At 44.4% G+C, this 142157-nt stretch overlaps 8 protein-coding genes across 15 annotated transcripts; 4 read left to right on the top strand and 4 right to left on the bottom strand.

Moving 5' to 3' along the window:
- Positions 1-9187: 9187 nt before the first annotated feature.
- LOC133117110 (succinate--CoA ligase [ADP-forming] subunit beta, mitochondrial) lies at positions 9188-19084 on the bottom strand. The gene is made up of 11 exons (XM_061227240.1): positions 18967-19084; positions 17042-17231; positions 15215-15314; positions 14674-14836; positions 14068-14196; positions 13324-13462; positions 13043-13204; positions 12316-12458; positions 11970-12090; positions 11302-11390; positions 9188-10824 (listed from the first exon to the last, which is right to left on the bottom strand). Exons 1-11 carry the CDS (start codon positions 19048-19050, stop codon positions 10750-10752), a joined length of 1395 nt encoding a protein of 464 aa, XP_061083224.1. The 5' UTR covers positions 19051-19084; the 3' UTR covers positions 9188-10749.
- A 3111-nt stretch (positions 19085-22195) lies between these two features.
- med4 (mediator complex subunit 4) lies at positions 22196-25620 on the bottom strand. The gene is made up of 7 exons (XM_061226810.1): positions 25512-25620; positions 25173-25239; positions 24867-25037; positions 24275-24332; positions 24096-24182; positions 23545-23676; positions 22196-23164 (listed from the first exon to the last, which is right to left on the bottom strand). The coding sequence occupies exons 1-7, from the start codon at positions 25580-25582 to the stop codon at positions 22992-22994; spliced, it is 759 nt and encodes a 252-aa protein (XP_061082794.1). The 5' UTR covers positions 25583-25620; the 3' UTR covers positions 22196-22991.
- Positions 25621-27287: 1667 nt separating this feature from the next.
- Positions 27288-41030, top strand: LOC133116680 (integral membrane protein 2B-like). 2 transcript variants are annotated; one of them, XM_061226526.1, is made up of 6 exons: positions 27288-27562; positions 36325-36453; positions 36640-36855; positions 37343-37453; positions 38334-38484; positions 39851-41030. In XM_061226526.1, exons 1-6 carry the CDS (start codon positions 27476-27478, stop codon positions 39937-39939), a joined length of 783 nt encoding a protein of 260 aa, XP_061082510.1. In that variant the 5' UTR covers positions 27288-27475; the 3' UTR covers positions 39940-41030. The 2 variants fall into 2 exon arrangements, with proteins under 2 accessions (XP_061082510.1, XP_061082511.1); XM_061226527.1 differs by having other exon boundaries at positions 27289-27562; positions 36652-36855.
- A 3417-nt stretch (positions 41031-44447) lies between these two features.
- On the top strand, positions 44448-60106 carry LOC133116303 (serine/threonine-protein kinase Nek5-like). Its single transcript, XM_061225741.1, has 21 exons — positions 44448-44574; positions 44794-44890; positions 45199-45296; positions 45991-46074; positions 46588-46658; positions 47671-47757; positions 50691-50745; positions 51290-51490; positions 52430-52499; positions 53302-53420; positions 53933-54231; positions 55085-55163; positions 55572-55694; positions 55854-55934; positions 56268-56378; positions 57241-57321; positions 57435-57548; positions 58066-58282; positions 58563-58688; positions 59380-59497; positions 59743-60106. Exons 1-21 carry the CDS (start codon positions 44455-44457, stop codon positions 60104-60106), a joined length of 2715 nt encoding a protein of 904 aa, XP_061081725.1. The 5' UTR covers positions 44448-44454.
- Positions 60107-62540: 2434 nt separating this feature from the next.
- Positions 62541-79864, top strand: LOC133116343 (ETS-related transcription factor Elf-1-like). Of its 6 annotated transcripts, none has more exons than XM_061225788.1 (9): positions 62541-62677; positions 68803-69153; positions 71704-71875; positions 74532-74630; positions 76021-76137; positions 76442-76519; positions 76833-77025; positions 77251-77766; positions 78577-79864. In XM_061225788.1, the coding sequence occupies exons 2-9, from the start codon at positions 69082-69084 to the stop codon at positions 79073-79075; spliced, it is 1746 nt and encodes a 581-aa protein (XP_061081772.1). In that variant the 5' UTR covers positions 62541-62677; positions 68803-69081; the 3' UTR covers positions 79076-79864. The 6 variants fall into 6 exon arrangements, with proteins under 6 accessions (XP_061081772.1, XP_061081773.1, XP_061081774.1 ...); XM_061225789.1 differs by lacking the exon at positions 62541-62677 and adding an exon at positions 67376-67488; XM_061225790.1 differs by lacking the exon at positions 62541-62677 and adding an exon at positions 67504-67803.
- Positions 79865-81550: 1686 nt separating this feature from the next.
- On the top strand, positions 81551-106684 carry sugt1 (SGT1 homolog, MIS12 kinetochore complex assembly cochaperone). 2 transcript variants are annotated; one of them, XM_061225795.1, is made up of 13 exons: positions 81551-81738; positions 81862-81910; positions 82806-82896; positions 84117-84186; positions 86470-86540; positions 86732-86785; positions 91420-91448; positions 93460-93479; positions 94006-94102; positions 96225-96332; positions 102707-102797; positions 104662-104834; positions 106143-106684. In XM_061225795.1, exons 1-13 carry the CDS (start codon positions 81725-81727, stop codon positions 106242-106244), a joined length of 969 nt encoding a protein of 322 aa, XP_061081779.1. In that variant the 5' UTR covers positions 81551-81724; the 3' UTR covers positions 106245-106684. The 2 variants fall into 2 exon arrangements, with proteins under 2 accessions (XP_061081779.1, XP_061081778.1); XM_061225794.1 differs by having other exon boundaries at positions 93457-93479.
- Positions 106685-108029: 1345 nt separating this feature from the next.
- Positions 108030-117586, bottom strand: LOC133117087 (leukocyte cell-derived chemotaxin 1-like). Its single transcript, XM_061227204.1, has 8 exons — positions 117515-117586; positions 116968-117108; positions 113665-113805; positions 113060-113173; positions 111772-111925; positions 111323-111366; positions 110618-110680; positions 108030-108251 (listed from the first exon to the last, which is right to left on the bottom strand). Exons 1-8 carry the CDS (start codon positions 117584-117586, stop codon positions 108030-108032), a joined length of 951 nt encoding a protein of 316 aa, XP_061083188.1.
- Positions 117587-122940: 5354 nt separating this feature from the next.
- On the bottom strand, positions 122941-126963 carry si:ch211-199f5.1 (protocadherin-8). The gene is made up of 3 exons (XM_061226811.1): positions 124362-126963; positions 124049-124250; positions 122941-123751 (listed from the first exon to the last, which is right to left on the bottom strand). Exons 1-3 carry the CDS (start codon positions 126801-126803, stop codon positions 123411-123413), a joined length of 2985 nt encoding a protein of 994 aa, XP_061082795.1. The 5' UTR covers positions 126804-126963; the 3' UTR covers positions 122941-123410.
- Between the last annotated feature and the right edge of the window lie 15194 nt (positions 126964-142157).

Below are 142157 nucleotides of genomic sequence, written 5' to 3'. Positions count from 1 at the left end.
AATCATATTATATTCTAATACCCTCTTAGCGGTGATCTTTTATTTTGATTGGCACCAGCAATCTAAAACCAGAAACCATTGTGGTTTCTGCCAGTCACATGCTTGTGTCAATGTGCACATGCTCCAAAGACTTATTTTCAGTTTATTATTTTTTAATTATTATATTTCACTCTTGCTAGTTTTACTCCCCTACAATGTATTATTTTTACAGTTCCTGACGGAAAACTAACATCTGAGATAGCTGTGCTGTGCACAGTAATTTTACATTTGTTGCAGTTGATTGTCCACACCATCTGGAGGAGGGTAAGGCACACATGCAAAGATAAACACGTGCATGCACATGCACGCACACACATAGACACACAAAAACACACACATGGACACAAACACACAGATACACACACAGCACACACACATGCCTCCAGTAGACACTGTATAACTGACTATAGTAGGAGCAGAGATTAGATTGAATGGATTCCTTCACAGGGATTCAGACCTGAGATTCTGAGATTAAATTGATCGTTGCCAGATCATTTAACCCATGCATTCATTTTAGCTTTCAGAAATGGGACATACAGTATATAATATGGGTTTCCACAAGCACATGATGCTGTCATTCACACATTCATACCTTGGGCATTCACTGTCACTCACAGGAGTTATTATGAGCACATATCTGTGTGAGTTTCAGCCTCCCCTGTGATAACACCACATTAGATCAGTAGGGGACGTGGCACTAAGGAACCAGGCATTAGGGGACGTCGCATTAAGGGACCAGGCGTTAGGGGATGTGGTCTGCCTCCGGAGGCTTCATGCCTTTATCACGACACACAAGGCCAAATCCCTCAGCTCCCGAAATGCCAATGGCTGATGGTGAATGCAAAAACACACTGTGATGGAGGAAGACAAGAAACTGCCACATTTCTAGGGCTAGGTGGAAGGAAAGGAAGAGCAAGAGACACTATTGATTTAATGCTTTGGTTTCTTGGTAAAAAATTTAATAGGAGAATTCCCAGAATCTTTTGTTTGTTCCTCCTGGAGTCCTGTATGTTTTTATACTGGTGTTCTGGTAAGCTCAATACAAATATGCAACTAACACAGTGTATTAAGGAGGAGTTAAGTAAAACTGATACATCAAATGAAAATGGCTTCCTTCCCTGGTCAGATAACATTCTTCATCTCCCTCTTAATATTGTATCTCCTTCAAATGAGAGATAACACTTTAAAATTTGAATAATGACACAAAGACGGTTTACTGATAACTGCATAATTTTACCATTTGTTATATGACTCCTACCCCACCTCAGAACAAGGTGGTCTTATTTAGTTTGTGGGAAATAGCCTGGCACCCAGGTGTACCAGGAATTGAGTGGTGACATGCCTAAGTGGCACACTGTCGAGATCATACCCTGGCTCGAAGAGAAGATTTAGGCCCAGGGACAACTATGTGCAAATCACATCAAACCAACTCCCAGCAGAGATGTGGTATCATCGGAGTCCCCAGGAGAGAGAGTCATTTGCCTGACAGGAGACGCTCCTCTCCCGCTGAGAGGTATGCCACAGGACAAATTCAATGTCAGGAGGTCTGGAAAGTTCTAAATACTGATAGGCCAAGAATGTGAATGTGGGTCATTTCAAATGTCAAGGTTTTAGTGGAGACCATCAGGCTAAAAGGCAATATGTCATAATCACATTTTACCCATGATTTTGGAACGTAGCATCTGTGTTTCTTCTCAGTTGCTATAAAAAAAAATATATATATATATATATATATATTTATATATATATATTTTGCTTCCAGTTTTATCTTTCCAGGCATTAGTAGATCTAACTGAGTGTCAGATAAGCAACCTTAGCCAGCAAGGAGGGCAGTATTTGAGGAGCAATTCGATGTTTATATATTAGCCTGCATAATTAGCAGGCTGGGATGAAATGATTATGGAAATCAGAGTCTGGAGATTAAGCTCTGTTAAGAATCACGATGCTCTGGCTAAATGACCGTGGAAATTAGAGTGTGTTTTTCAAAATGTCCAGGTGCTCAAACTGTCAATGATGATTAATGAAAAATGGACTTGGACTGTTGATGTGTTGGCTAGCCTGGCTACCTGTGCAGACAAAAAATATTTAAACCCACTTTGAACATTTCTGTCCCTTTTAGCTCTGAACACTGGACTGCTTTCCCTGGCTTCTGAGTACTTCTGGCATCAAATGCAACACCCTGGTGTTAGCATACCCTCTCCACTGAGAACACGACGTCAAACTGCACACCTCTGAGGAAACATGCTTATCAACTTCTGCTCCTTTGGAGTTGCTCTCTTCCAGGCCTGCACATTCCAAAGGTGTTTACACTCCAGGTTGAAATGACCCACCTACTAGAACTACAGAATCCCTGTCCATAAAGCTTCCACAGTCTATCTTCCCATTAAAAACTAGTCTACCCAGAAATCACCTTGGTTCACAATATCTCTAATTCTTGGGCCAGATCCTTTATATCTGTAATGTAGCTTATTATGTTTGCCAATAATATAGTCAATCCAGTGAGGTGTATTTAATTCATTTCCATGATAGTACAGTATGTTTCTTTGCAAAATAGTTTCTGACAAATAATTCAATAAATAACATTCATCAAGAAATGTGGGAAACTACCATACTTATGGAATATTTTTGGAGTTATCGTTAATGTAATGACTTGAGATCCAATAAGAAGAGCGTGTGAATTCTGTATATGCCAGATTCTCACAATTCCCCCAGCTCACTGAGGATGCTGCCCGTGGCCTAATGCAGAAAGTACATTTGCATATTACCTTCAGAAGCACAGAATGCATATTATGCATGGTGATTTTTCAATCTTTGAACCACTGCTACATCTTCACATCCGAAGCCTCCAAACTTCAATCAAAATACCCACTGCTGTGCTCCTTGCATCTTTGCCTGCAGACTTTCCAACACTTAAATTATACATCATTTTAGTGCAAACCTGCTTTTGTGATTTCATCCCTTGATATGACTGACTCAAAGGACCAGTGATCATTTTGGAATGCAGTGCAGTGTTTGGAAAGGACCAGAGACAGCAGCAGCCTTACGTTCACGCAAGCACAGCTGAGGATGATGGGTAATCATCCCAGGAGTTTCTAACTGCTTTCATTAGGCTCCACTTGGCAAAACTGATATGTTTGCAGGACTTGGTGTTTGCCCAGTCATTAAATATTTTTTTTGTGTTTTTCTGCTGTAGCTTTTTTATTTTCTGTTTTATCACATAAGGTAAAATAACATCAATTTATTTCCATTGAAAGGGCCCCTTCTGATTTTTATATTGTTTACATCCCAAGACTGTAGAGCAGTGGTATCCAATCTTATCCTAAAAGGGCCGGCGTGGGTGCAGGTTTTTGTTTTAACCCAGCAGTAACACACCTGATTATACTAATGAACTAATTGTGGTCTTTAATCAGGACCTTGATGAGTAGAATCAGCTGTCTCAGTCCTGTGCTAAAACAACAACCTGCACACACACCGGCCCTTTCTGGATAAGATTGGACACCCCTGCTGTAGAGGCAACTGCTTCTTTATAGACAGATATTTACATTGTTTTTCATTTGAAAATTTGTAACTAGTTGTCAGTTTTTATGGGGCCTTTTAAAAAGTTTATTTTGTTGAAGCGTTAACTGGTGGCTGTTCATCAGAGTGAGCCCTTTCCCCCCTGGCGAATAGTGTCCAAAATGGAGGACAATCCTCATTCAGAATAGAGCATGCTATTCTGTTCTTTTTTTTTTAAAACATATACTTTTGGAGAACAACTTTAAGAAATGTTTTGCACCTTTATTTTTCTGATAACTAAAACAGTATTCGGAATATACTCTCAATAAGCACAGAGATGGAAAGGAACATTTTGGTTAAATGCGGATGAGATTACCGCTATCCTTCGTAGTTCTGGGTCAAATACATATGTATTTGAAATGCCTGAACTCTTTAGTAGTTTAAAACACTCCAAAATCACTGCAGATTTTTTAATGAAACCTAAACAAAAGTACAGAATGTTACATTACATTACATTACGTGGCATTTAGCAGACGCTCTTATCCAGAGCGACGTACAACAAAGTGCAAATGTGTTCTGAATATTGGTGAAAATGGATTCTCTTAAAATGATCTTCCATAATTTTACCAGTGTCTCAAATGTTTCCAATAATTATTTGGAATTATATATTAGGTTGTTGTTGTTGTTTGTTCATTTACACTTGTTGTACAAGTATGCGTTTTGTGCAAGATTAGTGTCGATGCGGTGAGTCTGTTATGGACTGTTAATGAGGGAACAAACCGTCTGTCTGCCCCATTGCAAACTATTCTATTTGCCAAATTAAGCACGGGGATAGACAGGATGTGCTTCCTGAGAGATTCATTTGGATATTTTCAAACTCAGGAAGAGAAGGCACCTGCGGCGGGGACATCGCTGTTATTCAATTATCTTGGAGAGGTGATGTGATTAGTGAGTTTCTGTGATTACACTATCGGAGCCTGAATCAGCTTATGGGGGTTTATGTAAATCCAATTATTCTTAAATGCTTCTTCAAATGACTGCATCTCTGGTCTGGGTAATCTAGTGATAACTGCTACCATCTGGTCTCCTCGTCGAAAATGTAACATTTCCAGTATCAGGCAATGTACCTATGATGATGATGGGAACTGCCTTACGCAAATGAATCATAATCGTTTCTCTTTATTTGTTTATAGAGGAATTCCCCATTGCGTTGCAGACAGTTGTTTCGAGCACGCCAATATTGTGTACTATCAGTTATGAGCTAATCAGAATAATATGCAGTAATATTGTGTGTTGCAAATTAAAACCGTTCACGAGTTACAAATGAACCTCAGACTTCCTTGGTAATTATGAGCTAAGAGATTGACCGTGAGTGAGCATGAAAATGCAGCTCTGACGTTCTGGACTCCTCATTACCTGGGCAACAAAGGGCTAATAAACACGTCTGTCAGAAAGAAACTGACCGAGACCCTGAAACCAAAGCTGTCATCCAGCCAGAATGTGTATTACTCTCACCCCTGTCTGTTCTTCATCCCTGTGAAAATTAGCATAATTTAGATTGACACCCACTGAGGCCAGTGTGCAGATTTCATTTGCGATGGGAAATTAGATGACTATCTTAGTAAACACTCAAACACCATGAGAATGCTAAGTTTCCAGGCGGCCCAGTTCTCTGCCCCATGATGCTGGTTTTAAACGTAGTGACGCACCCGCTCCGGTATTGAACACTGACGGTGCCGCTCCGGTATAGCCACTGTGGATAGCAGCCATGCAGGATGCTATGCTGTACAATGGGACTGCAGTTCAGCATTCCATTTCCATTTATGGGAAAATAATTTTGGATAAAAACGTTCATCGTCAACATCACCAAATAAATCCTTTTGCTGAATCATCGTTATCATCGTGCAGCTTATTTCCAGCATTTTCCATAGGAAAGACCTTGCATGACAAGAGGGCGAGAGCTAAAGGAGATAAACACAGTCATTTGTGCTGAAGGCTGAGTCACCAATTTCCCTCAGTTTCACAGTGCTCCATAGCAGTTAGCAGGCCGACAGGCGTGAATTAAAAACGTAATGCATTTGGCTCAGCGTAGAAAGAAGCACACAAGCCTGCCTCCCTCTGTCAGTCTGGGGGCGGGGGGGTCTTTGTGCACACGGTTTGTAATGAAAAAAACAAAAAAACATTGATGGGAAATTCTGGTTAGATTTTCCATTTTGAAATGAAAGAACATGACAATGGATAAGTATTCAAAACCGTCAATGTATTTGCTCTTCCAATGTTGTCTGTCGTCATTGGGTTGCACTCTGAGATGTATATTCTGAGTGCATTTTGTCTATCTGGGGAGTGACTAATCACGGTTTATAGATATTATTTGCATGGTGACTTAATTCGCAGGCGAAGCTTGGGGCATCCTGGTCTAGTCCACGGTCTCATCCAGCTGGTACAGAGGCCGCTGAAGTCTCTACCATTGGTTACTGAGTTCATGGTCTCCATCTGCTGGTGCAATGGTCACTGCATTCATGACCGTTGAAGATGCAGGGTTACTAAGTTCCTGTTGTATTTGATGGATGTATATAGAAGAGCAAAGATGATGCATCAATGAAGATGTGAAAGGTCCAAATCTTGATAAAGAACTTCTTCTTGATAATGCCTGAAATACAATGCTGATTTGACCTAACAATAGCCTATAACCTGTTTTCCTTTAAGCATTATTCTATTCGTGTAGAAAACCCTTTTCAAGTACATTTCAAAACACAATTTCAACAGCTTTGACAACAGACACTCCCATCTATAAAAAGTAAACAGTACACAATGCAAACAATACTGGATACAGGACATTAATGTCATATGTGCCATGTTTCTGAAAGCATGTCTCCACAGGCCTATTGGCAAATACAGGTACATACAGGTACACTTTGTTTCGTATTAAAGGGGAAAAAACAGTTGTTAAGCTGCCAAGGTCTGAAGCAAGATCCTCAGCAATTCATGTCTCAAAGATGGTGTGTGCTTTAATCATAAATAAAGAGCTCTTTTTTATTTAGTGTGGCTACATGCACTTACAGTACGTTCACAGTTCAAACAAGTGTATCCAGGTCCATTCATCTACAGTGGGAGCAATAATTATTTGATCCCTTGTTGATTTTGTAGGTTTGCCCACTTACAAACAATGGAACTGTGTAGAATTTTAATCATAGGTACATTTTAACATTGAGAGACAGAATATCACAATAACAACATCATATACATTTTATAAATTTATTTTTGTATTTTTGCATGAAATAAGTATTTGATCCCCTACCAATCAGCAATAATTCTGGCTCCCACAGACCAGTTAGTTTTCCATTAAGAAGCACTCAATCTCTAATCACTAATCTAATCACTAATCTCAACTCATTACCCAAAACACCTGTGTCAACTTGTTACATCGTTATGTAGCTGTATAAAAGACACCTGTCCACACAATCAATCAGATTCCAACGTTTCCACCATGGGCAAGACAAAGGAGCTGTCTAAGGACATCAGGAACAAAATTGTAGACCTGCACAAGGCTGGGATGGGCTACAAGAAAATAAGCAAGCAGCTTGGTGAGAAGTTAACAACTGTTGGAGCAATTATTAGAAAATGGAAGAAGCACAAAGTCATCGCCAATCTCCCTCGGTCTGAGGCTCCACGCAAGATCTCGCCTAGTGGGATATCAATGATCATGAGAAAGGTCAGGGATCAACCCAGTACTACACAGGAGGAGCTTGTTAATGACCTGAAGGCAGTTGGGACCACATTCACGAAGAGAACCATCAGTAACACACTACACCGTGAAGGATTAAAATCCTGCTGCGAGCGCAAGGTTCCTCTGCTGAAGAAGGCACATGTACAGGCCTGTCTGAAGTTTGCCAAAGAACACCTGGATGATCCAGAGGAGGCTTGGGAGAAGGTGATGTGGTCAGATAAGACCAAAATAGAGCTATTTGGCATCAACTCGACTCGCCGTGTTTGGAGGAAGAGAAATGCTGAGTACAACCCCAAGAACACCATCCCCACTGTGAAGCATGGAGGTGGAAACCTTATGCTTTAGGGGTGTTTCTCAGCTAAGGGGACAGGATGACTTCACCGTATCGAGTGGAGGATGAATGGGGCCATGTACCAGGAAAGCTTGGGTGACAACCTCCTTCCCTCAGTGAGAGCACTGAAAATGGGTCGTGGATGGGTCTTCCAACATGACAATGACCCAAAACATATGGCCAAGGCAACAAAGGAGTGGCTGAAAAAGAAGCATATTAAGGTCCTGGAGTGGCCTAGCCAGTCTCCAGACCTAAATCCCATCGAAAATCTGTGGAGGGAGCTGAAGCTTCGAGTTGCCAAGCGACAGCCACGGAACCTTAAGGATTTGGAGAGGATCTGCAAAGAGGAGTGGACCAAAATCCCTCCCAAGATCAGTGCAAACCTGGTGAAAAACTACAACAAAAGTCTGACCTCTGTGCTTGCCAACAAAGGTTTCTCCACCAAGTATTAAGTCCTATTGTTGTATGGATCAAATACTTATTTCATGGGAAAATATACATTTTTATTAATTTAATATCATATGTTGTTATTGTGGATTATTTTGTGATATTGTCTCTCAATGTTAAAATGTACCTATGATTAAAATTCTACACAGTTCCATTCTTCGTAAGTGGGAAAACCTACAAAATCAGCAAGGGATCAAATACTTATTGCTCCCACTGTATATAGCCTACTGTAAGGGTAAAAATATGACCCAGAGAAGACATGCAAGACTTGAGTCACTAGATTAAAAAATATTCTCCAAATAAGAATGGGCAAGTATATTGTTCCAAAATATGACAGAATTCTGGATTGGGTTCTGATTTGGTGACTTGAGCAGACCATGACAAATAGATAACACCAGGCTCCTGTAAACACTGGGCGAGTACTTGTGGTTGGGGGCATTTTCATCTCTAAAGACACCTGTCTGCAGGAAAGAATGTGTCAAATTCAAAACCTATTTATTTCCTTTACCTTCACTACTGCCTATCAAGGTCCCCTTCAGGGCTCTTAATGTTTGTAGCAGAGCAGGGATTCTGGGAATGAGGTAAACGGTGGGCTCAAATGTGTCATTTCAACATGAGGAGTCACATCTGTCACACTGCTGCCTCGCCCAGTGTGTCTTCAAACCTTTATCTTCAACAAATATTTTACTTATGTGTGTATGTATTTTACTCATATTGCTTTAACACAGAAGGGTAATGAAGCCATTTTGAGGAGGGACAAAAAGTATTGTTTTTCAGAATAAAGGTGAAATTTTGACAGCATTTTAATAGTCCGGTACACTGTTAACTGCAGATTATGATTCTGTGCTCATGGGCTAAAAGATAAATGATTTCATGATCGTTGAACTCAAGGACAATTCACCTACCCCTGGACAGAAGGTGTATCTACAGTGGTGTATCTACAGTGCTAGTGCTGACAGAGATTAAACTGCTGACAAATTAGACATTAGCCTCGCTATCTCCAAATGTTTGACCATAAATTTCCATTTAAATCAAATTTTTCTTTACACTTGTGCTTTAATGTACTGCATTCACACTCGATCTGTGGATCGTTTCACAAGCACAGAGGAAAGTCCGGGATTGTTCTTCTGAAGAAAAGGCGCAGGCCATTTTTGGTGTTCAATGCATTTAATATTTTCTTTTATCCCCACGCCCCTGAGCCTCTTAAATATCATACAGAAGAGGTCTTGTTATTTACAAAACAAATTAAAACATTTTGTGAAGTGTTTCGTCTGGAGGGCCAGGGGATCCAAGGACCGGTCCAGAATGTGCGTTCTTCTCCCTGGTTACAGCAGCTAATGGGGAGGGACGGGGTTCTGTCGACACGGTGGCCAGACCAGCACACGACAGGCTGTCACTGGGAGGGGGGCAGCACTGCCAGGAAACCACAGTCTCTCAGTTACACCTCTATTCGGAGTGATTTCATCTACTGGAGTCTCCACAAGGTCCTCTTGCTGCTCAGGAAACCTTGCCATTCAAATGAAAATGTAAAAGTATTCACCATATATTTACTGTACCAGATCCTTAAGCTGACTACACATGCAAGGTGAGTGAAAACAGCTGCTGCTGAGAAAAAAACCCAAAAAACTTTTATATCACCAGTAGTACTTGTAATTTATGGTACCTTCTTTAAAAATAATTTGAAGGGTAACGTCAGATAATCGTAAAGATGAGACTGAATGAAAGGGCCTTGAAATACTTTCAATTAAACCGTCGCAATTATGAATACCGCATCTATGCACAGCAGGAGAACCCTCTCCCTTTCGGGCTGAAAACACACATCCTGTCGCTAGGTGCGGCTGCTGGATGAGTCTCCGTTACAATCAATAGTCCTGTCTGCTCTCAAAGGCTAATGCTGCCACCTCAACAGTTGCGATTAATCCAAAATGGCTCCCACCCCTCCTCCATATCTTACTCATCTGTCAATACCGATCCTCAAAGGCACACCTTAAAAACGGGAGGAGTGAGAAACAGTAATGCTGCCCCTGCTGACAGATTAAAACTCAAAACCCGCCGGGGTTCGCTGGAGCCTAACTGCCACGCTCCCAACAAGTACAAGCAGCCCGTGGAGTGTGCGTGTGCGACTGTGTGTGCGTGTACTACATAGCACTACTCTACAGAGGAACAGAGCAGGGTGACCGATGTAGAGGACACAGATACAAGGATTACACAAACATATCAGTCAACGTCATACGGAGAACCAGCAACAACGACATACTTTGGCAATAATTTAAGCCGGTGTAAATATCCCCAGTTCCTCGTTTTTCGGTCTTATTTTTTCACGGAGCCAAAATAACGTGAAGGAATGAGCAACAGCGCGGCGCACCTGGGAGCAGGAGATGAGGCACGCGGATTAACTTTAAACGGAACGCCATGGAACGGAGTGACGGCAAGCTAATGGAAGCTACAATCTTGGACGCTACAGTCGTGGAAGTACCGACTCCAACGCCCACGGGCGGAAACGGCCGTGGACGTGTGAGCTGGGCAGTCTGGGTTTCTGCTGAGATGAAGCCTGTCGCACAGAGCCGATGTAACAGAGGTTTGAGACCATACCACCAAAACAGAATGGGAAACGAAACGAGATACGGAAGGGTAGGGTTGAAAATGCCTGGAAGGATGATTCTCGACAACGAGGTCTTCCCGCTGCTCGAGGAGGGGGGGGGGGGGGTTCCTAGATTGGGAGCTGAAATTTCACGTCCACCTGGGCCTCCATCGCTAGCGAGACGATCTCAGAAAGCTTTACAACCTGCAGACACAGAGGTACAGAAAGCTTTACAACCTGCAGACACACAGGTACAGAAAGCTTTACAACCTGCAGACACAGAGGTACAGAAAGCTTTACAACCTGCAGACACACAGGTACAGAAAGCTTTACAACCTGCAGACACACAGGTACAGAAAGCTTTACAACCTGCAGACACACAGGTACAGAAAGCTTTACAGATTTCAAACTCAGAGGTGCAGAAAGCTTTACAAATGACCAACATAGAGGTACACAGTGCTTCACAAATAACAAACATAAAGGTACAGAGTGCTTCACAGATTACAAACACAGAGGTACAGAGTGCTTTACAGATTACAAACACAGAGGTACAGATTGCTTTACAGATTACAAACACAGAAGTACAGAGTGTTTCATAGATTACAAACACACAACTACACAGTGGGCGTGGCTATGATGAGGCCATGAGGTCATTGGCTCACAGCGGTAAGGGGGACGTACCATTTTTGCAGCTTCGTCCAGGTCATCGCAGGCCAGGATCTTCAGGGGACTGGCAGCAATGAGGGCCTTTGCATCATCCACCCGCGTTCCTGAGATACAGCAGGGCGGGGAGTCATACACACGAAAGAGTGGGCGGGGTTCATGTAGTTACACACAAAAGGGTTAATGTTTGTAACTCCCATCTTAACGGGGACTAAACCATAATGCTGTTATAATGTGATGGAAGCACGGGTTTGTGTGTTGGGCGTGCAGCCTGTAATCAGAGTGATCGCCTGCTGAATCCACACACACACACAACACACACACACACACACACACACACACACACACACACACACACACGAGGGGGGCAGAAAGACCCAGAGCACAATCAGCCAGGAGGAAGAGGGCAGTGGACACACGTGGGGATAATGGGGTCATCAGTAACCCTTCCCCCTGGATCTTATCACGCTCATCACCATCATCATCCTCAGAGTCCCACAAACACACTCTTCTGCTGCACAATAATGTTCAATCACAACGTAACAGTGACCTGTCCTTTCAAATGGCTTCATTTAAAAAAAAATGTTTTGTGGTGATGTGAGTATTGTACAGCATAGTAGCTGAAGGTAATAAATTAAACAGTTTTCAGGCACTTTGAGTCGTCAGAAAAGGAAGAGAAGGCTCACCTTGCAGCCGAACAACGATGGGAATTCTCAGGTCCAGATCCGTGACAGCCATAATGATGCCTTGGGCGATGACATCACATCTCATAATGCCTCCAAAAATATTTACCAGGATGGCCAGCACCTGCACAGGGAAAGAGAACACAGCACTGAGACCACAAGCCCCAGCCCTCTCACCTGTGCAGGTACCTCACACCTGTAGCACACAAGCTGTGAAAATGACATGCACTCTGAGGGTCTTACAACTCACACCTCCATGACTACATCACACCTGCACTACAGCTTAAAGTGGCTAACCCCCGTTCACTCATTCCTATATCAGTGTGAGGACCGTTTCAGGGCACCTCACCTTTTTGTCCGAGGTGATGAGTTTGAATGCTTCCGTCACCTGGTGGGCAGTGGCTCCGCCCCCTACGTCCAGGAAGTTGGCGGGAGTGCCGCCGTGGAGCTTGATGATGTCCATTGTGGCCATGGCCAACCCTGCCCCATTGACTGCACACACACACAGACACACACACATACCACACACACACACAGACACACACACATACCACACACACACATAGACACATACCACACACACGCACACACACAAACACACACACAAACACATACACACACACATACCACACACACACACACATAGACACATACCACACACACACACACACACACACACACACATACACACACAAACACATACACACACACATACCACACACACACACATAGACACATACCACACACACACACACACACACACACACACAATTATAAATATGTTGACAAAATAACATGCACATGAGAAAAATTCCCTTTCTCTTTCAGTAATCCCCACCACAGTAACCCTCCCACACCCCATATGAGTAGCCACTGCATGTTTCCACGTGGCTGTAATGCTCAACTTGTGAGGTTCAAGTACAGGTCAGCCCACGTGTATGAAATCTCATTGATTTTATCTAAGCCTTCCCCCTACTCCCAGTTACAGACCGGCAGACGCCACGTTCTCTCAGCGTTTCTGCAGCGTTGCAGCAGTGTTGCGAGAGCCAGACAGGCCACAGAGATGCCAGGCTCACCCAGGCAGCCGATGGTGCCGTCCAGGCCGATGTAGTTGAGGTCGGCTTTAGCTGCCTGCCGGTCTCGAATGTCCTCCTGGGTCCAGTCCTGCATGTCGAACACCTTCTTCTGTCGGTACGCCGCGTTGGAGTCAAAGTTTATCTTAGCGTCCATGCACATCACTGTCCAGAGCCAAACACAAACACACACGGACAGGTCAAGAGCTCAAAGGTACATAAAGAGCTTAAGAAATTAGATGCGCTATTACTGTCTTCATTATTATCTGCTCTCTAATTCTCACCGATGCCAGATGAATCCTCCACCATGGGGTTTATCTCTAACATGGAGGCGTCGTACTGGATGAAGAGGTTGTACAGCTTGATCATGTTCTCAGCTGCCTCGTTTATCAGACCGGGGGGGAAACCCATTTCCTTTGCCACCTACAGAGGGAAAGAAATGGAGACAGAGGGAGGAGGAGAGAGGAGAGAGGAGAGAGGAGAGAAGAGGAGAGAAGAGGAGAGAAGAGGAGAGAAGAGGAGAGGAGAAGAGGAGAGAGGAGAGGAGAGGAGAGGAGAGAAGAGGAGAAGAGAGAGGAGAGGAGAAGAGGAGAGAGGAGAGGAGAGAAGAGAAGAGGAGAGAAGAGGAGAGAAGAGGAGAGAGGAGGAGAGAAGAGGAGAGAGGAGGAGAGGAGAAGAGAGAAGAGGAGAGAGGAGGAGAGGAGAGAAGAGAAGAGAAGCGGAGAGGAGAGAAGAGGAGAAGAGAGGAGAGAAGAGGAGAGAGGAGAGAGGAGGAGGAGAAGAGAGAAGAGGAGAGAAGAGGAGAGGAGAGAGGAGGAGAGAGGAGAGGAGAGAAGAGGAAAGAGGAGGAAAGGAGAGAAGAGAAGCGGAGAGGAGAGAAGAGGAGAGAGGAGGAGAGGAGAGAAGAGAAGAGGAGGAGAGGGAGAGAGTGGAGGAGGGCATCAGGTCATATCGCATCAGTCCTCAGGAATAAGACTGTTCCCCTGAGACTGTGGCCTTGGTCTCATCTCTCTCAGACTGCACCGCACCTTGACGGCCTGCTCCATTTTGATGCCCTCGACGATGTCGATGGGCTCCTTCACGATGGCGTCTGGATTCTCTGCTGCGACATCCTCGATGTTCACACCTCCCTGTGAGCTGCCAATCAACACCGGGCCCTTCAAGGAAGAGGGAGACAATATTACCCAATCAAAACTAGACTCTGATATAAAGAAATGTGACATATCACTACCCACAGCACAAGGTGATAGAGCTGTGGAACGCATTCCTAATTATAGAGCACAGGGAATCAACAGCTCTACAAACCAGAAAGCAAACATAATTAGTTGCTTCATAATCCGTAAACTACAGCCAATCAACTGCTTCGTAATCCTGAGAGTGCATTCAATAAGCTGATCTTAATACTGAGAACACAGCCAATTGGAAAGAGTCTTGAGAGTACAGCCAACCTGTGGGATGACAACGATTCTTCACTGCAAATCCACTAGGATGGGTAAAGAAAGCACTTTTATCAAACAGGCAATTCTGCCATCTGTTGGTGAAAGCCTGCTATGTCAGCAACCCTTATATTTCTCAACTTAAGAGCATGAAAATGGATCAGAATTCCAGTGATCATGTGACTAAGCAGAGCTCACCTGATAGGACCTCTCCATGGTGATTGCGAAGTAGTACTCCCTGCGAGGGTATCTGCGCTCGCAGATGAACACCTGGTTGCAGATGCGGCCCTTCTCTCCTGTCTGCTTCGTGTACAGCTTCTGGCCAATCATCTGAGAGGATATGTCCCGCGCTTCCTCTGGCCTGAGATCACAGCGCATGTTGCAGATGCAGATGCAGATGCACGCACGCACGCACGCACGCAGGCACGCACGCACGCACGCAGACAGACCCAAAACAAACACACACACACACACACACAGACAAGAGTCAACCATTGCTCGGTCTCTGTTGGCCCATTCCTGACCTTGTACACTCTGCATACTTTTCACTTTTCACAAAACTCAAACATAGGACAGAACACATATCGAGAAGCACAAGAACAGACACAATATGTGAAAGTGGACCGGGCATGTTGGCCTGTAGCAGTTGATGTTCCGAGAGAAAGCCTGTATGTGTGTGCGCAACCGTGTGTGTGTGTGTGTGTGTGTGTGTGTGTGTGTGTGTGTACAGAATACTCACGAGTAGACAATCTTGACTCCGCCCTTCAGGCCTCCCTCAAAGGTTCCCTTCCCCCTGCCTCCTGCCAGCACCTGAGCCTTCACCACCAGGTCCTTAGAGCCTGAGACCCAGAGCAGAGCCCTCAGTACACACGCGCACTACATACACACACACACTACATACATACACACACTACATACAGACAGACACTCTACATACACACATGCGCTCTACATACACACACACACACTACACACACAGACGCACACTACATACACACACACCACATACACATGCACTACATACACACACGCACACTACATACACACACACGCGCACTACATACACACACACACACACACACTACATACACACACACGCACACTACATACACACACACGCACTAAATTGTTTTTACCAGAATTAGTGGAAAATGCAGATTTTCATATTTCCTGCTTTCCAAAGATGCAGCATTCCATTGGCAAGCACGACCACAGTCTACACACAGTTCATAAACAAACACACATATGTACTTGCACACGCACACATCACAGTACATACAGGCACACACACACACACACCACAGTACATACAGGCGCACACACACAGCTCTGTCACCACTCTGTTACACAGCCCTACCACGAAACAAACGTTATCTGCACAGCGCGCTACGTCAATAAATCAATCAGTACTGTCGACCACCATCATCACATCGCATACATTACAACACAACACTGCCACATCACCACAAACATGATCATCAAACAAGTTTAAACCTGTCCTTTCTGAAATCCTACCAGGATTAGGAAACGTTTCATTCCCTGTCACTGTAAAGCTCCTACACAAACATTTTTCAACAATTGAAAAACACAATTTAGGCCTTCGCCTGCTTGTTCTATGAATGGATACCAAACATATCAATGGTAATTGCAGTAAGAAATAATGATAAATTGCAGTAACAAATAACAATACAACTTTTGGAGAGTAAAAAATATCCTCTGTACTCCATCGTGTAAAAGCGCATTGATAACTGCAGCTGCATTTGTTCTCGTGCTAAAAGCCTAGAGCTATCGGAGAGGTGACAATAACAGACAACAGGCTCCACGCGGGACGGCTGTGTGACAGCGCAACCAAGACAGTAACTACGATTAGCTGGCACAGAGAACAACACCAGAGCATACCGTTGCACGACAGCCAATATGAACAGGAAAATCTTGCTAACACTCTGTGCTTCTATACACACTGCAGCCAGTATGTTCCACCCAAATAACTGTCATAGCCTTGTGGGCATGTGCCAGTGTAACTATGTTACAGGCATGTGTAACAGTATTGCTAGATGGTTACCTTTCAGCTGTACACGTCCCAATTTTCTGTTTTACTTTTACATTTTGAAAACGAGCCAGAAGATAAATTCAATTTTAATAACGAAGAGCAAGATAAAACCGTGATCAGACAAGGCTCTTGGTTTGGTTTGAAGTCAAACCACCCACTCGGCCAGGTACAAAACAATTTCTGCAAAGGAAACATACACATCCTCTGATCTATGGCTGCATTTAATGCGCCAACACTCAGTTTGATATCGAGAGAGGTCATTTCTCAAACGCCGCTTCACCATAAAAGGCCAAAGAAATCCAAGGCAGGGTGAAATGGGAGCAATGACAGCACAGAGCATAGCTGCAAGCCAGTTAGCACTTCACTTTTCCATATTGCTTACACAACGCTGAAACACAGCACATATACAACGGGGGTGTGAGGTTAACCATGCCTAACATTTCTGTCCACTATCAGTGATCCTGCCTCCTGCAGTGCAGCTCCACTGGGGGAGGGCGGAGGGCGGGGGGGGCCTACCGATCTGCTTGGCCACGGAGTAGGCCTCCTCGGGCGTGTTGGCCACCAGGCCCGCCGGCACCGAGATGCCTGCCTCCTTCAGCAGGCCGATGCTCAGGTACTCGTGCAAGGAGAGGTTCCTCTGTTGCTGCTGCAGAGGAGACTGCTGTGCCCCATGGTTCCCAAACAGGCCGGACGTCCCTCCCAGTACCTGAGGGACAGCGGACATGCAAACCATCCTCAGCAACAAGTCCCAAAATTTGTGCCCAATTACAGACCGAATGCAAAACTGTCAGGACAGGACTAGCATTGTTTGCTATCGCTGCAAACACCAAGGGCATTGACAGTGAAGGCAATCTCAGGTAGAGATAAGATCCATAACTCAGTTATGTGTGGCTTAAGGCCAAGTGGCAGGAGGGGAAGGAAAACCCTGGGGAAATGGCAAATAACAGTTACAGCTACATTATGAAAAAGTTTGCGACATAGATTGCAGAAGATTTGGGCAAAGGACAGCAATTTGAGTGCCATTACCGTCCACTGGTTTTTACACAATGACAACAAAATTCATGCTCTGGACGACTTCATCTATTTGGATACACAGTTGAGCCTTAGAAGATTTGCAAACACAATTTCTTCAGTCATATGCAAGTATGCAGTGCATTGTCAGGCATGACAACAATGTGCATTGAAAGAATAAAAGAATTAGGATGCAAAGAGAAAGGATTCTTTTTCTTCTTTTTTTTTTTACATGCCGTTCCTGCATCTGTCTGAAAAAAAGAATTTCACACGGTCAGTAAGCATTTGCTCCCTTGACATGCTTTGAAACGTGACCCACACTCTGAGAATATAAGCAGGGGGGTCTCCTAACACAGAGAGGTCTAAAACCTGCCTTAAATGGGCCTCTGCCCCGTGAAAGGGCCACTGTACCTATATATGAGTCACAACAAACAGCGGGTTTTACCAACACTGTAGCACCGTACAGAAAAAGAACATTGCAGCCCCTCCCCTGCTCAGTTTTACCCTTTCACCCAAATACCAGCAAAATTGTTAGCTGCACTTACAATTACATTATCTCATTCTTCCCATCAACTGTTTTAAAGCAAAACATATTGTTTGACTGTAGGCGTCCTGTGACAGCGGTTGAAGTTGAAGAGGAAACATAGGCGAGCAAACAATTGAAATGTATTTTATTTATTCAAAATCAATTAGAATGACTGTTCACTAGCTGTCCTGAATAAGCATGTACCCATGTGAGAATGCAGAAGTGGATACTCTGGGTATACCAAGGCCAGGGATTCCACAGAATTGCAAAATACAAGTCCCTCGAATTGCACTGCATACTGAGATACATTTTTTAACATTTCGAGAAACATTATTAGAAGAGATAGCGAACAATAACGTCAACTGGTAGCTTTCCAGATTCTGACTTTACAGCTTAACTCTTCCGGGTGAAACAAACTGCAAAACGTTGGGGTCCGTCAACCACAAACGAAGTTAATGAACCCGAAAACTCTCGATTTAGAATGGCTAGCTGTCAGTCAGCTAACGTTAGCAAGCTACATTCCGGGACAGTACAGCTGGAGGTCAACCCATAAGATTTTGAGCAATGAATTATTTACAGAGATAGCTAACAATTAGTTAACTAACGTTAAGTGTATTTATACCAAATGTGTTTAGAGATGGTTGGGTTTAAATACGATCACAAAAGCACAGAAACGTTAGTATACGTTCGCTGGATAGCTAGCTAACAAGATAGCAACGTTAGCTATTATTGTCTACTGTACCTAACGACATCTAGCGAGCTGGCTAGCTAGCTGTATGGGTTAATGTCAAATGTGACCCTGTCACTTGCAACACATTTTCAGTTACCGGAATCGACTGTATGCTATTACTATTAGCCAGACCGACAGTCAGGAATGTGCAAATTAGGACTGATATGAATTCACCTTAGATGCATTACTGAGGGCCGCCCTACACCCGGAATTCCTCAGTCCAGTCGACAACCGGCCGCAGATCAGGGACGTCGCCATATTCCTCTCCGATCCCACTTTAGAAAAAAACAAAACACAAATCACTGGGTGCGCATGGGCAAATGAGTCAAGAAACTTGGTGTGCGCATGCGCATACTCTCAAACGCTGATGAAGTAACATTATCAGAGCTTGTCTGACGTTATCTAAGCATTATGTCCTGAATGTTTCTGAAACATGTTTTACATGCGTGGCCTTCCTCATTGTTTTGGATGGTTGACTGACCATTTCTGGCAGGCGACAATGAGTGAGTCAGATTTAACCAAAGTTATTGGGATTTGTGATAATGACAAAATCTTTGTTTTGTCCCTGTACTCCAGTGCATTGGAGAAAAAGCCCCATAGTCAAACATGGCAGGCTCCACGAACATGAGCAGCTCCCATAGGAATCAATGAAACTGGTAAGTGGAAGCCGTATCCTGCTTATAGTGCTTATAGCTATATCTCTATGGTATTTACATCCATGTCGGGTGATCACTGTTGGAATTACAGCCTGCACACTTTTACTTAGCCCACCCCTTCAAGGAGAGCAAAATTGGATAAATAAACATAATTTTTTATGAAGTAATCATAATTAGAACTATAGTATTTAGTTCACAAATCCTTTGTGTTTGATGGCAGCCTGAAGTTTGCAACCCATAGATATCACCAGATGCTGGGTTTCTTCCCTGGTCATGCTCTGCCAGGCCTGTAGTGTAGCAATCTTTAGTTCCCTTTGTTTCTTTGTTTCCTTCAGTCTTCCAAATGTTCACTTGGATTGAGGACAGATGATTGACTTGGCCAGTCAAGAAACTACCTTAGTTATTTTTTAAGGTTAGCCAAAAGGCTATTTTAAAGGTAAATTGCACAAGATGAAAAATGTAATCCCAAGAGTTTCCTTCAATACTGAAGTGGAAAAATGACAGTTAAAGAGGAGGTGCATTAAGAATAACAAAGGGGAACTGCTGTATAAGAATAAAGATATTGCTGATGCCATAAATGGCTACTTAGTTTTACCAAGGAGGAGGTTACTAATAGGCCAGAAGGCATATTCAATACTCAGAATGTCTTAGCCGATATTGAGATAGGGGATAAAGAAATACTAGATAAATTACATAAACTAAAGACGAATAAGGCAGCAGGGCCCGATGGCATATCAAGATTACTGAAAGAGTTAAATTAGATCATTTTTAAACCACTGGCAAGTATTCTTAGACAGTCTTTAGAAACTGGAGAAATACCGGATGACTGGAAACAAGGTAATATAATACCAATATATAAGAAAGGGGACCATACCAATCCAGAAAACTACAGGCCTGTCAGTCTACCTTGCATCACATGTGCAATACAGGAATCTATCATTGAAGACTGGCATTATATTCTAATAACATTCTAAGGGATAGCCAACATGGTTATCGTAAAGTGTTTGATGTTAGCAATGCATATGATATTGTATATTTAGATTTCCAAAAAGCATTTGATAAGGTCCTGCATTACAAACTCATTATCAATGAGGACAGAATAAATTACAGGAGCCCACTCAGAGTGGGTTAGGAACTAGTTACACAAGGAGTAGTGGTCGGAGCGATCTTATCTGAGCAGGGTTTGGTGCTGGGACCACTGCTCTTCCTCATTTACCTAAATTACCTTGACAGAGGCATGTATAGTACTTTAGTTAAATTTGCAGATGATACAAAACTAGGAGGTTTAGATAACAGTTTGGAATCTACTAAAGTTATCCAGGAATATTTAAATAGAATCCAGAAGTGGGCAGAAACCTGGCAAATTAAATTCAATATAACTAAATGTGAAGTCCTACATGTGGGAAATAGCAGGATTACTTCATGAGTGGTACAAAATTGGAAAGTGCTCAAGTTGAAAAAGGCTTGGGGGCAATAGTTGATCAATGCCTTCAGGTTCTAGTCAATGTGTGGTAGCAGTAAAAAAGGCCAACTGTGTGCAGTTCTGGGGACTGCACTATAAGAAGGATATAGAGGCACTGGAAAAGCTTCAGAGAAGGGCAACCAGATTGGTTCCATGTATAAAAGATAAGAGTTATGAGGATAGACTTAAGATGCTTAATCTATTTAAGCTTAGTAAAAGGAGACTTAGGGGGGATTTGATTGAGGTATTTAAATTAATCAAAGGAATGAGCAGTGAATTCTTCAGGGTGAGTTCAGTTAGCAGAGCGAGAGGGGTCAAATGGAAATTGGCAAAAGATACATTCCGCACATATAATAGGAAGTATTTTTTCAGAGTGGTCAGTGTGGAATAGCTTGACTGTAATAGAGGCAGAAACACTAGGGGGTTTTCAAGACCAGGCTTGATTCGGTGCTCGATACTATTTAGCTTTTAGGCAAACTAAGCAGTAGGTAGATAGTGATAGGAAAAGGTGAGCATTGCTGGGCTGAATGGCCTGTTCTGTTAAGAACATTCAATGTTTTACCCCTGAAAAACTAGGTTGCTTTAGCAGTATGTCTGGGGTCATTGTCCTCCTGCAAGGCATGCATATTGAGGCATTTGGTTGGATCTGAGCAGATGGTTCCTCTCCACTTAAGAATTCATAAATTGTCAAATGACTTTTACTCTCCTAAAATGTGGGGACTATCTGTAAAAATGGCTGTAATTCCTACATGGATCACATGATGTGGAGGTAAAAAAAAAGCTGTCGGATTTCATTCCAAAGTACTGGAGTACAGAGCCAAAATGTGTCACTGTCCCAATACTCTAATTTATCTGGGATTCATTTTGGCCTTATATCAGTGGCTTTGGTTTCTTTGGATGACAAGCGGAGGTCACACTGGAATTTGGACTTGCATGTCATAGGGCAGCCTGTAGTGTAGTGGTTAAGGTAAATGACTGGGACACGCAAGGTCAGTGGTTCTAATCCCGGTGTAGCCACAATAAGATCTGCACAGACGTTGGGCCCTTGAGCTAGGCCCTTAACCCTGCATTGCTCCAGGGGAGGATTGTCTCCTGCTTAGTCTAATCAACTGTACGTTGCTCTGGATAAGAGCATCTGCCAAATGCCAATAATCTCTATGTGTTTGCATATTGGTTGTTTTACCATCTTAAAGCCTAAAATTCACTGCTCAAAACGAGTGAACTCACAGCCAACCTTACAATTAAGTGGTTTAGAATAGCAACCAGAAGTTGACAGAAGGAAAGCTTAGTCAAGACTGTTCTTTATTTACAAGGTAGGAAAACATATACAGTATTTACAATTCAGACAATCAAAACAGAATACCTGCACTGATGCACATAATTTATTTTTTTATTAACCTGATGGTTCTTTGGATTAAAATAAATTAATAAACCAAAGTATTTATTAAAGTAGTTTGCATGTTTGTTGTTTTTGTTTTGAGAAACAAGCAGTCTGTCCTCGTCAGAGTACTTAATGCCAGATCGCTCACAACCGGGGTGCAGTTTTGCACAGTGACCGAGACAGGAGTAGGCTGGATAAGATGCATAAGGAGCCAGAGCGTGATTCACACCTCTGCTTTTCGCTTGTATCATCCCTACCAAATTCATAATCCCTATCTACTATCCACCCCACTTACAAAGATCAGAAAAATATAACATACAGCTTTGTTTTCCACCATGAGAACATGTGCTAATGTTAACAGGAACTGTAAGTTCATTCCTATAATAATCCCAGCTACTGTGGTGTGGCACAATACATAGCCAGCTCCATATTTAAAAAGGAGATTGTGCAACAAGACGGATGCATTGTGTTACTAATCTGATTACCCAATATATATCACTTTGAAGATATACCTTACAAACATTCATGATGTATGCAGACTACACCCACGACTTTCCCACAGTATCTCAAGTTACAGACCAGCTTTTTTGGGGTTGGTGCTGCTGTGTTTGTGTGTATGCAGCAGTGGTACAGGGCTGTGTGCATGTGTGTGTGTACAGGGTGGGCTGCATGTGTTTGCACAAGTGCCTCCGGGCATGCCTCAGTCCGAGTCACTGCTGCTGCTAGACGAGTCCGTAGACATGGCCTCCACATCGTCCTCGTTCTCCTTGTTGTGGCCGGGGGGCTCAAGTGTGAAGTCATTGCTGTGGTGGGGGGGCAGCATTCCCACAGACACGTCACTGGACTGCCAGGGGTACTGTGGCGTGAGAACATCTGGGGGGGGGGGGGGGGATATGTCATCAATGATCAAATGCAAATCTTAACAACTTAACAAAAAAGAACAGGTTCACACTCTGAAATCCATGGCCCACTTCTACCAGCAAATGACAGCTGAAGACTGTTTTTGTGTCTATACAAGACATTTGGTCTGATCAAGCGTACTGGTGCATACAGTGATCTTGCTAAATCGGCCAGGGTAGTTTGTGAAAACAAAGATGTATACAGACTGGCCCTTCAACTTTCTGCTGTCTAGTTTGGACATATATTCACCAATTCATCATTTTCCAGGGTACAGTAGCAACACAATTTTGCCTGACTTGTAGGCAGTGGGGATTCAGGCTAAACCAAGAACCTGACAGCATCACGAAAATCACCTGGAAGTCTTCCAGCTGCCAGGGCGTCGCCTGGCAGGTGCCCGTTCACTCCATTGGTGGGCAGGTTGCTCATGTGACCCAGCATTCCGCTGCGCATTTCCAGGTCGGTAGGATAGGGTCTGCGTGGATCACCTGCCAACAGCATATTCAAATAAACGCTGTGGTGATGTGGTGATCAGCTGGCTGGCAGGGTGACAACCCCCAAAACAACTTCAAAACAAGATATCCCATATCACCAAGATATGGCAATTGCTGCGTTGTAAGGAGCAAGACACAGGTTTCTTTCCAACATGTTTAGCATGTTCTCTCTTCAAAAAACCAGGTTTGCATCAGTAAGGAGTGAGACAATTACACACCTCACAAAACCAAATGAAAAGGTGCATTTGTTGAAACGAGATGCAAATGAATGAAGAGAGAGGCATTGGGACAATGCATGGCTGGGACAAGGCATGTTGCGTGTTATACCTAGCAATGACATCAGATTGGAAAAGCAGAACCAGCCGGTTCACAAGGGAGGACAGACTAAATAAGGGGGGGGGGGGTGCTCATACCTGGAACCCAGTTAAGAGGCGCGCACACAGCATTGCTGGCGCTGATCCTGTGCGCGTACTTTATGATCTCCTCAGAAGATATGCTCCCTGAAACAAAGCAATCACATTTAAACCCAATGCTGACACCAATTCAAAATAATGGGTTGGCTGATCATAACATGGTAATATATATTTCAGACCTTTGCGAGCCTTTTCAATGGTCTTCAACTTTTCTTTAGCTTGATACACAGCAGTTGCCTGGGGGGGGAAATGACAACAAACATTAACAGAGTCAACATATCCAGTCTAAGCACACTGAATTACCAGAGCAATAATATGAACAATTCACATAGGGTGAAGCTTGATTTATTAATGCAGTAGACTTAAACACCACTCCAGACCTCTGTCCTTCAAGAAATTCACTCACAAAAAGTATGACTCGTCATAAACAAAGCCGCCTGTAAAACATGACTTGTTCACTCGGGTTGGAGTGTACAACTTCCTGGAGGCCTGCTGTGTTTCTTTCCAACCAATTACCCAAGTATTCTGACAGTTCTATAAACTTTGCTGGTTCACTCTTGCACTTGAGCATAGTAACATCTACACTTACAGTCTACAGCTGTAGTTGGTGCCTACACAAATGTCAGACCAAGATATGATTGAGCTCATTAATTAATTAAGACCAGAAGTTTGCACGAAATCCTGAAACTGATTAGCCCTTATGCACCCCCATCCTCACAATTTCCTTTGCGTGAAAAGATGAGAATCTATGTTGGGACAATGTACGCTCACCAGTATGTGCTCGGCCTCCTTGAGCTGTTTTTGCAGCTGCTGGATGTCGCTGTCCCTTTTCTCTACCTCTTTCTCCAGCACTTGCATCTCCTGGTGTACTTTCCCCTGGTCCAGAGCTACCTTCATTAGCTCCTGGAACTCCCCGTCCCGCTGCACTAGAAGTTCAAGAATCTGTGGACACACCAGCGGGCACGAAAGACTGCAACTGAGGTCTAATTACTGACATTAGAAGAATTGCTGATGATTTCACTGGGATCGATCGTTTACCAGTTTCAGAGGCACTTACTCTAGCTCAAGTGAACTTACCTGAGTGTCTTCGCCGGGATGAGGAAGTTTTTGCGTCCTCGACAAAGCAAGCATCTCAATCAGTTCCCTGTAAGAAATATAATAATAAACAAGCTTGACCGATTAATAAAGGATCAGGAATTAAAAGAAAAACTATTTGTTTGCTGCCGACGATTCTTGCTAAAGTCAATATTACAATTACAATGCTTGTCATAACTACTGCGAGCTAGCTAACGTTAGCTAGCTACAATGCATGCACGTATGGCGTTGGAATGTGCAGTTACACCTTTCTACAAACTATTCCGATCACAGCCTAGTGCATGCCCATTGTGTCAGGCGTCCTTTTTGCGGAATACTCGCCTCGATAGCACCTCCAGATCGTCCAAAACAGATAATAAACGCTGTTTTGTCGATTTATCAGAAACCGCCATCCTGAGCTTTATGTAGCTCGCTATTTTTTACTGCGCATGAGTGGAAGGACCAGAAAATGTATCTAAATAAAGCACATTTGTCAAAAGAAAGATCTAGAAAAAATAATGGTAGCGACGCCTCGTGGATGGGAGTCTATTCCTTTTTCAAAGTAAATTTTTGTTATGGTCGAAGTTTGAGGTTGTAGGTGGGCATACATTTAATAATTCATGGTTTATTTAGGTGGAGGAAAGGTTATGTATTTTATTTAATATATTCTGTAAGTACGGTGCAAAACACAAAAACAAAAACGCATAAACAAACAGATCTGCAGATATGAAGTGCAGATACAGGCACCAAAGAGCAAAACACAAAACCTTGCATACGAAAAAAACCCTGACATGAACAAAAACATAAACCTTTAAGTGAAAATTGCAAACATAGGTGATACGACCGCATCTGAAGTGCAAGACACAAAAATGAAGTGCAGCAGCATACAGACATATAAAGGAAATGGCATCGTCATTTTTTGCCGCAGACTTGACTTGCACCGCTACTTTCCTGGTTCACCGTGTTTCGTGTAACCCTCATTTCCTGATTTTTAAACGTGAACTTACTTGGACATTAACATTTTAGTAAGAAAATAGTTTTACTTGTTCCATTGTAAATTGCTGAATAAACTAAATAGACTTTGTCATTTAACTTTCAGCGACATTACACCATATGTGTCCCCACACATTATGACCGCGTACAGTTTTTGCACTTCATAGTGCTCGTTTTATTTATGTTTGTAAATTGCACTTACTGTTTTTTTTTCTTCTTGTATATTTACGTTTTGCACTTCAGAGCTGCGCGTTTTCCTGTTTCGTTTTTCTCTTTGTGTTTTGCATTTTAGAACTACCATATGCACATTGTGGTAATTCATGCCATGTCACATACGGCATAGGAAATTTGGAGAACATTCATGTAGCCTAATAGCTTCTGTGTTACTATTATTTACATAGCTGATGCATTCCTAGCAAGGGGAATTTACTGTGCATTGATTTGTGCTATTACAAATTAGTAATATTGCACAACAGCAGTGTAACAGTAAGTGGATACTGTACATGACTCTCATATCTAATGCCCAGTAGTTCAACCGCCCTGTCCATGCTGCCAAACTGGGGCTGTGAGTATATGAATTCTAAAAGCAGGTGCCTGTTTGTGTGATGATGTCTGGCTGGTCAATAAACCAAGAAAACATGGGGCAGATATCTTTCAGTGCGACCCTACCACAGATTCTATGGACTCATCATGTACATTGAATTTTACCATCTGTTATAAACTTTTACAGTTTAATCTAATTTGGTTTAAATGTTAATTTCATGGATAAAATCTAAGAAACAGTTTTTTTGCAGGATGTTAACCAAGCTAATGCCCCTACCAAGTTTATGCTTAATGGTATTTAATTGTCTAAGTGCTTTATATGTTCAAATGACTGTATCCACTAACATACTTCATTTTATTTTTGACTGTAAACTTTTGCACATAAAAGCACACAATGTATTTACATATACACATACAAATAAATAATGAAATGAAATCCATTCTTACATTTTCATATAAATTAGTAGCTATATTGAAAGGAATTGGTGGGAAACAACTTTCAACAGGGAAAGCCCGCCCCTGCTGGTGACGATTTTGACGCCTCGTACATGTTCAGTTTTGCTCGCGAGCAGCTATATTCATCTGCGTCACTCCTTGGCAACGGAGTCTGTCAGTCGAAGGGAGAAGCTGCAGAACAAGAAATCCGACTTTCAAGGTTTCCTTGTTGGTAGCTACCTGTGAGGACAAAGACTCCTCGTCAAGCGTCTTTCGGTTACTTTTCGAAGAAAATATATAACGCAACAAGATAAAATACACGTACATTTTCCACAATGGTGAAGGTTTCTTTTAATTCTGCTTTGGGTCAGAAAGATGTGAAAAAGGAGGACGGTAATGAGGCTCTCATTCCTGAATACAAGGTGAGTTGAGACTAGCGTGCTCAAATGGAGCGTGACATTAGACATTAGACATTAGACATTAACATTAGCTAGATGTTTAGGTAATTTTATTTTGCTTGCGAATTACAGCTTCAGTGCAATTGAAAACGTATCCATTATTTCAACGTAGTCATTTATATATATTGCTCACTTTAAAAAAAGGTATTTCAGAAAAAGGTTGGTGGAGCTGTGTGAAGAAATGTCCTTGTTCAATCGAAAGCGTAAAATGAGGCCGCTCAGGGGGTGTAACTAGCCTGTCGGCTAACGCTCAACGGCATTCGCCTTTATCTGCGGATTAGAAACTAAACACCAACTGAAATTATATAAGGGGAACTGGGAAGTGGAAAATGCAGCGGAATTTGTTGACTTCGCCCCTATGATTGTTGTCATTGTTAGGCGATATGGCACGGTGATGGTTTTGGGCATTGGACGTCATTCACTAGTAACACTGGTTAACTCATATCGTTACTAGATTGGAGCCAGCAAGATAGCCCTTGTTAGCTTGTAAAATGGCTGACTCCGCGAAATGTAGTTCCCTTGCCTTATAATATTCCCAATGCAGTAAACTGCCGTTTTCTAACTTGGTCAGCTAGAATTATCATTCTGGCACTATGCTAACTCAACGACATTGAAAACGATACTCGAGTAAGCTTGATTTAACGTGGTTTAGGAAAATTCTCCTTTTTTTATGCTGCTTCGACCCCTGGCTTGGCTTGTTGAGAACCAGGAAATGTTATTTTCCCTTTTCCACAGGAATTTCCAGATGGTACCGTAAACGATAGTGTGTTCTAGTTCGTTATACTATTATGCTATATCGTAACGTAAGTTGCCAACTAACGTTAAGTTAGGTGTCTAACTAAATTACACTATCTAGCCAGCTTGCGCCTCGCCATTATTATTACAATTGTTTTAGGTCGACACCATAGCTGACGTTGCAAATAAAATACATTTAAAACCAAACTAGCAGATCTAACTAATGAGTTACACGCGGAGTTGTTGAGCGTCTACTGATATAAGGCCTTATCGTATGGATTGACAAACAGGCTGCAATGTGACGTTATTGCATTTGTTGAAGAAGCTAACGTTTAAAGTCCAAACCCGGTTATCTGTAACGTAACTATTTGCGTGGAGAAAGGTAAAGCTCGTTGCACATTGTGTAAATACTAGCTGGCTGGCAAGTAATATGGAGGCGTTACGTGGTGTGCTCTTGTGAAGTGAAATCACTGTATGCAATGTTTTGATCCTAGTAATTAATCTGAAGTGTCAGTAAGTCCCTGGCGCAGAAACGTGTGCCATCTGTTTCTGTTTCCTAGTCTTTGGCTCGTCTGCTACGTTGGAAATACGACTTTGGCACGGTGTCAGCTGCATTTCTTTCGGTTCAGATATGAGACTGTGATCTGTCACTGTCAGACCGAACCGTTTTTAGACTCGGAAGTATCTTCTGGATGTATCGACCCGTTGCCAAATTAAATATGTATACTGTGACCAAACATGATGCATTTTTTTGTTATTTTATTACATGTTTATTTCCATTCAGTGTATATTGAGTTTCCTGTCTTTACAGATTGCCACTCGCAGTCTAAAATGTGCAGTCAAGGATTTCTGACCAAATATTATCGCTGGTGATTCTATAGCCACAATCTGTGGGGGTCATTTTTTACTCTCTTGGGGTTTAAAAAGGTGCCGAAACGCATTGTTTAAAACTTCTATAAATTTTTCTCTTTTTAAACTTGTAACTTGGTTAAAAAGTAACTTTTATTTGCATGAGTTTTTCCAGCCCATGGCCATATGGTACTCTGTTTGGGGTTATGCATTCTGGACTGATCGATCTCCAAATGCTGAATTATGATTGGCAGTGTGACCCCCTTGACCACCGTGTTCCTCCTGTTATAAAAAATGGTAACTAAAATTTCATAAACTACTCTAATTTCATTATATTTCAGGCAAATAGGAAATTAACTTTAGCACCAATCCTCAGAATATCATCAAAAACATGAAGGTAATGTTATATTGGTCCCTGCAAGTGAACTTGCACAGAACACAAATACACAATATTGTGCTCTCTTTAAGCTCTGTTCTATGCCACGTATTCTATTTCTATATTACATAAATAATTTAAGCTGTTCACTAGTTGATTTTAGAGTGTAGAGGTGACATGCCAATATTGTTAACAGGGAGACGGGTCATCATAATTTGGCAGCAGTTGCATTTTAAGAACTTTTTTTGGTTCAAATTTTATGATGCTGCGAAATTGGAGCGGGGAGGAGATTCATACCTCTGCCAGCAAAAATTATCTTCTCTCTGCCATCTTACTTGGTTCATCATGGGATCTATGGCTGTGGTCAGCACATGCAATTCAGAGGAAGTACATGCAGTGCTTAAATCAACTGCACACATAGCTACATCCACAAAGATAAAAAATTTAACTTCTCCTTTTCAAGACTTAAAATGGGTGATGTAGCTATTATGCACAGCAATCGATTGCCTTTGTTACGAGTATTCAACATGTTCTTGCATTAATTTCAATAATTCTAATTAACTGTAATACCTTTCAAAAACTTTCAAAGCTCGGTTTCAGTGTTTCAAAACTTTTCAAATAGTGATGTAGATTCAATTTACGAGAACTCCAGAAACTGAATTGTCTCTAACCTGAACCAGATAAAACTACAGAAAGGGCAGTAAAACAAATCCTGGGCTTCAAACAGATGGCTTCTGGAAAGAAACGTACTGCGGAGTCTCTAATCTCTTTAGCCTTTGTTCGAAGAGGCTTAGAGCTGGTTTTACAAAAGTATTTTATATTTTAAGAGATTAATCAAGTGGATTAAAGAAGATGTATCACTTCTCTTCCTGGGCCTAGAGGATTTTAAATTCGATACGGTCTGACATGAGACCGCTTTACATTTGTTAAATGTGAATTTACACTACTGCTGGAAGTGAAGCAGGTCTCCATGCTGCATTAGAAGAGCACGCAGGACATTGTTGCTGTTGGTAGGGGACGAGATGCACAGCGGTACTTCAAGCGTAAACCTCATTTGAGTTTACAGTGAATGACTCCATATTAATTGCTGCCTTACAATACAATTTTTCAAGTCTAATTCTTCACTGTAGCATCTGTGCTCAGTTTGAGTACCCAGCCAAGCACAGTCACAGGCACACAGCCACACCTGAAAAAGGAGCTTGCGCAGGCAGGCGGGGTCACGCAGAGGGGTCACCATCTTGGCACCTCTGGTCTCCCAGCAACATCTGGCACTCCCATGGCGATGGTTCGGTTATGCAATGCACAGGGTCACCATGCCAAGGAATCATGCTGAAGCAGGACCTGCTCACCAGGAGACTGTCTCAGTGTGTTATGTTGTTATTGCTGCTGGCATGTATTCATTTCTTTCTTTAAAAAAAAATATATATAAAAAAACTTTTAAGTTTGCACACTCATACAGTTCTACGTCCATATTTTGTCCATATAAAGTGAGTGTGAGAATAGCATAGCTGATGCAGATCTTGGCTTGTGTGGCAGGTGTTGCATTCAGAGGCTGTGGGAAAGACATCTAACCGCAAGTGTTAAACCACTTGTCCCTAGAGCCTTTTTGCAATTTCATAGATATTTTTAAAATTGTTTTTAATCACCCATAGGTTTTTTTATGCCTTAAATTTTTGCCGGCTGTTTGACTCTGCCAATGACGAGTGTATTATTAAAGCTGACTTTTGTGTCACTTCAACGAGCAGGAGACCAGTGGCCAGGAGTTTAATGTGTAAAGGCTGTTTCATGTTCAAGCGCTGCTATCCTCTGGGCCAGGGGTCAGCAGCCCTGATCCTGGAGAGCCACGGGGTGTGCTAGCTTTTGTTGTTACTCAGCACTTAATTGATCAATTAAAGCAGTCGATTACTCAGTTAACTGGCCTCACCTGGTTTCTTGGGTATGAATCAGTTGCTGGTATTAAGGCGAAAACAAAAACCAGCCACACCCTGCGGCTCTCCAGGACCAGGGTTGCCGACCCCTGCTCTGGGCAGTTACTTTTCCCTAAAAAATATTTCCTTATTTAAGTACAGGATAAACAGATTTCCACATGCAATTTATGTAAGCCAAACTGCCATGAACACTGCTGTGACAGACCAGCACAAGCAGTGTGTGTGTGTGTTTTGGTGTAATGCAACAATAATGGTCAAAGGGCAGAAAGGCAGGGCTCTGTTTATACAAGGCAGTTAATGAAACATGGAGACTGATGTTTGGTTAATAATGTACAAGGCGGCTCATAAAACCTGGTCATTGATGGGGAGCTGGTTTATGTACAAGGCAGCTAATGAAATGTGGAGATTGACGGGCAGCTGCTTTATGTACGAGCTAGCTAATGAAACCGTGACTGACGGACAGCAACGTGCGGGCAACTGTGTATCCCGGGTGGAGCAAGGACATGAGTAACTTCAGCCGTCTCCACCTCCCCATCGCTCAGTCAGGGGGAGCGCAGCTGGTCTCTCACCATCATCTTCACTTCCACCTTCTGTAGAAGATATGCCACCACTTCCTCCCCCAATGTGTAATCAGAAACATCACTGTAACTTCATGCCAGTGCAATGAGGTTTCTGCTGGACCTGTGATATTGGGCTGTTATTGCAGGAATTTGCATTTTTTTTTTAGCAGAAGTGAAGTGCCACAGTGCAAGAAGAAGAAAAAAAAAAAGTTTGCTTCTGTAAACGCATCTTAAATAAAACTTTTTTTAAAATGATTTTTTAAAATTGAATAAAAAAAAAATATATTCTTTTTTAAAAGAGTACAACGGGCAGTGACCCAGACTTGAACCTCAACACAATGATTACACCGATTTACTTCATCCACAAAAAAAAAAAAAAATGGTTGGCATTTATATAGCGCCTTTATCCAAAGCCCTGTACAATTGATGCTTCTCATTCACCCATTCATACACACACTCACACTCGCACACCGACGGCGATTGGCTGCCATGCAAGGCGCCGACCAGCTCGTCAGGAGCATTTGGGGGTTAGGTGTCTTTGCTCAGGGACACTTCGACACAGCCCGGGCGGGGGATTGAACCGGCAACCCTCCGACTGCCAGACAACTGCTCTTACTGCCTGAGCCATGTCGCCATGCTGTTCGTAATATTTACACACTGATTGGTAGCATTGCAAGATTCAGAGTGAAAGCGCTTAATTTCACTGATAAGTAAATGTCACACTCAAGATGGCTAGAAATTGCTCTTAGGTTGTGCAAAACTGTGGACACCCCTGGTCAAAATACCTTTTACAATTAATATCTTCGAGTTTAAGCAAACCTGAAATGTTAGTGATTTAAACAAGACCATTCTGCAAATTTTCAAGCGAGATTGCTTAAATGATAAAAAAATAAAAGGGTCCTGTGTAAAGGTTTGGAGACCCTTTTGGATTATTCTTTGTTATTAATTCCAGGACTGAACTATTTATTCTGAAGTAACTCATCTCAACGCAAAATTAAGCACCTGAAGTATGTAAAAGAACCTTGAGAAGCCTGAAGCCTTTTGGAACAATGTTCTTTGGACTGACAAACCCACCAAAGAAAGTATCTTTTGGAAATATTGTTGGAGTAGAAGGACGAACGGATTGCCCCAAATATGAAGAAATTCTGGAGGCTAATATTCGAAGGTCAATCCAGACATTGAAGTTGAGAGGTTTGGTTTTCCAGCAAGACAATGATCTCAAGCATACCTTGAAATCAACTATGAAGTACCTCCAGGAAAGACGGATAAAGGTTTTGGAATGGTTACCATGGTCCCCAGAATTGAATATTATTCAAAATCCGTGGAGAGATCTCAAACATGTCATACATGCAAGGAGGCTGAAGAATATTTCTGAGCTGCAGGTGTTCTGCCAAGAAGAATGGGGGGGAAAATTCCAAAAGTGGGAATTGAAAGACTCTAGCTGGCTACAGGAAGGGTTTGCATATGCATATGCCTTTGTGTTTGTGGGGCCTGTTCCTATACAGCACAGAGGGTTCTGCCCTTTTCAGGGTGTTCCACTGAAGGACATCACTCCATAGTCTGGGGTTGGTTTCATTTCAGTTCAGTAAATGTGGATCAATTTGGTTAATTTCCTATCCATTGTGGATCCAGTTCCGAGTATTGAAATGGATTTGAGTTAATTCCCTTAACAGACGGAATGGAAAGTGAAATCTACCCAGCCCTATTACTCAGCCACCCCACGGGGAGGGTAGGCATGGAAACGCACCCAGGTACCCAGCTTCAGGTGGCTAATTTGCCATTTCCTGCCGTGCGGGTCGTGTGTGGGCGGCTGCTGCTGTAATTGCTCAGTCAGAATCCCAACCATCTTACGAGGTTTGATCCCTTTGGACGTCTCCGCTATGTACATCTGGCATTTTACGCTGCTTATTAGACTGTAAGCAGCAAGTGGCCGTGCTTTGAGGTCTACGCATGACTTTGGGAAGGACACGGCCATCACAGAAAGAAGGAAGTTGGGTGTGTTTTTTTGGGATGAAGTAGTTCATTCCGTGTTGGATTTGGATTTATAGGAAGAGGAAGAGACGTGGTAGAGGGGGAGTGTGGGGTTGTGGTTTGGCAGCTGGGGCCGTATCACGGAGGTCGATCTATCCATGGTCCAAGCTTATCCATATTAACAAATACCCAACTGTACAGGTTGGATAAATGTTGGATAAGGGCACGTGATGAAGTACATGAGCATGTAAGATGAGTGTGAGCTGTGGGTAAGGGGTGGTGTGAAGGGAGGACTCGTATTGCAGTCTCTGCGCTTTGAGCTGCTGAGGTGTTTGGCCGTGTTTAAGGGATGCCCCAACCTCCTCCTCACCCTCCAACCACCCGGAGAGGATGCAAATGGAGCCCCCCTGATTGGCTGCCTGTGCAGGTGGGTGTGTTGAGGGAGCTGTCTCTCGCAGCCGAGCTCTGAGGTTTTCAGCCTGCTGGAGTGAGAGGGATTTGCACTTAATCCCGGGGATACGGTTGCACCGGGCGGCTTTAGCTGTGCCACCGGCAGATTCCTTCCCCTAAATACAGAGAGATTAACAGACAGGAGCACTGCGAGGTTTCCCATGCCCTCCTGTTCCAGCTCTTGCATAAAACTCCTCCAGAAACAGACACCGGCAACCTTCACCTCACTGTGGAAAACCAACCTCTCCATTTCAGTATGGACCCCAAGTAATAATGATTATAATAATATCAATGGATGGCCTTTATATCGCGCCTTTTGTTTCATTATCTTGAACCAGTTCACTGTGAAAGGTGAAAGAAATTTGCATCAAGGAACACCTACCTGGGGGGGGGGGGGAAGTAAGGCAGCCATTTTACAGCAGAACAGATAACAAAAGATAACCGCGGAAAGCCTGCCCTTGCGTTCTCGGAGCGCTGTTTACTGGAAACCGCTCGGCACACCTGGCGGGGTGGTGGTGTGGGCGGGGCCAGCGCACCTGGCTGATGTAATGCGGACGGAGCGCTGGCGGGCCGCCAGGGGAGTGGCTGATGTAAGAGCTGAGCGAATGGGAGCCCGAGGGAGCAGAGCTCACTCACGGGAGAGGAAGGAGATGTCTCCACGCAAGCTCCCCACACTGCTGCAGTCACCAGACACTGCTGTCCATGTAACCTGTATTATTATCTACAGGGTTAGCGCTCCAATTTGGAATTGGGGGGGGGGGGGTAAAAGTTACAGTTTCCGGTAGCATTGGGTTTGGTGACAGTCAAGTATTCAGTGGTGGACTGTCTTTGTTTTTGTGCTTGGGTGTGTGTTTCTCGGAAGTCAACAACATCTTCTGATCAACAAGCATGAATAAAGTCCCTATGCATTGTTCAACTCACTTCAATGTACTACAAGTCTGCTAGATCTCCTTTGACAACCTGTTTGGACAACCTGAAATTTTGAAAAGTCTGTATGTGGCATTACTCCTGAGAATTGTATATAGTCACACTATATTTCTCGCATTCTGTCGCACAGACTTTCTGTCTCTCTTCTCTGGAATGATGGGAAGTTACCTTTCATTTGTTTTGGTTTCTTTTTGCATGTGTGCTTTTGGCTTCCATATCCAGAATGTGCATGACTTTGCATCTCGGGGAAGTTTGTCTTATTGAACCAGGAATTTCTCGGGACAGTGGTGAACTTGCAAACTTGCAGTGTCTCGTCGGTAAATAGTAAAACTGCCTCCCTCCCCCACCCAAAATATGGTTGCAGATGGGTAACAGAATGCAGAAGTGGATTGAGTGTGTGTTTATAAGGGGAACTGCTGCGGTATGCAGGGGCCATGAAATTGACTTTTCATTTAACTTGCTTCCATTTGATAAACTTGGTACTGCGTACAGGTGTGATATTGTGTAAGTTCATTGCTCTCCATAATAATGAACCCACAATGTTGCATAGGCTGGCAAAATATTGTTCAGTTTCCTCCACTATAAGCAGTTGCTGTATATGGAGGAGACTGTATTTTGTATTTGTAATATTTCCTGCTGGTACTAATGATAGAGATGCAAATGTTTCTCCAGCATTTTGTTATATCTCCACGGCCATTGCTTTCATATCTGTTGTACTGCTACTCAAGTGAAGGATCATCAGGCGGCAACTGGCATGTATTTAATGTAAACCCGCCCGCTTCCGCCAGAAGTTAACGTTCGTTCAGTGGTAGTTTTTCTCCTGAGGAATGTGGTTTATGATTATGGTCGCTTATTGACTATCTCAGGCACTGAAACACTTTGATTGACATTGGTCGATTGATTGATGGGTGTGTGTGTTTCTGTGCATAGGACCCGGAGGATGGCGTGCGGGTTCGGCAGCAGTCGAAGGCCTGGTGCTGGTGCATGTGCCTGGGCCTGGCCCTCATACTGTCGGGCGTGGTCGTGGGAGGAGTCTACCTGTACAGATACGTGCTAAATGTGAGTGTTTGGAGCAGTATATATCACTTATTATTATGTCAAATGTGTCCATATACATTTTAAGAAAAATACCTTTACTTTTCTGTAGTACACTCTAGCACACTTTAGCACACTCTTTTATGCAGATATCGTTCTGGAAATACTAATACCGGAATACCGGAAACACTAAGTACTAAACCAGTATAGGATCATTCCCAGGAGGGCCAGGTGTTCGTGTGCGGGGTGAACTACAGAGAGGAGGACTACATGGTTCCAGAGGAGGACGTGGATCTGCCACAGCAGCTGCGGAGTATCCAGGAGAAGGTCCACTTCTGGGAGGACGAGGAGGTGGAGCTCATCAACGTCCCCGTGCCAGAGTTCGAGGACAGCGACCCCGCCGACATCGTCCACGACTTCCCCAGGGTTAGATTCCCCATCATCACGCTCGTGCTCCTCCCCGGGTGCAATGCGTGAAAGTGCTTCAGCTGAGAGACCGCGTTCAAAGGCCTTCCCACTGAACGCAGAGGGTCAATTCCTGAGGCTCTGCATTTCCCCATTATGGAGCCATAGGAAAATGCACTATACAGTAATACATTGAAATAAAAATATCAAGGTATTATCTACACATGCAAGTTGACCACTTTCCCTTTGTCTGAATTACATACATTTGGTCACAGGATCGCAATCTGTCGTATTTTGTAAAGTATATGCATGTATAATACTTTGCAGTATATTTCATTTTTACAAGGGCAAACTTCTAGCCCCTCCCCCAGTTAACAAAATTCAAATCACAAATTTGTGACCTTGCACATTGAAGGCTTAAACGTCTTGAGTGCTGCCTTTGATTTGCGTTAGAGAGTAGATTGGCATGGTTGCTCCAAAGCTAACCCAACTGCGGCTTCTCCTTCAGAAACTGACTGCATACCTGGACCTCAGCCTGAACAAATGCTACATCATCCCCCTCAACACCTCCATCGTCATGCCCCCGAAGGACTTCATGGAGCTGCTGGTCAACATCAAGGTTGTGCAACATGTCTCTACTGAAGTTATTCCCCTGGCCTTTAGCACTAAAAACACCTCTCATCATTCTTTTGAGTCTAGAGTTGGGCACATCAAACAACCAGTTCAACGTCAAGGTTACCATCCCCCATAGCTCTCCGCAATGTTTCAAATATCCCTCCCAGTGCAGAGCAGTTTGCATGGTGGTGTATGTCACTTTAGGGGTTCTGTTGCTATCATAGGTTGTCTTGCCATCATTGGTTCATGTAAAGTGGGGTGGGTAGCTAGCTAGCAGAAATGTCTGAACATTACCAAAGTAAATAATAGCATTTTTATATTTCTCTCCTGCTTCATGGGGATTTTGGAGGATTTTTAAGTTGCCCACTAGGGGCTGCTGCTGAGCAAATGATTCTACAGAAAAAGAAGTTGCCCATCCATAAATATTACTCAACGCAGGACATTAAGAGGGCTTAAACGTTGTTCTTGTCACATCATGTGTAGGAAGTGCATGCAGCTGCTTTAGTTTAACTGTGTGTGTGTGTGTGTGTGTGTATGGTGTGTGTGTGTGTGTGTGTGCATGTGCGTCTGCGTGTCTGCGTGCGTGTGTCGGGCGGGGGCGACATAGCTCAGGCAGTAAGAGCAGTCGCCTGGCAGTCGGAGGGTTGCCGGTTCCATCCCCCGCCCAGGCTATGTCGAAGTGTCCCTGAGCAAAGGCACCTAACCCCCAAATGTTCCTGACGAGCTGGTCGGCGCCTTGCATGGCAGCCAATCATGTGTGAGTGTGAGTGTGAGTGTGAGTGTGAGTGTGAGTGTGAGTGTGAGTGTGAGTGTGAGAATGGAGAAGCATCAGTTGTACAGCGCTTTGGATAAAGGCGCTATATAAATGCCGACCATTTCCTCAGGCTGGGACCTACCTGCCACAGTCCTACCTGATTCACGAGCAGATGATCGTGACGGAGAGGATAGATGATGTGGACCAGCTGGGATTCTTCATCTACAACCTCTGCCGTGGCAAAGACACGTTCAGGCTGCAGCGCAGAGATACCATACTGGGTGAGTGATGCCTACACACAAACCACATACTGCACACTACAGACCGCAGCACAGAATCTGATTCTCCTCTGATGGACGCCTATTGTATAATGTTGTTCATATGTCTTTTCTAAGTGCCTCTCGTGAAAAAACACTACCTAGTAACCCTCTTTAAAGCCACTGACAAAAGCCTTTTGTTAGCATAATAGAAAACTATGCTGCTAATGTACAGTCATTTGCAAAAATGTGTGCACTCCTGGTCAAAAAGCCTTTTACAGTTAATGTCTTTGAACAGAAGCAAATCTGAACTGTAAATGTTAAACATGAGACCTTTCTGCACATTTTAAAGCATGACCGCTTTAAAGCCCACGCATCACTGCTTAAAGGGCTGTGCAAAAAGAGTCAGCGCAACAATACAATGTACTTAAACAACAAAGAGTTGCCAGAAAGAAGCCTTTCCTATGACTTCGACACAAAATGAAGCTTCTGAAGTCTGCAAAAGAAAACATTTGAGAAGCCTTTTGGAACAATCTGCTTTTGACTGACTGAACCGAAATTGAACTTTTTGGCCACCACAAAAGAGGGTATGTTTGGAGAGAAAAAAAGGGTGAAATCATAGTGGAAAAGAACACCTTGCCAACCGTTAAGCATGGAGGTGGATCCATTATCCTTTGGGGTTGTGTGGCAGCTGGGGGCACAGGAAATAATGTGTGAGTGGAAGAATGGATTCCACCAAATATCAAGACATTCCAGAGGCCAATGTTCAAATGTCAGTCCAGACATTGAAGTTGAAGAGAGGCTGGGTATTCCAGCAAGACAATGATCCAAAGCATACTTCGAAAATAAACCATGTATTACCTCCAGGAAAGACAGATGAAGGTTTTGGAATGGCCACCACTTTCCCCAGACTTGAATATTATTCAAAATCTGTGGAGAGACCTCAAACATGCTGTAAATGCAAGGAGGCTGAAGAATATTTCTGAGCTAGACGTGTTCTGCCAGGAAGAATGGGGAAAAGGTAAAGCAAAAGCAAGTATTAAAAGACTCTTAGCTGGCTCCAGGAAGCGTTTGCAAGCTGTTATAGTTGCCCAAGGAGGAGTTACAAAGTAACTGACAGGGTTCCCTATCCCCTTTTTCTTTTTTTGAAACTGTAAAAAAATTCATAACTTTTTAATTTAATTAATTAAAAAGTAATCTTGCTTTTTATAATTTGAAGAAATGTCACATTTGGCTTTGTACCATTTTAGAGGTCAGGTTCGCTTCTGTTCACCAAGCTATTAATTGTAAAAGTCTTTTTGACCAGGGGCGCCCGCATTTTCCCACACGACTGTGCATGTTTAAATGTGGTCTCTGAGCCAGAGTTTACATTGCATTCTCTCCTCTGCAGGCATGCAGAAGCGTGAGGTGCTGAACTGCGTGAAGATCCGCCACTTTGAGCACAGTTTTGTGGTGGAGACCATGATCTGTGAGGGCTAGAGTAATAGTTCTGTTTTTTTTAAAGAGCCTTTCAAGACATTTAAGGTCACTCTACAGGGAAATACAGACACAGTACAGAGGAAAAAATCTCCCCAGCTCTCAGTCCACCACTCTCAGTTCACAAATGTGAACATTTAAACATTTTTTACTTTTGTTTTCCAAGTGTGTTCATTTGAATGTGCTGAATGTTGTTGATTGTTCTTGTTTCTTAACTACAGGTAGCTTGGGTGAGGGTAGTGTATTTGTCTATAAGCAATATAATGCATCAGAAGACTACGAAAGTATTGTCACTGAAGTGTTTTTTGATATGCATTCATAAGGACAATACTCCTCAGGAGAAAAAGAGGGGCCCTCCCCCCTCTGTGTCTGTTTTTAGGGAGTTGCCTATACTCTTCTTACTCTTTCCAGGACTTAACTGCTAGTTTGATGAAAAAATAAAAGTAAACTTCAATGAAAACCAGGTGAATTAAATTCTATATATTTAGAATATTTAAATAAAAAGCAACCCGTAGCAGGAAGCTCTGAAAAATGACTGCAACTGCGTGATTAATCGATTGGAATATACATGTATAATCTGTATTTCTATTTTGAAAATTCACATAAATTAATGAAAATGTTACACATGGGATACTTTCATTTTTCTAAAATAAACCTAGCTATATGGCTGGATTAGTCCAGTTTGTCTTTAGTTTTTATATATTCATTGTCTGCTGTAGCAAACTAAATACTCTACAGAAATATTTTCCTAACATTTCTCGCAATATTGATCATCTTGAAATAATTGTGTATATGATTAATTTTCTTAATATGTAAGAAAAGCATTAATTACACCTTTGACACTTTTTATAATGCAAGGAAGAAATTGATTTGTAAGAACTAATAAATTGGAGGGGAAAAAGGTTTAGAATTAGGATTATTAGTATTGTTTTGTGTATTAAAAAATACACATTTTTGTTTTAAAGGTAATCTTTTCAGTAAAAATGATTTCTGTGATTGTTTGAATGTCTCACAGATCTTTGGACTGTACTAATTTGTGCTGTACATAACACATGTAAAAATGACCAATTCTGCAATAAATCCTCTGTAGGTCATTGGTTTGTCCTTCTTTTCTAACCTATTTTATCACAAGCATTCAAACCTTGTCTTATTTTCCTCGTGAAAGAGGTGTATACAATATTTAACCGTTTAGAGCAGCTTAAAAGAAAAGGTTTTCAGTTGTACACAAAAAGTGAAGTACTGGGTCTGTTTTTGGGTTCACTGAGCTCAGGGTTTTCTGTAGATGATGGTATTCATGTGCATTTCTGTTTTTGCTGTGGTCTGCCTCTGGGTTTGAAATCTAAGTAGGGATCAGCCTACATACAGATACTGTAACAGGAGCATCAAGCGCCCTTTGAAGTAGAAATCTCCATGATTAGTAGTTTGAAATGGCCTCACAGTTGCCAAGGGACATTTGGAGGGCACTTGAAAATGCTTGATGTTTGAAGTGGAAAGGCAGGGGGGGTCTTTCACAGTTTGGCTCTGTGCTGTGCATTAGTCACCTGGCCCATTTCCGTGTGTGTGTGTGTGTGTGTGTGTGTGTGTGTGCGTGCGTGTTACAAAGAGACACTTTCAAAGCATGTTCCCTACAGATAAGCTAATCTTGCAAAAGGCACATAGAAATAACTACCCACCCCCCTCAAACTCCTAGCCAACACATACCTGCATATAGATAAGCGTATAGGGCTGTGGTCTCAAACTCGTTACCGCAGATGGCCTTGTGCATGCAGGTTTTCATTCCGATTACTGCTAGAAGCAACAGTTGTTATACCGCTGATATAGAGATGGAGAGAGGGAGCTGGTGATGTGTATATCCATTCCCCTTATGTCCGTGTGGGCATACTCGGGGTGATAACGAGGGCAGCTCTTGGAAACGTTACTGACGGGAACCAGAAGAGCACAAGTTTGCAGAGCTCGGTACTGCTTGGATTACATGCATGCATTTAATTGGTGTGAGACTTGACTGCTGACATCTTTGCCGTGACCTACCTACCTGGATGATGGTGATTAAACAAGCAAGGCCGGCTGATTTAAATGTATTCAACAGTATTAAAGGGGCCGGGATTGAGTGTATTTATCTAGCCCTGTAGCATTCACTCTTGCCCATGGGAGAGCTACTGTGGGTGTAGGTTTCCATTGTTACTCAGCACTTACCTGACCAAATAAAGCAGCTGATTCCACAGTTCACTTATCTCACTTGGTTTCTTGTGTCTGAAATAAATTAATTAATTAATGATATTTAAAACAAGCCCTGTGTTTTTACAGGGGCAAAAGTGACTACCAAAGTGCTTAATCTTTTGAACTGCTAAATTCCATGTTCTGGAGTGGACTCGTGATTGTGCCAGTCCCAGCTGGACAGCAGCTCTGTGGGGTGGCACAGAACATAAGAGGTTGGCCTGGCTGCCCAGTTCACTCGGCACAAACACAATAAGGCACCTATATACTCTTAACCTGCTGTGCTTCACCCAGACCTGAGATCAAGCAGATATGACTGGTAGCTGAATGGATTTTGAGTTATTTGTGAGAATTTATTTTTATGTCAAAAAACTCAATATACTGGACTAATTTGTGGAAAATAATAAATAAACCTCTTGCTATTTCCCCTTTTTTCATTTGATAATGAAGTGTCCCAGACTCCAGCAGTGCAGTCAATTTCTTTTTTTCTTAATAGATAACAGTGCTTTATTCTTTTTTTCTGTAAATCAACAGGGGAGAAGATCTAAATCAGTGGTCTCAAACTCATTGCCCTGGAGGATAGTGAGTATGCAGGTTTGAATTCCAACCCATTGTTGCTGCGTTAATGGATTCGAATTACTCATGCAGCTGTATGCATTTAACTGTATTAAAACACAATTTAAAAAAATTTAAACACAGATTGCACATTTCGCTTTAAATACATTATGTGCGAACCTGCAGCCCTAATTCAGCAAATAATTGAACTAATTATATAATTAAGATACAGTTCAAGGCTGGAATAAAAACCAACATTCACAGGGCCCACCAAGGCACTGAGTTTGAGACCACTGATCTAAATTGGGGCGGGTCGTATCTGTTTCTGGATTTCAGACCAACTTCTGCTCTTAATTATTTCATTATCCCAGTCATTTACATGATTTGTCATTTATAGCCACATTCTGTGATATAAACAGCAGCAGATAAATGTTTTTGTCTTGTAGCATTGTGTCTATTGTGTCTAATTTATGAGCAAATCAATCATGGTGTTTAGCTTATTGAGCCAGGGTAACTGGTGGCAGCAAAATCCTGCATACGGACCAGCCCTCCAGGACTAGAGTTGCCCATCCCTGATATAAATTATATTCAGTTTACTTTATTTGCACAACAAAATGCGTTACAATGTACATATAAAAAGTATTTGCAAGGCATAACAAATAAATAGTATGCTGTGGTAATTTCAGTAACACATTTTCACACTTTCAATTATAGTTTACATTCTTTTACACAAATAATTTGTAGAGCAGTACATGCATTTGAAAAGACATTGCTTTTATACATTTCTGTGGCTGTTATATTGCAGTTCAATGGTTGCGACCCTGCGACCCTTCTTTTTTACTGTGTAAGGAAATACAAATCCCAGGGTACAATGCATATGAGTTCCCCTTCCACCACGCCACCGTCTGAGTTTGCTTGTTTTCGGCCAGTTAAAATTTGTTGACAGTACGAACTGGTATTACAAGCTAGCATAGTATTTTTATCCATCGCAGTATTACTGGACTATACGAGTCTCACTTCTTTGGTAGGTAGCTACGTATGTATCTATGTATCTTTTTTTTATCTGCGTAGAAATTAAATTCGGCTAAAATAGCTGTCAAGTTTTGTTCCGTTTACCTGTCGCCATGGTAACGGAGCTGCCACGGGTCATTTGCTAGCATGGCTAGCTTGCATGTCTTTATTTAATTTGATTTGCATGTTCGCTAAGTGTAAAAAACACAAGAATGCTATCTAACGTTACTTCGAATGCGTATTGTAAACTTTGCATTGTCTTGTTCATAAATTTTTGGGCAACCTAGAAAGCTAGCTAGATGTGCTATGATATATCATGAGGTACCTAGTTACCTAACCTCCTAGCAGGCAACATGGCTTGCCATGGAGATTGCATTACCTGCTAGTCCAATCGAGCAACTATTGCATTTCATTAGGTTTCAACATCCCCCATTATTGCGTGCCTTGCAAATACTGGCCGTGGCGGGCGGTGAGTTTGTTGCTAGTCAATCTTGTATGATTTTGAGTTTCTCAGCTGGAAGTGGTGGCTAAAGTTTCTTTTCTGAAACCATTTGTTTGTACGTGGCTACCCTGGTGTAGAATCCAGATATGATGACTAGCTTGAAATTACTATCAGCTGTTTCATAACATAACTTGTGGTGTTTTTGTTTCAGCAGGATGTTTCAAGTTCATGTGTTTTTTTGTCTTGTTTTTGAGACCACCGCTTTACCATTTTTATTCTGCAGATCTGCTGGTGTCATGGACAATTATGTAATTGTCCGAAAAATTGGAGAGGGCTCTTTTGGCAAAGCATTTTTGGTCACACCTAAAGACGGTAGCAGCAAGCAATGCGTGATAAAGGAGGTCAATTTAAGAAAGGTAACATCTCTAGACCCACCAATAAGTCTCTCTGTCTTTTTTTATAATGTATGACTGAGATATTTTCATAATGGCCACATTTTTAAACCATACCATTTCATGTGACTTGGCAAATGGCTTTGTTCTACCCTTGTCAGTTTTATATGGTTTTATAGTCCAACACAATGGCATACTGAAATTGTGTCTTTCATCATTTTTGCTCTTGTCCTTTCCCCCCAGATGTCTGCTAAGGAAAAAGAGATGTCTCAAAAAGAAGCAGCTCTTCTCTCCCGGATGAAACATCCAAATATTGTCATGTTTCTCAAATCATTTCTGGGTCCGTATTATAAAACTTCATATTCACTTGTCACTTTAATGTTACTTCGGCATCTTTCATCTCAGCAAAACTGGCACAGAGCTTTGAAAGTTTTCTGTGTGTGTGTAGAGAGAGAGAGAGAGAGAGAGAGAGAGAGAGAGAGAGAGAGAGAGAGAGAGAGAGAGAGAGAGAGAGAGAGAGAGAGAGAGAGAGAGAGAGAGAGAGAGAGAGAGAGAGAGAGAGAGAGAGAGAGAGAGAGAGAGAGAGAGAGAGAGAGAGAGAGAGAGAGAGAAACTGATTGAATATGATTGTGTGTTTATATGTTTCAGAGAGGTTAAATCTGTATATTGTGATGGAATATTGTGATGGAGGGGATTTGATGAAGAGGATAAACATGCAGAGGGGTGTTCTATTTATGGAGAATCAGGTACAGAGTCAGACACACACAGACATGTATACACACACACACACTTCTGCATACACACATACACTCAGTGAGCACTTTATTACGTATTTTCTATTGCTGTAGCCTATCCACTTCGAAGTTTGAAGTTTGTGTGTTCAGAGATGTATACCACTGTTCTGTCTACCACTGTTGTAATGCATGGCTATTTGCGTTACTGTCAACTTCCTGTCAGCTTTGACCAGTCTGGGCCTTGTCCTCTGATGTCTCTCATTAACAACGCATTTCTACCCGCAAACTAGTTTTGCACCATTCTCCGCAAACTCTAGAGACTGTTGTGGGCGAAAATCCCAGGAAATCAGCAGTTACTCAGATCAGAGATACTCAATCCAACCTGGCACCAACAATCATTCCACGAAGTCACTCTGATCACACCAAAAATGTGAAAGACAGCTGAACATCTTGACCACATCTGCATGCTTTCATTCATTTAGTTACTGCCACATGATTGGCTGATGAAATATTTGCATTAACAAGCTGGTGTACAGGTCTGCCTAATAACGTTATAGCCTATACGCATACATCCGTTCACACAAACACACATATTTATGCCCGTAATACACAGGCACTTCCTTCATTCTTGTATTAATAACCGTAATTAGTATGCCCAGACACAGAGGTAAATGATGTTGATCTTCCCTCCATATTGCTCTCTCAGGTAATGGACTGGTTTGTACAGATCTGCCTGGGACTCAAACACATCCATGACAGGAAGGTCCTGCACAGAGACATAAAATCACAGGCGAGTCCACACTTCTTAAAATGGCCCCTGAACCCTGGACCTGAGAAGCAGAAGAAACGTTGAGCTCAGGCTAGGGATGGATGTGTGTGTACTCTGGTTAAGTGCATATTGTTGTAAAGGTCTGAAGCATATACAGTTATCAGGAATGGATTGCACTATTAAATTAAGCCAAGAAGTATACAAAAGAAAAAAACTGATGTGACTGAGATTCACATAAGTCCAAAACTGAATAAGTGCTATTGTTGTCCTTGAAGCCAGAAAGCCCAAGTCGCATATGTTGTCACATTGGTTTGAATGTGCTTGTGGGAGAGTACTCTGGGTGTGTATGATAGCAAACTGTTGGGCCAAACCACATCTGAATGAAAGATTACCACTGAAAAGCAACGCAAAGGCTGAAAATGATAGGTTTCTTCACAAATTTCCATAGAAAGTTTGCTGTCACATTTTACCTTATCACATTTTTCCTTGTTCAAGCTCTTTTGTAGTATGTTCCAATGTGCTTTCCCTCTCCAGAACATTTTCCTTGCCAATAATGGGACAAAAGTAAAGCTTGGTGACTTTGGAACCGCAAGAATGTTAAACAAGTGAGTGGCTGTTATCCTCCATCTGACAAGTATTCATGATACAGAGTTGCTCAGCTGAAACAGAGGTGGCCCTGTAGTGCTCCCTGACTGAGAGGTAGCCCGCCATCACGCTGGCGGGGCTGCAGCAACATTCAATTCAAACGACAGGAGTTAACTATTTCTTTACACAGCATGACTTGTGAATATTTGTAGGTGGTGTTCTTGAGGTGTTATTGCATAGTCCACTAACGGCTCTACTTACTGGTATTTTAGAAATCAAAGGAGGAACTTAGTGCAGTACAAGCTGCAGGAGAGACAGGGGTGCTCTTACATAGACCCCAAGAAAAGACGTGAGAAAACAGAAGTCACACTTGCTAAAAATGATTGAACACATTTAGCCCAGCAGACACAATGCTCCACTCTATAAGCATGTGCAAAAGTACAAACAAAGTAACAGTAAAAGTCTATACTGTAGGCTGGTATTCAGGGTGTCTGCACTGGTGTATTGGATCTTTACATTGCTGTGTGAAGCCAGGACAGCTCTTTAAGTCCACAGTTCCCCAAGATCAGTTTCTGTGCAGATGGAATAGGGATATTTTAATATCCAGCGATGGCTAGGATGTTCAGTCTGGTCATCTTTTTCATATCTATATTTTGTACTGTTTGAATGGTAAATATTGCATTGGAGAACTTGCAACTAGTCTTGAAACCCGTCAGTAGCCAAGTCTTGGTCTGTGCCATTGCGGTTGGTGAACTAAAAATTGGTGGGGCAGAAAACTTCTCAACCTGTTTTTACTGTTTCTTTTTAGTTTTGAGTATTTTGTGAATTAGTAGTTGTTTTCATAATCAAGGAAAAAGACTGAAAACAGGCCAAGACCTGTAATCAGGGAACAAATGTAATGTATTGAATTGAATTCCCTGTATTGAATTGAATTCCCTGCATTGAATTCCCTGCTTTAAACCTGTGCTCACTGTTTGAAACCTGTCAAAATGTTTTTGCTGGTGTGATTAATGCTTTCTTGTGATTGGCTAGCACCATGGAGCTGGCCAGGACGTGTATTGGAACGCCATATTATCTGTCCCCGGAGATCTGCGAGAACAGACCGTACAACAATAAGACGTGTGTAGCCCTCCGATTCTCCACCGCGCTTCCTGCGCAGAGCAAACCTCTCTCTTTCTCTCTGCCCTCTCACCCCCTCCCTTTTCCTCTCCCTCTTCCTCCCCTGATTGGCCAGCACGGACCTGGCTAAGAGACTACTCATGGGAGCGAAAGATAATCGGCTGAATGAGAAATGGCTTCCTGTTTGTAACGGTTTCTCTTGAATTGTGTGGGAAACACATTTTTGTCCTTTTGTTTTGAGCTTCTCAGGATTGTTGACAGAAAAGGCTGCCCTGAGGTCACAGCTGCAGCCAATGGGAGCGCACGAGAAGGGCTTTGGGTGTTCACAGAAGTGCTTATTCAGTCTTCTTCAAAATAATACTCAACTCATGATGAGCATGTGTTGCCTCTTCCCAAAAATTCTAACTGCTCAGTCTTGTGACTTGTTTGCAGCCAATAGTGAGTTGGGATATTAGTTTGAAGCAGATGACGTTTGCGGTGTAATGAATCAGAATCAGAATCCACTTCATTCGCCATGTAGTTTTTACGTACAAGGAATTTGCTGTGCTATGTGGGTGCATGCAGACAACATAAAGAATAATACAAAAAATAGAAACATAGATATAAAAATGAGGTGGAATGTAATGTAGAATATAAATAAAAAATAAAAATTTACAATACAACATGATGCTGAAGCGGGGTGTGAGAAGTATTATTAAAGTGCAAAATATAAATTATAAAGTCTATGGGGGCGGGATAAGAGTCTGTGACAATGGGGGGTAATGGAGGGATAGCTCTTGTTTTTACGGGGAAAGGAAGTTAAGATGAATAATGAGTTTGCCAAGTGTGATGTTTAATGATTACTGGGTATCTCTGGATCTAGCTTTGATGAGGTTAGCCGCTCTTTATTTGCTTTAGTAAGAAAGGTTAGCTTTTTATTTGCTTTAGAAACCTTTGGGAAGGGAAAAATAATGCTGTCTTTATGGTGTTGTCTTTACTTTTAACAAAGAAAGCATATTTTTTTCAAGTAATGAATCCAAGGCTAATAGATACTCTTCCTGTCAATTGACATACTGCTTATTTGCAGTCCAGGTTGTGTTTAGCCCTGCCAGCGACTGACAATGATCAGTTCTACAGTCTTAAGTAGACCGCTTTGCCATGAAGCATCCGTTGTTTGACCTTGATGATACCAGGTGCAGGAATGCACACTGAAAACTCCCTGTACTCATATTCCCTTGATGATGAATGTCTAATCTTTCAAACACAGCTATAACCTGTTGTCGTTCTGTACCAGTGTTTACACCAATGGGAGGCTGCCAAGCTTTGCTTTGAGTTATTATAAAGCACGCCGGTTCTGACAGGGATATCCTGTTGTTCATAACACAAACCTATACGTCTGTGGGGAACACACTCCTTGCCCAGCCTTACTTTCTTGAAGTATAGAGATAAGAAACAGGCATTCAGATATTTGGTGGGGCTGGGATTGGAGGTCTCAGATCAGGGTGTAGGATCGAGTGGGTGGGATTTCGGTTCAAGGAGTGGGGGGTAGTCAGAAGAAGGGGGTAGGGTGTAGAATGGTAAGGGCTGGTTAGAAAGGGGATGGGTCAGTTGGTCAAAGATAGGGGATAGAGTATGGGGGTATGATGTAAGGGGTTAGGGTGTAGGGTAGGGGTAAGTGATAGGTGATAAGAGTTAGCAGGTCAGTGGTAGATGGTACGGTTTGGGGGGTAAGGCTTAGTGGTAGGTTGTCAGGGATAGTGGGTAAGGGGTAGGGAGTAGAATGTAGAGGATACATGGTAGGGTGTAAAGGGTAGGGTGTCAGGGTAAGGGATAGACATTAAGGAGTAAGGGTTAGCGGGTCAGCAGTAGGAGGTTGGGTGTAGAGGGTTGGATGTAGGCGTAAGGGATAAGGGTTAGCCAGTGAGAGATAGAGTGTAGGGGGTAGAGTGTGGATTGTAAGGGGTAGGGGGTAGAGTGTAGGGGGTAGGGGGTGGAGTGTAGGTCTGAGGGATAAGGAGTAAGGGTTAGAGGGTCAGAGGGTCTGAGTTGGAGGGTAATCCCTCGCTCTGGTGAGCTTGTGTGATCCCTACATTCATTCCTCTGCCTTTGCCGGGGTTCAGTTCAGGGCTGACCCAGGCCTGAGGCTTTGCAGGCTTTGCCGTTCTTACTGAGCGAACCTCAGGGTCATGTGACCGTGCTGCGAGGATGCAGCAGGGCCGCTTCAGCTGCTGCCTGCAGAATACAGAGGAGACTCCAGATGACCGCTATCGAGCCGCCCAGAATCTGCCTGCTCAGCAAGCACAAGATAACAAGCCTTCTTCCTCTCCGCCATTTTCTCCCCCCCCCCCCGCTGTGACTGTGCCATTGTTCCACAGTCCAAGAAGGAAGTGTGGACTCTTCGGGTCAGAGTGCGCTGACCGAGAGAGTTTATCAAACCCAGCAGCACTCAACAAGTGGCTATTCCTAGAGCTGTTTCTGCAGTTCGCAGCAGTCGGGTTCATGTGCCGCAGACGACAGGTTTTGACTGCCTACCATTTCGTCATGCATCATCGAGCTGTGCAGTTTATTTTTTGGATGATGGTGTATACACAAAATACACAACCCTTGCTGTGTCAGTCCTACTCTGACCCTCATTGTGAGTGTGTCCATTGTGCCTCTGATGTCCCTGACTGGTGTCTGTGTCCAATCACACCCCTGTATCCAAAGTCAGGAGTCCCAACCCTGGTCCTGGAGAGTTGCAAAGTCTGCTGGATTTTGTTTTTATTTTAAAATTGGCCGCATATTCAGACCCAAGAAGCCAGATGAGGTTACTTGTGTAAATGACTGCTTTATTTGAACTCTGCGGCTCTTCAGGACCAGGGTTGGCCTCCTCTGCTGTGTTAGAAAGGCTTGTGAGTGAGTGTTTGTATGTTGTGTGTTCTTCCCTTTGTGACTGTTTTCTTTTGAATTGTCAGGGATATCTGGTCTCTGGGCTGTGTTCTGTATGAACTCTGCACTCTGAAGCACCCTGTAAGTATGACCGCTTGACTTGTGACCTGCTGTGTTTGTGACAAACAGCAAATGCTCATGTTATGCTGCAGAGAGGCTCATGTCACATGGCAAAACCCAAAGAAACAGAAAAACGAAATAAAAAGCAACCTGGATTTGGTTTAACCTGTAAAAAAAAAAAAAGTATGGGTGTGTCTTTATCTGTCTGTGTGTGTCTACTTGTGTTTTGATTTGTGTGTAAGGTGTTGATGTAAAATTCATTCATGTACATATGAATGGCCCAGGAGTGACACACCTGTAGTGTAGTGCTTAAGGTACATGACTGGGACCTGCAAGGTCGGTGGTTCGATCCCTGGTGTAGCCACAATAAGATCCACGTAGCCGTTGGGCCCTTGAGCAAGGCCCTTAACCCTGCATTGCTCCAGGGGAGGATTGTCTCCTGCTTAGTCTAATCAACTGTACGTCACTCTGGTTAAGAGCATCTGCCAAATGCCATTAATGTAATGTAGTGTAACTAGAGTGCAGTGAGTCACTTTTCTCTAATGTGGAGCCGTGTTCTCTGCAGTTTGAGGGCAGCAGCCTCCGGCAGCTGGTTGTGAAGATCTGCAGGGGGCGCTATAACCCCGTCACTCCCCACTACTCCCCTGACCTCTGCGGCCTGGTCACCCAGCTGTTCAAGGTCACGCCGCGTGACCGGCCCTCTGTCAACTCCATCCTCAGCAAGCCCTTCCTGGAGAAGCGCATCGCCCAGCACCTGGACCCCCAGGTGAGCCCCCACACTGTCCCACCCACCACATTACTGATGGCCCGTTCTCTCTCTTCCACTTTCTCCCTCTCTCTCTCCTCTTCTACTGCCTGTCTCTCCCTCTAGACAAATATTTGAGTGAAGTGATTCACCTGTAGCGTAGTGGTTAAGGTACATGACTGGGACCTGCAAGATGGGTGGTTCAATTCCCCGGTGTAGCCACAATAAGATCCGCACAGCCGTTGGGCCCTTAACCCTGCACTGCTCCAGGAGAGGATTGTCTCTTGCTTAGTCTAATCAACTGTACGGTGCTCTGGATAAGAGCGTCTGCCAAATGCCATTAATGAAAAAATGCTCATCTTTCTTCCTGGGTCCTGTCACAAACTATGAGGTGTGGTCCCCGATCATCTCTGGATTCACCTCAGATAAATGTACTGTTGTGTGAACAGTCATAGACATGTGATATCTCATTCGGGTGGAGCAGCGATGACTCCTTCATGTCAAACTTGTTCATTAGCGTTTGAGTAAATGACTAATCTTCTTTTTGAAAAGCCATTTTGAGCGAGGTTCTCCGGGCATTATATGTAATGTGTGGGCTTTGTGGGTGCTGACTGGGACTGATAGTTCTGCAGGAAGCCCAGCTCAACCACAAGGCTGCTGCAGTGTTCACACGCAGACTGCAGACATACTGTGTGTGTGTGTGTGTGTACTGTGTGTGTGTGTGTGTGTGTGTACTGTGTGTGTGTGTGTGTGTGTGTGTACTGTATGTGTGTGTGTTGGTGTGTTTGTGTATGTATGTGTGTGTATGCATGTGTGTATATGTGTGTATATGCATGTGTGTATGTGTGTATATGTATGGATATGTGTGTGTGTGTGTGTGTGTGTGTATAGAGTACAGCAGCAGTACAGGCTGTGCAGTTTATGCTGTGCTCTGTATCTCATGCCGGTTTCCTGTGACAGATGATTAAAGAAGAGTTTAGTCACACTGTGCTCCACAGAGAGAGAGCTCCAAGACCCCAGTCTCATCCTGGTACGTACCTGTACTCCCTAAAACCCCTACACCCCTAAAACAGCGTTATATCCCTACACCCCAAAATCCCTACACCCCTAAAACAGCGTTATATCCCTACACCCCGAAATCCCTACACCCCTAAAACAGCATTATATCCCTACACCCCAAAATCCCTACACCCCTAAAACAGTGTTATATCCTGCTACACCCCAAAACCCTTACACCCCTATAAAAGAGGTGCTGAGGGAGATGGAGTCTTTACCTTCCAGGCATTGCTGTGTGTAGAGTTTTCACTGCAAGTTCCAGCATGCAGTGCTCTGCAGCCCAAATACAGCCGTGCTTCTGTTTATTATTCTCCACTTGTCTCCCAAATTCAAATAGAGAAACAAGCCTGACAAGCCTGAGAAGTTGTCGGAGCTGTTGTGGAGATGCTAGAGGGATTCATTTGGTAGTTTAATAGCTGCAGACATTTCCAGTGTTGTTTTTGTCTCACGGATTCCCTGTGGCTGTACGAAGTGAACTGAACTCTGCTCTCTGGTGGATGTTTCACGTCAAAACAGGCAGTAATGTTATCAGTGGGGTAAAGCATTAAGGGTTGATGTGCCTTGTTGATATCAGCTTTATAACCACTAAACACAAATTACAGACTATCACAGTTCAAAGGAAATAAAGAACTTGTATCAAAGCTCACATCTATGTGCCTCATGAAGAAAAGTCTTCCAGTGAGTCAGAGTGTGTTTGCAGTGCTCAGCCATGTGTGAATGTATAGGTTCTTAGCCACATGATGTTTTTTTCCTTTGCTGAAATCTCCCATGGGCAGCGGGGAGAGATGCAAAGCTCCGGGTTCGGCAGAGGCCCGCCCCGTCGAGCGCGGGGAGGAAAGCCCCTCCGAGACCAGCCTGGAAATCCCCCTCCAGTGCCTGCACCCCGGAGCGTCGGGTCAGTCTCAAACCCTGCCTCTTTTCAGCCCCCACAGCCAATGGGAGGGGGCCTCCTGCAGAGAAAGGCCTGCCCTGCACCAGCATCTGTCCTTATGAGGGCGGACCAGTCATACGCAGCTGTTACGTTTCTTTACAAATACAATTTGGCTTTTTAACTGTTCAGTTCTGAACTCACCGAACTGTGTTTGTGAACTGTGAACTGTTTTTCTTATTTTAAAAATAATGGATTGTGTTCTTAGTTCAGTCCTTTACGCTACACACAGAGGTGTGTACTAAATTAAGGCAGTGTGTACTTTACAGTACACACCTCAAAAAAGTACACTTCTCAATAAAGCCAATATATACTTTACAGTACTTGGTAAATGGTGCTATACGCTGATGGCAGTCATATACTGTACTGTACTGAAGCATTGCCGCTGATGTATCGGCTCATAAGAGAAGACCTGGCAGTCATGGTTTTTGTGGACATGGTGTTACCAGCGTCTCCCTCTCTCCTGGTCTGTTCTCCAGCCAGTGTACCACAGAGCAGCCGTGCTGGAGACGCCAGCGGTCAGGCCCCACGGTCAGTATGACCGCCGTCGCGGAAACGGGCCTCTGGCCAATCAGCGCAACCCATCGCACGGTCACTACCAACACTACCACGCCCAGCTGGAGGCGCTGCAGCGGAGGCCCCTGGAGGGGGCGCCCGCTCCTCCTGCTCCTCCTCCCGCTCCTCCTGCTCCTCCCCCTCCTCCACAACAGCCTCTAAATCAGCAGATGCCCTGGGATTGCCGCAGCGACAGGGAAAGTGTTCTGGAGCCCTACCAGCTGTAAGTCTCAATCCTCAGTTAATATTGAGATTAATAACACAGAAGGTTTCTGTATGTAAGAGGGTCTCCTCTGTCATTGGTCAGTCTCAGTTGAGTCTCCCGGTGAGACAGGCTGTGTGAGTGTCGTCGTATCGGTGACTCTCTGTGTGTCTCTGTGTCTCACGTACGTGTGACACAGTATCTGTCTTCAGACCCCTACAACTGATCCAGAATGCTGCAGCCCATCTGGTATTCAATGTTCCCAGACATTCACATGTCAGCCCCCTGCTCAGCAACCTCCACTGGCTGCCTGTTATGGCTCGCATCAAATTTAAAACTTTGGTGCTCGTGTACCAGGCAGTTAAAGGATCAGCCCCTGTATATATTCAATCACTCATCAAGACCTATACACTAGCAAGACCCCTCTGTTCTGCCACTTTGGCCGTCTGGCGCCTCCTCCTCGCCACACCTGCACTTCTCGCTCACGACTCTCTGACCTCCTTCAAGCGCAGACTGAAGACTCATCTCTTCAGGCTACACCTTTCCCTCCCTAACTCACCACCACAATTACCCTTATATATGCCATAGACTGTAATGGCACTTATATAGTTGTATAGATATTGTTTTTTTATTTTATTTTATTAGCTATTGTATTGTTGTACTCGGGGTATTCTAGCTGCCAACTGTGTCTCACGTCCGTGTGTCTCTGTCAAACGTCCGTGTGTCTGTGTCTCACGTCCGTGTGTCTCTGTGTCTAACGTCCGTGTGTCTATGTCTCACGTCCGTGTGTCTCTGTGTCTCACGTCCGTGTGTCTGTGTCTCACGTCCGTGTGTCTCTGTGTCTCACGTCCGTGTGTCTGTCTTGCCTCCCCAGGGTGGAGGCTGCCTGGGAGGAGTACCTGCAGAGAAAGCAGGAGGCCAACCAGTACAAACTGAGAGCTGAGAAACAACTGGTAGGTCTCTCTCACTCCAGGCCTCCTGATAGGAAAGAAACAGCCGGTGGGTCTCTCTAACTTTGCTGAAAAGCAGTTGTTATGTCTGTGATATTGTAGATGGAGAAAGAACAGAGAAACGACTGGTGGGTTTCCTTCTAATTGCACTGAGGCTGAGAAATGGCTGGTTGGTCTCTTTCTAGCGGTCCTGAGAGCTGGTCTCTCAGTGTAACATCACTGAGGGAGCACACTGGTGGACCTGGCCCTGTAGGCCCCCTCAGACCATGCAGCTAAGTCTATAATGACAGATGATAGCAAAGTCCAGGTTAGCCACTCAGTCTCCGAGCCTACAAGCAGTTCTGTACAAGCACCGTACCCTGTGCACTTTCCCCACTGCCTGCTGTTTGACCCCTGACCCCTGACCCTCAGGGCCTCCGTCCCTCCACGGCAGACGCTGAGCGCTACAGAGCCCCGGAGCGGGGGCGCGAAGAGGGCGGTCGCCATGGCGAGGCAGGAGGAGGTGCTCCCCACTTGAGGCAGGGAGCGCAGCAGGTGAGGGACACACAAAATCATGCACCCTCCTTTCCTCCACTCACCTCCCTCTCGTGTCTGAAAGTATGAGGGGAGGAGTAATGGAGGATGCACACAGTGACTCTATGAGTCAGAGCTGAGATGGAGGACTCACGGTGCGGCTTCGTTGTGTCTCTGCAGGAGTATCTCCGGCAGCTGCAGCTCATCCGTCAGCAGTACCAGCATGATCTCCAGGGCATGAAGATGAAGGCAGCAGCTGAGGTGAGAACGGGCGATGACCGCTGGCCATCGGCCAGTTAAACAACATCGGCCAATTAAGTCGAGGCCATCACCCAATCAAGAGGTGGAGGCCATCAGCCAGTGAAATAATAGAGGTGAAAGCCTTCGACCAAATAAACAACAGTGGAGGCCATCGGCCAAATAAACAACAGAGGCGCAGTCCATGGGCCGATTAAATTATAGGTAGGAGGCCCATGTCCACTTACAGGTAAATACAGAAGTCGAGGCCATCACCCAATCAAGAGGTGGAGGCCATCAGTCAGTGAATAATAGAGGTGAAAGCCTGGACGCTCAGTTTACTTCCTGTCTCTTTAGCCCCAGCCTCAGGACAAAGCCCAGACTTTCGTGGTGGATGTACCCCCTGAGCCCAAAGTGAGCGTGGCACGGCGCAGGTCTGAGGACAGCGAGAGGAGCACACCTGCACAGGTACGGCTGTGCCACACAGCGGGGGACTGAAACGCCGTCACTCACACAGAGAGAGGAGTTCAGCTGTCTGCTCTACCTCCAACAGTCAAACACACACCTACACTCAAAGGGCCACAGTGGAAATAAGCTCAAGGGCTTTATGGTGTTTTATCCTTTTGACAAATACTGTACAAAGATATGACGCCTCCTGGTTGAGGCTGCGCATATATTATTTATATTGTCAATAAAGAATTTCCGTTAATCAATCAATCAACCTCCTCCTCCCACACTAGTGCCGTATAGTCAGCCTGACCTCCCATTCTGTTACACAACTGCCTGGTTGCAGTTTTTTTCAGTTTTAGCAAATTTATGATATTTCAATTTTTCTGTAATGATTGAATTGAATTGGAATTGTCCCAGACTCTTTGACTGTCATTCACACAGCACAATGGAATGAAAAATAAATTGCATGGGGGAATTTTATTTATGTGAAATATACCTGAACTGAACAGATTTCACCTTCCTGTCAGCTTCGATCAGTCTGGCCCTTCTCCTCTGACCTCTCTCATTGACAACACTGCTGCTCATGGGATGTTTTTTGTTTTTTGCACCATTCTCTGCTAACTCTAGAGACTGTTGTGGGTGAAAAGGAGCTTAGTACACATTTCTTCCCCATTCTGATATTTGGTCTGAAAAACAGCTAAACCTCTTAACCACGTCTGCATGTTTTTTCACATTTAGTTGCTGACACACGATTGGCTGCTTAAATAGTTGCATTAACAAGGTGGTGTATAGGTTTACCTAATAAAGTGATCGCTCCTTTAGAAAAGTCAAGTATGCTAAAATGTGTCTTCGTTCGTGGGTGCATTCGGACTCTGTACAGGATGTGGACAGAGACCTCAGAAAATTCAGAGAACAGAACAGAAGAGAGCGGAAGGCCCTGGAGGAGAAGTATAAAGAAAAGGTGAAGTAACAGTTAAATTCTTTTTAAAACAGACTAGTTTTAAAAAGAATTTAAAGGCTGAAGGCTAAAGCAGTAACGCTCGGAACTCACCAGACTTTTATCTCTCTTCCCAGAAAGGAGTGATGTTTGAGGTTCTGCTCAATGATGAAAGGACACGGGACGAAGGAGAGAAAGGAGAGGAAGATGAGGGAGAGGAGGTGAAAGAGACAGTCGGACAGCAGGAGGAGGTACGGCACAACAGGGGCTGTAAGCCACCCCTGAATCTGCATTCATCATACATTACATTACATTATTGGCATTTTGGCAGACGCTCTCATCCAGAGCGATGTACAGTTGATTAGACTAAGCAGGAGACAATCCTCCCCTGGAGCAATGCAGGGTTAAGGGCCTTGCTCAAGGGCCCAACGACTGTGCGGATCTTATTGTGGCTACACCGGGATTAGAACCACCGACCTTGTGTGTCCCAGTCATTTACCTTAACCACTAGGCTACAGGCTTCCCTTTTGCTTTTTGTTTTACACATTTGCTTTCAGTTGCCAAGGACTCCGCACAGACTCTGTATCCCAATGTATGGTGAGAACAAAGAGGTGGAGGTCACCCTGTCTCCACCGCAGTCAGCGCTGAGTGTGGGGTGGGGGTGGAGTAGTGGTGTAATTACCGGAGAACGCTCAGCATGTTGCCATGTGCTCGTCTATCTGCTGAGGCTCTACTGTGATGCTGTACCGTGCCCGTTTGTGATGGCAGGGGGACGACCTGCTGAACCAGACCCTGACCTTTCAGGCCGGAGAGGAGCTGAGACAGAGGGGCCGGGCTGGGGCCGGGGCCGGGGCAGGGGGAGGGGGGACGGGTGGGGAGGGGGCCAGGAAGGGCTGGGGTCAGGGTGCACCCCAAACACTGCTCAACGCTCTCGCCGAAATGGAGGTGTCCTCTGTCTGCCCCACCATGCTGGAGCTCCATGTTGGTGAGTGTCTCTCTCTTCTCTTATTTTACATGTTCTGTTCATAGTAGGAGTAAAATAAAATAATTCAATCTTGTCAACCGTACAAATGAGTTTGCTTCAATGATGCATCCATCTTGAAAAATGTCCTAGTAGCCCTTGCTGGGCTCTGAAAGAACACATAACTGTAAGAGTGTATAGATAGTGTATGAGTTTTCAGTGCAGTGCTATACCTGTAACAGTGTGTAAGTAGTGTATGAGTGTTGAGCGCACTGCTGCGGGTCTGCTGTGCCCTGGTCTGCAGGAGTCGAGCAGGAGGACAGGGAGGTGAGGGGAGAGAGGAGACATTGGAGTAACGGCCCCCCAAACACCCTGCTGGAGGCCCTGGGACAGCGTGACCTCATCACCACCCTGGACCCTGAGCCCATAGGTGTGACTGCACCCAGACTGGACATCCACACACCTACCCCGATCTTCCCTGCATATGCACAGCCCCAAACTCCCGCACACACACCCCCAAACTCCCACACACACCCCCCAAACTCCCACACACACACCCCCCAAACTCCCACACACACCCCCCCAAACTCCCACACACACACCCCTAAACTCCCACACACACCCCCCAAACGTCCACACACACACCCCCCCAAACTCCCGCACACACACCCCTAAACTCCTGCACACACACCCCCAAACTCCCACCCACACACAGCCCCAAACTCCCACACACACACCCCCCAAACTCCCACACACACCCCCCCAAACTCCCACCCACACACAGCCCCAAACTCCCGCACACACACCCCCAAACTCCCACACACACCCCCCAAACTTCCACGCACACACAGCCCCAAACTCCCACACACACACCCCTAAACCCCTGCACACACACCCCCAAACTCCCACCCACACACAGCCCCAAACTCCCACACACACACCCCTAAACCCCTGCACACACACCCCAAAACTCCCACCCACACACAGCCCCAAACTCCCACACACACACCCCTAAACCCCTGCACACACACCCAAACTCCCACACAAGTATTTTTAAAAATGCCTTAAAATAAGAAAGATTTACTGAATTTCGGAGAACATAATCTCACCTCCTCTCTCAGAGGCCCCGACCCCACAGCCAGCCGAGAACCAGCCTCGGGAGGTGGAGGATGAGGAAGATGACCTTGATATAGACCTGGACGAAGAGCGGCTGGAGCCCAGGTCAGATGAAGACGACACGTGAGTTTGGCCCCGAGCCCGGTCAGTCTTCAGGGTTCTGTTTACCTCCCATTCCCCTATTCTATCATCACATTACTGTCTGGTCTTATCCAGAGTAACTTACAAAGCAAAGTACATAAGTGTATGCAAATAGGTTAACACGAGCAGCAGAGTGGTACAGTCTACCCCTCAGAGACGCAGTCTAATGAGTCCCTGAACAGTCTGCCGGGTAAAGTCTCATTCTGTATTCCGCTCTCTTTTTACAGAAACTTTGAGGAGTCGGAAGATGAGCTGAGAGAAGAGGTAGCAGAATCCATGATTAACCTCTTCTCCTGGGAGGAGGAGGAGGGAGAGAAGGATGGAGTGAAGGATGAAGCAGAAAGAGGAGAGGGGGAGGAAGGGGATAAGGTGGATGGGGAGGAGGATCCAGACATGCAGGCCGGGAACGCAGCAACGGGGGCTGAGGGAAACACCGTGGCGGACACCTCCACGCGGGGGCCCCAGACCGAAAGCCGCATCCAGGCCACGGAGCCTGAGGCTGGGGAGACGCAGGCAGGCGAGCCCCAGGCTGTGGAGGAAGACCAGGCCGAGGCTGGGAAATACCCAGGAGAGAGGCAGGACACAGAGTAGATCCGATATTCAACGTCTCCACGAAGTAGAAACTGTCTTGAGTTCTGTCAGCAGAGCGAGGGGGCGTAGATGGAAATGAGCTGACGGTAAATTCTGCACTGATATCAGGAAGTATTTTTACACAGAGTTGTTGATGTGTGGAACAGCTCATGAGGTCATATAGTAGAGGCAGAGTAGAGTAGTAGAGTCGAGGCAGAGACCCTCGTGCTGTTTAAGTCCAGGCTTGACGCAGTGCTGGATGCTCTCTGGTCTGCAGGTAAATGAGGAGCCTGGGTTGGCTGAATGGCCTGCTCTTGTTATTATGTTTTATGTTCTTATATGAAGGTGAGGTTTTGTCTGGCACAGACTGGACTAGACCTAAATGAGAGCTCAGGAATAGGACAAACTTAATTTTCTCTTTTTTTTCAAACCCATATAAAATGGTCATATTTTAGGTAACACTGAGCATTGTAAAGATATAATTTTTTATCATAATCTGAATTTAGGACGCTGTAAGTATTTTACTCTTGTAGAGAAGGTTTATTCATCTTCGCCACAAAGTGGCAGCACACACACACAAACCCATACGCGCCCAGTGTGTGTACAGACATACACACCCATACGTGCGCAGTGCATCCACACACACAAACCCATATGTGCCCAGTGTGTCCAGACACACACCCATACGTGCCCAGTGTGCACACGCGTGCACACACACACACACACACACACACACACACACTCTCACACTCACTGTCTTTTGTGAATAATGCATTATCCTTTTCTTTGTCTTTTAAACACGTCATGCTTGTCATATTGATCTTTCATTCATTCATACAAGATCAATTCATAGAGATTCACTTGGTAATCATAAGCCTATCATACAGTAATCAGAATCCTATTATGAGTTGTGTTAAGGCTTGGTGGTTCTGTACATGTGGTCCCCTGGTCCAGCTGTGACATTTCTACATCTGCTTTTGTTTTCCTAAGTATAAGGCCTGGCCAGACAGCAAACCCAGTGAACATTTTTCTGTGGTGAAAAGTTGGTGAAACACCGCCTAGGCATTCTGGTGAACACCTGGCTGCATTTGGCTGAAAAGTCAAAAATATTCTTGCAAACTAGGATGTGGGCAGACTGAGCTATATTAGGATTAAACTTGTCAGTTCATGCCAAAAACGTCTCTTGACCTAGATTTCCACCCCTCTAGACGTCTAGATTGTGGTTTTGCTCACTGGGAAGAGGATTCAGCCATCTTGTGTTCTTAACTGTGACTCACAAATCCAGCAGATACAAGAGGATCTGCTGTGACCCAGCCAGGAGATACAATCAGGGATTCCACATTAGAGAGGGAAGGGCGAGATGGTGTTTTAACCAGTAAAACACTTTTTATGTAAAGTATATGTATATGTGTGGAATTTGGAACATATGGAAAATGTATTGTAATGTATTGTATGTAAAATGTAATCTGTAAATTGCTACCAGAGATCATATTTTCTCCTTAAAGCAGAGGAAAGTTGACTGGACTACAGAACATTGGATTCCCACTCGCCATTCTCAAATCTCTAATCGTTAGCATCCTTTGTTGACACATACTGGATTTAGCACATATCAAAAAATACTCAGATGTCACTGGAAAAAGATAACCTCAAGCTCAGTGTGTATTACTGTCCATTTGGTGTAAAAATATGCTTCGTGTTTAAGTTGTAAATGTATTTATATTTTGCTGAATGAGTATCATATCATCATGCATGTTTTACCCCGTACGGGAACCCCATGAACACGGGATGGTGCTTTGATGCTCTTCTGTATGCAGCTGAAAGCTCATCACTTCTGACATTTTCAGAGCTGAACTACAGCTGGAAAAAACAAGTGGCATGCCTGGCGAAAGTCATTTCTCAGGATTCTTCAGAAGTAGTGCAATTCTGAGACTTAGCCACAAGGTTGTGCTAAGGATTAGAATTTGCTGCACTGGATTCTTGTTTAATACAAAAAATGCATTTCGTAATGGTGGTGGGCAACTTTATAAGCTAAGGTTCCTTTATTTTTTGTGGACAACAATCACATTAATTCAGCTGTTTTGCCCCCCAACCACTGAATTGTTAACCAGTCTGCAGCGACTCCACAATAACTACAAACTAAACAGTCTGAATTAAATGTAGTTTTCTTTGCCTGTGTTTTTGTTTTGGAATAGAAAATTAACATTAACAATTAAAAAATAATGCCCTGACAGTCCATGTTTATCAGACAAAAAGTAAGCAGGAGCTGAAAAAAGATTTCTGGTAATGGACAGACAGTTTTCATTTTAGGATAAACGTGTGTATCAGTCAGGTGTGGGCAGCTCTGTGACGCACACTGCAGTACGTGTGTGTTTGTGGAGATAAAAGCCGTACCTTTGTCCCTCATTGAAAGGCCAGCTCCCAGGTGTGCTGCACTGAGCTCTCACAGGCTGATGTACACACATGCACGGCAGATATGGGTGTGGCTTTACAGAATGCGCCCGTGACTTATAAAGACTTCCCCAAAGAGCCGAGGCCATTTTACCCCTCGTAACTGACACTTCCACACCGCCGCCAAACGCAGACGAGCTGAAGGTATGTTTCCGCTCAGTATCAACACAAGCCGAAGAAATATGTCTTCGATATTTCTTAAAAATATCAGAACCTACCCAGTCGCAGTCGGGTGAAAGTGAAAGTAGTTTGAGCCGTATGTACAGTAGTTTGAAAATGGCTGGTTTTGAATTTGCAGACGAGGCATTCGCTGTGTAAACGTTGAAAGGCTGGCGCTTCTTGCACCTTGTGTTGGGGCGGTGCTTCTCTCTCTGGTACAGATGTGAGCAGAGTCTGTGTGAAGAGGTAACTCCTGGCCTCAGAGGTCAAAGTACTGCCCTGCCGATCATGTAGTGATGAGGGCCATACAGTGTATGGAAGAGTGAGTGCAGTGCTTATAACATACTGTTTGTTGGATTTGTACCGTTTGCTGTGCCGAAGGAGACCGTGCCTTTACTCTGACAGTGAAGATTGTGATTACTATTCTTGATTCAACCTATTTATTATTAGTTATAATGAGTAGCCTACATTGCTATCACAGATGTGTAATTGTTTGAAGTGACTGACTCACCACCGTTATACGTAAACAATATGCATAGTAAACTAGATTAGTAGAGCATTTATAATTTCAGACGGCAAAATATGATAAATGCAAATGTTGATCATAACTGATATTTCAGCGAGAGCATCTGCAAAATGTGAATGTTATGCGCGGTGTAATTCAGAGTAATTCAGTGGGATATTGAAGCATCAGCAGCACGTAGACAGTGAATTGTCGCTGTATCTTATGGAGGTGAAATGCTTGGAGAGCTGGACTGTGCGCACTTCTTCAACATTTACATGAATGACTTTTTTTTCAGGCCAACCGACCAATAGAAACAAGCCGTTATCCCAGAAATACATGCACTGTATGCAAATTAACAAGACAGATAAACACACAGCAGGCACTCAAAGTCCAAATGCACACATGTATACACATTCCCGCTGAATTCAGGCTGGGTATTGGTGATGCTCCCTGGTTGTAAAATGTACTGACATGCAGTACTTTGAGGGCAGTGTGACTGAACACTTTTGACTATTTTATACAAAATTCTCACTAACAGTAAGTGGCCCAAAGTCACACTTTACTGAAATTTTCATGTGGTTTGTCCGTTGTGTTGGTTTATGATGGGCACTTTTGGATGAAAGGTAAGGCAGTGTTGGATGTAAATATACTGTATTTATATAGCGATTCACAATTTATGCCAATTATTTACTCATTCACACACACAGGCTGCCATGCAAGGCACAGGCCAGCTTGTCGGTAACAATTGGGGGCTTGGTGTCTTGCTCTACCTCCTGAGCTAATGTAGCTCGAAATCCATACTATGTTCTGCTGTGTACCTGAAGTGCTGTTTAACAGGCAGCCTGGAAGATAACTATTTTTTAGACTAGTTAAGTCTTCTGCTGCTGTAGCCTATCCACTTAGAGCTTTGCTGCGTTGTGTGTGCAGAGATGCTATTTGTGTTTCTGTCACCTTCCTGTCAGCTTCGACCAGTCTGGCCCTTCTCCTCTGACCTCTCTCATTAACAAGGCATTTCTGCCCATAGAACTGCTGCTCACTGGATATTTTTTGTTCTTCACACCATTCTCTGCAAACTCTAGAGACTGTGGTGCGTGAAAATCCCAGTAGATCCGCAGTTTCTGAGATACTCAAACCACCCTGTCTGGCAAAAAAATAATCATTCCACGGTCAAAGTCACTTAGATCGCATTTCTTCTCGTTTTGACATTTGTTCTGAAAAGCAGCTGAACTTCTTGACCAGGTCTGCATGCTTTTAAGCATTTAGTTGCTGCCACATGATTGGCTGATTAAATATTTGCATTAACGAATCTGGTGTACAGGTCAACCGAATAAAGTAGTAATCTATAGGTTGCAGATATGCAGACACCAGCAGTGTTTCTGTTTATGTCACTGAATACTGCGCTAATGAGGGGGGAGGGGAAGAGGAAGTTATCTTTCACTTCCTTACAGCCCACTCCAAAGCAAGCTTTCTCTCATGACACTATGGCAATAATTCAGTGCATCTACCGTGCGGGCTACCGTGCGGCTACCTCACACTATTAAACATTCACAATGTTATTGTGTCCTGGTAACTAGTTAAGCAACTTCACAACTAATACCAACAAATATCTAATGATTTTAACAATGATTATATGTTGGCTTATTGTAGTGAAATAAAATTCAGTTTTGATATCCAGTTCTTGGTCCATCTGATATGACTGAATAAATCTGCAGGAATAATAAACAGCCAATATTTTATATCGGAAGTTATGATAACAATATGGCATGATAAACAAAAAAACGTGTGTTCATTAATATAAACGGAGGAAGAAGACGAACCTTGTTCAGACAGTACCACTAAGGAATGGTGCTACTGTGAACCTTTTTTTGTTGTTGAAAAATTCACCACAGAGATGCAGCCTGATAGATCACTCCCCATGAATTTGGCTCTGCTTCCTCTCTGATTAAAAACAACTTACTTTTCTTGTCAGGGCAAAGCTCCACGCCCTGACAAAAATGATTTCAAGAATTCTTGGGCTCCATAATATTGACAGAAACAGCCTGTAGATTACTACAGGAAGTCAGATAAATGTTGAAACATTTAAAGAGCCTTTCCTGTTTAGGAAACCCGTTTGCCCTATTTTCGGGATGCTATTCACGACGGGCAGTTTTAATAAATAAATGATTAGCCTAGCCTGACTCTCAGTCACACTGAACTGTGTTTGGGTTGATATTGGCTAGAAACACTTGCTGGTAGCCAGACTAAATCTCACAGAATAACATTTCAGGTTACTGAGTCCTAACTCCACCTAACTCAAATCTGATCAAATGGAATTAATTAATTTATTTTCATCCCTATTTGAAGAAAATAGTCATTTGCAGCAGAAATATTACTGCGCAAAAATAATTAAACATTTCAGAACACATAGACATCAGACCATTGGGCCTGCCTTGGGACCACGTGTGTTCCAACTGTCCATTACTTAGCATGACATATGATATATTTTGACAGAATGATCGGAGTTGTGGATCGTGTTGTTGATATGTGTCACTGGTGTGCTAATGTTGCTTTTCAGAATGCTAACATGGTTAAAACCATTTTCATGTGTGCCTTCCGCTTTCTGTTGCAACACAGATACGAGGCAGGAAAATGCAGAAGCTTGAAGTGTGTGTGTGTGAATGGCTGGCATTTATATAGTACCTTTATCCAAAGCGCTGTACAATTGATGCTTCTTATTCACCCATTCATACACACACTCACACACCAACGGCAATTGGCTGCCATGCAAGGCACCAACCAGCTCGTCAGGAGCATTTAGGGGTTAGGTGTCTTGCTCAGGGACACTTCGACACAGCCCGGGCGGGGGATCGAACCGGCAACCCTCCGACTGCCAGACGACTGCTCTTACTGCCTGAGCCATGTCGCCCCCTCATGTGTGTGTATGTGTGCTGATTTATGAAAAAGCAGAAACCCTTGAGTAAAAACCTTGGCTTTCTGGGTACAATCTGTAATTTCCTGTGGGATACATAATATATCTGTCTGTCTGTCTGTCTGTCTAAGCTGGAAGGACCATTGTTTACTCTCTTCTCTCTTCTCCGTTAATGGAAAAAAAACTAAAATTCCACACGATTCAATTCTAAATAGCCTGCTTAAAAACGATGTAGAAGTAAAATTAGATTGAATCACATACATGTCAATAATATTGTTTGGATCTGGGATGTGGATGTACAGGGACAGACAGAATCTGATGTAAACAGCTGTGAAGAGTGTTCTGCAGGAGGAGAGAATTCACACAACATCACAGACAGGGAGGATCCACAGTGGGGACCAACAGTGGGGATCAACTGCACCAAAATCAACAGTGAGCTCATATAGACTGTGACAGTGAGCTCATATAGGCCAATACAGTGAGCTCATATAGACCAATGCAGTGAGCTCATATAGACTGTTGCAGTGAGCTCATATAGGCCAATGCAGTGAGCTCATATAGACTGTTGCAGTGAGCTCATATAGACTGTGACAGTGAGCTCATATAGGCCAATGCAGTGAGCTCATATAGACCATTGCAGTGAGCTCATGTAGACTGTTGCAGTGAGCTCATGTAACTGTTGCAGTGAGCTCATGTAACTGTTGCAGTGAGCTCATGTAGACCACTGCTGTTTGGGGAGAGCCCTGACAAAGTGATCTAGGATCAGCAAATCATGAACGGAATCCAGGTGTTTGACGAATGTGGCAATGTAAATTCATGTTTTAAACCCCGTCAGATACGTATCTGTTTGCCTTCCCAGCATGCACTGCCTCGCAGAGCCACCCTCACCGCGATTGTCACCAGGAAAAAAAAGGTTGCTTTTCTCCTTGTGCATAATGCAGCACTTGTTCTTTATTGGCTGAGATGCAACACGTGGGGAATTTACTCCAGTCAACTGAGAGTGTAGGCTGCATGCATGGAAGTAAAACGAAGCAACATGTTCTGGCTTGTTTACAGCCAATGAGGAGAGAAATGAGATGTCAGGGGTGGGGTGGGGTGTGATGTAGGCGAAAGGTGTGCAGAGGAGTCTCAGGTATGCTGTTGACTGTCAGGTTGGTTGGCAACCTGTGGTTGCCATGCGAATGCTGTGTAATTGGACACCGGGGCAGAAATGGTGAGGTAAGAGAGAGAGGGGCCGGGGAAAAGGGGAGGGATGTAAAGGCAGTATGTACAACAGGATTTTCTAGTTCTAACCAAAGCAGCTGTTCCTCAACTGCCCAAATGCTGCCTGCTGGGAGAGTAAGAACGGGCGCTAAATGAGCGATCGACCGAAGAAGGAGCCAGGTACAAGGGCTGCTCCCCACCGCAAACAGTGCTATTCCAAAGGGCAAACACCGGAGATAATCTCATCTGTTTACACAAGCCAGAGTCAGTGAACAGACTGCCTCCTTCACGCGGTTCAGCCTGCTTTGAGGAAGTGCGTGGAAGTGGTTCAGGCCTGCGGTCGAATGTCACGACAGCATTATTGACAGGGAATTTTACATCATCCTGAACCTGCTTTCAACTGGCTGGATTTAATCAAGGAACAACATCACTTGAACTGAAAATGAAACCTTTGTAATTGAAATTAACTAGGATACTCTTGCTCGTGTGTTTTAGGTATGCACTTAAAAGCACGGATTGAAATGTCGTGATGAAATTGCGTAGACACAGATGTGTTTTCGAGAAGAGGGAGTGAATGTAATGTGCTGTAAACTCTTTGATTCTCTGGTTGTTTGAGTAGTTACTGAGCAGGGGCAGTTATAAGGGACATCGAAGCAAGCTTTAAGAACTACATTTTATTGTTAAGTTGTTTTGTAGTATATAACAGGAAAAAAGGTTTTAATATGGACTTCTACAACTATCCCAGAAATGTTTCGTAATCATAAAATGTAATTTGGTTTGGTTAATTCCCGTTTCCATTCTCTCTTACAAGTCTTTACAAAAATATTTTTCCTGGCTCTCTTCGGTTTTTTGAACACCGACAACAGAAAGAATTCAAACAGTCCGACCTCGTCCAGCCAATGAGACGGCGTCTTGGCATGTAGAGAGTAAGAAGGCAGTTTTCGAGGCCGTTTCCGTTGCGAAAGCAGCCGTTTGGTCGGGCTGTGAGGCGCTGCTGCAGTCCGGAGCCGCAGCTGCGCTCTGCGCGCCCCTGTTTGTCGTGACGCGGTCGGCCTGCTTCCTTCCTCCCGAGCGCTCAGCTGCAGGCTGGAGATAAGGAGGGGGACAGGGCAGCCACAGATCCCCTCAGACCTCCGGAGCAGCTCGCACACCCGCAGAAGCGTAGGGAGAGAGGGGGAGAGTCCTCTTCCCAATCAGGCCCGTCGTGAAACAGGCTGGGCTCGCTCGCACAGAGGCCGTGTGGAACATCACCCTCAGCTCCAGGTCTCATGTGATCTCAGTTAGGCGGCAGCCTGTTGCTCTGCTCTTGGGGAGGGTTTCTGCTGGCAGAATGCCGCTGTTGTTTACAGGATAGTAGTGTGTGTGTGTGTGTGTGTGAGAGAGAGAGAGAAACAGAGAGGGAGAGAAACAGAGGGAGAGAGAAACAGCGGGAGAGCGAGGGAAACAGAAAGAGAAACAATGTTTTAGTTTTTCTTCCCTTTTTTACATTTTCAGGTCCGGATTAGCTCTTCCTCCTTCCTCTTCTCCATATCAGCACCCGTTTCTGGCTCAGTCTGTCGAAGATGGCACACAACAGTACCAACTCGCTGACCTGAAGGATTTCGTTTTTCTGGGGGTTTTTTGCCTGTGCTTTTCTGAGAGACCGGGGAACGCCGAATGTTCGGAAACTGAGCTCTCTGGGTGGCTGAACAGAAACTGAAAACACAAGAGTGAGACAGAAATCCGGAGAAGCATCCTGACATGAAACACTAACCCCTGAGAGGCAGCATCAGCATGGCGGCTGCAGTGGGCCAGGGGGAGATCCTCTTCGAGTTCGCCAGTACGTGCATGGACAGCGAGCAGCAGGTAGGTGACTGACCCGCACACAAACACCACCATTCCACAGCCAGTGGGTTCTGACAGCTATCACTCCTGAAAAGCACTTCACCGAAACACAAAAAGCCTGGGAAATTAAGTTTGTTGGAGCTGTTGGATTTTTTTTAAGACAACAGTGAAACGGCATATGTGGAAATTGATCAAAGATAAATTCTGTGCCGATATCACAACTTATTTGTGACAGTTTGTAATGCGTGGAGCAGCTTCACAAGCCATGCAGTGAAGGCAGAGATGCTAGGGATGTTCGAGTCAAAGTGCAGTGTTGAACACTTTCGAGTTTGTTGGTTAATGGCGAGCTTAGATGGACTGAATGGCCTGTTCATGCTATTCTGGGTTCTTGTGTTCTTTTGTTAACCCGCGCTGATAACGAAGAGCGCAGTAGCAGCAGTGCGTGCACACGCGGTTACTGGCATTCACAGTCGGCCCAGTGCCATAGAGACAAGCCCAGGGGGGATATCCTGGGTTTTCCAGTGTCATTCCCCATACCAGCCAGAGGCGTGGCTTGTTATTGCAGTCTGTCTGTTTTCATGCTCGCTCTCCAGAGGGAGGACATCGTCAGGGTATCCAATCATCTCTGTCCTGAGAATGACAACATGGACACACACAGTACCCAGCTCCAGCTGTAAGTCTTATTCTGTAGAGCTTTGTGCTACTGCACACCAGCACTTGGCAGGAGGGGAAGCCTCTAAAAGTTCTCCGTCCGTCCAAACGTAAACTAAGCCTCTTGAACTGGCATTAGGACGAGCCAAAAGTTAAGTTTGCGCATACAAACTGCAGCTGTCATTGGCTGTGTTTTCTTTTGTACATTTCTGCAACACACACCAGATCCAAAGCGAAGTTAGATTTGAAAGTGGAGCGGCGTCACTACACATGTTCTCTAAAGGTCACTTTAAGGGTGAAGTACTTTCACATACATAGTCAATACAGCAGCTTTAATGTCGCCTCTGGATTGCTTCATAGCATGATAATATCTTAAGTTCATCCAAGTATCTCTGAAGGAAATATAAGGCTTTTATTGTGCCGGAATAGTTTTAGTTTAGGTTGACACATATATAGCATTCACTACGGGAAGCCAACATGTGCCTGTGTTAGACTGTACTGCACTGTATATTTAATGACAGCAGCAATTCATTTTTGTAAAGTGTTTATTTTGGGGAAGAACAGGCATTTGTAACAATATGGATTTTTTTTTGTTGTTGTTAAAATGACAATGACAAATATTGGCAGCATTAGGGATATTGTTAACAAGCTTAAGGCTTCTTGAGTTCTTGACTTCTCATGTGGAAGAAAAGTGAATTTCCATCGATATGCAAACCTCAAACTGACCTGAAAAACCCCCCGCCTGCACTCTCAGTCATGTGATTGTTAACCTTCCATTTCGTAATCACTGGAAACAAAGTGAGACCAGCCTGAGCACAGGGTCCTGAAGTCACCTTATCTTCCAGACTTGTCTTCCATCGGATATGTGCTTGTGTTCACATACGCACACACAGCCACACACACACACACACACACAATCAGTTGTTTCTCTGCAAGTTAAAACTGAAAAATGACGAAATTAAATTTAGATACTGTACTGTATATATAAATTGTAAACAGTATCAGTCGTGATTGTGAGTGCAAAACATCCATGTGTCTTTGAGTGCATCAGTGGTGTAGGTATAAGAACAAAGTATGAATATCTAAATGTCATGTGTTGAAGTGTCTGGAAAGTGTTCGGTACACACTGTATATGCCAGTGTTTCTGCAGTGAATATCTGAACTTGCGGCATTGTATCTATGGACCACATGCATGTACATACAAACATTCCTTGGCAACCCATCTACACTCCACATAAGTCTTGCGCTGAACCAGCACAATGAATGAAAGTGAAGAGACAGTGAAGATATTGGGCTGTACACAAGCTGACAAAGAGACAGCGAGAGGAAGCATGAAGCCTGTTCTTCCACTTTCTGTCTGCCAAAACTGCCACTGTCAGTTCGCTCATTTTATAACTTTCCCATTGTCTCAAGTGTAAGGACTATTCTAAGGTTACCTTGCCTCAAGGCTGAATTCTACAACACTTCCCATATATCTTCCTAGACCAACAGTGCTGACCTGAGATCAGTGTTCTTATAGTCATTGCTTGAGGTCATGTGTGCTCTTTCGGCTTGAGTACTGATGGGAGGTCAGTTTGTTGTGCTTCCAGGGAGGGACAGAGTTTGACTGAAAATATGAAGTGAATCTAAACTCGACTGATTTAGCACACGAATAAAATGACATAAACGTCAATAAAATGACAAGCTTACATCTATGGCATGGCGTTGCAGCGTATAATATTTAAGAAGAGTGGGGGGGGGGCTAAAATGGTTGTACTTTGAGTTGTACTCAAAGCGGGACCACTTTCTGTTATATCAAGGCAAGAGCAGTCACCTCAAAGGTCAGAAATGAAACCACTTCAGTCCACATCACACCCACTTCAATCTGTTCTATTCACAAATGAATAAATAAATGACACAATATCCGTGACCCTCTTGTAGCTGGATGACTCCCTGGCGTTCCCAGCCGTGATTGTGGAGCAGGTGCCGGGTGCCCATGTTCTAGAATATTCCGGTCTTTCATGTGAGCAGACAGCGTCAGACGGTCTCCACCCTGTCACCATGGAGATGGCGAGGGAGCTGGGGTTGGCTGAGGAGGATGTCAGCATCACAGGTAACTCCACCTCAAAGGATACAATGTCTGCCGCCTTGGCATTTTACTCTGGATTCAAGATGTGCAGATGTCTTGATTCATCAGGTCTGTCTGTTAAGTTTTAATTTGCCATTTTTATTTCCTATTTTCTGTACTAGCCATCATCAATCTCAGTCTATTATGGCCATATATAACCAAGAATAATGAAATACAATTCAGTCTGCAAACCAACAACATACGGTAGTTGGATATACAATAGTAGAACATTGAAAAGTGGACATGGAAACCCCCTCCATAAAAACATTCCATATGTTCACATGGTGCATATTCTACTTTACTTTCCACCGTCAGATAAATTATCTGTACATTTCTCTGAAGTGGAAAGTTCAGTTTGTCACCACTATTGGCAGTAATATCAGTAGTATCTAATAAACTGTAATCTACACCTCACAGGCATAGGCTCAGAGAACACAAACCTGAAACTTAATTCAGAGCATGCTGAGACAGGAAGGTTCCATAGGTTATTTTTCTGTCATATCACTTCTCATCTCTCATTTAACATTTTTGAAATCCTGAACTAACATATTTCATGATCTCAGAATGACCATCCTCTTTACCATAAATATCAGTGTATGTGTTTGTAATAATTAGATAAACTTTTGGTCTTGTTAAAATCCTAAATACTAACCTGGATCTGAAGATAACTGTCCCCTCCCCAAAAATCCTCTTAACAAAGCCTTAACAGACCACACAGAAATACCGACTTTAATAAAATGAAGATACATATGTAAAGAGAAGTCCTTTGTGCCATGGTCTTATACGTGTGAATGACGTTATATGAATCTATTTGCACAATACCTGACATATTTCTGCAAGTGTTTAGCTAATATTGTTACCTACAATCTGCCACCAGTTTAATTTGAATGAAAATAATAACTATTAGATAAACTAGCCAGCTAGCCACCGCTCAGATTAATACAGTATTTGTGTAATTGAATGCATTTTATTCGAAGATATTCTCTACTGTAGAAGCGGATCTCTACAAGTCACGTCTGCTGCGGTCAATTGGAAATAGTTTTCCTCACGTCCAATGTGCGTCCAATCAAATGCCCCATAACGTGAGCACAATTTAACCACACCCCTGGACACAACCTCCTCAATTTCCCTTACTGCTGTGCACTTTGAGTTGTAAATAGCTGGGGTATTGTTTCGGTTTTCCTGACTCCGCCTCTTTAGCTTCAGTACTTCGACCAACCTTTTGGGAATAGGTTATACAGGAAATGAAAAACACCAACCACTTTTAACTGTACCGGAAGCTTTCAACCTAAACCTTACCTGAACTGAAATAATTAGCTTGACAGCATGCTAGATTTACTTCAGTGCAATTCTGTAAGTAACAGTTACACAGCTTGTGCATGAGTCGGCTAGCAAAATACTTTATAAGCGAACCATGTTATCTTACACTATGCCAGAATGTGAAAGCTTTATCTTTCGGAAGTGTCTTTCGTTTATATCAAGCAATAGTTAATGACCTGACTAAAGTGTTGTAGGAACTTGCAACAGCGGTAAATCAAGGAATTGGAATGGATCTACTAATTAAAGCAGGTAACTAACTAGCCTACTACTCACGGTTTATCTTGTTCTTGTAACTTATAATTAAGCTAGCATTTGCAAACTCAAAACAACATTATTGGCGTTAGCCACAGTGGAAAGAACGTAGCTAGCAAGCTATCGAACTAGGCAATCCCCTAATTTGACCTGATAAAAGTTATCGTTAGCCTAAAGTTTTATGAATTACAAAGTTGCATGAAAGTTTTAGCAAAATACCTATACCAAATGTGTAGGCTACTAATGTGTGTTTAAGTTCAGCGTCCGCAAACGTTAATTATTATGTTAGAAAAATGGCTATTTGGCGAGTGCGCATTGGGTTTTTGCAACAACAAAAAAATTCAATTTCTGCTGATGTCAGTTCTTGTTAGCCGATGGTTGAAGTGCACCTGAATTTTGCCTAAGAATTTAAGGTTAAACTGATATTTTAATCATAATATTAATGTTGATTTCGGAAAAAAAAAATTCTGTTGTCCTCCCTACTGTTAATTTTCCTGGTTGACTTCACGCCACGCATACATGGCAGTTCGAACTCTCAGAATTCTGACTGCAGCCAGGTCAATATTTTCGCTGGACACTTCTCATATCCCGCCTTAAAACTTGAAAGTCCCAGCTGATTGGTGAATAGTTTAAATGGATTTTGATAATAGATATGTCAGGCAAATTGTATGGGTTTGTGCAACTCGTTTATGCTAGCTACACCATACTAACCTCATACAGGGACCAGTAAAGTCGTAGAACACACTAGCACCTAGTTCTTGTAAGTTTTATCACCACTACTGTAAAGTCGAAAAGTGGACAAACATTAGAAATGTATTGGCGAGCACACAGCGGTCTACATTCTAAAGCTCCACTTTGCCCTCCCTACCTAAGTGTTCATAAATTGGCCCCCCCAAAGTGCAGTATTACCGCAGTGCTACTGGATGCCGACATTAACATGCAACAAACCGGATAATTTCACTGCACGAGATGAACCATGCAACGCTTTCCTTTGTATTACTGATAGCATAGTAGCCTATGTTTTATTCGAAACACAATTAGACCTTTTAATAACACTTGTTCGTTATAGTGGAGGCTTCCTATAAGGATGAGAATGAGGACACCATAGAAGTTGCAGAGGCGCTTTTGCACATGGATTCGCCGGGCGACTCTGACGAAAGGCGCATTCGTGAGTTGTTTGCAAATCATTTTCATATTGTGAATATTTATTGCATTGCCATTGTCTTGTGTCATTACATTACATCCATTCGTTTGGCTGACGCTTTCGACTCTCGTGGTGGCGTTATTATTGTTGTCAAATAATATGATAAATAATAACAATTATTCTTCTGTAAAACCATTGCAATCACAATGGAGGTAAATACAGTAACATCCAAAGCATTAAAGTGCAATACCAGCCAGTGGAATTGACAAAATCTGTGGATTTCCATCACCAATCAGAAGATACTCTTTTTGTTTCTTGTCCAAAAGCCTTTGTTGAAAACCCAGAGCTGGGAGCAGCAGTTTAAAGTTTAGTTTCAACTTCCTATATTTGATCTCACAGGCCATGAGTTCTCTTCTCCCTTTCGCTTCTAGGCTGTTATTTCATCAGCATTCTGTTGTGAATTTTCAAAACCTGTCCTGCAGTTCTATAAGACAATCAGCAGGGAGTTTGTTCCAAGCATGTTGGAAAACTTGCCACAGTTCTTCTGCAGACTTTGGTTGGCTCCTTGCTTCTGATCTCAGACAGCCTTGATCAAGTTTTTATGTCAAAAGTATTTTGCTTACAGTAATATGTTACTTTTTAAAATTAAATACAAAAATGTCTCTGTAAAATTAAATCTTTTGGAAAATGAATATTTGGAAATGTGTTCTTTTATACTAACACACACAAAAAAAATAAACATATATATATAATAAAGTCTAGAGTGCCTAAGACTTCTGCACAGTACTATACAAGCACACATTTCAAAGCTGATTGTGGTTTTTGAGAGTTAGAGTTACGAGTCTACACTACTTCTCTGCGTAGACTTGACGTAGAAGTATAAATCAGGCTTAAATGAGCACATACTCTCTAGCTTCAACCACCTGCCTCAATCAGCTATTTCATCATGTGCTACTGCTTGGTACATATTAAAATAAGCTGGTGGATGATTAAACAAAATAGAAAAACAAAGAGCATTGTAATTGTTAACTTGATGTCCAACAGTGCAATAAATTGGAATTGTCTTGAGGTCCAAGGGCCGAGAATCCATCTGGACTGGTGGTAGAGTACCCAGTCTCCAGATAGCATTAGCTAGAACTGTTGTTCTGTGGTCTTCCTAATTTTACCTTCTCAGCAAAAAAGTATGGCAGTAGGCAAATTAATATTAGTGCTGTTTTCATGGTGACTGGTATACCTTCATGAATTTTGCTGCTTGGGTGTTAGCAATCAGAAGAAAAATAATGTTCTGGTTCATAGTTTATTTTTCCATTCAGGATTTGAATGGAAGTTTCAGGAAGTCTACCTGCTTTCTCACACTCATTCCTGTTCCTTTGCCCCCATCACCCACCCACACGCTCGGTTTGTTTACCCACAGCTGATGTGTTCGAGCGCCCAGTGAGCTCCATGGCCCACTCTGCAAATGAATTTCTCCACGCCCGTATCCAGAGTGGTCCTAGGCCTGAGGGAGTGACCCACATACCCAATAAGAAAGGTAGTGTGCCCGGAGAGGTGGCATAAAGGCAGGGGAGACGCGGAGTAAACACTGGCTCTTTGTTACCAACTTGGTTTCAGCTGAACACCTATATTGTTAAACAGTCACCTAAAAACGTATCTTACTCTGAAAGAAAATGCCTGAAAAATTTGAATTTTATTACTCTACTTTATTGTTCTACTGCTCTGTAAAATCATATCTGTTATAGGAAGGTCATACACATGAGAGCACAGTTGCAGTGCGCTGAATTGTAATGACTGGAGTATGTTCTGTGTGTGGTCAAGTCTGTGTTCTTCTGTGACAGTGGCAGTGAGGAAGAGGCCTCGGTCTCAGTCCCCAGCTCCTGACTTCACTGTGAAGAGGAGATCTAGGGAGGGAAAAGGTACCGTGTGACTGTGCAGTTCTGTGGTCATAAATGAAGATGGACAGAACAAAATGTTTGCATGAACTTCCATGAATAAGGCTAGATGAACATCAGAACACATAGCAGAATCCAAATATCCTGCAGCCAGCTCACTTCCACACATTGATTGGCATGCAGAAGCATTAACGGGTAATCACAATATACTAATGATCAACATGATCTACTGCGATCGCACACCTTGCGAAACACAGATCAGCTGTACCTGTTGGAGTTGAATATCTGTCCAGCACATGCGGTGTCTGTGACTTCCTGCCTGGTCCCCTGCAAACAGGAAACCAGCTGTACCTGTGGGAGTTCCTGATGGCTATGCTGCAGGACGAGACCACCTGTCCGAGGTACATCAAATGGACCCACCAGGAGAAGGGCATCTTCAAGCTGGTGGACTCCAAGGCTGTGTCGCGCCTGTGGGGCAAACACAAAAACAAGCCTGACATGAACTATGAGACCATGGGCCGGGCGCTTAGGTGAGCCTCTAACCTCCTCTTCATCGTCATCATCATCTTAAAAATATCAAGATTAATCCCACATTTCTTTGATGTATCCCCAATTTGAAGCCCAGTTCCATTTGTAAGCCTTTCCCTCGTGTTTCAGTGGAGTTGATGTTCAGGTTTTAAGTGAGTCGTGTTTCACGCAGGAATTGGTCGTGTTGACCCTGTTTGTTTGTTTGTTTGTTTGTTTTGCCATGGCAGATACTACTACCAGCGTGGGATCCTGGCCAAAGTGGAAGGACAGAGGCTGGTGTACCAGTTCACAGAGATGGCCAAAAACCTGGTGGACACGGACGATCCGTCGGGCGACCGCGACCGCTCGTTTGAGGAGAAAGCGCTGTCGGAGAACCCCTCCCCGCCCCGCCCCGCCCAGAAAGCGTCTAACCGTGGGGCGGGAGGGGGGAGGCAGAAGGCCAAGCGGACTGAAGGACAGCCCAGCTCTGCGGCGGCCCAGCCCAGCGCAGTCCTCCAGCCACCGGGGGGCGACTCTGGCAGGACCACCAGAGCGGAGAAGCCCCTGGGCCTGATCCAGCAGCAGCACCTGCCCATCGTCTCAGCCGAGATGCTGCGGACCCTGCAGAACATCCAGACGCTGCAGGCGGGGCCGACCGGGTCCGTGTTCAGAACCGTGCAGCTGCTGGAGAACCTGCAGAGCGAGCAGCAGAGAGAGGCAGCGGCAGGGGACGACCAGCAGGGGGCGATGTTCCAGCCACTCAGGTACAGAAGTGGGGCGCAATATCTGTAATAGTACAGCTTTTTTAAAGGTATTTTGATATAACGCATCAATTCCCTGAAATTTGACAACAGAATGGCAATTTTCAGACAGCCATCATATCTCGGTCGAATGTTGGTGATGTGGATATGTTGAAACTCTTTTAGCCGCACACACAATCCAAGTAAAGGAACTTGTAAACTGCACAGATTCAGTTTCATATTCTAGACTGGGAAAATGAGGAAACGAGCACTGTTCTATTGTCTCAGGCCCTCGGGGGGAAAGTATTGAGTCACTGAGAAACAAGGGCTGGGTTCAAAAACGTACATGAAATATTTGAACTCTTTAGATGGTGGCAGAACTTGAAAACGTTACTGCAGATTTTTTTATATTCAGTTGCTTATTTTAACCAGAATGTGTAGTTGCGAATCAAGACCCGTATGGGATAGTTTCTGTTCCATTTGAAAGCAGAGGCAGTGTGTTGCTCTGTGTCCCTACTCACTTGCTAATCCTGGGCAACATTGTTGTAAGGTGATTGACGTGCATTGGCTTGCATGGAACTATTTTTAATTTTTACCTGAATGACCGCTTTTCCGCGGAGTGATAATTGACATAGAATGTAAACAATCATTAGAAGTCATAGCAGTGGTATATCATTATTTTGTAACTGCTATTAACCAATCAGATTGCCAAATTTGTCCTGCCCATTTTATGAAAAGGGTTAACATATTTAATGTAATTGTTTCACCCATGTCTTAATTCAGGACCAATGATGTTTTTTTCTTGACCTTTGGCTCACTTCCTGTTCTCTCCAGAGTTTCGGCAGTGGAAGTCTCGTCGCAGACGCTTGTCGACGACCAATCCCTACAGCCCATAATGCTCCAGGCCGTCCCTCTGACCACCGCCGTGGACGGCAAAGACGTTTCAGCCCAGCCCAAGTACTTCCTGCAAACTGATCCGTCCACCCAAATGGTGACCTTGGTGATGGAGACGGTGCCCTGCAGTGAGCTGGCCGGCCAGCAGGTGGCGTGTACGGACTCATCCCCTCTGAGCACGCTCCCTTCCCCCTCGGTGGCCAGGGCCACCTCCGTGGTGACGCTCCCAGGGGGCGGGCAGCAGCTGGTGACTCAGCCCCCCGGGACGGTCATAGCGTCGGTGGTCACGGCTCCAGAGAGCAAGCCGGCGGTGACGGAGGAAGTGGAGGAACTGGATCTGGAGAGCCACCCGGGGATGAAACTGGAGCACTTTAGCGTGGTGGTCCTCAACGACTCCTGGGTGGGCTACGACCCCGACCGCAAGGATCCCGAGTCCTGAGCCCCGCTGGCAACCAAAAAGCACTGCCCTCCAGATCTAACCAATGGGTGCTCATCTCTGGTCCTGTTAGAGACTTGCCACACGGCTGAGTCTGTGTGCTGGCAGATTGTACCACCCCCAGCTGAAGAGGGCTCAACTCATGCAGTAAACTCGGATCATTTGAATAATCTCATCCTCTGGCTCTCCAAAAGCCATGTTTAAGCTAGTTTTTCAGCTTAATGCAGCCGTATAACTGTATGTTGGCAAATGTCATTCAGAATCACATCACATACACAAACACTTTCTTCTCAATTTCATCATTGTTCAAGATATGTTCTTAAATTGACACACGCAACTGGGGGAGCCATTTCCTAGTGGTCAAATAACAGAACAGCAGGTCAGGAGTAGCATGTCAAGTGAATCTCTGGTGCCATCAGGCTATTGGGGAAAATTTTTGAATTTCATTTTCACAGGTGGCCTCATTTTAAGTAGGGTTCTTTTTCTTATATGCCAGAGGATAACTCCACATTACCAAACATTGCAAACATACCGTACTGTGACAATGCTTGTGATGCACAAAAACGCACTGTTAGATAATAATTTGTATGGAATATGTTCCAGTCCACTCGAGCGGTGGAAAAGGAAAATATGTACTGTGGTATGTTGCCTGACAGCAAAATTCACCCTTTACCCAATATCTTGTGAGCAGTTTTCAGTTTCTTGCCTTACACTTGAGATTACAGCATTTGTTTTTCCCTTTGTTTGCTTGACAATCTGATGAAATAAAAATGTGCTATTTTTCTACCAAAATATTTGTTCTCTTGCTTGTCGTATGACTGCCACACAACTTGATGCATTTTTTATGGCTTGCACCTTAGATGTTGCTACTCAACAACATTCATTTTTTTATTTTTATTTTCTGTTGGGAGTGTTGCATTTCACATGTGATGACATCAATCCATTGCTATTTGAAATTCATTCAAATTAATTTAGTGTCAATTCATCATTTTTCTATTTAAAAAAACATTTGATATCTTCTCACAATAGCATTTTTGTAGTGATGTCAATACTTCTCCTCTATATGCTGTTTTCCACTGGTGGTGTTAGGTTGACATTCCCAATGATGCTCCCACAGAACGTTGCATCCCAAATGCTTTTAAATTCCAAAAAGTAGCTTTAGAAAAAAATAGGTTTCAATTATTGTCTCAGAGCACATTTTTGGTTGCCTCAAGGCAGTCTTTCTTTCTTAAAATATGCTACTGCTGGTTTATTTTCGAAGAACAATAAGAACCCGGTGTTCTTTTTGATGGAACTTGTGTGACTACCAGTTACCACAGATCCACAGTCTCCACTGCTGTTCATCTTAAGTGCGGCAGTGTGAAGTTTCAGGGCAGCTCGCACTAATCAATTATGATGCAGAGATATACAGAGCAAATACAACTCGGATATGTGCATTTGGGAACATTATTGGGAAATGTCACAGTCTGCAGAATTTAAGGATAAGCCCCGCATGTGTCAGTGTTTGTACGTGATTTTGATTTAATGTGTTTTTGATAACCCTTCATGCTCAGATTGCAAGCCCACAAATTATTTTTTTTCTCATGGTTGATTCAATCATTCATTTTCATTGTTTATTTCTTATGTTTTTTATTTCCTTCCTGTTTTGCTTTTGAGATATGTGGATTATTTTGATATAGCTGAAGCAAAACACTTGATGTGACTTTGCCCTTTCTATGTAGAAGCAATGTAAATACTGTACAGTACATTTTTAATGGATATAGTTTGTTACAAATTGTGCTTTTGTTTTATACAGTTTTTTACAGCAATGATAAATGAGAAATTTCTGAAATGAATTTGTATTTATGAAATAAAAGGATAACTTGATAAAAATAATTGTTACATTTCTTTGCCTACACAGATTATTAGTTCAGTAATCAATTATTTTAGGAGCAATTTCGTAGTTGGAGTCCTTTGGAATTCATAAAATATTTTTTTCTAAAAATGACAAACTAGTACAACAGTAATATTTTTGGAAGTAAACCTGATCCACACCAGCTACGTGTAAAGAACTCTGCGGGGCACTTTTGCAAAACTTTAAATCACTTTTTAACATTTTATTAAAACAAATATCCCACTGATATTTGCTTTCTTCAGAACTTTCACAACACCGCAGAGATGAAAGTGGAATGATGCTTCAAGTAAGTTTGAATGTGGTGTGAAATATTTGTAAAAACTATTTACAAATGAATAATGATTCTAAGTGTGATTGACATATTTGGTAGACGAATGCTTAATTATAATGACTTTATCATAGTGTATAGCGATGAATAAGAATGTAAGAGAAACACGTTACGGAAATCAAATGTCATTATTGTGACAGATTGTTAAAAGGTAGTGTCAGTGAGTACTTTTTTTCATATCACCTTACAACTCCGAAACACAAGGTGGCATTACAGTTTCACAACTGTCAGACACAAATTTTACTCTGCATCCAATTTACTCTATGGCACTCGTGACTGCTGCTGTTTACAGGCCTGCTAAACGTGGTGGCAGTGTAGTTGACAGCAGCTAACCAAGAAGTCGAGAAATTTCTTTCCATATCGTTGCTAGGCGCCATAGCAGTTCATTTCATCCAGAACTTTCTGAACAATAAGTCCGCGGAAATTGCTCATGGCAAGCGAAAGGTATCTGTTCCAGGACGAAGTAAACATTGTTCAATAGCCTACAGTAATTTAACATTCTGGTTTATTAAACAGGCTCATCTTCATCGCTCGTTTATGTTAATGTTTTCTTTTCTTTTCTTTTAGGAGTTTCCCTGACAGCTTCATAGATGAGGACCCTAAGAAAGCTCTTGAGGTAACGTTAAACAAATCTAAATGTTATCTGTCTGATATTTACTGCCTTAGTCATCAGTTAGCGAGCTAATTTACCAAAATTAGATGGGCTATGTGAATTAGCGAACTCTAGCTTGCTACCTAGCTAATTCCGTGTTGGTTTCATTTCAGGAAATTGCCTTAGCTACTGAAAGCTAATGTTAGCCTAGTTAGTCTTGCTCTTAGGAGTCTTAGTCATGTGAACTATTACTGTTTATTTGGGAACTAAACAAGCTAGATAACTCAGCTAACTACGTGTTTTTGTAAGTTGATTTGGTTAGACAGCCACGTACTTGTTAGCTTTTAAAATGTAGTTTCATAGCTAGTCTGTTGGCGTAGCCTAACTGGGCTAGACTAGCTAAGTTAGCTAACTGGCTACCCAGCTAGCAAAACATTCGAACGGTTACTTCACGTTAGCTTGCAATGTGTTTTGTTAGCAAGTTTGCAATCAAAACATATTTAGTTAGCCAGTTAACTGGATAAATATGTAATTGATAATCCCACACTGTCTCGCCAAAAAGATGTGTCATGAAAAGGATGGTGTCCAGTCAGGTGTTACTTCTAGTTTCGTTTCATTAGCTAGCTAACGTTACCTTACTTAAGTTGTGGATTCGGCGTTACCTTTCACGAAGTCCGGTATTCTATCACAAACATTAACGTTAGATGGGTTGCTTGGCTAGCTGTTTTGCAAAGTAAGCGCAACTTAGTTTTTTTTTTTGTTGTAAAAACTGCTTTGTCAAATTTGTCGTATGTGATGGCAATCCTGTCTCCACTTTAGTAGACTATGCCATTGCCTTTTCTACGGTTTCATTATCTTGCGATTCCTACCAATGCTATTTTGCACAACAGTCCCAAATACATTCTGCTCTATATCCTAGGAGCTGAACGGGGCACTGGGACAGACGTCTGACAATGCGGAATGGCTGTGCCAGCGTGCATATGCGCATATTTTACTCAAGAACTACAGCAGTAAGTGCATTTTATCAGTAGACAGCAGTCTATTCACACTGTCCTTGGCTCTGCGGTCAGACCGAGTTTAGCCCTGGGATAAGTTAGTGTTCACACTTACACATTGTAAAGTGGACTAGCTGACCCTGCTTTGGTTGGCAGTAACTTTTCAAAGTTGACCCCAGAAATATCCCCAAGCACAGTGCTTGTGTGAACACAGGATGAGCTAGCATTTTGGCCAACCCTCCTTTTTTCATTCCTGCATAAATAATTTTAGTTCATGATTTTGTTCTTTTGTGTGTGGTCTTACTCAGTCATTAAATGATTATGGCCACAGTATTTCCCGGCTAGTATGTAAATGTACTGATCACTGTTTCATTACGATTAGTTAACCGGCCTATTAACGAGACTAGTCTGAGTCGAGGCAGGGTGATGGGGGCGGCCTGTAGCGGTTAGGGTAAATGACTGGGACACGCAAGGTTGGTGGCTCTAATCCCGGTGTAGCCACAATAAGATCTGCACAGCCGTTGGGCCCTTGAGTAAGGCCCTTAACCCTGCATTGCTCCAGGGGAGGATTGTCTCCTGCTTAGTCTAATCAACTGTACGTCGCTCTGGATAAGAGCATCTGCCAAATGCCAATAATGTAATGTTATGATGTTTAGTGAGAAGAGAAGCATTTCAATGTCAGGACTGTCAATGTCAGGGATGGCTACTCACTTCTTTATGCCATTTCTGGACTGTAGTTGCATTGTATTCAGAGAGGTTTGACTCCTACCCGACAACCTCCACAGAAGCCAATAGACTCTACCACCATTTGAGAGTTTCATGTCGAAGTATTGATATCCTCCTTAATCCCAAGAGCTGCAGAGACCCCTGTGGGATGCTTAAGCTCTAACGTAAAAATGTTATTTGTTTAATTGTATTGCTTTTCCAAATGGATATACAGCAGTTGTGACAACCATATGCCACCTGTTAATGAAACAGGCTTACACATTAAGAAAAATGTGGCATTTAATAGTTCTTAAATTGCTTCTGAACAGTAGTGTGTACATCGTAGCTGGTGTGGTGTTTGAAGTTCAATATACAGTACTGTTCAATGTCTTAATTCCCCTCCCGTACAATCCTTCCACCGGCCTTCTTGTTTTACTGCTGGACTGAAATGGCTTTACCCTCTGCATCCTGGTTCATTGTATCTGTATTACCGTGTCTGCATTATGTCTGTTTGGCTGGTTTTTGTGCAGGCGCTGTTGATGATGCTAAAAAAGCCCTGGTCCTCAGTCCCAGCTTTGCTCTTGCCTTCATGAGAACAGGGTGAGTAATGGCAGCTCCGGGCTCCTGTAGGGATTCCTATTAATTCGGCCTCAATGGTGCTGACTTTTTACATTATACTGACCGGTGTTAATATCTCGTGTGTGTGTGTGTGTGTGTGTGTGTGTGTGTGTGTGTGTGTGTGTGTGTGTGTGTGTGTGTGTGTGTGTGTGTGTGTGTGTGTGTGTGTGTGTGTGTGTGTGTGTGTGTGTGTGTGTGTGGGGTGGGGGCATATTAGACTTATTTGTTTATGTGCTTCCACCTCAAGCCATTTGTTTACATATTCTTCTGTCAGGTTGCCCTGGGCAACTGCAGTGTGGCAGTTCAGGGCTTTTGTGTCTAATCGGCTGCTGTCCTTTTGTCGAGCTGGTGCTTAGCAACCGTTCACTGGGCCGTAGTGGGACTGGACTGACTTCTGACCGGTAGAGGGGGATATTGGTGTAGTCTGCCTTTGTGCAGTTTTGAATTACATTATACCTAATTCAAATACGATAATTTACTGTAGCTAGTAAATAAATAATTTAAAAAGTTTCTGGAGTGTGCACTCACCCGTGAAGATGTGTGAACAGCCCCTGAGTGAATGCTGGCTCAGACGATAGCCACGGTGTCCTAGACTGTGTCCTACAGATGCCTTCTGCCTGCTGCTTTTTGTCACAGTCAAATTCTTAATTGATTAAAGCTTTTTGAAAGCAGGCGTTTAAGTGCTTCCACGAAATTGCCTTAAATTGGATTTGAACAAAACGGGTTTGGTTCACTAGGGGACTTGAGCACTGCAGGTACATGGGCGCACAAGTGTAATTGCATGAATTTTTATGATTATTTTCATTATTTTTCCCCGTCTATGAAAATCCGCAGGGATTATTGAATAGTCGGCAATTGTCATGCTTTTACAGGGCCCTTATAAGTGCGAGCTTTGCGAAGGAAAGTTGCCGGGCGAAGAGAAGGCTGGCAGTGGTGATTTGGCCAGTTTCGGCGTTGTGCGTGTAACGTGTAGAAAGGTGATCGGCGTTGGGGGGTACGGGCGTGCCTCCTGATGGATGATGGATGGAGCGGTCTAACGCGTGTCCCCGATACGTGGCGTGATGAGGAACGGATCCCTCCGCTCCTGTTTCCCCCCCAGACTGTGTGAGCGGGCACTCAGACGCCCCGTTCCTGCGGGAGTCCTCCGGCCTGTCGATATGTCTGTTTTAAGAGCCTTTCCCACCCAGCGCATTACAGAAACCTGAACGCATCGCTGCTCTTGATTGAGCCCATCGATCGGCGAGTCCATAAACGAGCGTTTGATTCTGCCGTTCGGACGCGGCGGCATTACGGTCCTTCTCTGCTCTGAGGTGGCGGGAACGCTCTGACGGTTCTGATTGGCTGAAGTGTTGGGGTCAGTGCAGGGGTCATGTATGAACTCGGTAGAGTAAAGGAACTGCAGCGTTGTCAGGGAAGAGCTCTTCACACACATCTCCCCACCCAGTCTGGAAAGCAGCTACAGAAGTAGTGCAGGAGTGTGCTTCATCAGCATTGAGAGTGCTGCAGCTGCATTGAGTTGAGAGTGCTGCAGCTGCATTGAGTTAAGTGCTGCAGCTGCATTGAGTTGAGAGTGCTGCAGCTGCATTGAGTTGAGAGTGCTGCAGCTGCATTGAGTTGAGAGTGCTGCAGCTGCATTGAGTTGAGAGTGCTGCAGCTGCATTGAGTTGAGAGTGCTGCAGCTGCATTGAGTTGAGAGTGCTGCAGCTGCATTGAGTTAAGTGCTGCAGTTTGCTGAGGCTAATGAATGAATCAGTTGGTTTTATATGAGATTGCTTCGGTAAGTGAGTTCAGAAGGAATTCAGAGCTAAAGACGAGTGTGTTGAGGATAGCATGCCTGGGGGTGTGCACAGGAAGTTGGGAAGGCCATGTCTGTACTGGTATAGGTACTATTTCACCCAATAATTACTTGTCAGCTGACAACGTATCGTTTCATAGTTGCAATCGCCTGCAGCACACTAGCCATGATTTGAGCTCTGGTGCCCTCCACATGATTGACCTGTGTTTGGCAGTGAAATGTTTTTGGATTTTTGTTGTGCGGAGTGTATCATACTGCGCGTGGTGTGGATGGCTGCTCTGAGAGATGGTGACGTGTGGATGGTGTCTCTTAATTGCTGGACCGAACTCTCCTTTTGACTGAGGGAGATGAGCTGCACAGACCGAGTGGCTGCCTTTGGGGAGGGTTTGGTGGCGATTCCATGGTCTCAACTTCAGGTCTCTCCCTCCTTCATTGTTAATTTAATATGCATATTGTCTGTTTTTGTGCAGAATTGCGGAGTACCATTTGGAAAACTTCCCATCGTCACACGAGGCCTTCGTCCAAGGGCAGAATGTGGACGGTAAGAGACGCAGGAAACAGGGTCCCTGTTTTGAGCTGCTGTGGTGAAGTTCTTCTGTGACCCGTTCCCCCTGTGACCCTGACCCGTCCTGTCCCCTGTGACCCCCCCCCCCCCCCCCCCCCGTGACCCATTCCCCCCCTCGACCCTGACCCGTTGCCCCCCATCACCCGTTCCCCTGTTCTTTCCTGCAGGAGCGGACGGAGCGTTTGCGGTCTGGATCAAGCGCTGTGAGGAGAGGATGGCATGTGAGTACCACTCTTCCCTTCCTCTGCCTGTCTGCTCTGTTACCCAGCATCCCCTGTGCTTACCCATCAGCACTGTGCACTGTCCCAGGAGAGCTCGGCCAGCCCTGACTGAAACGGAGAGTACTCGACTGTATTGGATTATATTGGAGTATAAAAATATGTTGAAAAATCTGGAAGCAGCAATTATTTATAATAAGGTATTGCAAAGAGTTTTTTTTCTGATCTTTATAATATATGTTATTCTACTATATAGCAGTGCAGTAGAGTTGAGTGCGCGTGTGTGTGTGTCTGTGTGTGTGTGTGTGTGTCTATGTGTGTGTGTGTGTGTGTCTGTGTGTCTGTGTCTGTGTCTGTGTGTCTGTGTGTCTGTGTGTCTGTGTGTGTGTGTGTGTGTGTGTGTGTGTGTGTGTGTGTGTGTGTGTGTGTGTGTGTGTGTCTGTGTGTCTGTGTGTCTGTGTGTGTGTGTGTGTGTGTGTGCAATCCTGGCAGCTCATATTCCCCGGTGAAATCTTTCACAAAAAGAAGAAAAACAATTCTGAATTTACATCAAAAAGGAAAAAAAAAACAACAACAATAAAATGCATTTAGGTCACTGTAGCAAACAATTTTTATCCTTCCTTTAAATTCTTTACCTTGCATTTTTCTTAGTTAAATACAATAACTATATTAAAAACATAGCTGTTACATTAGAAAGTTCTGGCAGAGTTTAAACGTAGTGCGTGGAACATTCCAGAATCCACCTCATTCTTATGGTTTATTGAGTACAATCCAACTGTGTTTCAGTGATAAAAAAACCAGACAATTTTATAAATTACCGCTCTGCGGATACTTCCTCCTGGGGGACAGATTGTTATTAAGTATGGTGCAGAAGGAGCAAACATTTCTCAACCGCCATTTATAAATCCTTGAGTGAGACATATTGTAAATGTGTGAAGCCTTTTCAAAACCTGCATAGCTTTTATTTATTGTGTTGTTCACTTATTATGCTGGAAATATGCAAATACAGATACGGACAGTCACATTTTGCATTATGAATAATGCTTTCTCCTCAATAATCCAAGGCCCAAGAGTCGTGATGTGGGCTGTGTTTGCCCCCGTGCTGCCAGTTGAATAGCCCCGATGTAAATAATGTACTTCAAATAATACCTACATGAGCAAGATGTGCATTCATGCAGTGTATACCCACTGTGTTATGATTTTCTCCATATATTCTTGGATGGCTGTCCATATTTCATTTCTGTAGACTAATGCCAGGTTGTGTTATTCACCATGGCCCCCTCTCAGTTTTCCGTGTCACCTCCTGATGCTTGTCCTGATTTCAAGGCTTTTATACACACGCAAACAAAAAGACACCCCCAAAATACTGTTATTAAATAAACATGCCGTTCATGTTTCATTCATAGGATACCGTTGTATGAATATGTTTATGTGGCCTGCTCAGGCTCAAAAGAGAAAAGTGAAAGCATTAGTCAAAGAACATTTTCGCTCGACGTCAAACGAATGCGAGACACTGCGAGTGATGAAGAATGCTTTTGTGGGCTCCGGTGCATATAACGTATATGCGCGTGGGAGTGGAAGGGCACGTGCGTATTGTGTGCGTAAGTTGTGAGAAAGTGAAGCGGGGGGGGGGGGGGGTGAAGTCAGAAAGTAGTCACTCAGTCCTGTCTGCTGGTGGAGGAGCCTCGGTCTCCTGGAAGGAGTGTGACGTTAGAGACGACAGTGATGAGCACGGAGCGCAGATATAATCCGCCGTCGTGTGTGCGTCTCTTCTTAACTATGACACACAAACGTCCCGCGCTTGGGGACTCGGGGGCCCAGAGGAACGGGTGACACGCGCGGAGATGACAGGGGTTCGCGCGGCTGCCTCCCAGGCACGAATCAATGCTGAGCCGAGGAAGGGGCGGAACATTCCGGAAGAAACGGAAGAATGGAAAGGTCCCCCGAAACGTGAACATAATGAGTTTCACATTTTGTGTGGCCCGCCTCTTTTTACAAATGTAGCGTAGCGTAGCGTACCATGTGTTCAAATACGGAATTCAACATTTCCAAATAAATGCGTCTTGTGCATTCTTTAAACTAACTGGTGTGAAAATCGACGACGGGGCTGTCAAACTCAAATCCTGGAGGGCCACATTGTCTGCAGGTATTTCTGAGTTTCTTTCAGGCCTTGAAAATGAGGCGTGGGGATTCTTTAGCCGATCACACTAGTGCTGAAACACACCGTATGCCAACAGACACTGCTGCCCACCTGGAATGTATTCTGACACCTGGGGCCTATAGACTGTAGGTTTGCTTAATATTATATACAGGGCTTTCTATACACGTTATTTTTTTACATCTCGTAGCTTACTGCCTCTAGAAGCTGTTTTGGATCTGCGGCTCTAACACAGCTAAAGCACCATCTTGGCTCTAACACAGCTAAGGCACCATCTTGGCTCTAACACAGCTAAGGCACCATCTTAGCTCTAACAGAGCTAAGGCACCATCTTGTCTCTAACACAGCTAAGGCACCATCTTGGCTCTAACACAGCTAAGGCACCATCTTGGCTTTAACACAGCTAAGGCACCATCTTGGCTTTAACACAGCTAAGGCACCATCTTGGCTCTAACACAGCTAAGGCACCATCTTGGCTCTAACACAGCTAAGGCACCATCTTGGCTCTAACACAGCTAAGGCACCATCTTGGCTCTAACACAGCTAAGGCACCATCTTGGCTCTGCCGAATATTACCAACAGTTCCATTTTGGCGGGGACATTGTGCATTTGTGATAAAAGGGCCCATGTTTTATCTGTTGATGAATTACGAGTACACAGTGAAGGACAAGGTAGACAACTGTAAGATGTGGGCGCTAGGTGGCGCTCTTCTGAATGGGCTGACTGGTTAATGTAATGAATGCGATACCCCGGGGTCCTGCATCGGAGGCAGCTTCGCCAGTTTACTCACACCAGGCGCTGCACCCGCCGGGCAGAAACAGCCAATCAGATGAGGAACGTGCTGCTCGTTCCCCGCATTAGCATCCCTTTGATGCTGTTAAAAATATTAGCGTCTGCACGGGAAGCCTGATTGGCTGCCACTCGCCCCCTTCCAGGGCTTTCAGTTCTAGGTGACGCCATAACACGGATCAAAACCAGTTATGCAGAGATTTATGCATAAATAAATATTTTTCTGCACGTATATATATATAAATGTTTGGTCTCCTGCTGGCCATGTTCCTGTTTTGAAAATATTTAATAATGTATGAGACCTAACAGCTAACTGCTAAAAATCATTGATGTCTTTAGTGCACTACATTATTTATTTTTCGCGTGGAGACTTGGGCTGTTTAGATTTACCCGGGCCTGGCAGGCAGGAAGGCGTAGGAATGCTCTCAGCTGATTCCCGTGCGGAGGGACTCGGGTGGGAAAGTTGTTCCTGTATCGTTAGCCCTTTAATGTAGTTTAACTCGACTCCCACACAAAGAGAATTTCATTTCACGCACGGAGCAAATCCATCATCCGTTAACTCTTTCAGACGCCGTTATTCTATTTTATCTTATTGCCAATTTTAGGAAAGGAAAGTTCTGTTGAAAGTTCTCGCTGAGCTGCGGGAGTGTTTTTCTTTTACTGGAATTTAAAGAGCTGAATTATGTGAAGTGTGTTCAACCCAGGTCGAGCTGCGTTACGGAGTAATTATTTTAGCCTGTGGGCTGTGCGGGGCAGCCAGTAGGGGGCAGCATTCTGCTTTTTAAGGAGGCAGAAGTCCCTCATTCGATCTGTGTCCAGGTTAAGTGACATTTCTTAAGACTAAGACCAGAGTCTCCTGTTCCCTACAGGGGTCACAAAGATGAATTTCTGGGTCTTGGGGGCAGCAAATGTCTCCTGACTGTATTGGTGCATTAATGATACTACTCTTGCATGGCCAGCAGGGGGCAGCTCAGTCAGGGAAATGGCTATTGACAGTGCTGCTTTGCTTTTGGAATATGTCTGATGGAGAGGAATGTGATTTAGACGAGGTGCAGAAGTGCTTATGTTTGTGTTTCAGGGAGGCAAACGGCAGCTATTGTAATGCTTTATTTGCTTCAGGTATGTGAGCCCAACAGCGCTGGCTGGTTAAATAATTGCTGCGTTTTATAATTGCAGGTATTCCAAGATCTTTTTTACAGACCTGACATGACCCAGATGACCCTGACTTGAACCAATCATTGTTGAGCCAATCATTCTTTAGTGTCTAGCATTGGTGTAGTTTCTAGGTCATTTATACTCACATAACCATTGATAGCATTGTGAGATTCAGAGAAAGCACTTATTTTATTAGAAATCGCTCCTAGGGTCATATTATATTATTGGCTTATGTGGCAAAAACTGGCTGCTAAGTTCAGGTCTACCCATTCAGCATTCAGTGGTCATATTCACAATATGATATTCTTCCTTCGCTTTCAGTATGGTTTTCAAGAGTCTCCTGTGCTAAATGGAGTCATTGGTGAAGATTGAAAGTTGTGACTGGACAAAGCATTTCATTTTTTCTAGAAAGAGGTTACTTACAGTATAAGGGCTTGTTGTGCTTTAAGTTGTGCGGCTGTGACATTAGCTCATTGTTTAGGTGATTGTGTTCTCATGTACTTTACTTACACTGTTAATTGTGTTATTTCTGCAGTGGGGAGTCACAATGGAACATCACACACGGTGAGCATTCATTCATTCATTCATTCATTCATTTGTTAGTTTGTACACAAAAGTATTCCTATACGGTCAAAGTAGCCCTGGTAATCACTCTAGAAATAAACCCCTGAGATGCATACTTATGAGATGCATATTTATCCTTAAGAATGGATTGTGATGTCATGGTGAAAAGATGAGATTTGAGAGCAAGCCCACATGTCACACTGCATTGTGGGACCTCGATCTCTGGCTCAAAGCGATGTGCTGGGATTTTGATGCCACTCAGGGATATAATATTTTTATTGAGTGATTCACGGTCGATCCTTGATCATCTAGTTCTACCTTCTTGTATAGAAACCGGAAACCTGCTCTATAAGCTGATGGTGATCATTTTGTCACCGTCATAATGGCAAAGAAACTGGGATTTTACAGTGGAGCAACTAGTTTCCAGTGCGTTAACGTGAATGTGGAAAATGAACAAAAGGATTTGTCCTCTCTTTCCTCAGCTTTCAGCCACACAGTGGTGCTGTTCCACTGCTGTGCATTGCACAGTTTGGGCCAGTGAAAGCATCAGACACTCTATTGCACCCACCTCCGAATTAAAGGGATAGTTGACTGTCTACAGTGTTTTATTGCATCATTTCACATTTGACTCTTGTTTTCGATTGACCAGGACATTTTTGAGTGCGATGAAGAATATTTTTGATACTGATGTTTCCAACAACCTATTTGCTTTAGAATGGCTAGGATGGAGACGTTGACTGGTTCGTGATTTTATGCAATTTAATTGCATAACATTAATGCAATTCAGGTAGCTCCAGAGTAGCTTGTACAAGATTTTAATGATTCTAGTGGCTAAATGTTTGAGCACTTCAATTCTATAGCATTTATTCGCAATTATAAAGGGTGAAAATGAGCTGGCATGTCCAGCGAAGGCAAGAATGTCTTGTTGGCCTGCCCTTTCAGTTCCTAAGTGGAGCACGCTCTTCACTCCCAGGGTTAAGGACCCGAGAGGCAAGGCTTAGATGCAGCTGGCCTGGCCACGGGGTGGCTACCACACTGCCCGTGCCTACCGTTAACCTAGCTCCAGACACACTGACAGTAAAGCCACAGTTACGCGCGACTAGTTTCAGGCCATGTCGTTGAACGTTACTTATTGGAGCCCGAATCCTTGGATGGGGGTTCGCAGCAGATGGAGGCTGAACGGTTGAAGGCGAGCTGGCGTTCTTGCGTCCCTTTAAGAACAGCTAGCCGTGTTTTAAATCCATCACCTGGCGTTGTCTAAGGGCAGTTGAAGGTGAAGTTTCCCTGCAGGTTGGAGTCGCACACGCGGGATCCACTGTCGCCCCTGTGCGGCTGTCACTGCTCTGAGGCACCTCTCCTGCGTGAAGCTCTGTCGCTACACTCCTCTCCTCGAGCACAGCTCAGGCTGCCCGCGTCGACGGAAACGGCCCCAACGCTCATCATTGTATTTTATTTTATACCACTTCTATTTGGAATGGCCCATCAGTGTATGATCACTGGACTGGGCTATGGATTCGGGAGGAGGCTGACGGGGGCGCTCTTCCCTGAAGCGCACGATGCCGGGCTCACCCAGCCTCCCTCCGCAGGGGCACGTTTAGTGTGCAGGATAACGGGAGAAGTTCCACACTCCCCGCTAAATGTGTAAAAAATGAAGAATCGGGTAATATACACACGTACAGTCTCTGGGGACATAACACCGCTGTACGAGCTGCTTCTGAGTTACGTCACGTGTGTTTTCTCACTTTAAACCCATAACAGCCATAGTGAAGCTGCCAAGTCCTGTGAATCTTTTCTGTAAAAAAAAATAACAACCTTCATTTCACACACAAACTGTCTGGACCAATGGAAGACATGCACTAAAACTGAAAGAATATGAAACACTGAATTTGAACTGTCCCTGCTTGGTATTCCACAAGTTCCCAGTAGATGATTTATAATTATAGGTTAAATAGATATTATTAAATTATTTTTTAATCTTCTGATGTCTAATTGTTCCCAATTCTTCCAGCAGGAGACGGCGCCGCAGGTAAAGTAAGTATCGCCAAACGGCCGATAACGGTCCTGTCTGTGTGTGTGTGTGTGTGTGTGTGTGTGTGTGTGTGTGTGTGTGTGTACACTGTTGATTGTCTACTGTGTGTGTGTACTGTGTGTGTACTGTGTGTGTACTGTGTGTGTGTGTGTGTGTGTGTGTGTGTGTGTGTGTGTGTGTTTGTGTGTTTGTGTGTGTGCACTGTGTGTTGTCTGTCGGTGTGTGTGTGTGTGTGTGTGTGTGTGTGCGCACTGTGTTCTGTCTGTCTGTGCATCTGCACGTCTGTATGCCTGTGTGTGTGTGTATGCATGTGTGTGTGTGTATGCGTGTGTGCATGCATACACACTGTGTGTTTTGTCTCTGTATTTGAGCTGCATTCTCTGGGTGTAGCGGCTCCTCAGTCTGCTGCTGCTTATTGTACTCAGGGGACCAGGCTGCTGACAAACGGCTCCGTCTCTAAAATGGTGATTTGCGGTTTTCCTGGAGACTGACACCAGCAAACCCCACCGTCTGATTCTCTGCTTTCAGGCACGACTGGTACCAAACAGAATCCCATGTCATCGTCACGGTGATGGTGAAGAATGTGAAGAAGGAGGAAGTCAGCGTCAAGTTTGAAGAGAAAGAGGTTGGTAGCAGCAGACCTTCTCTCCCCTCTCTCTGTCTCTCCCCCCCTCTCCCCTCTCTCTTCTCTGTCTCTCTCCTGCCATCCATCTCTCTCCCTCTCCCATCTCTTCTCTCCCTCTCCCCTCTCATCTTGTCTCTCTCCCCTGCCCCTCTCTCTTCTCGCCCCCTTCTCTCCCTCTCTCCCTCTCTTCTCCCCTCCCTCGCTCCCTCCCCCTCCCTCTCTCTCTCTCTCTCTCTCTCTCTCGCTCTCCCTCTCCCCCTCTCTCGATGTACTCTGTGATCAAACGCAGGCCTACAGTAGCTCAGTCTCTGGGCCCTGGTTCCCCAGGCAGGCAGGCAGTAATTAAAGGCTGTGCGAGGGCTTTAGCAGCAGGGCTCCAGGTGAAGTCCCCTTTTAAACACACACGCCTTCTCTGCCCTGACGGGTGCTAATCTCTCCCCGGCCTTGTGATGGGCCACGCTTACCCTCACGCTAACACACCCAAACATATAGTGAACACCCTCCACGTGCTAACACACCCAAACATATAGTGAACACCCTCCACGTGCTAACACACCCAAACATATAGTGAACACCCTCCACATGCTAACACACCCAAACATATAGTGAACACCCTCCACGTGCTAACACACCCAAACATATAGTGAACACCCTCCACATGCTAACACACCCAAACATATAGTGAACACCCTCCACGTGCTAACACACCCAGACATATAGTGAACACCCTCCACGTGCTAACACACCCAAACATATAGTGAACACCCTGCCCGTGCTAACACACCCAAACATATAGTGAACACCCTCCACGTGCTAACACACCCAGACATATAGTGAACACCCTCCACGTGCTAACACACCCAAACATATAGTGAATGCCCTCCACATGCTAACACACCCAGACATATAGTGAACACCCTCCACGTGCTAACACACCCAAACATATAGTGAACACCCTCCACGTGCTAACACACCCAAACATATAGTGAACACCCTCCACGTGCTAACACACCCAAACATATAGTGAACACCCTCCACGTGCTAACACACCCAGACATATAGTGAATGCCCTCTACGTGCTAACACACCCAAACATATAGTGAATGCCCTCCACGTGTTAACACACCCAGACATACAGTGAAGGCCCTGCATGCGCAAGGACCACTGAATCTGGCAAATCACGAAAAAAAATTAAACTCTCCAAAATAAAAAAAATAAAAAAATCAAAGTGTGTGAAACGGTGTTTGATCTGTTTTGTTAATTAATTAAAATTTTCAGTTCTGTATATTAAGTTGGTGCAAATGAGATGGAAATGAGATAAAATATTAATTTGAGTATCAGGGGAATCTGCCTGGAGGGGGTTTCCAGGCTCCAGCCTGGCCCAAACGGCCCTCCGTATGCCAGCTGTGTGCATTGGCGCTGTGGCGGGGCGGGAGGGGAGACTCCCTCAGACTGAGCGCTGCAGGGCGGGGGGCTGGGGGGTGTGGGGGGGGCCTTCCTGTCCCCCCGGGGACCTCCTGCTCCTGCTAAACCGCACACGGTCTCCTCTCCTCCCTCTGCAGTCTGTCTGTCTGCTCATTCTGCCCCTGTACACGCTTTCCTACCGCCCTGCTCCTCAAATCACGGTCCTCCAGGGCCGACCGCTGCCTTTACCTGGAAGTCGGGGGTGAAGGCAGTCTGGCCAAGGGGTAGCACTAATTGTTCAGTTAATTACCTGGGAGGAAAGGGAACCAGGGCTCCATTTTAGTATCTCTGCTGTACCAGTATCAGTCACCAGTATCTGCTGTAGACCCCTCTGTCTACTTCACTCTGAAAGCATTAGGACTGTTCCAGGATCAGTCAGTGCTGCTGTAGACCCCACTGTCTACTTCACTCTGAAAGCATTAGGACTGTTCTAGGATCAGTCAGTGCTACTGTAGACCCCTCTGTTTACTTCTCTCTGAAAGCATTAGGACTGTTCCAGGATCAGTCAGTGCTGCTGTAGACCCCTCTGTCTACTTCTCTCTGAAAGCATTAGGACTGTTAGGACCAGGATCAGTCAGTGCTGCTGTGGACCTCTGAGACTGCATGACTCTGAAAGCATTAGAGCTGTTCCAGGATCAGTCTGGTTTGCTCTCCTCAGCTCTCGGCCGCGGTGAAGCTGCCGTCGGGAGAAGACTGGCACCTGAAGATCCCCCTCCTGCATCCAGTGGTCGCCCAACAGAGCACCTTCAAAGTCCTCTCCACCAAGGTGAGTACACACTCACCGCAAAACCCTTCAGATCTTCAAACCCTACACCCCTGCTAGCTCTCTCTCTTCTCCCCCCACCCCTCTGCGTAGCACCTTCCCCCAGTAGTGAAACCTGCATGTACTGCCCCCTCATTGGTGGACTAACCCTTCCCTATGCGATCAGACCTAATGCACCCTCCCACCCCTTATGTACTAATTAAATGGGTTTCTTTGCTAACATTTTTTCTAAGGAGTACTACACTCCTATGCTTAACAATACACCGATATATACCACATCTACAAATTGGGATGCATGAGCACTAGCATGCATCACTAGCAAATGCTCCTAAAATGGTGGCACTGTAGAGCGCTATGCATGTAGAATTGGCACTGTGGGTCATGGGCTGTGTAGTGACCCTTTACTAGCACTAGGGTATCCTAGGCTTTACTAGGGGGTCCACTCCTCACTATGCTGTAAGCCATAGGGCTGGCACCAATGCTCATTAATGAGGTAAATGTACTTATGTTACTATCGTATTGTAAATCACTCCGGTTAAAAACGTCTGCTACTAATGTAATGTAATGTACTCATAAACTACTGCAAACCACAGTCTGCGCGCACACACACCTTCACTTCAGCGCTGTTTACTCTGTGTTGAGGTTCTCTCTGATGAGACGTCACAGAGCGTGGGGCATCCCTGCTCCCGCCCCGTCGTGGCAGGTGAGCAGCGGCTGGCCAGTCTGACCGGAATGGAGCGCTGCGTGACTGCACAAAAGAGAGATACCCGCCGTTTGGGGAAAAAAATCAGTGTATTTATCGGCGAGCGGAGCTGGACGTGGCGGAATGTTTACCAGCAATTTGCGGCGTAAGTGATTGGGAATGACGAGGGCAGGACTCGCGGAATGGAGCTAGCGAGCGGTTAATTAGCCGGGCGTTTGGGTCCTGCATGTTGAGCAGGAGAGAGAGAGAGAGGGGGGGGGGGAGAGAGGAGGAGGAGAAGGGCTTGCTCACTGCCTGGGGCTGTTCACATCAGAGGGAGAGAGGGAGAGGAAGCGAGGGATGGAGTTGGAGAGAGAGGGAGAGAGAGAGTGTGATGGGGAGAGATAGAGAAGGAGAGTGTGATGGGGAGGGATAGAGAGGGAGTGAGAGAGAGGGGGATGGATAGAGATAGAGGGATAGAGGGAGAGAGCTGTTGGATGGATATAGTGTTAGAGAGAGGAGAGGGGGGGTGAGAGATCGAGGGAGAGAGGGGGATGGATAGAGGGATGGAGAGAGGAGAGGAGAGAGAGAGAGGAGAGGGAGGGGGAGGGGGATGGATAGAGTGATAGAGAGGGACGGAGAGAGGAGAGAGAGAGAGAGGGATAGAGAGGAGAGGGAGGGGGAGAGAGAGAGAGGGGGATGGATAGAGTGATAGAGAGAGGAGAGGGAGGGGGAGAGAGAGGGAGAGAGAGGGGGATGGATAGAGTGTTAGAGAGAGGAGAGGGAGGGGGAGAGAGAGAGAGAAGGAGAGTGTGATGGGGAGGGATAGAGAGGGAGTGAGAGAGAGGGGGATGGATAGAGATAGAGGGAGAGAGAGGGGGATGGATAGAGTGTTAGAGAGAGGAGAGGGAGGGGGAGAGAGAGAGAGGGAGAGAGAGGGGGATGGATAGAGTGATAGAGAGGGACGGAGAGAGGAGAGAGAGGGGTAGAGAGGAGAGGGAGGGGGAGAGAGTCAGACCGTTGGGCTGAGCAGCGAGGGGGTCACTCAAGCATGGTATTAAAAAGCATTTAATCTGTAGCGTAGCGGCGCTGGCTGCTGGGGAGGGCAGCGCTTCAGCACAAATGGGTCTGAGGTGGAGGAGCAGGGAAGGTGTGCGAGTGCTCTCTTGCAGAAAAGAAAGCGAATGAGCGGGTTTTCAAGGTTTCCCTCGTTCCCTTTGCGCCGTTCGGGGGCTGAAGGGCAGACCGTGGCAGATGCCAGTGTGCAGTCTGGGGGGGGGGTGGTCACATGGTGGAGCAGTCATCATCTAAAGCCGTGCTCAACGCCAGTCCTCCAGGGCTGCTGTGTGCCATCGATTTCGCTCCAGCTAATTATCCTAGATTCATATTTAAAACAGCTGCACCAGTGCTGGTTCACTGTGTGTGGGACCACAGTAAAACATTTCCACCAAGGATGTGTGTGCGGTCTGTCGCTGCATCAGGATTGGATCAAAGTCTTCAATCATATGAGGGATTGGCCTGGTTACGGGCTGCAGGTGCTATGAAATCCCCAAACATCTCCACCCTGGTGGTGCACTCCTGGAGTGTTTTACTGAAGTGTGTGAAGGCTCAGTGACCCAGCAGGTGTGTTGAGAGGGAACCCCCCCCATAGCTGAGTGAGAATGTTCGTAGTCAAATCCCTGGTGTGCGTTTGGACCCAGTTTCTCCTGTGCCTGGTGCCATTGACGGATACCTGAGCAGGTCAGCCACACGCACACGCGTACACGCACGCGCGTACACGCACGCACACACGCACGCACACAGAGGCTTACCTGTATGCTCTTGCAGTGCTGTTCTCATTGGTTGCAAGAGTGAGAGGAAATAGTATGTGTCCAAAGGGCAATGCATACGACACGCAAATGCACAGGACCAACCATCATGGTGTATCTGCTGCCCCTGCCTGCAGCACGTGGTACTGCACCTGCCATTAGTGCTGTCAGTCTGGAGGGGGAGCTCCTGTGGGCTTTGCTCATGCATTGAGTGCATTAGCATGTAGCAGTGAGTGTAGGAGTGTGCGTTAGTGTGCAGAAGTGAGTGTAGGAGTGTGCGTTAGCGTACAGCAGTGAGTAGGAGTGTGTGTTAGCATGTAGCAGTGTGTTAGCATGTAGCAGTGAGTGTAGGAATGTGTGTTAGCATGAAGCAGTGAGTGTAGGAATGTGTGTTAGCATGAAGCAGTGAGTGTAGGAATGTGTGTTAGCATGAAGCAGTGAGTGTAGGAATGTGTGTTAGCATGAAGCAGTGAGTGTAGGAATGTGTGTTAACATGTAGCTGTGAGTGTAGGAGTGAATGAGTGTTAGCATGTAGCTGTGAGTGTAGGAGTATGTGTTAGCATGTAGCAGTGCGTGTAGGAGTGAGTGAGTGTTAGCATGTGGCTGTGACTGTAGGAGTGAGTGAGTGTTAGCATGTAGCTGTGAGTGTAGGAGTGTTAGCGTGCAGCAGTCAGTGTAGGAGTGTGTGCGTTAGCGTGTAGGAGTGTGCGTTAGCGTGCTGCAGTGCGTGTAGGTGTGTGCGTTAGAGTGTAGCAGACGTAAAGGCATGTGGGGCACACCCTCCTCCGCGCGTCTCTCTGCCTCTCTCTCTCCGTGGCGGTGCACGGCAGCGCGGAGCGAGGGATGGAGCCGAGGGGTCACTTCTCACAAAGACCCGCTTGTTCTGCGGCCCGCCGGGCTCCCAGGGTAAGGCTGGCTCTGGAGCGCAGGCCCACACAAAGCCTGTTCAGTCTCCCACGCCGGGGCCTCGTCTCCCCCTCTGCCCCTCCTCCTCTCCCCCATCGCCCCTTCAGGGGAGCCTTCAACAGGGATGCGTTTCACTGGGAGGAAGGGAGAGGGATGGGCGGGGAGCAGAATAAAAGTTGTTTTTAGAGCAGTACCCTGTCGGTCTCCAGAGCAGGAGTGGAGTGGTTGGGACTGGATTCATTTTCTCAGAACGCATTTCTGCTGCTGTCAGGGTGTAAAGCCTTTTCTTCTGAGACATGGAACTTTTTTATTCTTGAATTTTCGCACCTTTATTTCTCGTTTCCCCCTCCCCCATGTTCTCGTTCATGTAATTGGGGGTGAGGGGGGGGGGGGGGGGTTCAACCAATAGACGACTCTGAATGTCAAAATGCCACTTCAGTCAATCTAAAAGTTGAAATCTGGAGAAGTAGCATTGCATGACTTCCTTTTTTAATGTCAGACCTGACAGACGCAGGCCTTTGAAATGCTGGCATTGACGTGTGTGTGTGTGTGTGTGTGTGTGTGTGTGTGTGTGTGTGTGTGTGTGTGTGTGTGTGTGTGTGTGTGTGTGTGTGTGTGTGTGTGTGTGTGTGTGTGTGTGTGTGTGTGTGTGTGTGTGTGTGAATAGTGAGGACAGCATCAGGTCTGTTCTGTTCAGCGACCCACTTATTTTGCCCAAACGTAAGGTACAAAGGCATCGAGTATATTTGGCCAGTATTCATCATATTTTATCCTGCATTAGACTCTACTGATATTAGAAGACCCTTAGTTTCAGAATGCTGTTGTTTTTAATCTTTGGGTACTTTTTCGACCAGGACCCGAGAAGTGACTGCCTGTAAAAGACGGACAGGCGAGGGAAAACGCGACCTTGTTCCAACGGTTTATTTAATGCTTTAATGAAAAACTGTAATGATGCCTTGACTTGATTCGACGGAAGAAAAAGAAAAAATGAGCGGCCTGATATTGACTTGTTCTTATGCATTCTCGCAATCAATGTAATGACACATGTCTGCTGGCGCTGGATAATTGGATGGTAACCTTGGGAGCCTGCAGTAACGTCCTTACCAGAGACCTGAGTTCTGTCAGTCTTCCCTCAGGCTGGGCTTTGCTGGCCAGCCGGCCGCCCCAGCTCTCCACATAGCCCACACCCAGGAGCGGCCCGCCTCTTCTGTCCCCCCCTGATGTTGGGACGACCTCCCTCTGTTCCCTCAGGAGGGCACAGTCACTCGAGTGTTAAATAAGTGATGACCTAACCTATTAGCACGCTTCCACCACGGCGCTGACTCCATCATTACTCTACTCCAGTGTTGGGTTTTCAGGCCATGAATGTTCACTGCAGTGACGGTGGCCCCTGTGGTGAAAGAGCGTCCGCTGATGGCTTAATTGTGAATTGATTGGGGGGAGGAGCAAGCCACATTTGTACCCCCAAAACCTGGGCCGCACCCACACCCAGACCATGGGCAGCATCGGGCCACTCCCAAACCTTCCTTTTTCAGGACCAATTACATTCACGTGAGCACATCCCAATCTTAATTCACTGCTTCAAGAAAGTAATATATTGCGACTCATTGTTTTGCAGCACACATCTGGTATGCGCTCTTACTAATTCTGTACATGCGTGCTGTAAGTCATGCCCTCAGGCGTGAAATATGCACCAGCGCTGGAGGGACGGGTCTCAGGCACGACGTTATGACGATGAGCGTCTCAAACGCGCATATATATTTTAACTGATGGGAATTGAATAAAGTCCCGCATCGGTGTATAATCTGTAAAGGATTAAGGTCTAATCCCTGCAGAGCAGTGTGGGGAATGTGAAGGAGGGGAGGAGCGCAGGGTACGTGCGCAGGGCGCTGTCGTGGGCCTGTAGCGCGAGGCCTGTCGCTGCGGCGGCGTGCTGGCGGGCTGATGGGCCCCGCGATGGCGTGGCTGACAGGCGCCCGCGCCTCTGATGGGACTCCCCTCGCAGATTTAGCGCGCTTCAGGGCACGCGGGTCCCCTCCGCCAGCCAGCCGTCACCAGGTCCTGGATATGTCACGCCTGTCACCTCCCTTTAAGCGCATCTGCCAGCGCGGGAGGCAGATTAATATTATATAGCCTCCGGAAGCGCCGCGTCCCGTCTTATCAGCCTGCCCGTACCGCGCGCACAGCTGCCCACCCCTACCCCCAACAAAATGTACGCTTAAAAAATAAACAACAATCACTCAGCCCGCGGACCAGGAAACTTGAGGGTTATTATTTTTTAAAATTTATATTCTGGCTGTAACATACCTCCAAGTAAGGTTTCGAGAGACCAACAAATCATCTCTGTAATTTCACCCAGGGACTACGTGGGAAATTGGGCGCTCATCCCAACCAGACTTATGATTTGATGTCTCTTTTTATAGATACTTTTTTTGGAGTTTGACCAGCTCTTCTGTAGGAATTTACTCCCACTCCCGTCCCCCCAAACCCCCCCCTGCCCCCCCTACAAACCCTCCAGCCGCCCCCCCCCCCCCCCTTCCCCCCATAACATAAAACAAAATGACTTTTGCACTACACTGAGAGCCGGTTTAGAGCCAGAGAGATGTTATAAATTAGGTATTCCTTCTGGAGATATGGTGAAGGTGTGTTTTTATTCTCTCTGAACAGCCAGAGCGTTGACACCCTGTGATTTCTGGTCTGTGCATCGCTGCACTCGTCTGAGGCCAGCGCTTCACCCTCCCGCCCCGTTTCTTAAAAAACGCCCGCGCGCACGTTGCCCGGGGCGACGGGCCCGGTCCGCCAGGATGCTGCAGTGGCGGGTCTCTCCCGTGCCCTTGAGAGGGTGTGAGACGGCGAGGCACCCAATGAGAGGGTGAAGGAGTGCGAGAGGGGGGAACCGAAACGTGAGCCGTGTGCGAAAGAGAGCTCCCCCGAGCTGACCTTTTGACCTCCGCGCCTGTGCATTGTTCTTCCTCCCGCAGGTGGAGATTAAGATGAAGAAGACTGAGGCTCTGCGGTGGGAGAAGCTGGAAGGGGAGGGGACTCTGCCCAACGTCAAGCACTTCACCCCGAGTCAGTACCTCCCACCCGGGACCACACCTCTCACCCTCTCACCCCATAAAACTACAGCCCTTCCTGTCTCAAAGACACAGACTTACACAAGAGCCCTTCCTGTCTCAAAGACACAGACTTACACAAGAGCCCTTCCTGTCTTAAAGACACACTTACACAACAGCCCTTCCTGTCTTAAAGACAGACTTACACAAGAGCCCTTCCTGTCTTAAAGACACAGACTTACACAAGAGCCCTTCCTGTCTTAAAGACACAGACTTACACAAGAGCCCTTCCTGTCTTAAAGACACAGACTCACTCAAGAGCCCTCACTCTCACAAAGACTTTCACGCCTACTTTGTTGCTGATCAAACTTTTTTTCTTGGTTCTTCTTAGTTTGGTTCATTTTGACAGATATGAAAGCTCCACTTGCACTGAGTTGCAACAAGTGAACCGTAGTTCACTAAAAAGCAGTGGTCTCGGTCCTGTTCCAAGTGAACCCACGTAGGCTGTGAATTGTGGGTACGGTGAATATTATAAAAGGAAGGAAAACAAACAAAGCTCCATTTTATCTGTGACAAACTGGAGCAAAGAGCAGTGTTCACGGGTGTACTCGGAGTGAAGAGGAGATCAAGTGGCTTTTAGGAATATGGGCTGACGATTACATAAGGCAGCAGTTGGAGAAAAGCCATTAAATACTGATACGTTTATGATATTTAGAAACTGAGCCAGAGGGGATTCGATGGAACTGGTAAATGATGCCACATAATTCAATTGAATTGATTAGCGCATCAGAATTACAACAGCGCCCACCCCTTCTTGGCTATTAGCGCATATCATGGGCCCATTTCACGGGTCTAAGCCAAAGTCTGGATTCTGAACGAGGGCAACATCCCAGCTTGCCTCCGCCTTCTTCGCTGTGTCTTTATGGCAGCATGTCTGTGTTTCTGCCGAATATGTAAGGGATAATGCCCTGTGAACTAGTCAGTTATGAGGAAGTCATTGTCTGACAGGGTGGTTCTGAGGCCCGTTTACCACCCTGATGGGCAATTATTTACTCATAACTGACTTGTTCATTGGGTATTATCCTGCTTATACCATGGCTCACTTGCCAAAGTAATGCAGTTATGGACAATTTATTTTTAGTTTAAAATCAAATGTATTAATTGAAATGCAATGTAAACAGGAGAAAAAAAAATGTTCACGCAAATATTTGGTGTTCGACCAGTATGTGCTCCTTGTAGCCCTAAAGATGCCAGATTAAAAGCAAAGCATTGGTGACACAGTGCATTCAACATTATTTTACAATCGCTTATAATCACAATCATTGTCGTCTTTACAAGTTTGTGCACTTTAATCATTTTAATGTGAAGCCAACCAAGCTAAATTAAAAATACACAGTTTAACAATTAACCAAACTCTAAACTCTAGTGTGGGACTAGGTGTCAACTGTCTTAGACTTACACAGAGCCCTCACCGTTTCATGGACTTGAACTTACACAGCCCACACTGTGAAACACTTTTACACGGCACTAAAAGTGGTGGTAAAATCATTTGTATTGTAGTGCATGAATGCTCTATTCAAGGCCATGAGCTGCATGGTATTTCTTCAGGCCAGATTTCAGGGGGAAAAAAGAGAAAGAAATAATTGGATTCAACTAGTGTGTAGCGAAATCTCCAAAACTCATTATCGGTTCTTTGGAATAGTTTTGATTAATATTTAATCTGCCTGTGTTCAAAATGTTCCAAATGCAAAGTGTCGTTACCAGTCCTAAGAATGAGAGAGAGACTGAGACAGAGAGTGTAAGAAAGCCAAACAGACTGAGGGAGAGAGACTACTGTACTGAGCCGGTTTTTGGGGTGTTTGTGTTTCTCGTGTCTCCAGACCAGTACCCCTCGTCCTCCCATTGCACGCGGAACTGGGACAAGGTTGTGGGCGACATCAAGGAGGAGGAGAAGAACGAGAAGCTGGAGGGAGACGCGGCCCTCAACAAGCTGTTCCAGCAGATCTACTCGGACGGCTCGGACGAAGTCAAGCGCGCCATGAACAAGTCCTTTGTAAGTGTTTGGGGGGGGTGGGGGTGGGAATGTTGTGGTAGCTGCTTGCGGTTAGTTTCCCGGCTTCCTACAGCTGCTGACTTACAGCCCGTCTGCTCTGCGCTAGCCTCTTTATTAATTATTTTATCGCCTTCCTTTCAGAGTTTGAAATTTATGCTACGAGAAGCATGGCTGCAGGGGCGTCCCGGTTTATTCAGAACAGGCCGGTGTGTGGAGCTTTTGTTTTAGCTAGGACTCTCGTGGCACTCAATCAAGTCCTTGATCAGTTGAACGTGCAGGGCTGGGCCGGAATAAAAACCCTGCATCCATGCTGCTTCCATTTTGGATAAGATGGGGAAACCCCTGGATTTACTGCCCGGGTTGTGTTTTACCATCCCTTACTCTGGCTCATGGCGTTATATCATCGCCCGGGTAACAATGCAGGGACAGTGGAATGCGGTTGTATTTGCCTTGTGCAGAACCCAGTGGGGTGAGGGTGGTGGTGGGTGGTTCAGACCATGGTAGCAGTGGATCAGGGAGATGAGCAAAAACAGGCTGTGCTTTGTGAGCTTAAGAGCGCCCCCTGCTGGCCAGCCTTTGTCATCGCAGGCTGTCATCGGTTATGAGTGTGATGAGCTGTGGTGGCGCAGCAGGCTAAGATGCAGCGGACTTGCGGTTGCAGTTCGTTACAGTTGCACACCGAGGACCGGGGTTCGATTCCCGGTCCTGCCAAAAAGGCGAGTTTGGCCTAAATGGCTCGCTGCTCCAGGGGAGGGACTTGGCAGGGTTAGTGGGATCGCCGCATACAGCACCCTGGGCGCCTCGGAGTAACGGTCTAATTGAGACGAGACGGCTTGGAGAAGGCCGCAAGATCCTACTGGGCCACTGAGGGACGGGGTCGTAAGGCGGTGTATCCTCAGCTCGCACTAATTGGATCAGATAGGCTATAATTGGCTACCAAATTGGGAGAAAAAAGGGACAAATTGGAAAAAATTCTTAAAAGAGGAGTGAGTGCCCCGTCTTCCAGGCCACACAAGGTGAAACCAGGCTGCTCGCTGAAAGATAAAGCCCTGCTTTCGCCTTCCGGACTGGCTCCCAGAACAAATCCTTAGAGTCTCTCAGGAAATTACCAGCACGTGTACTTGGGATATGCCCGAGCTAAGGCCGTTGTGGGTCTCTTGCGTCGACCACGTACAGACATCTCGCCGATGGTTGACGGACAGTCACCGGGCGGACGGCGTGCGCTTGACGGACATCCGGTCGGGACGGGCGAGGCGTGGTTGGCGGGAGGTTGACGGGCCTTCGATGGCCGCCTGTTTGTGCTCGTAGATGGAGTCTGGCGGGACGGTCCTGAGCACGAACTGGATGGACGTGGGCAAGAGGACGGTGGAGGTGAGCCCTCCGGACGACGGCGAGTTTAAGAAGTTCTGAGGCCTCGGCACGCCCCGGGAGGTTGGATGTCTAGTGTCTGTGCACTCCTCAGTATCCATCCGCCCGCAGCCCGTCTGCTTTAGAACACACACCCCTGCATGTGCCGTGCGTTCGGACGTCTTTACGAACAAGGAAGGGCAGGAGACCATTGGGCCAATTTCTAAAGGAATTTATTTGTAAATTTAAACAGATCTATAACCGTAAAGAAAGTTAACCTTTTATTTGCACACCTTTTGTAAAATAAAAATAAAAATCCCAACAGGAACACGTCAAAAAAACAAAAAACATAGAAAGTATTTTCACTTTACTTTTGGTCAGAAATGACATGCACTAATGGGGCATTTTCCGTCATCCGTGTTGTGTGTGCGCGCAAAAGGTTAGCCTTTCTTCAAAACCTATTCAAACAAAACAATGTAAATAAAAAATTTCATTGGAGTGAACGTCTGGGCTACTTTGAGTTTCTTTGTTTGGCGCTCCTCGGCGAGGGTGTGGAAACGCGCGGTCATCGCCCTCGTCTTCACAAACATACAGCTGTCTCGGTTTCTACCGCTGGGTCGGGAAAGGGCACGCATTACATTCGCCACAAACGCATCAACCTGTGTGACGTTGTGAAGTGTTTCATTCGTGCCCCACGCTGGTCTTTCTCGTTGATTTAGCGGGCTTGTGGCCCTGGTTAAAGTGGACCGTGCCCTCCACCTTCTCCCTTGCAGCCTCTATCCTGACGTGAATAAAAGCACTGAGAAGATTAACATTGCGTGGAGCTAACATTCTCTTGGGCCGGCTGTTAAAACCGTAAATCACATTTATTAACCAGTTCATAAGCTTGTAAATACCTTTAGGATGCCTTAATTTATTGCTATATGCTCTCAATCTTACAGTGCATTAAAGCATTTTTAAAAAAAAGTCAGAAAATGATCATGCACGATTGATTATAAACGTATTGCTATACATACATGTCTGTGTAGTTTGTCTTTGTTCTTTTTTAAATCTTTGTTTTAAAAATGCTGTCACGTAAAAGAAGAAAGCACTATAATCTATGAATTTGAGAGATCAATAATAGTGATGGGGTTTATTAGTATATTAAAGCTTCATAGTTTTTTATATATATATACAGTTTTTCAATGAAATCTTGGCAGAGAATTGCACCTACTGACGTTCTTGGTAGCACCACGTCACAAAGTGTTTGTCGATTTACTCCTTCGCCTGGCTGATTTGTGCAACACGGAACAAAAAAAAGCTTAAAAACGCACTGCTGTAAGTCCATCAGAGGGGAAAATTGCGATAAAGTGAAGTGAGATAAGATTCGGTACAAACATAGCGCCTAGCGCCTTCTGTTTATTTACACCCAGAAAGAATGGAAACCAAAAGAAAAAAAACCAAAACAACAAAAGGGTAGTGTGTGGGAATGGGCGGTTTGCGGAGTGAAAGGGGCCGGATTAAGTGTGGGGGGTTGGGCTGGGGTCTTTTGGCTGGGGTCTTTGGGCCTGGGGTCTTTGGGCTGGGGTCTTTGGGCTGGGGTCTTTGGGCTGGGGTCTTTTGGGCTGGGTTCTTTGGGCTGGGTTCTTTGGGCTGGGTTCTTTGGGCTGGGTTCTTTGGGCTGGGGTTTTGGGCCTGGGGTCTTTGGGCTGGGGTCTTTGGGCTGGGGTCTTTGGGCTGGGGTTTTGGGCCTGGGGTCTTTGGGCTGGGGTCTTTGGGCTGGGGTCTTTGGGCTGGGTTCTTTGGGCTGGGTTCTTTGGGCTGGGTTCTTTGGGCCTGGCGTCGGGTGGCGGGGCGGGGGTCGGGCCCTCAGACGAGGCCCAGGATGCGGCCCACCCACCAGCGGCAGGGCATGATGACCCTGCAGGCCACTCTGCAGCCCTGGTAGTGGTAGGGCCAGGGCTGGTACCCGCCCAGGGGTTCACATATCCTCTGGCAGTGGGTGTGGCCGCGCGTGCACTCCGCACAGCAGATCCCCTGGTGGTCCAGCATGGCGTCGAAGGTCATGCCCTCCTCTCCCTCCAGATTGCGCTGCCGGGGAGAGGAAGAACATACCCAACCGTGTGAAATAGATTTTTATTTTTATTTTAACTATATATATTTATTTTAAACTACTTAGACACACACACTCTCACTGCACTTCCCCTGACTCCCCTCAGGACGTGCTGCTATGCACAAAAGCCTCTCATGCTCCATCTCATTATTTTTAATGCTCCGCGCTTTATTCTGCCGATTCTTAAGTCTTTTTTTTTTTTTTCTAAGGGGAGGATTGTCTGTCTTTCATTTCTATGTATTTTAGAAGTAGGATTTAAGAGAGTTTTTCTTTTTTTTTTAGCGTATAACTTTCACAGTAGGAACTGCGGGTCTTGTGTTTCCTGTACTGTATGTGTTCTGAAAGAGGAATTCAAGGCTTTGCATTCATTTGGGGTGAAAGAGCTTAGGGCTCCTTTTTATTTTCAGCGTACACGTCTCCGGCGAGGAAGCTAAATGCGTGCCTTCCTGTAGTGTACGTTTCATAGGTGGAATTTTAATGTCCAAGGGGGTGTTTCTGTTTTGGCAGATTCTTGGGGGTGGGGGTGGTGTGTGGTTAGGTCTCTCAGCCCACCGTGCGAGCCCTGTGTCTCCCACACGGCCCAGCCTGTCTCATGGGGATGGGGGGTACAGTCTCCCTGGCTGAAAGGCCCGGCTGAGGGACTCGGAGCAGGGGTGACAGCCACTGCTTCTGTCCCCGTGACCCCAGCATCTGTGCCCTGCTCCCCACAGCTGCTGGGCTACAGGGGGGGGGGGGGCGTACTGGGGCCCGTCTGTGCGGCCCTAACTCTCACAGGCACAGTGTGCTGTGCTGGAGAGTGCTGGAATAAACCAGTACTGTCACTGCTGCTCCGGGCTGGAGCCTCTGCCTGCTCCTCCCTGATCTGAGAGGACAGGGGGAACCAGTTGATGACTGCTTTCACACTGATGGGAAAGGACAGCCGTAAACAGTTCCGCACCCACCCACCCACCCACCCCTCCCGGGGTCCTCCGCTCGATGGGGTGAACTTAAGTGGAGGGGTGATCCTCTGAATCAACGGCACATCCGGATCGTTTGGTGTGGAGGGACCGTTGTCCGAATCAACGGCACATCTGGATCGTTTGGTGTGGAGGGGTGATCTCTGAGTTGGTGTTCTGATCTGGGATCAGTTTTGTGTACCGTTCATACCCTGTCCTCACCCGTCATGAGCCAAAAGACCGATCCCAGATCAGCGTCCCTTGTGTTTGCAGCTATAATGTACCTGGGGGTGTCTGAGAGAAACCTGCTGCAGCTGGCTGTCATTGCCCTGGTTTCAGTTCATGCCAACTGCCGTTTGCTTCAACAGCCTTCGTTTTTACAGTGCCTTGACCTTTTTGTTTGTTTCATTTTTCAATCATCCAGTAATCCTCCACGCTGCCTTCATTTTCTTCAACGTTTCATCTAACGGACCAATTATAGGTCACTGACTGCAGTATTTCACCATTAAAATATACCTGTAAGTGCTTTGGGAAGGTTTTACTGAATTGTGAAGGTTTAAAAAACAGAAGCATCTCATTTGTACAGATGTGTTATCCAAAATGTGTTATCCAAAATATCTGTCTTCAAATTGATGTCACCAAAATATTAACATATCTTTGAGGTTTAACTAATGATAGTCGAATATAGGTGATTGCATTTTGCATTTCTGCAATGTTGGGTTTATTTCTTGAGGAGTTGTGTTTTAGCTTGTCTTATATGACCGTTAACATGAATATTCACTTTATAAAACGTAAACAGACTTGACTAAATAAATATTCATCCATCTGTCCAAAGATCCGTCCATTACAGATTAAAGCTCCCTGCAGGCATATCAGCCAACGTCACGTGATTGACAGCATCCTTCATTTGCCCTCAGAGGGAGTTTGGCTTACATTTGCACACACAATTATGCACATGGAATCGGCTTTTAAAATGTTTTTTAAAAAGTAATGAAGAAGAGTGGTACTTGTAGAAATATGTAGTAATTATTCAAATGTTTCTCCTCTGGAATGATTTACGAGCAATTTTATTTGTTTAATAAAGTGAATGTTTGGATTTTCATTTTTAAATTCTTTGAAATGTTTAGTGTTCGCAAGGACAACATTTCCTGTCCTTGACAAACATTGAAAGTATGCTGTAAAAAAACGGTAAATTTTATTAAGGGAAGCTGAAGGGTTAACACTGGAATAGCAGTTGTAATGATTGTGCCCAGGATCTCAGACACACCGCTGATTACCTGTTCTCATAAGATCAACAGCGCAAAATGAATTTTGTCAATGTTTGTCTTTGGAAGAACATGGAAAAGCCATTTTTAATGACAAGGTCAGGCTGTTCACCCTACCTGGGGGTGGCTGGGGGCGGTACTCACCTGGTAGGGGTTTTCTGGGTTATATGCAGGCTCCTCAGGGGCTTTGGGGGTGGTGGCCTCAGGCTTGTGTTCAGCCACCGTTGGCTCGGGGATGGGTATCTCTGTGGCCTCCACCTCTTCCCCGCCGGCCTCCGCCGGGGTCATCGCCACGGTAGCCGCTTCGGCCGAGGTCATCTCCACGGTCGCCAGATCCCCGGAGGTCATCTCCACGGTGACCACGTCGCCGGAAGCCATCTCCATGGTGACCATGTCGGCGGATGTCATCTCCATGGTGACCATGTCGGCGGATGTCATCTCCACGGTGATCACATCCGTGGAGGACAGCCCGGCAGTGGCCAGGTCCGCCGAGCCAATTTCTGCGGTGACCAGGTCTACAGACGGTAGACCGGCCGTGATTGAGTCCGCTGATGCCAACTCGGCCGTAACCAGATCTGCCGACGATATCTCCGTGGCGGCTGTGGGGTCGAAGGTTGCGTCGACTGTGCCCATCCCGCCTGTGACCGTGTCCGCTAGGGTCATCTCCGCGGTGACCGCATCCCCCAGGGTGACGTCCTCGGTGACGGTGTCTTTGGTGCCCGTGACTTCAGTGGGGCTGATCTCCACGGAGACCGTCGCCGCCATGCCGGTCGTCTCCTCGGTGACCGTCTCCTTAGTGACCGGCTGCTCGGTAGGTGTTATCTCCACGGCAGCCATCGCCTCGGTGACGGCCTGGCGCTTTCTCCGCTGGATGTCCCGCCTCCGCCGTCCACCTGTGTGAAATGGCAGGCATTTATATAGCGCCTTTATCCAAAGCGCTGTACAATTGATGCTTCTCCATTCACCCATTCATACACACACTCACACACCGACGGCAAGGCCCCGACCAGCTCATCAGGAGCATTTGGGGGTTAGGTGTCTTGCTCAGGGACACTTCCCGAACCGGCAACCCTCCGACTGCCAGACGACTGCTCTTACTGCCTGAGCCATGTCGCCCCCGTGTGCACAGTGATGATGAGCATCGCCACAGATTCTATAAACTCACAAGATGGACAACTCTGTTCTCAGGTGCTGTCTATTGTACAAACCGAAACATAGTCATTTTGCGAACACACCATATAAGGTGTGACCATTCTGTTTGCTGAGGGGAAGCCTGGGGGCAACCTATCACGAATCACCTTTTGGGTACGTGGGGCGGAGCCAGAAAATGGGCAGATCTCCGCAGAGCTGGAGGATCTTGGCGCTGAGGAAACTGTTGTCCTTCAAGGGCTGGTCTGCAGCCACCCAGATCAGAGACTCCTCATCAAACTTGGCCGGCATGATCTCATCTTCCTGACGGGCAGAAATATGCTTCAGAAGTGCATCGTTTCAGAGTTCATAAAACACCGGCCTTGATGTAAGTCAATAGCCCTCACTTCCCGTCAATGCTTCGGAGATCCATATTTCTACTTCTATTTTTAATGAAACCATTAAACCCAGCCTCCCTAAGCCGTTTGAACTTTTAATTTTGTCAGCCAAGGCTCCCAGTACAGCCTGCTCATGCAAGCATTTATTTATTTAAATACAAATTCCTATTAATGAATCATATACAAAGATATAACCGCTTTCTGAACGCTACCGCAAATCATGTTGCATCTCTGTAAACAGTTAACGCATCAGACCTTGCATTCAGCTTCATATTTTCACAAAGCTTAAAACGCTGAAAGCAGCTAAAAAAAGAATAAGAAATGGTTATCTGCACAGACCAGCCAGCTTTAAAGAAAGACGAAATAAATGTTTAGTAGCACAGGAATTGACATGCAAAATAACATTAAAAAAAAAAAAAACTGTGGAAAGTAAATTATTCAAAAGAGCAACGCTAAAAGAAATTTGCTTCAGAATGACTTATAGTTATAACCATAATACAATTACATTTTTAAAAAGCGTTATGCAAAATGAATGCAGCAGCTGCTGGTGTTGCTGGAGTAATTTGGGTGTTTTTGGCAGCAGTCGGAGCCGGAGCGCGAGCTCTTTGTGTGGATGTGTGGACTGGTTATCACAGCTGAGACTGGACTCGTCGCCTCGGGCTAAAATGTTTTCAGCGCAGCCGCCGAGCTTTTTGTTCGTAAACCTCTTATGCCGGGCTACTGTAGAGCATCAAGGTGGGGACAAAGCAAAAAAAAAAAAAACCTCAATAACACTGATGCAGCTTTTTAAATGTTTATTTGATGAAGGTTTGATTGAAGCTGTGTGTTTGGCCCGTAGCATTTTTTTTCTGTGTCGTGCTATTGCAGCAGTGTTGCTAACCATAGGCTGTCACAAAGTATGTTCCGGATAAAATCTGAGGTAGCGAGCCTAGAGGATACAAAAAAAAAGATCTCTAACAATGTAACCTGGCCTGGAATGACTATATTACTGTATACATTCAAGGAAGGAAGGAGGAAGGGAGGGAGGGCATAAGAAATGGACCATTTCCTTAAGACCTACCAAATCAAACATCAATGAATCTTTGTTCAGCGTTGCCACTTCAGGAAGGTGCGCTTTGACCTGTGTCTTAATGAAACATTTCTCCCCACCAGAGAACCGGATCCCAGTTATTCCCTGTGACAAAAGCCGTTGACATTACACACCACAAACAACAACGACAACAAACAAATAATTTCATAAGCAGGGCACTTTCACAGCAGTAGTGGTAGTAATCAGCATTCTCACACCACACCACATCTGGGTCAAATAATTCCTTGACATACTTTTGACACCTTAACGTTTCTGCACGGTACTTTATTGCATTTTAAAGAGTTAAAGTATTTGACCCAACTTTGGCCGTCTGTTCTAATAACCATTTAATTATTTAAGACTTTGAAGTAATGAAATGCGATGCGGTTATGCATTCATTCATGTATCAATCCCATGCAGTTACACAGTATCAGTTGAAAATGTCAGGCAATTTACCTTTTGGAATTAAATGCTGTCATGCAAAAACAACAAAAAAATAATTTGAAATAATATTACTTGGACAACCCCCCCACCACCCGTGGGTATTATCCAGTACATTGAGCCGTGTGGGAATGTGGAAAACATGCTGAACTCACAATGTGAAAGTCATGGACTTCCACTGCTTCGTCAAGCCCACTTCCTGTTCGGAACATCTCCATGTTATTTTCCGAATCAATTTCCATGGAGCCTTCCTCAATCTTCCCATTGATGCTCATACTGTAGTGAATATTGTACACCTGCTGAGAAAGTCCATCCATTACTGAAACAAGCCTCGGTAATCGTGTCAACAAAATAGGCACACGTCAAATGAATGTACTTTTTCCTCACAATGTACAGGAGCTTTCCGCTCAGCAAACTCCTCAAAGTCATAATGTCAAACTTCAATTTGTAAACTGTATTTCAGCCTAACTAGGTTAATAATAGAATTAATGCAGGGCAGGGCCTTTGTTTTGCACTCTGAATTGGGCGGTGAAAGTCCAGAGAATCAGACGTACTCAAATTCAGAGACATCTTGCTGGAACAGGAGTGGGCTGTTTTGTGGAGTGCTGAGTGCTCCATTTGTGGAGGGCTGCTGTGTATGTAGGTGTATGTTTCCAAAAATGAATCCTGTCCCCACCAACTAAGTAGCTCTATACACCAAAATTGTGGATTGTACTCATAACATTTTCATATAAAGACACAATAAGTTTTCTATTGTCCATGTGCTTCTCAGTGAATTTGGCTGAAATATCATGCATATGACTGAGATAATTAGACAATTATGAGCAGAACTTGGCATCCACATTTGATATGGTGCTCCTTGATCACCCCTGCGCTAGAACACTCCTACATAACATTGTTGGATGTTCTGTGGATCACTTCTTCTGATACTCAACTATTAGTCTAATTGAAGAGTTACATGAACACATAAGTGCACACCACTGAACCAGCTTCCTACATTTAGCATTGCCTATGTGGACTGGGTAATGTGGCTTAAAAATAGCTTTGGTCCCACACAACACAGAAAGTGTATGCACAGAGCATGATTTTACTGGAATAAGTAAAATTGTATTGCCAGTTCTCAGAATTCCCTGTTGCCATATTTAATGAATGCCATGTTTCATCATGTCAATTGAGTGCTAAACGATTGTCAGTAAAAAAGGGAAAAAAAGATGAATTCGTTCATTGAAGACCTGCTTTCATTTGTGTCTAGCCCATACTATGTTGCCCAGAGAGACGTAGCCTACTATGTTTCCACATTCAGAAAGACAGTTTGTTTATTTTCCCACAGTTACATCTGCCCTTAGATCCCTTGCACCAGGGTCAGAGGTTAACTGCCTCTCCGGTTGCCCCTTCAGTACAATACGAATGTGTCTGGGAATTGAAAGAAAATTATGTCGCGTGTACATGTTATTTACAGCTGAGCGCTCTCAAGCTGGGAAACGTAAGTGTTTGTGCTAGTTACGCTACGTAGGCCTACGTCAAATGTGCGTTCAGGTCTGCTACATCTTACACGTAGGCTTCATTATTGTTACCCTACTTTAATTTTCCGTAATTCTACTTAGCTGGATAGTTATATTATTATCGGAATGTTAATTCTATACCAACGGCTGATTTAAAATGTATTCATATATGTTCAGATGTGAAGAAATCATTGGCTGCAGCATGAATATTGGTTACATTGGTAGGTAACGTAAGTCTCCCCGACCCCGTGAACATGCATGCTGTCCTCTCTCCAGCTCAGATCTTCAATTTAGGATCTTAGAATTGACGATAAGCAAATTCAGGCGTGCAGCGCATTTGTTACCGTATGGTTTGCTGAGTAGGCCTAGTTTCCAGAGACTTCCCCTCCGTTACACTGTTTTTCGCTGTAATTGCAGCAATGTAAGGGTAAATATAATTCAACGATGGTCTGGTTTGCCTTGGTCGGGTTAGCCTGTGGTGTCACATGTCCACAGACACGCGCCCTGTGGCTGAGATGTTGCTGCGGCTAGGCCCTGTTGACGCTGAGGTGTACGTGGAGGTAGGCTAATGAAAAACAGGTCGGCTTTGTTCAGTTGTGGGCCAGTATAATTGTTATTAGTTAGTACGTGCGTGCAGCGTAGAAGCACTCCATGATATTGAATTTTAGTTGCATAACGCAACCGGTTTCCTCCCCAGAAAGAAGACTTCCTGTAGTCTAGCTGCACTGTTCAAAGGGAGCACGCAAGGAGGTATTGTTACATTATTTATTTCCTTAAAATTATGTATTGTCTAAACAGCTGCCCTTCTGTGCGGAAACTGAAATATGTAGGCCATTTGTTCATATTCGCCATTTATGGATATTTACCGGGGTTTAGAACCGTGCTCGAGGGTACAATGGCAGCTCCCCATCGGTGAATTGAGTCGGCAGCCTTTCAATTACAAGCTTAGCTCCTTATCAACACTGTGCACCAGGGGCGTCGGCTAGGGAATGCAATCGGGCCATTAGACAGTGCGGCTAAACGACACGGAGCTCTTCACAAAAGCTGCGAGACGTCTGGCTCAATCTCTTTTTCTCCCAGGTCCACTCTGGTGCGCGCGCGTGTAACACACTGCCCCCAGTGGCTCTCGCACGATCCAGGTCTATTCTGGGAAGGCCCATCCTATTTGACACAACAATGCAACATCCCGAAGCGGGCCGGATACTAGCGGACCTTGATAGAATACCAGCACACCCCACCTGAGATCACTGCCACACACCCAGGACTGCTAAGCCCAAACCACAAGCATCTATCTATGCACACAAAGCTGAAAGCAATATTAGAAACCAACTGCCACAATATTAGAAGCCTTTTTTGTGAACCGACTTTCTCAGTTTTCATAGTCGTAGACGGAATGTAATGAATAGTTTAAAAACAGACTTCACTAAGTAGGCTATAGTCTGTTCACTCTAGATGCCGAGTCAGCACCTAAAACTCGTAAATGCATACTACACTAGATAACTACATAAATGCGCAACAAGTTTAAACATTGTGCATGCATATTGTGGCACATCAGCGTCTAATTCACACTCTGCCCCCCCCCAAAAAAACAAAAAAAGTTCAGAAATCTATACTCTTTCACTCCGACACAAAAACAAGCAAGTCTACTAAAACTGTCAAAATGTAAGTGAACGACTTGGATGTGGCAGCCTAACTGTATTGTTATTTGGTGATAGAAAATGATGTCTGGTCATGGGCTTCAAATTACACAGGTTAGGCTACACGTTCATACAGTGGGGGAATTTGACGAGGCAGCAAGAAAGCACACCTCTCGATCCTAGGGTTACAGGTAGACCATCTGGACACAAACTCAATGGCTACAGAAATCACCCGAGGTGAATAGCTTGTGCCAACATCAAAAAAAAAAATACTGCAAACCAAAGAACAATTGCTAAATGAGTAAAGAAAAAGTCTCACATGCTTGTCGTCGACGTTCCAAAAGTAAAAAGCACCAATAGCTCCGAAAAGCAGGAGAGCTGCTCCCGCGATAAGAACCACAGCTCCAATTTTCAGAAGACGGCTTGTACTGGAGGGCTTCACCGTCTCGGCCGTGTATGCCTTTGGAAAGGAAAATGCAGAGCAGTAAAACAAATTATCAAGGGTATAAATGAAAGGGGAAAACACGCAGGCTGCGAAGATAAGAAAAACATTTTAATTACTTTTCCAATCATACCTATGCTACGTTGATTTTTAATATCTGCCTTGCTTTCATTCGCACGAATTGGAAAAACATATGTGACCTACATTCATTTATAATTGTATCTGCATTTTCTGGAACCGTAAATGTATTCCGGCGCTCTTCTCGAATTCTACTGGCACGGAATATGCAAAACCACTGATTTTCCACACTTAATATAATGCCCGCTTTAGTTTGTTACTGTTCGCTTGGATTTCAAAATCAGATATCTAGTGTCACGGTGATGTCCTGATGTGGGGTAAAATTGCGAAGGTTTCTGATACTCACAGGTGGTAAACATGGTTCTATCTCCTCTGGCCCAGCCATAGCGATGGGGATTTTCTCCGAAGTCTCTGCCATGGCTGCCTATGGACTTCTGAGCTAAAGAGCCCACTAGTTCATTTTCTGGACCTCCCCAAAAGTGAGCGTGACGCGCTGGTCATGGAACGTGTTATATTACCTGTCTGACAGAACATACTGGTGTCAAAAGATCAGACCTGTTTGCAGGTAGTAGCATTTCTGCTGTCATTGGTTTTTTGCCCCCTTTCTCCCGTCTATTTTATGGCTTATTTGGAGCCTATCTGAAGAACAGGCACGTAAGTGTTGTCGGTGCTTAGATTTACGGGCATTAACTTATTGGTGGGTGTATACGGTTATGCAGCAGACTAAAATGGCTTATGCCCGTTTCCACGCGGACTAGCGTTGAATATATATACACATTTACACAATAAATACACATTGTGTAGTTCCAGGGCTTGAGCAGGAGAGACACTATAGTTCGCGTCAGAAGCACAGGATATAGCGGGCCTGAATAGGTCGTCTGATTATTTTTCAATTTCTCTGATGTAGGTTATAATGCGACCTGAGGCAGCATGTACTCAACTCAAAAGCCGCTCGACCATCATTATTTAACCTATTCATCGTGACATCAGTCTAGCTAAACATTTTGTTGAACACTTAAACCCTCCAGTCCTGATGAACAGTTCATAGATAAATTCCTTAAATGATTGTTGAACTACGGTAAAATAACGAGGCTATGTGTCAGTGAAAATCCATCAGCAGTTATTTTCTTTGATTTTTTACTCCGCTCTCTATCTCTCAGTCTTGACCAGGGGTTGCCTTTTTGAGACCTAGCCTTTGGCTATAACTATTTTTATTGTACTTGTCATGATCTTTACCATTCATAGTAGTAGCACACAATGTAGTACTACTCGTAGAATTAGCATTACTTGTATTTCTGTCTAGGGCTCTGAATGTACAATGTACAAATGTGAGGTGTATAAGACATCAAAGCTTAGCACTTAGTCCTTTGCACATATTTAACATGCTGTTTTGGCATGGAATATAACTTCTTTGTTTTCAGGAGTGTATTCCCACACACACGTTCTGAATCAGGGCAGAGTGTTGTACCACTTATAAGAAATAGAACTGAGCAGAACACATCTTCTCAAACATCGAAGCAGAGGGGCTGCTCGCAGAGTCAGGTTGTGACAAAAGGCTTACCGCTCTTCGCTTTACTGATATATATGTAGCAGATGTTGTTATCTGGAGTGACTTACAGCGCTAAGATAAGTGCCAAGATCACAGATGCAAAGTTACCAGTGCTTACACCCTCACCTTTTTTACTGCTATTTTTTCCTATTTGATGATGGGGGTGACACGGTTCTTAACTGTGTGTGTGTGTGTGTGTGTGTGTGTGTGAGTGTGGTTTAAGTGGAAACTAGGTACTAGTATAATAATAGCTTTAGGCTTTTAGCAAATGGTGTGGCTCTAACTTATACAAGAGTACATTTTGTGTTTGCACAGCTAATTGCCTGCAAAATGTTTGACCCATTAAAAATATTGCAAGAAGCCAGTAAAGTGTAAAACGTGAAGCGTTTTTGAAGTGGCTGCCATGGGTCAGATAATTGGATGTGAAATTTGTTTCTAATTGGGACACAACTTGCAGCTCCATCACCAGATGGTTGATTTGTTTGATTTTCCTGGTGGGGTGCATTTATTGTCGGCAGTTTTTTCTCCAATAACATTTTCCCCATTACTGTAACATTTTTTGGGAAAATTGCAACTCTGCGGGGGGAAAACGTTGCAACAGATATGTCAAATTTGTATTTGTCTTCCTTCTGTTTACTCGTGCAGTAAATATATATTTTTTGTTGTTATTTTAAAAGAGCAGGCAGTGTGATGGACATTTCAGATGGGCATACTATATGATTATTTTTGAAGCTACACACAAGCATGAACTCTGTGTGTGCCTAGAGCCCTATCGCATGTGTATTTCACATTCTTACAGTGCCTTCAGATGTATCACCTGAGTGTGAAATGGGGTGTAGGAAGCGTGTCCGCTTTAGCACTGGTTAAATATGACCTGTTTGTTGAGTCAGACGCTTGACATAGTTCTCCTATTGGACTGCAGCTGCTCACTACAGAAAGACAGGTCAGGACTGTACACTGTCCCCTGCTTGTTTGCGTTTCGCTCACTGAAGGCAAATCGATGGGTTTGTTCAAAAAGTGGGTCTGGCAAAATCCCAAAAAACAGTGGAATCACGGCCAAAAATCCTGCCTTTTGCTTGGGCTGCTTCATGTATCTAGGCCCCCGTGACGCTGGCCACCAAAATCCTGCTTCCATACTGATGGAGTCCAATGACTGCTGCAAATGTTTATTACAAGAAGGATTACAAATGTATTTAATTCCCCCCCCCCCCCCCCCCATCTTATTTTTATGGATGTTTGCAAGCAATTATCCAATACAAAGTGTACAACAGGTACACTTGCTTCTGTTTTGTGAATCAGGAAGGGCTATAGCCACAGAGCTCTATTCACTCAGTGGATGTAACAAGAAGCAGCAAGTGACACAATTTGGAATAACTATACTGTGGCATTATTTTCTTTAACTTTCTTATTTACAAAGCTGACACCTGCTTAGCTTCAGTAGTTTGACATGAGACTGTCACAGGGTGATTTTGTGGCTTTGCTTCAGCAGTTTGAAATTATACCGGAATAGTGTGATATGGCTGCTGAGCATCAGTGTTTTTACATGAGTAGGGTGCAGGGTCATGTACTGATATGGCTGATTCGCTTCCGTAGAATGACATTGGAAGAGTGGTGTGGCTGCTTAGCTTCAGCAGTTTGACATGAGATGGGTGCAGACAGGTATGGCTGATTATGAGAAGGGTACAGACGGGTATGGCTGGTTAGCTTCAGCAGTATGACTTGTGAAAGGTACAGACAGGTATGGCTGGTTAGCTTCAGCAGTTTTATATGAGAAGGGTGCAGAGAGGTATTGCTGATTATGAGAAGGGTACAGACAGGTATGGCTGATTATGAGATGGGTACAGACAGGTATGGCTGATTATGAGATGGGTACAGACAGGTATGGCTGATTATGAGATGGGTACAGACAGGTATGGCTGATTATGAGATGGGTACAGACAGGTATGGCTGATTATGAGAAGGGTACAGACAGGTATGGCTGCTTAGCTACAGCAGTTTGATATGGGAAGAGTCCTGGGTGGGACAGCTGCTGGTGATGGTATTTGAGTCGTAGCACATTGGGTATTGGGGACGTGGAGATGGAGACATCAACCAAAGTGAGCTTCCTCTGAGCAGCTACAGCCTCTCACCTGCTGCGTGTGACTCTGCAGGAGGATCGCATGTGCTCAGAGTGACCGAGGAGCACGGCCTGATGCACATTCTACCCACAATGCATCTCCTGCACAGCTACTGTGCAAATCCATCTCTCCTGGAGACAGCTCGCCAAACAAAGGCCTCTGATTAGCTTTGTGTTCCATGTTAGCCCCACTGTATTTTGAGGAGCTTGACTGAGCATTCGAAGGCATTTCTGTATTTATACCTGAAAGGGGCTCTTAATGTTGTCTCGGTAGGATGTAGCCCGGGGGACTGTGTTTTTCACAGTGTGGGGCATTTGCTCAGAGTGAGGTGCGTTCCGGCACCATGTATTTAAAGGGAAAGCCTGAACATTGCTTCTGTTCTTTAGTTCTTGCTGACTTGGACTTTGGGGAAAGTGAGTTTAGCTTGAGTGACTGTTCACTGTTTGTTTGTTTCTCTGTTCCCCTTGTCGTGCTGGCTAGCAGTTTGTGTTCTCAGTCAACCTGTTTTTTTTGTTTGTTTTTTTTTACCTGCTACAGTTGAATTTTTGCTGGTGTGCGCATGGGGCCTTGTTGGTCTTGGTTATGAGATGTAGTTAATTATCATCGGATCATTCTGTTATTATGTTCGGCTCTTCCGTGAGGAATTGCTGCTGCCGCACCAGCGATTCTCCGCGACTCTGCACGGGCCCGTCTGACAAACGACGAGAAAGATCTTCTCTTTCTTTTCCCTCCCTCAGTGTGGCTCAGGGCGTTAACACCCGGTAATGGCACTCAGCAGAATTAACACTGGAAAATGTCACTCAGCAGAAACGTCGCGGTCCTGGTTCCTCTTCCCGCGCGCTCGGTGCCCTGTGGTACGAAGCGCCAGATGTCCGGCCAGCTGCTCGCAGTGCTCATAGCGGTTGTTTGCTCTTGTGTATTAGCAGCAGGCAGGCCCACCCTGGTCCCAGTGTGTGTTTTAGTTATGATCTAGCTGTGCCCGGTTCTCTCAGACAGCCATGTGTGGAGAGCCGGCGCTGGTTGCCCTTCTCTGGCCTCTGTTGAGCGGTTGTGAAGCTGCCCCCCCCCCCCCCCCCTAGGGCTGCTGGCGCATTTAGGGGTGATTCTCCCCTCGGCTTTGCTGTCGTCTTGTGTTTCCCCCGGCCCTCCCGTAGTTCGGTGTGCTACGTGAGGGTTTGACCACTGCCCTGATCGCTGCCCTGTGACAACTGCTGCTTGTGTTGTTCGCTGGCTTCTCCAACTGCCGACAACGTGCCACTCTCTCGCGAGGTCTGTCACATAGTGTGGTCCTCTCTGGTGAGGTCTGTCACATAGTGTGGGCCTCTCCAGCCAGCAGTGTCACACCAGGCTTTAACATCTCTGGGTCATGCTGACAATTACAACCTATCGTAGTTATACTTGACAAACCTAGCAGTCTCTGTGAAACAATGTGTCATGTAAATTATTTTTTCCTCCTCTTTGCCTCTCTAATTGCATACGTCAATCAACCCAACCATGGTTTTGTCACATTTTCTTCTACATTTTAATGCCAATTCTAAACCGACATATATATATATTTATTATTATTTTTGCCGTAGCGGAAATCCTTAAAAGGGCAACTTTGTAAAAATACCAAAAAAATACAAAGGACATTTTCTGGGGAGGGAGATGTCAGGAGCACTCAGTGGCTTGGATGAAGCACGCTTGTCAGATTTTGAGATAAATTTTCCTGGGCCCAGACCGTATCATCTGTCTCACATTAAGCTCTCACCAAAAAGACCTGGAGTAGTCCGCTGTCCCACAGTGTGAAAAACTGCCCTTATGGCAATGTCTTTTGAAGGCAAGGTTACCCTGGAAACTGTTGTCTCTTGTATTTTCTGTGTGACGACCCTTCTGTGTGGAAGCGGACACACTTAACATCAACCTGGCAGTTGGATAAAATGACATTAAAAATAGGTCTGTGTGAGCTAATGCCATTGTGACCTTTGTCGCATGAGCCTATCCATTGTTTCTCTATTACTGTGGCATTAGCGGTCACATTGGCGTCTGCTGTTTGTGCAGGAAAGTGGATTTACTGGCAAATGGGATTATGAGCAACACTGCAGTCAAAAAAAATGTAAGACGGGAAAAGATCATCTCAATATTTATTTGCACAATGTGATAAAAATCTAAAACAAACACAGACCTGTACTGCATTCAGTTCAATTCATACACTTTTATCAGTTTGATATGGATCTGTTACCTGCCTCAGTGGTCTGGCATAATAATTATTTCAGGCCTTTTTAAATAATAAGCATGCCTTTCCAAAATGAATAACAACAGCTCATTTTTACATACTTTTGTTTTGATTCATTATAAAAATATACTCTGTATGTACAAAACATTGCATAATATACATAGTATGTTTTACAAACTTGATACAATCAAATTAGGACTTACACCAACATTTCAAAATGTCAATACACAAATATTTCATAAATGTATATATTCTCTTATTTAAAGCCAAAAATTAAATAACTTTAAGCCCCTACAGTGATGAGGCTTTATTTTGAATTCTCACGGAAAATTATAAATTAATCTGACGCGTTTGTAAAGCTTTACACGTCATTAGTGGGGCACCGCGTCGTGGTAGGCGCATACACTGGTGCAGTAATCTCGTCAATTTCCTGCACCATGACAGGTAGTGGTGGGGAAACCAGCACGTAATCGTACTCCTTGTGCAAAACTTTTTCATATACGCTCTGCAAGCCCACAGTCTTGGGTATGTGCGCCTGGTAGTAGTTGTCTCGACGCAAGGTGTCACGCGGCAGCGAGGCTGTCTTGGCGAAGGTGGTCAGGTGGCCCTGGGAGGGCGTAGCTGTGGCCCTCACGGCCGACGGGCTCCAGCACCGGTCGGAGTGACCGAGGATCTTACATTCGCTCGTGCACGCCCACAAACCTGAAAAAAAAGACAAGAGAAGTTGTTACCAAACCGCACGACCGTACAATTGCTGCACGTAGATTTCAGAGAAACTACCGGTGTGTTCTTTAACAAACAGGCTTTGCATATGTTCGTGCTAACCCAGTTTATTGTTTAGTTCACTGAGCGGAATATTAGCCTAGTAGCCTAGGCTACGGTAGCCTACCATTTCCTCCATTTCATGCGATGTATAGAATAGCTACACTTGCGTTTGGACTTTTTGCTTAAAATGAATATATTCCATTAGCTCATTAAGCAGGAATATTCAGAACTCACCACTTTGGACGATGACTGAGTCTTTCTTGATGCCGTCTCCACTGATGTCAGAGTCGCTGTCGTTGAAGTCGCTATCTCCTTTCCCGCTGTCCTTTCCACTGAATTGAGGGTCTCTAGCTGAGATGGTTGTATAGGAATTGCCCTTCCATATTGTGATTGGTCTGACAGCTTCTTTTCCGTAACCAGGTAACGTAGAATAACCCTGTTGAAAAGAACAGACACGTTATTAATATGAATACAACTGCAGCAACAGTAACAGGAAAAACCAGAGACGAACGTAAGTCAGCAGAGACACAAAGTCACAATCACTGACCTCAAATTTGCCTGTACGGATTCTGTTTTCGGGCTCATAGACGCACGTCGTTTCGTGGCCGTCTTCTGGGTCAATCTCTGCAGTGTGAGGACTGGCGAATGGGGATTTATTGGTAAACGCGCGAGACTCGAACACATTGCTGCCACCGTGGCTGGACACGAGCGCGTGGCCATTGTTTTTCGCGTTCTCCAGGTGGGGCATGTCAACCGTGTCCTGAAAACCACCACTTTTCTTCTGCCGTTTGCGCCGATTGCAAGTAGTGGCGATTAGTATGATTGCCAGCAGGAGCAGCGAGCAACTCCCAGCTAGAACCACAATGATTACAATTGACGTGTCCCAGTGAATTGGCCCTTCCTCGGCGTTTTGTCTAACCACGGTGCGGTCGCTGGGGGGAGCCCCAGCAACGACAGTGAAGCGGATAGTTGCAGTGGAAGTCAGCGAAGGTCTCCCATTGTCATTGACTATGATATAGATTTTCAGACTTTCGTTAACATCGTAGTTCAGTTCACGATTCAGGCGAATCTCCCCTGTGGCTCTGTTGATGGAGAACACGGAAGCCTCTGCTTTCATAATTTGGTATGACATCTCGGCATTTACACCGTCGTCGGCATCGATTGCCTTTATCTGGGTTATAACGTAACCTGAAGGCGCATCTTTTGGTAGAAGGATTTCAGCAGATCCATTATTGAGTAGGGGTTGCGTGATGGAAGGTGCGTTGTCATTCTGATCAACTATTTTTAGATTGATGACTGCACTACTGTGGAGCTGCGGCGACCCCCCGTCGCTCGCCTGGATTCGGAGCTCCAGATGTTTCATTACTTCGTAATTGAAACTTCTCAGGGCATATATCGAACCTGTAGCCGGATCTAGAGACACAAACGTAGATACAGGCGAGCCCATAACGTAAGAGTCTAAAAGCCTGTAGCTGACTTTACCATTGTGCCCCAAATCAAGGTCCCGCGCCACTACGGTGGTGATGTACGCGCCTGGCGCATTGTTTTCCACCACTGAAACTTCGTACACTGGCTTGCTGAACAGAGGGGCGTTGTCGTTCTCGTCGCTCAGCCTAATGGTGTACTGCGTGATGGTTCTGAACGGAGGGGAGCCCAAATCTTCGGCTACCACTGTTAAGTTATACTCGGCTATCTTTTCCCTGTCCAGGAATGCCGTGGTGACGATCATGTAACTGTCCTCGTAAGCCTGCTGAAGTTTGAAATGGTCGTGTCCGTACAGGGTGCAGTGAACCTGCCCATTCTCTCCGGAGTCTCTGTCCGAGGTGCTGATCAGCGCCACAAAGCTGTCTTTTGCCGCTGCCTCTGTAATGTAAGCAATCCCCGCCGTGATGGAAGTCATCGGCGTAATACTGATTTCTGGGGCATTGTCGTTCACGTCTTGGACGTGAATAACTATTTTACACATTGAGGGTGTCGGATTGGGACCCAAATCATACGCCTGTACGTCTAATTCGTAGGTTTTCTTGTTCTCGAAATCAATTGGGCTCTGGAGCGTTAAGCGCCCGGATTTTCGGTCCACTTTAAAAAGTTGCCTGATCTCAACAGATACCTGATTCCCGAACCCGTATACAACTTCACCGTTTAAGCCCTCGTCAGGGTCGACTGCATTTAAGTCCAACAACAGGAATCCGACTGGCGCGTCTTCCAGTATGTCTACCGAAAAATTGTTCTGATCGAAAACTGGACTGTTGTCATTGAAGTCTTTCACCTTGACATTTATCCTGGTGGTGCCAGACCTGGATGGATTCCCGCCGTCGGTAGCAACAAGCTCCAGCACATAGGACGACTGTGTCTCTCTGTCCAGCTGTTTCATTAGCACCAGCTCCGCAGATTTAACCCCATCCGCTCTGATCAGCACATCAATGGTAAAATGGCTATTAACGGAAATTTGGTAGCTTTGAATGTAGTTTGTGCCCACGTCCTCGTCCACGGCAACATCCAAGGGAATTCTGGAACCCACCGCGGCATTTTCTAAAATCTCTAGTGTCGTTTCCTTGTTGGGGAACTCTGGAGAGTTGTCATTAATGTCCTTGACCTCCACTTCGACGTGGATCAGTTTGAACTGTTCTTTAGAAAAGCTCACAACGTCGAAGGCGATGAGACACTGAGGAGTGTGCTTGCAGATCCGCTCCCTGTCGATTCTTTCACCGATGGTGAGCTGCCCGTCGCTCTCTCTCAATCTGATAAAGGACGCGTTGGACTGTTTCATCATCCGAAAATTGGTCTTGGTGCCCATGGAAGGATTTAAGGACATGTCCTTGGCAAGGACTCCGATAACAGTATCAGGAGCATCTTCTTCGTAGGTCTGGTATTTCACGGTCTTACCCTCAGTGAAAGTGGGTAAAACAGCCAAAGTGTGCAACAAAGTGAAAACGAGCATCCACCTATGCCAGACCGTTAAAACGCCTCGCATTCTTTTGGAGCCCATATTAGTCGGTTAACTAATCTAAACAACTTCACTCCGCTTTACTGTTTATTAAAACAAAGCACTTGTCAAGTTTAATTTGTCTCTGGTCAGCGCGTCAGGTTGTCTGAACCTGGAATGAATGTTGCTGCGTAACGCGCGCGCACATGCACTACTAGTTTTCTGAACCCTTTCACGCGACTCCAGAAACTGCAGTGGCGGGGAGGTTTATAGAGAGCCGCATGCAAATGAGATGAAGTGTGACCAATCCCCTGCTTTGAAATTAAAAATGGGACTTTTAAAAGACCTCTAAGCCTATTTGGAAATTCCTTGAATGTGCAAAGAACTTGGCACCGAAATTAAAATGCAGCGCTTGTTTTCAGATTGTATTTTGCTTGCTTTTGCCTCCCTTGCTCTGCTATGGGCTACTGCATATGCCTGAAAAAGTGTTTATGATGTGCTAGCCTGTTGAAGAATCATTATTAACACTTTGATGACGATAATTAAATAATGATATGTATTTTTAATAGCACTACGAATAATAGATTATGATAATGGCTATACTACTACTACTACTACTACTACTACTACTACGAATAATGACAAGGGTTTTTTGATAATAATGAAATCCTCAGTCTACCCTTTACTCATATTTCATGTAGTATAATATATGGGTGTTTATTCGCGTGTTTGTGAGCTTTTTTCATGTAATTAATCCCCTAAATCTATATTGCTATTTTTATTTCCCCTTGTGTCTTGCAATCCAATAAATGCTCACGGTTTTGCAAAAAAATTTTTTAGCAGTTTAAAATGGATTTATTTAAATCATGCCCCTGAATGTTTTACTCACGCGATAGTATCATGAGACCAATAATTTGCTTTTCAGGTTTTTGTCGTTGGGTCGTTTTATGCATGTCACTGATTATACGATTTCTCCCCAACCTTCCCCGCTAGCAGGTGAAGAAACCCCGTTTCAAATAGGATTTGGCTTAAGAGCCGGGAGATTTAGACGGATTTCTATAGTCAGATTATATCAAAGGCTTATGAACCCCTCGTTAGCAGTAAAGATATAATAGCATAGTGGGGTATCCCATTGGAACCATCAACGTCTGTATTATTCCAGCATGGCAGTCTATAGGGAGAGGAACTTTCAACTGTTTCTACGGAGGCCTGCGCCTAAGTTGAATATAATGAGCGCGCGCCACATGCAGCCATTGTGCCGCCTCATTCAGCACCAATCACTGCCATAACTCTTTCTCTAAACGACGATGAGTGCTGAATTGCACGGGACTGTGGAACTCATATTAAAATACATTTAGGGACCGAGCAAGCCCGTCACGGGTATTTAAGGGATTTTCTCTTTGTGTTTCCTTGAGACCTTTCTGAGAAGCTACACTTGCCGCCCCAACAGAAGGGCCGGGCCTTAAGCTGGCATGAACCAATGGCAAAGGAACCATCTGCCCCCCAGACCAAGGCGAGACAGTGGATGTGTTAAAACAATCTGAGAGTGAAAGGATAGCGTACCGCGATCAAGGTGCACAGAAGCTTGAATCAGAGAATAGATTATTTTATGTTGATGTTGGCAAATATCAGAGACTCCATAAAGCTCTTGACTATTGTCTGTACTGACATAGCCACCGAGTCCATGAGGAAAAAATGCTTCGGGTGCGTTTAAGGGGAATGGGGGTTATGGCTATTCAAAATGTGTATGGGCTTGCACACATACATCCAATAAAACACATTGAGTTTCAAGAGAAGCCTATACATTTTCAGCTCACTAATCTCTCGTCCACAGTGCGCCTCGAGGAATACGATGGTAATCTACATTTGTGGTGCTCAGTGAGAGGCAGATTCTTTGAAAAAAGATTGCTATCAGAAGCGTATTACAGAGTGTTGAATCTCCACTGGACGGATTATGTTACTTGTGGGAGATCTCGTGCTTTTAAGATCTCTTTAGAATGCCAGACAGACTTTCTCCAACTGAGCTGCCTTTTGTGAGCCGTCTTTAGAACTTCAACATACATCTATTCTCTCACGTGATTGTTGTGTCAATCTTGCCGTCTGCACGCGAGTTCTACAATGGTGGAATTAGACCAAGCCACGAAATCCATCTTTTATTCCCAAAGAATATTAGCATTTTCTTAAAAAAAAAAAAAAAAAAAACGAAAATACGGGAGGGAGCCGGACATTGTGTCCACATTTGTTCACGTGATTGCCAGGCTGTTGTTGTCTAAGTTGCTCGTATGAGTCGTTCTTTTGAAGGGGCTTATTTCTTTTTGTATGATAACGAAGTGATTTAGCCCTTTGTTTGGGGGGGGGGGTCTTAAACGCCTAGTTCATGCGGGCGCGGCGTTTATCTGAGATCCCCACGGCTTCCCAATCTAGCGAAACCCAGGCAACCTTTGCATACTTCACTCGTGTGCCATTACACTATCAGCTAATTGCTCTTTAACACAATTTATGGCTCTAAATTGTGATTACGCTTCTTGCACACTTTAACTAATATCATGTCATGTAAGTTGCTAGACGTTGAAAGATTTAAAGCAGACAAAGTGAAATGCATATTCTTAATACTACTAGGCCTACTACTACCACTAATAATAATAATTATTATTATAATTAATTAACATTATATTATTAGGATATTATTGTTGGTATCATATAAATCCGTAAAAATATGTTAGGTTAACGCACGCACCCACACACCATAGGCTACGCACACTTTCTTGTGTGAAAGGCATTTAACACGAATAACCTTATTTTAAATTGGCTTCAGAAGAGGTCGGTGGAGCCATTATGATGGAGTATTTGATTGTCCTCTCCTTATTAATTTCCGAAAGTGCCGCACAAATCGGTCAGAACGTCATGCTTCATTACGTTTGCTGCATATAGCATCAGTGTATGTAGCCTATGTGTATCTAGCGATATTGGAAGCATCCAAAAAGTGCCAGCACTAAATGGCGAGTGTAACTTCTGACTTGTTATAACCCTATTGCATTCAGCAAGCTAAGTTTTCTATTAGGCTGCAGATTCTTCTGCTCTTGCCATCTGCCACCTGAAAGTGAAACGAAGCGTGGAATATCTGGATAGACCCAATTAGAAAACAAAATGGTTAACAACTCATGAATACAACTTTTAAACTGCAAGTAAAGGGGGGGAAACTACGAGCTTGGAATATCCTAAGAAATCTGTCTCAAACCACGCCCTCTTTTCTTCCAGTTCATTTCCAGCATTATCCACAGAGACGGCGGCTTTGTGCCCTTACCGCAGCAATCTGTGCTGCCCACCCCGCCAGATTTCTAATGATTTTCCAATGATGATTTAAGAGTCTTTGTCGTCCTCGATTCTTTCATTTCTTCGCGGCCTTTTGAATATTATCGCCTTTTGTCTGATGCTCGCCTCATCGACTTCATTGCTATACGGCGTTTGTGTGAAAAATCCAACCAGGTCACGAGAGAACACATTAAGGCCCACAAGTTAAACAGAATAAAAGAATGATAATGCGTCAGTGGGATCAGGGTCAGGACTGCAGCCCTTACCAATAAATTAAAGGCGACAGTATAGCACTATAGTATAACACAGTAGAGCCACTGGCTGTCAAAATGCACCCTGCCTTCACAGCGTTTTTGTCTTCAGCATTTTATAGGCAAAGCGTAGATGCAACTGTCAACCGTCAACCTCCTGTAGTAGGCTTAATGGATAATATTTATCTATACGAACCGAATTTCGCCGTATCTGAAGTCTCGACAGGTGCTACAACGTAAAACGTTAAATCTAACGTTACATTGTGTCAAGTGTGTCAAGGTGGTACAATATCTCAGTTTAAAAGGCTAAGAGAAACAACGGTCTTTGTTTTGGTGCTAGGGGTTCTCAACTCTAACCAGTGTTAACAAAAGCTGACTCTGTGGGTATTGAGATGACGTCGCGTGCCTTTGCGTCAATCACACGAGGCTCGCGTGTCTTTCTGTGCTCTGATGAGTGTCTCATCGGTTCTTCACAGTAAATCTTCCAGCGCCCCACTGGGCCCCAAAAAGAGGGGAGCGACAGCGAACATCGTTCAAACGCTGCATCCCTGAGCGCGCTGAACACACGTAACAGAGATTAATAGGCACATATTGTGCTTCAGAAATCCAAATGCCGAACACGTAATGCGTGCATGTAGTTATATTTCTTCAGCTATGGTTGTATAGGTAACGTCTATTCCGAATATTGTCAAGCCCCCCGCCCCCCGCACACAATTGTCTAATAACACGTGTTGTAAGTTAATGAAGCACGACTCTATGTATCCAAGAAAATGTGTTCTCGCAAGATAACTAGGCTGCTCATTTGCCGATTGCATCATCTATTCTTGGTTTGTATTATTACAAAGCGCTTTAGGATTCCTGACATCTATGTAAAACATTTCTGATCATGCACATTATCAAGGCATCATCCTGATATTTCAAGGAACTCAAGAAGCTCTTCAAAGTTGTGTGTATGTCTTTATTTAAATAAACATTTAGATACTGTAGTGTGTGTTTAGCGTCACGTGTGAAATCTTTAATATATATTTCCCTCTCAACCTCAGAAAACATATCCAGTCATACAAGAACAATATCTGTGGTATCAAAACAGGATCAATGTGTACTCTGGTATTCTTCTGTGCTGGTTTGTGCCACACATAAGTCTCCCTGGGGTGTAAATAATTGCTGTTTGAAAATAAATACAGTGAAATAATTAAGAAAACAAAGCTCTTAGAAGACACAAAGTAAATTTACTGATTTTCATAATAAATATTTAAAGACTTGGCCCTGATTGTTTGTTTGTGTCTGTGAGATTATATGGGGAAGCTGTTCAGACACACTTATGAAAATATGTTTTTAAAATTCTTGCCATCAAATCCCAAAAGAGACATGAGCCCAGAGGCAATGTGTGCTATTTTTGGTTAGAGAAGATCTCTCAGATGATTAATTTACTCTTAATTCAAAAGTAATGTGAAACAGTACCTGTGTGTTTCAGAGATCAGATTAACATAGCGTGTTGGCACATTGTGTGTGTGTGTGTGTGTGTGTGTGTGTGTGTGTGCGTGTTTATCTTGGGTCAGGGGTTTAAATCGATGGGAAAAGTTACATACATTCAGAAAGAGATACCACATTTATGGATATAGTATTTAATTGATTCTACCACTAGTATTGAGACATTAAACAGGCTGAATATTTATCATCTTGGCTGAGAGCCATATCCCAGTGTTCAGAGCAACTCTTTGAGAACCCCCCCCCCCATTCTCACAACAGAAAATACACAAATAATGTCAGACAAGAGACAGAAAATTAAAAATACAGAGAAAGGAAGAGAGGATCAGTATCTACTGTTCCTCAAAGAGTCGAGACAAAGTGAACCGCTGATGGAAAACCCAACTGTCTGAGCCTTGGCAGAAGCCCCCAAGGAGCCGCTGTTGTGTTAATCCTCGTGCAGTCGGCCTGTTTCTTCCAACGGAATGCGCTTTTGTTTTAAAAGTGTCACACATGGCAATATTATGACTATCAGCTGCGAGCGAGTCTGCACCGTGTGAAGCGGGTTTGAAGGCATGTTTCATCTCCAGCCTGTGCATCAGATAGGAACAGAAACTTCTCCTTCTTTTGTTCCTCAAAAAAAGAGGGAAAGTTTTTTTCGCGGGGCAGGAAGCCGGTTGTGGGAACTGAGAGAGCACAGGGGTATCTGATGAACAATCAGCGCAGAAACACAAGTGTGTTTTTCCTACCAAGCAGTATGGGAGCTGATTAGTTCGAAAAAATAAATGGGGAAAAAAAAAACAAAGGCGAAAAACTACATCACGAAAGTGGATGTCACTTCATGACATGCCTCAGAAGCCTGTGTATCTGTGTGGCTTTGCATCGCGTCTGGAGTTTGTGGCAATGTTCCGGCTCCAAGAAAGAAACACCATGCTGGAGTCTGTGGTGTTTGCGCTGGTTCTGCCGTGTGCTCTGTTCAGGAAAATTGAGTTATTTTAATCCGTGTAGCTTTTTAGTTGTGCTGGATCTGCACCAATCTAGTTAGTGACAATCAGTCACAGTGCCCTGTGTAGTGTGAATAAAGGCATGCCGAAGCCCCCCATCCATGATGTTTGTCACTCCCAGATACGAAGGCATCCAGAAATCAAACTAATCATGGCAGCCTGTAACGTAGTGGTTAAGGTACAGGTAAGTGGTTTGAATCCCGGTGTAGCCACAATAAGATCTGCACAGCCGTTGGGCCCTTGAGCAGGCCTTAACCCTGCATTGCTCCAGGGGAGGATTGTCTCCTGTTTTGTCTAATGAACTGTACGTCACCCTGGATAAGAGCGTCTGCCAAATGCCATTAATGTAATGTAATATAATGTAATGAAAAATTATTTCACATAAATAAATACATAAATTAGTAAATCATAATCTTAGAGATCAATACTGTGATGGAAAGAAGTGACTGGTTTAGTGAGAACAGTGGTCCATTGAGTTGATTGGTTGTTGGAGAGAATAAAGGCATCAAGGTTGAGTTGATTGGCTGTTGGAGAGAATTAAGACATCAAGGTTGAATTGATTGGTTGTTGGAGATAATAAAGACATTTTTACTGATGGAAGAGCCGCCATTTGGCTACAAATTCATCCCGGATTTCCAAAAAGGAATGAAACATCATCCGTGACATCTTGAGTATCCATTAATACATTCAGATCGTGTGCCCTCCGTCACACGTAGCTTCTTTGAGTGGAGTAATCAATTTCCGTATTGTTCTAATGATTAACACGGATCAATACCTTAAGCTCAGAGTACAAACCACAGAAGCTGCATGAAAACACGCTTCTTTGGTTTTCCAAACTCTTTCATTTAATTGATCAATTGCCAGCTGGTTAGCCAGTTAAGTTCTCCAGAATGCTCCTTTCCTCTTTCATATGAGGAGCTCAATGTTGGTCTCTTGGACATTATACCAGGCAACAGTATATATTTTGTAGACAGTGTGGATTTTGAATGAATGCAGCTAGGAATTATTCTCTCAATAGTGATGTGGAAAGAGGAGCTGTCCCACAGTCTCTGTGAAAAGCTAAAATGGCTCTTCAAGTTTCTGCAATGTATCACTACAATACTTTCGGGGATTGAAATGCAGTAATTCCCAAGAGAGGGAAGGTATAGTCCCAAGACAGACTTCAAGTAATTGAGCTGTAGTCTGTAAAGGGCACTAACTTATGCATACTGGATTGATTGAGTGATTGATTGAGTGATTGATTGGTTAATTGATTGACAGAAACTTTCCCATTGGAGTTGAACACTGAATGTGCTGACACCTGGTGACTGAAACCCAGCATCTGCCTGTGGGAAACAAGAATTTAAAGAACCAAAATGGAGACCAGCTAGCCCTGCATTCTGAGTAAATCTACGGAAAACATGTAAATGTATGTTTTTGATTGCCTTACATATAGTCTCAATTCTGGCTGGAAAAAAACAAGCATATTCATGAACTTGAGGGACCATAATTTGATGAAGCACAACTCAAGCCTATGGATATTGCAATAATACAAATGCACATGATTATGCTACATGGCCTTTCCCATTTGTCTGTATAAGTCAGTCTGTATAAGCCAAGACTGTATGTCAGTCTGTCTGTATAAACCAGTCTGTATAAGCCAAGACTGTATGTCAGTCTGTCTGTATAAGCCAGTCTGTATAAGCCAAGACTGTATGTCAGTCTGTCTGTATAAGCCAGTCTGTATAAGCCAAGACTGTATGTCAGTCTGTCTGTAAAAGCCAGTCTGTATAAGCCAAGACTGTATGTCAGTCTGTCTGTATAAGCCAGTCTGTATAAGCCAAGACTGTATGTCAGTCTGTCTGTATAAGCCAGTCTGTATAAGCCAAGACTGTATGTCAGTCTGTTTGTATAAGCCAGTCTGTATAAACCAAGACTTCTCTCCTGTCACTAGAGAGGTCACTGCTCAGAGAGATAAGTCATGCAGAGAGTGACTAAGGAAGGTCCCACTGTGGTACTAGACTGCACATGGGAAGAGCTCAACAGGTGCATTGAAATGCCTTTTTCTTTTTTCCATTGACTCAATTCAACACTTATTCTCAAGTGTGACTCCGAAGACAGAATGAATGAGGTCCAGTGCAGATGGCTCAAAACTAAAAGTGTCATCGGGTGAAACCGGTTTAATTAATGATGGGGTCAAATTTGGTGATTAAATGAACAATGTGGTAAAAACATTGATTGGGTCATATTAAACAAAAGTGCTAAAACAGCAGTCACAATGTGTGCCAGATATTATAGGAAGGACCGTAAGCTGAGCAAACCCCATGCCCGGACTTGTGACCCATGTCGCAAAATTTGTAGCAAAATTTAAAATAAATGGCTACGTATCTTCATTACTGGCCTAAAGAATCGTGCCCAGTCTCCATAGAAATGACTGCTTGCTAAATAATGGAAATGTAATCAAAGAATAGGCTGTACGGAGAATGGCCATTTTGTGGCAGATGGCTTCACATGCGCGCACAAGCTAAACGTCTCATAACCTCCTGCAGATGTTTCGGTCCATTCGAAGAGGGAGCAGGAAATCAGTAATATGCCGTAACCGAGTTGTCAAAAGGGAGAACAATTAACCTCTCTTTATTGCCGCCGCTTGGCGTCACGTCACTCTTTGCCACTTAAATTGTCAGTAATTGTGAACGGAGATGAAAGGCCGCACGCGGTGTTATTATAATGGGAGACTTAAACACTTAAAGAATAAGGGCACATTATGCAGCAAAGTGGACAGTGATATATTATGTCCTTTCATACGTAGGCTACCGCGAAGTTCAGCTATTCCACAACTTATTCTGTTTGAAACGGCCCATGAAGGTGACTGTGAAATAGACCCAAACTATGTGTACCGTGCATGAAGAACACAAAATCCAACTATATCAACACGTTATAATGTAAAATGTGACATATTGTATTACGAGGTCTTCATCGGAGCGCAACAGAATATTTGGCAATTTTGATAGTTTAGCCAACGGTTTGTCCAAAAACTCTTGAGCTTTCAAGCCCACGGCAATAGCCATCAGATTCAATGAACCCCCGTCATGTGTAGGCTATAAAGGCAAAGCAGGTTGCATTGCCATTCGTGTTGGCAAGGCTTTTCTCCACAACCTTTCATTGTGCTGGCCTGGAACTTTTACATTTTAGCTTCGACTATGCTACTTCTGGGACAGATGCAAGCCTGCGGGGTGGAATTAAAGTTCGCTACAAGAGGCAGGTGAAAATTTAAGTTGATAATGAGCCAAGACTAAATCGATAAAGACACAGTTATATATGACTCCAGTTTGTTTTATACAAAGGGTATCATGGTGTGCTCGCACTGCCAGAGGCTGGATAGTAGGTGGACACAGCACGGGGTTCATTGTTCCTAAATCACCCATAGCCAGTGCATGTGACTAAGAAAACTCATTAGCAACTCTGGCAAAGCTGAAAGTTATTTATAGCCACAATGCCGACAGAAATCAGGAGATTAAATGTACAGAACACAGTTAAGGAAAGCGTTTATTTTAAAAGCCTAACAAAATATTTACAGCTAGACTATCCCCTGTGGGTAAGCACCATTTAGCAGTGAGTGGAATATTAATTGAATTATTGACTATTGTAGACCTTCGGTCCTATATTCAACGAACAAATGAACTGCGCGACAATTTAATGTTGCTCTCAGTCTAAAACATAGCGTCCCACGTCTCCACACTGCAGTTTATCTACCAAACCGCGCTGAAATTTTCAGAGGTCATGTAATTCACCTTGATACCCGGATAAGAGAAGACAATAATAGCAGTGTGCAATGGGTACGTAAAATGAGACATTTATTGGTTTAATGTCGGAAATAGGCTTACATATTTCTTTAGCTCGGAATTCTGGTCAGGCATAATTAAAATGTTGGAAAGAACATAAAACACGAAGTATCTACAAAGTTCATGGCGTGGCATTACTCATAAAAGTAATAAAAGTATCAAATGAGCTAGAGACAAAAAATCCCTCCAAATTAAGCCATTGCATTTCTGAGATATAACAGATGGGACAAGTAAACACCGTCATCATTTGGTGCTCCTCGCTACAGGGGTTAAAGATGTGATAATTGCGCGCATTCTTCTGCTAAGGGAAATATGCCATCCAAGGCACGCGAGTTAGCGAGGAGTGGGTTGTTAAAAGGATGGTGCATTTTACAAAGAGGCAGAAGATTATGCAAATTGACCCTGAAAGACATCGCGGTAATACCTCATGCGGAGTAAATTTGCCACCTACGTGCTCACAGCCACAAAAGTGCAATCTGTTCATCAAACATGAGAGCATTATTTATTTTTCAGAGCTGGGCACATGGTAACAGTGTTTATTCGTCAAACATAAATAATGTTTTATGACATTTAAAAAATCTGAACAGAAGGCCCAACTTATCGCTTATTTGTGCATTTAATTCATTATGATTTCATATTTTGCTTTATATTGAGCTGCATACCCTACTGTTTTGCCTTCAACTAACATGTTGCCGAAGAAATTAAGTCCATATTACTTGACCAGAAAGACTGGCCTACTTTATGTTCGCAGAAAGAATATAAATTAACCGAAAATGATATTCTTAACGCCTGTCAGATTTTAATTAGGAAAGGCTGCTTTGCGATTAAAAAGAGTCTATCTTAGAAGACGTTATTAGTATACCCCTTTTAAGTGAAGAAAGATTGCTCTTTATGTTAAAAATACATGAAATATATAATTTAGGCAAATGCCCATGAGCTTTCCAGTGTAGTGTGATAGCCGGGTTTGCAGTTGACACAATATTTCTTCGTATTTGATAGTTTCAGGCTAGCCTGTATCTCTAAATGTTTTAAACTAAATATTTCAGGCTAGACTGATGTCTGCAACTGCTTTATTAAAAATGTCCAGTCGTCTGTATAAGGAAAAGCTAAGCCTTAGATAACACTCTTGGTTCTACAGAGAGTATTCATATTTCATCGTTGTAATATGTCTACCTCAGGTAGAATCCAAACTAAAAAAAGAAAAAACAGACAGTAGAACTTCAGGGAAACGATATTTTCTTTTATTTATTTATAAATTTTTTGCTTTTGGTGACAATTGCTTGAAGACAAAATATATCTAGTGAAGTCTCCTACTCAATATTGTTGGCTTAATCTTTCCTCTAAAAACTGCATTGCAGAGCCAGGTTATTGTTTGCTGTTGCCATTGGGTACTGCTTCCCAACTCAGTGTTTTCATTGGCTATGGTCAGTATCCTGTTATGAGTTGGTGCTTCCAAATGCTGCCATTTTTATCAATTTATTTGCATCATTGATATTAGCAAATACAAATACTTTGTTCTCCACAGCAAAAGCCTCCCAGTGGTTCAAATCTGTGAGTCATTGTAATGAACATTGTCGCTCCACCCGTTTAGATTTTGGGGTGGTGCCTAGCCCTAAAGCCCTAGCCCTAAAGTTTTAATGCATGGGCTTATAACGGAAGCTTCCCCCCCCCACCCCCCAGTGCTTCAGTCAGTCAGCCAGTGACATTTTCAGAAGGAAAGTGCTGTACTGCCCCTTGAATGTGCGATTTGGACATTTCCTCTGATGAATGTAGCTGTGCTCAGCTAGCTATGCTAAATTTAGCACTTCATTGTTTTTTTCCACCATTCTGGTGCAATCAGGCTTACCAGTTTGGGCATCGACCTGTCCATTTATTTTCCAGTGAAGAGAGAACCAAATATTGGGGACCACCTCCTGTAGTGCCCTCCATAACATTTGGGACAAAGACCCATCATTTATTTATTTGCCTCTCTACTCAACAATTTGAGATTTGTAATAAAGAAAATCACATGTGGTTAAAGTATGTGTTAGATTTGAATAAAGGGCATTTTTACAGCAGTGTATATACATAGTCATCCCCCCCATTTCAGGACGTCATAGTGTTTGGGACACAGCAATGTTATGTAAATGAAAGTATTCATCTTTAGTATTTTGTTGCATATCCTTTACATGATATGACTTCCTGATGTCTGTGACCTATCAACACAGTCTGAATATCTTATTTTCAGGTTGTCCTACACAACACTAAATACTAAAGCTAGGATCTCTATGGAATTTGTGGGTTGGGCCGAGATTCAGCTGTAAATGATACTGCTACAGAATGGAACACATTTGTTGGTTAAATGGCTTTAAGTCATCAAGGGCCCAAGGTATCAACGGAGCCTCAAACCACCATGCTGCTGCCAGATATGCAGTAGATACGAAAATAACAGTTGGATGTATTTGGACTGCCGTAACTGGCATTTTTATTTCATATGTATTGCTCTCCAACAATGAACTTGGTGTGAAATAATATTAAAAAAAAAAAAAGATCGTCGTCGTTTATTCCTGTAGTCAAAGGAGTAAAAAGAATATTCCTAAAAAAAAATGGTCTCTATTTTATATAGCCTATGTCAGTTTACCAAACGAATGAGTGAGCGTCAATCTCATCATATACATTAAATGGATCATCTATCGTGTAGAATGCGCTGCTAGCTTATATTCTCCACGACTATTATATAACTCTACATCGGGGACTAAATCAGTAGGTGCAACCGGTTTAGCCGTAGAAGCGCCGACTTCTACATGATGTTAGTGTTAATATATTGCTACATTTTTTACATGTGCATTAATAATAATTGTGTGCTGACTGTGATATGTGGCATAGTAGCATGTGAGGCAGCATGCAATAGGTGTATTTTGGCTTTGAATGATGGCTAGCCGCGCCGACTGCCAAATGGCAGTTTGACTTTGTACAGCTTATGCTCGGAATTGGTGGAGTGCGTTGCTGTCTTGGGGCCACACGTGTGTCAGCCCAGGGCCTCCAAACCCCTTAATGCAGGCCTGCTTACGGTACTGTGAGCCTGACCAGGTTGGCATCCTGATACAAGTTTGGCAAAATTCCAGTGCTGTGCTTTGCTAATGATCCCAAGGTCAGTTTCTTGTTTTGACAAGTCGTGTTCTTGTGTAGGTGGAGCTCTATTTGGAAGAGGTGATTTCAGCCAACTGACCTTTAATGTAACACAGGCTTAAACTTGGTAGCGCCAATCCGATTGCCTGAAACTAATCCCGCAAACTGTATTTTCCCTTTCCCGAGGTTCGTACAAGAGGTGTCTGGGGTTAAAAATAGAGAAAATGTAAGTGTTGGTCAGTGCTATTTATTTTTCTAACATTGGTGCCACTTCTACTGGGATCTATGCCACCTGCATATCCTCACCTTTGTCTGTGATGTTTTGGAGTGATTTTCCAGTGTTAATTCAGCTCTAACATGGCACATATGTGACCAGAGTAGGAATTAGTTGGAATTAGAAAGAGTTGAATTAAAACTAGGCATTTTACTGTGTATAATATCTAACACTGTTGTTCTAATCTCGTTATATGCACTTACTAGTACTTGTAAATTTCTCTGGTCTGGATAGTGCCTAAATGTACTGCAGATATAAGTGTTGTGTAATATCCACTCCTTTGGTGGATTGTGGTTCCAGCTGCTATGTTAATTGCACAGTTGTCTAGTGCGGCGGTTGCGTAGCTCAGTTGGCGAATGGCAGCGCAGAAAGAATCATGCACACACGTGCACCTCTGATTGGTTGAGGATGTTTCAGTAATGTGACAGTGCAGGCACATATGGCCGTACAATCCAGAGTGAAAGGGAAAAGAACAAAAAATGAATCTCGAGTTGTTTTTAGAAGTAGAAACGCCAGAGGACGGCAGAAGCTACCCCATGAGCTGTGTCAGCTAGGTTGTCCGGTAAGAGCCCAGCATCGCTCCTCACAGCGTGGTCTCCGGACACAGGGTCAGAAAATGGCTGCCCACCACTGCGCTCAACAGAACGCTGGCTTCACCGGTGGATGGGGTGAGTGGGAGTCTGAGATTATTAGCGTTCCCTTGCTCTGTTTTGCCTCTGAGGGAGAAGCCAGCAGGTTCCGGCAGCTGCCTGGGAATCTTTGTTCATTTCTGTGACAGAACACCTGTTGCTTCTGTAGCAGAGAGGCATGTGGAGGATTTTTGAGGAGGCAGACACTATTTTCTGCTACGGGCTCAATGGGAACCATGGTGCATTCCTCAGTCTAATTGAGAGTCTACGCTAAGCCATCCCCCAAATAAGAATGATGCAGAACCATCCCTGATAAGCTCTGGAAACAAGCCCATCTCTGGAGGATATTGATTCTTGTCAGATAGCAAGAAGCAAGCATTTGCATATCAATACAAGTAAACAAAAAGGGTGGCGTGATTATAGTTTTTTTATACGGTATTCTACTTCTGTTCCTCTTGCGATTATACCAAAAAAAAAAGCTCTTAATTTTGTAACATTTGGGAGGAGATGATGTTTGACATTAAGTCATAAGTTCTCTCTCCATCCAATAGGACATACTGGATTCCTGACTCCAAGAAACCCCAGTCCCTGATTCCATCTGACCATGGAGAAGTGTCAAATTCTCTCTTTAGTTACTGGAAAAGTTTCCCAAATCTCTGAACAAACTCAGAGACTCGCATCATACGAGACTTTCACTTATTTAAACTTTAAATCTTAACTGATGGATAATATAAATCTGCAGTTTCCACTGCATCCTTAGTTGGCTCTGGATCTGGCATTTCTGGAAAGACACAGATATGGCCGCTCTCACACATAGCATAGCTAGCAGACGTATTGGGAAAGGTTTAGTGATTGATCGATTTGAAAAACTCCAAAGGCTCATTGACACATGTAGATAAGATTGACACAGATTAGCATGACATAGCATGGGATAATTTGTCAGGGTTTGAAGTGGGGACCACTACACTGGGATCCTGCAACACCAAACTGGACTGGAGTGACAGAGCGACTGTTGGTTATACCTCGCTAGCAAGAATACAGTGGCCCACAGTGGACCGCCATTGGTCAGCCAGAATATAGCAGATCCACACCCCAGCGGTCTGCTAGCGCATACGTAGTTGTGAGCAGACAGTAAAAGATGAGCTATCAAGGGAATTTAAAACAGTTTGTGGATTGTCCTTTCACTAGTGGACCGCTGTTGTGCTGATTTTCAAAGCATTGGCAAACGGACCATTGGCTGCCTGATAAGTACTTGCTTGCATGGTAGTCAGTCAGTGTAATTGCAATTCAACGTTCTCATGTTGCTCCCGATGTTCTTCTGTGGTGTCTAGCAGACGTCCATCGTGCAGTCCACGGTGATGCTAAGGTGCCACATCAGTGGCCTTTCTTATACTCTGATTTGATGGGTGCCATAAATTCATCACTTTTCCTGCTGACACAGATCTGACTACCTTTGCGCATTAACATTAATATTTCAATGAAGACCAGGTTTAGTATCATGCAGAATTCTGGGACAGCATCCTGCCTTCGGCAGAACGCAGGCCTTTCTTC

Source organism: Conger conger, chromosome 17 (genome assembly GCF_963514075.1).
Source record: "Conger conger chromosome 17, fConCon1.1, whole genome shotgun sequence".
In the NCBI taxonomy this organism is placed as follows: Eukaryota; Metazoa; Chordata; class Actinopteri; order Anguilliformes; family Congridae; genus Conger; species Conger conger.
The sequence above is the reverse complement of the archived record's forward strand: the minus strand, read 5'-3'. Positions and strand labels throughout refer to the sequence as shown.

Coding starts and splice junctions, on each gene's coding strand:
- LOC133117110 (XM_061227240.1), bottom strand. CDS start 19,050: ATGGCGACGTCCCTGATCTGCGGCCGGTTGTCGACTGGACTGAGGAAT. Junction 14,197..14,673: donor CCATGGAGAGGTCCTATCAG/GTGAGCTCTGCT, acceptor TCTTCCTTGAAG/GGCCCGGTGTTGATTGGCAG. Junction 10,825..11,301: donor TGGACGAAGCTGCAAAAATG/GTACGTCCCCCT, acceptor CTGTGTCTGCAG/GTTGTAAAGCTTTCTGAGAT.
- med4 (XM_061226810.1), bottom strand. CDS start 25,582: ATGGCGGTTTCTGATAAATCGACAAAACAGCGTTTATTATCTGTTTTG. Junction 24,333..24,866: donor AGGAGGCCGAGCACATACTG/GTGAGCGTACAT, acceptor TTCCCCCCCCAG/GCAACTGCTGTGTATCAAGC. Junction 23,677..24,095: donor GCCTCTTAACTGGGTTCCAG/GTATGAGCACCC, acceptor TGCTGTTGGCAG/GTGATCCACGCAGACCCTAT.
- LOC133116680 (XM_061226526.1), top strand. CDS start 27,476: ATGGTGAAGGTTTCTTTTAATTCTGCTTTGGGTCAGAAAGATGTGAAA. Junction 27,563..36,324: donor CTCTCATTCCTGAATACAAG/GTGAGTTGAGAC, acceptor TTCTGTGCATAG/GACCCGGAGGATGGCGTGCG. Junction 38,485..39,850: donor GCGCAGAGATACCATACTGG/GTGAGTGATGCC, acceptor TCTCCTCTGCAG/GCATGCAGAAGCGTGAGGTG.
- LOC133116303 (XM_061225741.1), top strand. CDS start 44,455: ATGGACAATTATGTAATTGTCCGAAAAATTGGAGAGGGCTCTTTTGGC. Junction 56,379..57,240: donor AGAGGAGCACACCTGCACAG/GTACGGCTGTGC, acceptor GACTCTGTACAG/GATGTGGACAGAGACCTCAG. Junction 57,549..58,065: donor CAGTCGGACAGCAGGAGGAG/GTACGGCACAAC, acceptor TTGTGATGGCAG/GGGGACGACCTGCTGAACCA.
- LOC133116343 (XM_061225788.1), top strand. CDS start 69,082: ATGGCGGCTGCAGTGGGCCAGGGGGAGATCCTCTTCGAGTTCGCCAGT. Junction 76,138..76,441: donor CCACATACCCAATAAGAAAG/GTAGTGTGCCCG, acceptor CTTCTGTGACAG/TGGCAGTGAGGAAGAGGCCT. Junction 77,026..77,250: donor ACCATGGGCCGGGCGCTTAG/GTGAGCCTCTAA, acceptor TTGCCATGGCAG/ATACTACTACCAGCGTGGGA.
- sugt1 (XM_061225794.1), top strand. Junction 81,911..82,805: donor ACCCTAAGAAAGCTCTTGAG/GTAACGTTAAAC, acceptor TCTATATCCTAG/GAGCTGAACGGGGCACTGGG. Junction 86,541..86,731: donor CCAAGGGCAGAATGTGGACG/GTAAGAGACGCA, acceptor TCTTTCCTGCAG/GAGCGGACGGAGCGTTTGCG.
- LOC133117087 (XM_061227204.1), bottom strand. CDS start 117,586: ATGGCAGAGACTTCGGAGAAAATCCCCATCGCTATGGCTGGGCCAGAG. Junction 117,109..117,514: donor TAGAACCATGTTTACCACCT/GTGAGTATCAGA, acceptor TCCTTTCCAAAG/GCATACACGGCCGAGACGGT. Junction 113,174..113,664: donor AAGTCCATGACTTTCACATT/GTGAGTTCAGCA, acceptor CTTTTGTCACAG/GGAATAACTGGGATCCGGTT.
- si:ch211-199f5.1 (XM_061226811.1), bottom strand. CDS start 126,803: ATGGGCTCCAAAAGAATGCGAGGCGTTTTAACGGTCTGGCATAGGTGG. Junction 124,251..124,361: donor TCCGTACAGGCAAATTTGAG/GTCAGTGATTGT, acceptor TCTTTTCAACAG/GGTTATTCTACGTTACCTGG. Junction 123,752..124,048: donor CTCAGTCATCGTCCAAAGTG/GTGAGTTCTGAA, acceptor CTTTTTTTTCAG/GTTTGTGGGCGTGCACGAGC.